Raw genomic sequence first — 144,179 nt, 5'->3', positions numbered from 1 at the left:
GAACTTAAACCTTTTGAGCCTAAACTGTTAGTGCTTTCTTAAGTCTTGTGTATTTTTTATTATATTTAAGTTGCTGTAAAGAAATATGTGTTCCATGGAGAACATCTTTGGTACTTATAAGCAGACAATTCAGTAGGCTAAATTATATAAAGAAATAGATTAGGTTTTTACACTATGTCCTTCTTGCAGAAAGGTTTCCCAAAAGCACTTTTCAAATCAGCAGGTTCCATTCCAGGGTAGGATAGGATGAGGGATCACCTTGTTGCAGCTTACACCAGGATTTTCTATTAGGTATCTCTACCAGTTTCCTTGAGATTTATTTTTGCTTTGAATCGAGGTAGGAGAAAGCAGAATCCTGCAGGGACTGTGTAGGCAAAAGCAACTGCTCTGATGTACTCTGCAGTGGTTCATACACAGCTGGAGATGTACAAAAGCCATTTTTTTGGCAAGGGGGATGTTGGCTAAGGCATCATGTTTATACAGTAGTGCTATCGGATCATTAGGTTCACAAGAGCAAACACCATGCATTTTGAAATACTGTTGGTTCAATAGCATAATGCTGCCAGTGGTGGTCCACACAGAAGTTGTCATTCAGCACTCAGACTTTGCCAGCTATTCTGAAGTTCCACTACAAATTAGTGTTTCTTCTGCTTTTCATGTAATCAGATCCTAATGGTTCAACGTCATCCTGGTACAAATGATGGAAAGACTTTGTCTTATAAAAACTGGTAAACATGAGAACATACATTATGGGCAATGATCCTGTGATGCTGAGCCCTGGACTGCTCAGGAGGCTATGTATGTCTGCTCTGCCTAGAACACCTTTCAGTAACTCTTAAATAATTCAGCTTGCTGGGAACTATCTACCTTTGTGCCCATCAGTACATACAGAGTTAAAGATAAAGCAAGAAAAAGCTATGGTGCATGTTATACTAAAAAGAAAATGCTTCTGTCTCATTCAACGTGTGGACATGCATTTTGCAGCCCCAGTGGGCCTGGAGCTGTAAGCTTTGTGGCTCTTGCAACTCTAACCATAACTGTGATGACAGCTTGGTGCTCGGACTGACGTCCCAGTAGCATGAGTGGTCCAGATGAGAAAAGTGTGAAGGGAACAACATTGGTGCAGTGCCATGCTCCTCTTGGCACGTCTTTTGCAGCTCTGGAGCTATAGGCTCTATGGCTCTTGGAACCCTAACCATAATGGACAGCTTGTCAAATTTATTGAAGATGGTAAAAATGAATAAATAAATAATGAACCAAACACACCCGCCAAAAACAGCCCTGAGTGGTTTTATCAAACATGAAAGTCTGAATGCCAGAAGCTGTAGAACGTCTTCAGTCTGAGTGAAGACTTACCAGGTTTGCGATCTGCTTACATCAGGGTGAGAATAAATGAAGACAATGTACAAAGATGGATTTTCACCCAAAGCAGACATTGTACAGTGCGGTATTCTTGAGTCTTGCTAACCTAGAGGTTTTCAGTCTGTTTGGGCCCATCTGTTGTACAAGTCCAAACTGTCTTGCACTGTGTCCTCCTGCCCTTGATGGAAGCATAGTATCAATGGGTTCTCAAACCATCCTATAAACCCCTCATGTTTAAATGTCATAACAAGCTGTGATGTATCGAATAACACACACAAAAAAAGGTTCACAAGTCCCCTGGCGCACGAGGAATTGTGTAAGAAACAATCATCTTGCCAATATAATAGATCCTGGCATGATCTCTCAGCAAAGCATATTTTATTAATAATTCTGCAAGAGCAGGCGTTCTGCCTAAAGGTATGCACACGGAATAGAGCAAAAAGCCCCTGCTTATATCTCCCCTGAATCCTGGCTGCAAACTCCCTCCCTTGTTCCCCATTGGTTGGGCACTGCAGGATTTACATACTACCCAATGCCTGCCTCAGTTTGCCTACCTCATTCATCTAATTCTAACAACCCTCTCCCCTTACTGATTTATTTAAAATATGGATTCCTGGCTGTTTGGTTACCCTTCCTCCTATCTTAACTTTTTAAAATACAGTAATCAGTTTGGATTCTGGGATTAGTTCGAAGAGACTTTGTTTCACATTAAGGTGTCCTAGTGTGATTTCTCTCAGTCCTTTCCCCACGCTGGGGTTGGGTGTCAAATCAATTGTAAAAACAACATTCCTCCTTCAATGGCTCTGTACAATTTTATCTTGGTAAATGGGTGTTGTTAACAGAAGCAATGTTTCTGCCTTGAAGATGACCCAACATGTTGTTGTCTCTACTTCTTTAGGGGTAACCAGTGTTTTGTTACATTGTACAACTGTATTGTCATGATACTAACTCCAAAATTAATTTTATATGTGTGTATAAATTGGTGCCAAACTATTTCAGTTTTAGAATTACAGTAATTGCTACAGAGGCACCCCAGAGTTAGTTTTAGGCGGACAACAAGGTCCAAAGCAGACTTTATTCTGGTCTAAAAAGTGCAACAAATCAACCAATTAGAAACAGGATTTATACAATTAGTTAGTGCTCTGGTAACAAAAAATACAGGTTTGGATATCAGTTGAGGAAATTATTGGAGTGCAGCAAATAATAATAATGCTGATCCACAGCATGCATGCATGCACTCACAAGAAACAAAGCCAGAACTCTCTGACTTCAGGATACAACACTAGCCTGAATTAGGCAAGAAAATACACTTGCTTGGCCAGCAAGGACTTACACTTGTTTTTATAACAAGGACTACACTTGCCTGAGTTTGGCAAGGCATAACACTTGCCTGTCCAGCAAGGAATTATTCAAGGATATATCCAGTAAGTTATGGCTCACCCACACGAGGAAGTGAGGTGCTCCCAGTCCTGGGAAGTTACCTTAGACGACGTTCTTGTCTAATGGGAGGGCTTTTTGGCTTCAGCAGATCTGTGGCTTTGAGAAGACCACACAAAGGGGATCCTCAGTGGGCATCCTGTTTTATAATCTGATCAGATCTCGCTGTGAGCATTCCAGAAGCTTCTCAGCTTCTCTGCACACCCCCCCCTCTCCTAATGACCCTGGCCGATGGACTTGGGGGTGTCACAACAAATAGAATGGGATTTTGAGCACATTTGCACAGCAGGCATTAATTATTATCTTTTACTCTTTAAAAATTTCACTCAAATTCTAGGTTGATTTTGTAGTGTTGGATTAACTTCAGTATCATCAGTAAAAATTTGGTGCAACCTTACTTAAACTGATTGTCTAGCAGTGAGGTCAATGGGGGAAACGGAGGAGAAAGAATGAGTAGACTATCCATGTAAATTACTGTATTTTTTTGAGCAAAACAAACTATTTTTTTTCCTCCCAGTTTCTGTTGAAAACACCACTATCTTATATATGTGGATTAGGTCTTGTCAACACTAGGAAGGTTTTGCTTTTTAACTGTGCTGATATCATTAAACTGGCAAACAATCGTAGCATGAATATAGTTATTACCAACGTAAAAGTGCTTATGTCAGTATATCTTATTCCAGTTCAGCAGGAAAAATAAGTTACACCCCCATAAATCACCTTATGTTATTCAGACTGTATGTGCACTAGGATTTTTATTGCAGTACTTCACTGGCAGTCAGGCTTATAAGCTTCCTTTCTACCCTGACAGTGAATCAGGATGTGCCAGTAGGCACAGTGTTTCACTTGCCTGTGTTTCAGTTTTCTCTGAGCAAGCAAAAGGTAATTACATGATCTTCTCAGGGAAAAAAAAAAAAAAAAAAAAAAAAAAAGTAGACATACAAAATTTCAGCTAAAAATCTTTATCTGAAATATTAAAATTCAATATTCTTCCTCCGTGTCTCTTTAGAGATGCCTAGGTTTTTCATATTGCCAACCTGTTCTGTTGTCTTAAGGCCCTCTGTGAGACCTACTTTCCAACTACCAGTCCTTCATCTTGCAGACATGTTATATCTCATCCCTGCTGTCCTTGTCAGAGAGCAGAGAAGCCAGGTGGTGAATGCAGCTCATAAGGGAGGACTTCTAGTGTCGGAAAAGCCATGGAGGTACTTACATGTGAAAAATGGGAGAGGAAAGTTATTTGCCATTCACAACTTTTTTACAAAAATATTGGGTTTTTTTCTCAACAACAATATTTACAAGAAAAGGGCACTTTGGGGAAAGAAAAAAAATCCTTGAAACACATTCTTTCCTTGTTTGAGGACACTGTTTCCCTTTCTTCTTCAAAAGAAACAGATTATATGAGAGAAGGCACTGATGAACTTGATTTCCTTCTTTTGTCAGGAAGGGTGGAATTAAAGAGTTAAGTAGAGTCATGAGCAGTGATTGAGACCATTTCCGCCCTACTGCTGAATATCTATACATTTTCGTTACAGTTCTTTTCAACACAACAGCTAAGATGAATATGCAAAGACCCAGCTTCAGGAAGTCATTTTAAAAGGCTGCTAAAATATTTGTTTTAAAAGCAAAGCAGGTTAAACATGACTTGATATTAACACCCAGCTACAAAGTGAAACCCAGACTGACTGTTTTACTCATCAAATTCACACTTGCTTGATTGTGAGGTTTTACATGGTTCAAAGACAAAAACAATCATGTTGCAAGGTGCTGATAGAAGAGAGAGCAGAGAGAAGGCTGTATTTCTCTGGCCATAAGTAGGAAGTTCAAATTTCAGGACACGCCAGAGTGTTTCTAGACTCTTATACAGTGTTGTTGTTAGTGTTTGGGAATCAGTGTACAGAACTTCCTCTCTTCTGTCTTGAAATATGTTTACAGTAGTATCTTAAATTTTAAAAGGTAATGTTCAAAGTATCCAAAACATGTTGTTCACTAGGTTCATTGCAATTAGAGTTCCTTCAGTCAGACTACCACCAAGCAATTCCTCTGAAATGTGGAGGTGTGCATAAGCTAGGGGCCCAGACTGAAGCACTCACCAACTTCCAGAGAATTTAAATCCGAAGTCGGGCGTTTTGTTGACGTGTTTATTTGATGTGATTTTTTTTTTTTTTTTAAGTCTCTGCGCCTTTAGTTGCATGTCTGAACTCTGATATAGTATTAGTAGAAAACAAAGTACCTGCAACTTTTACAGGCTAGGCAGAAGTAGGAAAGATTGTAAAACATTAAGAAGACTTTTCTGGATTTGTAGGATTCCTATTTGTATTTTGTATTCCCAAGATTTTGGTTTGTATGCTTGCATGAATTGAGCACCCACATCTTTTGAAGTGGAGGTATTCCTAGTCTTAATCTCATCAAATTACAGATGTGATGAATGCTGATTATCCAAACCTTGATGGGTTTTTGTTAGCTTTTATCTATCTATCTATCTATCTATCTATCTATCTATCCATCTATCCATCTATCTATCTATCTATATGATGGAGTGTCACTATGGTATTACCAGACTCAGTAGTTTGAAAAGTCAGAATTTGATTGCCTTCATTTTCATACAGCTCTGCCTTGGCAATCAAGCACTCAGGAATGGTTTGACTGAAATCAATCTTTTGGGAGGCTGTGCCCCTAGTTAGTCCAGTAGCAGGGCTGGCCTCTGAGTCTGAGCAGCAGGGAGGGGAATCCTGCATGATGCCTTGTGCTATGCAGCCTGTGACACAGATCTTATCTGCTTTTTTCTAACCCTGATTCCCTCTCCACAGTGCTTCACCTTTGTCCAGTTTTTATAGCATAGCCATATTATACCTACCCTGTGCCATTCATGGTGTTCCCCCTGTTCTGCTCAACTTTACTCCTGGTTCTTATCTACAAATTTCTGTATAGTTTTGTGCTTCTGAGATCATGCACTGGCCCTGTTCCCACCGCTCAAAATTCTTCCCCTCACTTTTACAGGTGTTCCCATGCTTCTTGCTTTTTGACCCCTATTTCCATCTTAAACTTCAAATTGGAATTTCCTTGGCTGCTGCTTATTCCTGACCCAGGTCAAACCCTGGCCACTAACTGTACCATGGTGGTTTGCTATGGATCTTGCATTCTTTATGTTCCTGCTTTGTACTTGATTCAGATTCAATACGTGGGTCTGCTCTGTTTTTACCCTAAATGGTCTCAACTGAAGCTTATATTTTTCCACATCCTTACGAAAAAAAAATCTACTGTTCCGAAGCAAGTGTTCACCTCCATTGCCATTGATCAGAAAAACATTTGGGCCACAAGTAGCTACCTTGACATTTTCTCACCACTGATCCCCATGGTTAGACTAAAGGATTTGCCGTTCCCTCTTTGGTTCAGATACTGGTCATTCTGTTGCCTATTTCTGTACTTCACTTTTATTTCCTTATATGACATGTGGAATGATCCTACAGGCAAGCAATTTATGATAAAGACTCTCACAGTGCATTTCAAATTTTCACTGTCCCCAAGATACATTTTCCAGACAGCTGGTTCAGCATGCAGAGGCTCATAACTCAGTATCTTCTATCAATGCCTTATGCGCATTAGGATTGTCAAGGGGATTTCGTCAGGACCATTTGCAGAAGGAGTGGGCTAATAGAGAAACGTTTGACTCAGTTTGTGAAGAATTTGCCAGGCAATGCCTATTAATAATAATGGTGATGATGATTGTTATTGTTTGTTTCACTGGGAAGAATGTCATTCAGATGTAGATTTTTGTCTGTTGAGACAGCTTTATTTGTGATCCAGTTTTCCCAGGGGTGTGAATGGATTGCTGTTTATACAATGCAGCTGTGTTTTGGGTAAACTGGTACATAAGCTCTGGACATGATTCTTCTTTGAGAGGTTCTGGGTTTATTTCCCTGTGACAACACTAATATGCAGCTTTTACAATTGGTATGAAGGGTGGATTTTCTGCAAATTCATCAGAAAACTGAGTAACACAGAATTTTAAAGCAATTATAACTAGTATCAACTATGACTCTACTGTAATTATAAAGTTACACAAAAAGGAAATAGAAACTCAGTAAAAATGGGGCAGAAATAAAGATTTGTATCCAGATCACTACTTCAGAAGGGGGCCTTATCCTTCAAAACAGATCACCAAGTAATACAGGAAAACTGGCTGCATATATGGCATTAAACTCTACGCTCATAATTTTTCGAATACTACCATTAGAGTAAAGACAGGAAAGAGAAATGAAGAAACTTAATAAGATGAGGCAGGTATATTTTTAAAACAATATAATATGTTAGGTCAGGTCAAACAGTACTGCCATCAAAGCTAGTATCATTTCTCTAGCAGCAGCCAATAGCTCCAGCTGGAAATGAAAATGAAATCCACCCTGAACGTAGGCAGTGGCAACTTTCTGTTATCAGAGAACAGGGACTGAAAGGTAGTGTTCCTCCCTGTGTTCATTGAGGTGGGTTGATGGGATTGGACATAAGAGTTGATACTATCTCTGGAAAAACTACAGCTCTAAAGTTTCACAAATCTCTGTAATGATAAAAGGATCCACCTAGGGGCTGCTGGTACTCACATCAGCTCCTCAGATGAGAAATAGTTTAAAATCGTTATCTAATGCTTAAATACCTCTGGATGCCCTAGAACACAAATAAGTCAAAGATGTTGTCAGAGATAACAGCCTCTGAAAGAGAAAAAGTAGACAGCAGTTCTTCCTGCTCTTTGGTTTAGGAGGGTCTGGGAATGGGAGACCAGTGTATACAGAACCAGTCTCATGGTGCTTGTAAGGCATCTATAGTTGAAATTTTTTGAAGAAAAAAAATCCTTTACAAACTCCTTTACACTGCACCCCCTCCACCCAAACAAACAAACAGAAACACACATAAAAACCCCCAAACCAAACAAAAACAACAGAAAACAAACCAAACAAAAAAATACTCCACCATAGCATATGTGAGCTTCTGGGTCGTGCCAAGTGTTTCCCAAATTTAGACTAGCTTGTGGACCAAGAATATTGGACCCAATCACAAGTCTGGATGCCTTTGTTTTGGGAGCTCTCAACTTCTTTTGAGAGGCCAAGTTTTAATTTCTCATCATGTGTGTTTAGATACTAGTCAAGAATATGCCCTGAGCTACCAGTTGCTATTAAAATCCCCTGGCCTTCTGTTATGATATTCATTCCAACCTCTGTATGTGCTGGAATGCATGCATCAGCTCTCCACACACTTGTGAGCAAATATGGCACCTGCTTCTGTTCTAGCTGTGCATAACAGATGGGAGCCAAAAATGAAAACATTCACACAGTGCCCACAGATAGTTATTTATTTTGTTTTTTCTTTGTGTCTCTGAAAGTATATCAGAGGAGCTGAAGAAAAAGAGATGGAGGAGAAAGAATCAAAGATTTCAAACAAGTCAAAGAAATGGGAAAATAAGTGCGGGAAATGGTTTATTACTGCAACTCTGACATTATAGCACTGAGAGATGAGGAATGCCATCAGGAGGTAGAATGCTACATGGCTGTGGAACCCTAACTCCTATCAAAATAAGAGGGTCTCACCTTAAGATAGCTATTAGCGTGCCATCAAAACACAGATGTGTTGCTCTTTCATGCATTACTGTTTACTGCAGGGCAACAAGAAACTGTAGTAGATGCTCTCTGTTAACCTCCTGTCTTCCCCACTAAGGAAAGGAAATAGGAAGAAAAGGGAGAGAGACTTACAAATTGGAAAGTTAAAAATGCTTTGTTAATGCTATCAATAAATAGAGAAAATAATACAAAATACAAAAAACCAATCATGAATTTTGCAGTGCAGTGCAGCGGTGGCTGTAGTGGAGTTGGTGTTGCTCCAGTGGCTGCAGGACAGGTACCCATCAGTCCTGGGCTGGACTCCAGAGTAAACTGGAACTGGATTCAGGGATGCAGAGCCTGGAAATAGGCCTAGGATCACAAGCAGAACTGGAAGGGTGCTCTTCAGTTGCTGGCCATGGTCGAAGAGAGTGAGACCGTTGTGATCTCCCACTTTTATAGGGTGCCTGTCGTATATCAGATGGAATACTTAGTTCAATTTTAGTCACCCGTTCTGTCCACCTCTCTTGCAAACATTCCTCTCTCATTTATGGGATGTGCAAAATTTATCAGTAACCTGGGCTGCCATAGCAACAAGTCTAAACTTGGGGCTCTTCTATATACTATTGCTACTGTTATCAGCTCACAAAACCAGGATACATTTCTATTTCATTTTGTCTCTTGTTCCATTCTTTTTTCAAGGGTCCTTCACATCCTAGCATCATACAGCATTACAGAAGGGCCTGTATGTACTTTCACATGCTTGTGTCTTCACACACACATATGTAGATGGTGTGATATGTGAAGGGTCCTGGAGCTGAGGTATGTAAATTCAGACCTGCAAAGTCATGAAACCAATGGAGACTCTTCCTCCAAGCAGAGAATATCTTCTTCTTATAGAAACTCAATTTATAAAGCAGATCAGACTAGATTGCTGTAATCCTGTAAATCTACGTGTTGACCTTGTGGATCATGGCATTCTTTAAGCTACAGATAGGATAGTAAGGATTTGCTAGCATGGGCTTGGAATGATTGCATTACTCACAGGTAAATAAACTGAGTTGTGGGAGTCTTAGATCAAAAAGAATGGTACTCAGCAACAGATGTCATTCAGTCTCCAAGGAGTTGTTCAGCCTAAAACTCTGTAGTTGTATTCATGTTCAGGAGTGGTGAAAGGATTCTATCAAGCTAGCCAATGTAGCTATGGCACATTTCCATAGGTATCATTTATAATGTTACACCACTGATAAAGTTTGGATGGGATCACCCAGTAGATATTTTTTTCCCCTGAGTTATAAGTTGTGATTTTTTATAATGCCTTATTGTTGCTAGTTTTACTGCAGTACCTGAACACAAGATGCACTTTCATCCAGCCAGTTCCCTCACCTGGGCAGCATCTGCAGTGTCACCTACCCTGGCATTTGTCTGCGGGGAAGGCCATGCTCTGCAGGAGGCACGGGGCTCTAGACTCACCTTTTCTGTTGCATGTCCTTTGCTTTCCCTGGTTTGCACTGTCCTACCAAGCTTAATCTACAGTTGTAGACGTAAGAGCTTTATACTCTACTGTGCTGTGCTCAGTGGTTTATCTTTGACTAATCCAGTGTCAGCATAAAACCAGCTTTCCCACTTTGCAGAGGGGCTTTCAGCAGCTTCTTGACTAGACTGAGACAGCAGGGACTGTGTGGTGCCTGAAGAAGCAGGGCTATGCATTTGGGAAAGCAAGCAAATCAACAATGAAGTCTTGCATGGCCTCTAGAGCTTAAACATTCCTGTATTGGTCAAAGTCAGCATCTAAACCTAGCCAAAAATGTGGGGCAAAAGTGATGCCTGTGTTTTGTTGTAAGTCACCTGGTTATCAATCCAGGGAAGGAAACAAGGAGTCATGACTCCATGTCCCAAAAAGCCATTTCAGCCAGTTTCTACTCCAATATACAGCAATGGAAAAAAGAGATCTCTGTGCCCAAGTCACTGAAGAGGAATTGTTCAAATCACAGGAGCATTGTGGTGTGTTTGTTTGCTCTCTCCTTCTGGGTCACAGGCTGTTTCATGCAGTTAACAGCTTGGCAGAGGAGTAATTGATTAGGATGAGCTGCTTGGGAATCTTGGAGCATTTTGAGTTTTCAATTTAGATAAGTATCAGAAAGGACAGATGTTTCTAAGGATCTCCTCCAGTACCTTAACTAAAGAAATCAAATTGACAGGTGTGACACCTAGAGAACTATACTGCAAAATGTATCAGAAGTGCTAGGAGGTGCTAGATTTCTGTCTAAATAAGGGACCTACTCTGATTATTTGAAGCTGTGACACATTTTCCTGATTTTTTGGGGTAGAGGGTAAAGGTTTGAAGAAAAATACCTAACCCTTACACCTTAACTTACTTGAACACTTAACTTTCCTATACTTTGAAAGAAGTTTTGTAAATTCCTCAAATCACTGCAGAAACTGCTCTAACTGCTCTTCTCATAGATGCACACAAATCATACCCAGATCTTCATGATTTGTGTACCATGAAGATAAGCTTGATGGAAAACTATGAAACTGAATGATTTTTCAGTGTCATCTCATAATTTCAGAGTATCTTGTACAGCTCTTGATGCTGCATTTCTAGAGTGTTGCTCAGTCTCTGCCCATGTACCGCAAATGACAAGTCATATATCAAGAAGGTTCTCCACTGTCTGGTCCACCACCAGGAGACTTCTACTCCCTCACATACTTGTATCTAGACCTGACTGTAGTCTACATACTCCTTTGTTTAGTCTCATTAAGCAATTCATTTGGATGTTACTTTGTAATTAATGATTCAGAGTAATAACCTTTGAATGAGATACTAATTGTACCTTAAAAAGGTGCTGATCCTATAAATCAGTCTACTTTTGTATCATGAAAGTTTCTGAACAATAAATGACCTGGAAGAAAGTCCTAGGAATCTCCCTGACAAAGTAAATAATGTTGTTAGTGGTATTTACTTCTGAAAGGCTTGTGAGAGGTTTTTATCTGTGCCAAATAGTGTGATGCTGTAATGTGACAGTAACATGTTCTGTAGTTGCCTCACAGTCTGAAGTGTTTCTGGCTTGACTCACCTGAAGGGCCAAAAAAGCAGACCATGAAATTATTCTATAAATTGAATGTTTCAGTAACAGCGGAGATTACTATATTATTTTGGGCTGTATACCTTGGCACCAGTAGGAATAGTGATAGGGCCATAGTGCTACACGCAGGGCTTTGAGCCAAGCTGTGCAGAAGGTGGATGAAGACCTGTGTTCTCTTTGTACAGATTTCACTCTGTTGACTCTGACATTCATCTAGTTATCAGCAGGCTACCAGAAAAAAAAAAAAAAAAAAAAAAAAAAAAGTGAGAAAAGGGGAGCATACTTAAAAGCCTGTGTGTGAATCATGTCGCGGGAGCTGCTAATGATGGCCCTTCAGCTGTTAGCACAAAGCCTGCAAATGCCTATTTAGTAAGAGAGCAACACGAATTCTAATGCCAGTGATCAGCACTCTTATGGTTAGTAGTTACATGTGTGGTGTCATTTTGTGAGGTTAAACCATCTCTCTTCTTCCCCAACCAAGCGTTGAGAATTATTTTGTCTCTTCATTACTCATTAGAGAAATCAGAAGTGGGGAAAAGCCATTGTCACTGATCTGTTTCCAGCCTCTGATACTAGGAAAAATAGGTGACATGTTTTTCCTGAGAGGAATGTTCTGTCCTGTATAGAAAGCTACAGGACTGAGAGTAGAAGTGCAAGGCAGAGTTTACTTCAGCTTCTGGGCTTCATAGGTACCTGGTCATAATAATTTCTTATGGCTTTATTTGTTCATCCAGTAACTGTCTTCTCCAACTCTGTACATATAGTGCAGTGTCAAATGAGCCAAGTCAAAACGGTTGATATCATCCTTTTCTGCAAGGTACTATTCTGCCATATTTTATTCGTCAATGTCATGATACTTTTCCTTTTGTTAATTATAGTTTTAACTGCATTTGAATTCTTACGAAATCCATAACATTATCCTTTCTCCCCACAAAATTACTCTTACTGTTGTATTTTAAATTTAATCTATAATACCTGTAGGCATATTTTATACTTTCTGTCTTATTTTTCCCTATTTCCTTTGTACAGTGGAATTCTGAAGAGTCCAGCCACAAGGTCTAGGTAGTCCATAAATCCTACTTAATGTCTGAAACCAAATAAGAATTGTTCTCTTGTTTTGGTTCTGAAGCTTGACATTGACTGCAGAACATCATCGATTCTATGATTCTGTGATCCAGTCTCTAGACAATGAATTTAAAATCACTTTTTGTGGGGGTCTTTCCTCAGAAATCAGTTTTACCTTCTGATATATTTTCATACAGCTGTATATTTTTAACCAAAGACATTAATGATTTTTACAGTTATCAGATTTTAAAACAACAAAACCCCACAAACCAGTCAAGACTTATTAAATTTAGATTAACTTGTTTCTTATTCGTTCAGGATAGGAAATGTCGATCTTTGTTATTTTTAAAAGAGAAGATAACATATTTTTCTCCCAGGCTCAGATCTTTACATGCCAAATTTCAGCCTGAAACACAGTTTTCTCAAACCATGTATTATATTTTTGAGTTGAGTTGATCTGTTTCAGTATGTCAGCAAGAATTAGACCTTTGAGCTCATGTTCAGCCTCATCATTACTGTTTGAAAGTCTTGGTGTTTCCTCTGTAACTGTCTGGGGTGGAAGACTCATAATTGCCTGGGACACTTACATTTTTCTAATGACACAACACTGAGGGAGGAAACTTCTGCCCCTACACACAGACCCAATACTGAGTCACTAAGAGGTGAAGGGAGATGTGAAAGGGTCAGTTTAGACTTTCTTTTTTATCATTCTTGAATGCTCTGATAGCAAAGTTAAAGATGCCAGGTTTGAGATGTTTATAAATTCTTTGTTTGCCATTTACATTTTAATAAAACACAAGTGAGGAATAACAGCAGAAAAATTGTTGCTGGAGAGAGTTTACAGTCAGAAATAATTTGGGAAAACTTATATTTTGTTTTACCTGAAATTAAAGCCGTATGCAATCACTGTTTTTTTTTCTCCTTCACCAGCTATACTCTTCAGTAGAGTCCACGTTTCTCTAATTGCAACTAAACTCTCCAGACAGCATGTTCCTAAAACCAGGCATACCCAGGTTTATTTCATTCTCTCTGTCTACTAATGGTTCTCTGGGACACTCCAGGGGGCATCCCAGTAAGGTGAACCACAGGTATATAGTCAGAGGGAGAACTTCCTTAACCAAGTATCCTGTTTGGAGAAAGCATATCTCCAGCAATACCATTGGTTCACCTAGTAGATGGAATTGGCAGATGTCAGATCATTATAACTCATTTCTCTGCCTCACTTCATCCCCAGTCACATTACAACTTCATTCTGCAATAAGTCCCTTAACCAGAAAAGAAACTGAGAGGTGGATGTTCTTGCAGGTCGAAGACCATGCCCTACCAGTGCCAAAAACGTCAAAATCAATCCAAACTACTTCCTTCTAGTTTGACTGGCTTCTGTTTCAAATGAGGGGAAGATTTCTGGGCCTGCCAGTTGTCACTGTACTGGGCAGTCAAACAGCAAGCCCTGCAGTGTCTGAGGAAACCACTGGCCTTAGGAAGTGGAAGAGCAGGCAGGAAGTCAATGGGGTGACGTAGCCTTGTCAATAAAATTTCCTGCAGATTTCAGCTACACTAAGCTGGTGTTTTTCAGGATAAGATCATTCTGTGCATGCTTCCGTGCAGCTGCTGTTCTGACAACAGTGATTGACAGAAACAGGCGGGGAAATGAGCTCAAAAGAAAGGCTGAGGAAGGCAAAGACTGTGGAAAGATGGGATGAGGGATAGGAACTACGTAGAGCAGGAATCTGTGAGGAGGCTTTTCTCTATTCCTAATATTTTGCATAATGAAGAAAAACCCCTTTCCAAAGCCCTGTTGACCCTTATCACTTTTATTCCTCAGTGGAAAATACAACCACCACTGAATGGGACTGTATCTACCATGTCTTTCACTATGTCAAGCACCACTTTTTTCTTATTAATGAATTAACTGAATTTCTTCTCCTGTCCTTCCCCACTTGTTCATATTGTGTTGTCTTGATTGAATAAACACTTTCTATTCTGAGCTCTAAAAGACTTTGATACCTTGCTGTTGAACAGATAGGTGTAGATTTTAAAAGCAAATCACGTGTCATTTTTGGCTCAGTAGTGATGTTGTCACATGTAAAGACCTATTCTTGAACATGATTGTGCATAGATAAGTATTCACATAGTGTTTATACTTTAGGATCTTCTTTGTAGTGCTAAGAAATCAGTGAAGGTATCTAGCTGACTGTTAAGAGATGTGGTAGAAATCTAACAGAGGGAAGTCAATGAGGATGTTACTTTTGCTCTGACGACTACTTTGATATTATAAGTTTCCTTACCAGAAAACGCAAATATCCCATAATTATTTTGACAAGTCAGATAATTTGACCATTTTTCTCTAAAACCCGATGAAGCAAATGGGACTTTTTCCATTTATTTGTGAAACAGGTTGTCTGTGTTTTATGGATGGAATCCAGGATAGGTGTATACAGTTGTTTTTGAATTTCTGTTATTTTCTTATGAAGTAGAAAGATCATTATGTTCTCAAAAATAGCATTCCCCAGCTCTGAGGTGGTCTCTTTCATATTTTTCAACCTTTGGCTTCACAAAAACTTTTGGATGTCCACCAAGGCTGTAGCACAATTGCTATCTGCTGTTTGCAGAAAACAGCCTTGTGCACAGTAAGGTCTCCTTGTTTTTAATGCATTATTTCCACAGCCTTGAGAAGTCAGGGGTCTAGACCAGTCTGCAGTTGTTTGGGTTTGTGCCATTTGCTCACTGTGTGTCACTTTGCATTAGGCTGAGATAAAGTAAGTACAAACTCTTTTTCCTAGGGTTTGGCTGCACTCCAGTCAGGAGCCTAGAGTATGAAATCAAGGAGGAACTTTATTGGCTCTTAATATAAATAGCTTATACTGAGCACAGAATCCTACTCTGCTCTATAGGATTGCGACAGAGCAGTATAGCTCTGGAATCTTAATGTTAGAACACAGAACTGTGCAGAAGACAGAGGTGCAAAGCTAGGTTATTAGAGGTCATTTATGATGTGTTATGAAGGTATGGAAGGTTTCCTCCAAATAACATTTTCATCAACAATTTTTTTTCATTTATATATGTTCTGAGCTATATTTGCTGTAAATGTAAAGGTTTTTTTTCAAATTAATTTTAGTGACATTTAGCCCTATCAAGTGGGTGGCATAAAGACAGCAGAATTTTGTGTTTTAGCATGGCAGCTTCTTGCTGTGTCCTTATTCACAGCTGAAACCTTATCATTGTTGTGTTCACTATAAAATCCTGACAGTCTTTTAAGATGCTGGCTCCCCAGAAGAGTTCCTTGAAAAAATATCAAGCAACAACTTTCAGCTTCTGTTTTATCTAAGGTCTCTTCAAGTATTTGTAGTTCTTTGTTTATGCAAATGGTTACCTGATTTCCTCTTTTGATCATTCGAAATAGGGAGATAATAAGAGACAGGACTTAAAAAATACTTAGCTTCTGTTAACACTGAGGAAACTTTCATTGGAAGTGAAAAAACTGTGTGAACCCAGAACAATTTGCTGCAAATAACAGAGCTGACTAGCAGTATTTGTGAATGAATTGAAGGTCTGGGGTTTTTGTTTGTTTGTTGCATTCTGTTTTGTTCTGTTCCAAATGGAATTTATGCTTTATGTATAGTTAGACTATTGGCAAGATTATTACATAGGAACATAATGGTTAGATTTTTTGGTCTAGAAAAACATATTTACCTTGCCATATCCTACAACATAAACATTTTGGAGATGCATTCTTCTTATCTATGTACATCTCTAAATGACAGGGAGACTGAGGAAGATATTATTTCAGACAATGCATTGAATTTTAGAAAAAAAAAATACATTGCAATCAGAAGAAAGAAAATTGACCTTCCAAAACATACAGTGCTGCTTTTGATATGGCTGTGCCTGCACTGAGGAAACTCTTTCTTCCTTCCCCAGTCCATCTTCACAGTTATCTATGGTAGGAAATCTTTCTCAACCAAGTGGGGTTTCCTTCCTGCACATTTACACAGATTTCCTCCAAAAGAATGATGTGCACACCTAGGGACCAGATGCCTTGTAAATACACTTGACATCTGTTTAGATAAAGCTTACATTTAACGGTAATCTGTGCCAAGACTATTTCTTCCTAGTAACTACCTGCCATAAAAATTACTGAAAATTGTGTTTAACTGAATGATGTCAGAATGCTTCACTTAGTTCCAGCCTTTTGGCTTTGTTGTTGGAGACCTGGGGCTGCATCTGTAGTACAATTTACAACAGAAGATGAGTTTTCATTCATTTATCCCCAGGAGGCTGAAACAGTTTACAAGCCTTATGTATTTGATAAGATCGAAGGGCTTGAGAATGAAAGAAGCTGTTCAGATTTATTAGTGTTATTATTAACTCAAATGACAGTTTATGGTCAGCAGTGTTTTCCCCCGTGAATGGAAGGGTATTTCAACTGTATTCACAAATGCTTCTATAAATATTTGTGGTGCATGTGATTGACAGCTCTTTGGAGGTTTTGAAAGTAAATGAGAGTCAGTAGAACAAGGTGACCATGCATCTTGACTGAAGGAGTGAAGTTTGTTTTCTTACCTGATGGTCTATCTCTTTCATCTAGAGTCAGAGCAATAATGGAAAGTTACCTTGAGTTTTAACTTGAACAATAATCCATCTTAGATCCTCAGTCAACATGCTGCAAATCTCAAATTGCTCCACTGACTGCTGAGAGGTTGGTCTGGACTGATATCTTAATATAAATTATTCCTAAGCTGTTTCTGAAATTCACAGAGAATTAAAGGCTACAAAACCAACTAACATTTCACTTCAGTATGATTTAATTATGATGAAAATTTCAAGCATATTAACTAGCATTTTAACATCAAAGCTTTGGACTCTAATTTTAGGCAAGTACTGCTATAATTATTGGTATGTATCCTAACATTCCTGAAAAACTAGCAGAGATCTAAAAGTCTGGTATATGTATGGATAACCAAGGAGGCAATATGGCTGAGAGGTCTAAAAACCACTCAGAATTAAGACTTGTATTCAACAGGCAGCAAAATTATCTTCTTTGTATGTATTATCTACATGGTTTGCTTTAAAAATAAAAAAAAATCAGGAAGTGGCATAATTTCAACAATAATGTACTCAGATAAATTTGCAAAGAAAATAGATGTATTCCTGTTGTGTTTCTTGAATCTAGTATCACAGTCCTTAAGAAGACAGACAGTTTTCTTAAAAAAAAAAACAAAAAAAAAACAAAAAAAAAAGGAAAACAGTGCAGCTACAAAAGAGAATTGCTGTGATACTTGTGGATTAATGAAAGCTTTGTGCTTTGCGTAGTCAAAAGAACTGGAATGAGGAGCAATCAGTTTAGAGATGATTTCCTGTTTTCACAGTTTCTGCTTTTGCTGTTGTTTCGACACCAAACATATTTTCTCTTTTCTGTTCTTTATTGGATGTAAAATGATAACATCAGGTCGTAACAAATAATTTTATTTATTAATTCTTCACTTACCAAATCTCTCCAGACACTTTCATTAATGGATTTATTGTTAACCTTTCTCAGATAAAATCTATCAACAGATAAGACAAAAATCTTTGGTCACTTGAACACAAAATTAAAATAACCTTGGCTTCCGGTATATTATTTTAACTTTACTGAAAGTTACCTCCTGAAATCAACTTTACCATCGAGATACTAGTGTTCAGCAGTCTCCTACAGAACTGGCATTTGACTTTGTCAGGGTTCGTTGTAGCTATTAATTTTCATCATTCTGTACCCTCAAGGAAGCACTTTTTCCTTTCTATTTCTTCCTTTTCTTGGAAATTAGAGATTCCCATCCATTTTTACCAGGCAGCAAGGGTGAAAGCATCTTTGTAATGAAAAGGTGTGAGGAGAGCAGAGCAATTTGCAGTGTCTCAAGATTATGACACTGGCATCAATACCCAACGCATGAACTCTGTGCTCCCAAGCAAGGACCACACCACACAGCTGTTGGCAGGGGGTCAGAATTGCTCCCAACGTCTTTTATCCCCTGCTGCAGAAGATATAAAAACCTTCAGTCCTCACTATCCAGCGCTATTAGAATACAGGGTGGCAAAATGCAAAGGGAAATGAGTGAGATTTGAGATTGTCTTAAGGCTGTTGAGGAAAATTAGTTGTTTTTCTACTTTTAGTTAAGAGCATGAAATAAGTGCTCTTTCTAGGGCATAACATTCATGATGCACAGTTTACTTTTGTCATAGTGGCTATTGAAGATTGATGATGGGGTCAAATCCACTTTCAGCATCTCATGATCCAAATTTCGTCTGGGGAGCTGGGTGTGATACTCGTGTAACAGATGGCTGCAGGAAGGACAACTCTGTGAGCTGCCAAGCAGCAGACACTGAGCCACAGGGTTTATGATGGCTGCCGTGTTGTGATTCATGGGTTAACTACGGAGTTTCGTTCAGCCGCTCATCACTTGCTCTACTTCTACAAGCTAAGGGAGCTGCTAGCTTCAAAACTCATTAAGTGTTTTCAGGTAAAGAATGGATTTGAGCTCCTTTCCTGTCCCCAAGCTCCACCTTTGTTTTTCATAACAACCATGTCAAATCATGCATGTCATGTCTCTAAGGCAGCCCATTCTCCTGCTTACATCAGCAGAGTGTGTGAGGAAAGTTTACCAGGTAGCGAAACAGGTTAACCTAAGATAGAAGAGACAGCTATGAGCCACAGTGGAGCTGTCTGTGAATTGTCTGATGATCATCAAGAAAAACATTACCCTAGCCAAAGTCAGACACATGCTGAATGACTGTGGATCCGAAAGTGTTTGAAAATGGTACTTTGCACTTCTTATCCAAAGGACTCGATGAGGTTTGCAGTGTACACAAGAAAGGGATGCAACCCTCCAAGTGTTTGTATGGAAAGGCTAAATGCAGATATGCAAGCTTGGTGGAGATCAGGTCTAAACATGACAAGTTAAACCTTGCCTTGAGGGTTGTGGAGAGCAGGTGGGGTCTTTTACTGGTGGATGGTTAGCGTTTTGTAGTAGTAGAAACTATTTGGCATGGGAAAACTCTTTTTGGTACTGACGATTTTGCTTAAGCAGTCAAAGCAGGATTTGCTCACGTTAGGTCCTTACCTTGTTGCTTCAGCAATATCCATGCTCTGTCGCAGAGGTGACTACCAGTGTCTGTCCAACACAGCCACTCTAACACTTCCACCCTCCATGTTCCTACACTTTGAACTTGCTACAACGAGGAGCAGGAAAGGAGTGAAGAGAGAGAAAATGGAGGTGGTGTAAGTCTGGCAGTGCTATAAATCAGCCCCATTATACTGAACTCTAACAGGGCCGACTGGAGCAACTAGTCTGTGTACAGCACGGAGGAGTCCCTTCCACAAACAACAGTGTCAGCAAAGAAGTGTTCAGGAGTAACAAACAATGTGAAGGAAAATTCTTAGCATCCACCTTGAGTGAGTTTTTGTCACTGAAAATTTTCTGGTACTTTATAAGTGGAACTGCTTACTTAGGTGCATGTGAAGTAGAAAGAGAAACCAAGGGACTTGCTTGTTTTGATCAGCAGGTGAAAAAAGTCCTTTTTAGTATAAACAGTTTGAATCCCTGCAGCCATCATGTAAAAGATATCTGTAGAAACTTGATTCTTGTTAATCCCAGTTGCTTCCAGGTTGTTGATTAGCAAATTGACCTAGGGCTATTGAAACTCTTGCCATTAAATGACTCCATAGAAACCAAGGATCATCCTACCTTGTCCAGCTAAAAGAAGGACCAGATTGAATTAGGCTTTATCATCTTCTTCTTCAAAGGTGGGCCCATTGACTTCTCCGATATTAGAGAGATGATGGTGTTAATGGTTGAGATTAGCTGACTAGTTGTGGGTGTCAGATACAAGGTGTTGTTTAGAGCCAGCTCTCAATACTATTTGCTCTCCATTGTACGTTATGAATAGCTACAGACCTCGATAACCCTTTGATCTTTACAGCTGCTTACCCTCTCTGAAACAGGTAAGAGTTAAGTGCTGTGATCAAGCCCTCTGTCAGAAATAGAAACTCATTAACAGGAGAAAAGAAAACACACTTCTAAGTAGTTTGCAATACTGTGTGTTTATGCAGGAAATGAAAGAGCCTGTCTGCTGTTTTGAAAAGGGAGGGAATAGTTCCTTTTGTTGTCACTAAACCTCAGTAAGGATATTTTAAAAAGAATCAATTGTTCTAGTCTGAGTGAAATAAAATGTCTTGTTGAATCTGTATCATAAAAGTCTAGTTGATATTCACCTTCTTCTTTTAGATATTTGAGCTAATTTGATTTAGAAGGACATCTTTAATGATTTGCAATGAGAAGTGAGAGAAGTGGTATGTGGTTGAGCTACATTGTGTGCCAGGATGCTGAGGCTCAGCAAAGATAAGATAACCTCGCAAACAAACAACAGATGGCCGGTGGCCTAATGCTTTGCTTTGGGTGAACATGATGGGGATTTACTCTTTCAACCTGGAGAAGGAGCCTCGGAAAGCCTGAAACTGCAGAAATGCATGACATGTGGGCAGACACAGTTTGTTATGGGGATTCGATCTGAGCAGATGGTATTAGAATACAGATCTATTATTAGGCATCTGCTTCCCTTCTCAGTTATATGATGCGTAAGACACAGATTAAATTCCCCAAGGAACACTTGGATCACTTACTAATTTGTACACGTACATCTCTATGCTTCTTTATTTGAATTCAGACAATTGGCTACGTCCGGAGCTAGGTTACAGATATGTACATTTGTAAAGTAACAGCAAGGTGACTGGAGACGGCCTCTGACCTATGTTCTCACTTGGTGGAGAACTGCTTAGTGATAAACTGTTAGTTAATTATTGATACCCAAAACAGACATAAACCTCTGTGTTGTGTGAGTATATGTGCATGGATTCACCTACTGAGAAGGCAACAATGTGTTGCTCTGCAAGACCTCCAATTAGGTAGAAACAACATGGATCAGGATTTCTTTCTGCCTTATCTCCATTTTCCCTAGCATTTAGGTATATCACAGGATCAATGTTATAACTACCTTCATGTCAGCCTCTGGTGGAGCTAAGGCAGGACCAATCCCAGCCCCTGAGTAAGGTAGTGTCTCAGCATCTCCCCAGGCCAGTAGCCTGCCTCATATCAGAGAGCTGGAGCTGCTGACAGCTGTCTTCCTAAGAACAGCCCAGGTTGGGCCAAGGATCTGACTGTGTTGTACCAGCATTCTCTCACTCCCCTCACCTCTCTGCTTCCACCAAACTACATGCTGGGAGGAGGGAGAACTGTGAGGTGTGAATTTCCCTGAATTAACACTCCCACTCTGAAGCCTCTGAACAGGAGAGAAAAACAGCTGTAACAGCTGCACAGCTCTCCCCTGACAGCTGTGTCCAAGCCCTCCCAAAGACAAGAGGACCACAGTTTCACCTGCTTGACCTCTCTAAGGGACAGGTTGCATGGAGACTGAGGGAAACTAGCCCACTTAATTAGAGAAAACACTCCCAACCCAGCGTCTCTGTCCCTTCTCTTCGAATATTTTGTGTCAGATATGTTTTAGAGCAAGAAAGATGCTGCCCTAGATGTATCTTAGGGGTAGCTGAGGCTGTTGTGGTGAAAGGAAGAGAAGAATACTGAACTTCAGCACCAGCAAAGTGAAATATCCATAGTAAAATTCTGATCACATCAAAGAAAATTATGTATCAGTTAAGTTGTACTTCTTTGAAATAATTTCAGGCTAGCATAAGTTGCTCTATTAATAAATAAATACACAGATTTAACAAGCGGTTCTCTCTCCTTACACAGAGAATCTAAGGAATAAAATGTAACCACTGAGGTCATTCTTTTGCCTTCGAATTCCCACTGTCTTCTGCAAAGCAGAAAAGTACATTAATTTGCTGTTCTTGTCAAGTTCTTTGCCATGTTATCCATGGTCAAAGCTCCTGTGTATAGGAATGAGTGTATGTTACCAATGTTAGTAGTGCTAAAGTGTCAACAAGCTTTCACATCTGAGCCCAGCTAGAGTGGGAGAAAAGGTAATGAAATTCCAAAGTTTACGCCAAAGTTGTGTTCTTACCTCCATGGTGAGCTAAGCCTGCATCCTAAGGCTGCTAATATAGGTGAGTGGCCCATGCTTTGTGGTTGAAGGCAATGTCCAACTCAGTAATTCAGTCCTTCAAAGTCTATCAGGATGAGGGTACCATACCATTGAAACCATTTACGTATGGAACTTCCAGTAGAGTTTATAGGGACTGCACATCTCTTATGCTGACTTTGCTGATCAACCTGAATATGCAGTCACTGTTGGTTCAGGATTTCTAGATGCCAGTTAGGTTTGTCGGACCTATAGCCCATCAGCCCATGCACTTGTTTTTCTACTCAGACAAGTATTCTAGCTACTTCAGACAGTACTCATGGGGTAGAAAGGAAAATTGGACACCTTTTTTCCTGTTCTTTCTGTAACTGCAAATCAGTGTGGCTCAATTAAACCTAGCTCATATCATTGCATGAGAACAGCCATATCTCTTCCAGCTGTAGTGTGGCTACAACCTTATTTAATTGCATTATACTTCATTTTCACTGACTACTGAACTGATCTCTTGAAAGGTTAGAAGACAGATGAGGCATGATGGTAACATAGGAAGTTCTCAAAATAAAGTTTTCTAAGGACAGAGTGGAAAGGGATGAGTGGAAATCTGAGATCCCAATAAGCCTTTGCAGGTGGGGAGGGAAGTTAATAGCTAGGGGACTGTTCAAACAATTTCAGTCCTGGAAAAAAAAGTGTCAAAGGCCATTGAACTGATCCAAAAAATACTGTGGATTATTACATTTTGCATTTTCATTTTTCAGTACTAAAAATCATTCTAAATGGAGAGAAAAAATAAATACAAAAATGGGAATGGAGAATAAAGACCCTTTCATGAAAAGAGATGTAATGAGCAGAGAAAATTGCTTCTTTTCATTACAGCCTTAAGCCTGACCTCATGCTCTGTCTTACAAGCTGTATTTTTCATTATTATCCTCGATTTTTCTTCCTATTGAAGAAATTCAGGCAATGACAGCAATGATGGTGAGGAGGAACCCTGTCTTACAGGAGCTAACCTGTGGCTGTTGTTCATCCGCTTAAGGCTTCTAAAGAACCTTAAAGTGTCTATATCCCAGCACTTGTAGTCAATTAACACTTTTCACCCTCACCTGATGATATTTCAGATTTTGTAAACTGTATCTATCATTGCTAAAGAGAAGCTGTCAGATACATGAACCTCCAATTTATTTCATTTTTAAAAAAGGAATAAGATAAGCTTTACAGATACGTAGAACTACTCATTCTACCCTGGCATAGTTTGCAGATGGCATAAAAAGAAAATATCTACCTTTTATTAATCACCAGTAAAAACTGTTGCTTGTTAAATTTAAAACTCGGCAAGAGCATTATATCTAATTCTCTTATCATTTTACTGAGGAGGTAGAAGCTGATGGAAAAGAGAGGCAGAAATATTTATGACTCCTTTGGAAGGTAAAATAGCACCAATCCTGAGCACAGAATTAGAATTCACTAGAAACAGGGACATTTTGAAGAATGAAACTCATTGATGTAGCTAAACCTTAAATTAACGACATGATAGCACATCCAGCTAAAAAGATCTAGAATGCGAAATTGTTCAGATATATACAGTGAAATAAGCCTGAACAAGAGGAAACATATTTGATTCTTAAAGGTTTCTTTATTTCATCATTTTCCCTTAATAACAGGGGATCAAATCACACTACTCATTAGTCTTCACCACCATACACCATTTTGAGGGCTCAAGTCTGATTTGTTTTTCAGTCATAGCCTGAAGGCTTATGTATAAGCCACTGTTTTCCAAGATGTTTTTGTTTGTGTGTTTTCCTGTGTATTTATGGCCTGAATTCCTTAGCATACTGCTATATGTTTGAATACGTTAAAAATATTCTAACAACAACAGAATTATACTGCATTATATTAATGCCTAATATAATAATTCATAGGCTTTCTTGAACCTTTTTTCTTCATCCTTCCCTTTCATTCTCTCTTCACATGAGAGAGTTTCCAGGTTCTTGATGATTCAGTCTGGTTTTATGTGAAATTTTACTTAGTCCTGCTTTTTTATTTTATTTTGTAGGTTTATTTTATTCCAGAATAAAATAAAGTGGCTATGATAATTTGATTTTTAAAAATTTGTAATTTGACTGAAATTGTATTGAAAGCACTTACTGTCTTGTAAATAGTTTCATTTTTTATTATTATTATTATTTTTAATAAGAAAAAGCAGATTCAAAATACAGTCTTTTTGGACAATGAAATTATTTATTTTCCATTCATTTTTTTCTGAAAAAAACAAATAAACAAACAACAACTCGTTATTGATAACCAAAAATAAAGGAAGAAAAATAATTTTTAGGTTTAATTTTTCTTCCCAAGAGATGAATGTTGCAGCCATTTAATCACAATCAACATAACTCCACAGTAATTCTGCTAATTTGTACCACTTGGGAATCTGAAACAATATGTCAGAGGCTAAACTTTTTCCGATGCTCATCCAGTTCAGCTGTGCATTGCTTGGGTATGAACTCTCAAATATCTTCTAAGATGGAATGATCACTTATATGAGATTGAATAATTCTAGAATTCAAGGTTCTCCTCAGAAACACAGTTTAGAAGAGCTGATGTATTTTCACACTTGGTTGACACACTGCATCTTTAACAGATGTTGACAAGACAGAGCTCCTGTTATTCCAAATCTCTATATGTGGTCTTGAAAAAGCAAAATCATCTTCACTTCTCCTGCATCTGCCACAATCAAATATTCATCATTTGACAAGATACCATATCCATTATTTTGGGGGGAGATAGGTGTGGAAAACGTGATAAAAAAGCTCATAGGAGATGGACACACCTGAAGAGCCTAGTGAGGTTAATTCTCTGCCTGTGCACCACTGCCTCCCATTGAAAGCTTTGCAGTCAAAGAGCAGACCTTCTCTAGCAAGTGTTTTCCTTATTGGTCTTTTATTGTTTATTCATGTTCACTATAGCAGGGAAGACCTATTTTCCTCCAAAGAGCCTATTTATACTGCTTTCTAATTTTCCATTTCAATGGCTTTATGACTTGTCCTTCAGCTTTTCAGAGTTTTCTCTGCTAGAGAGTTTTCCTCCTTGCAATCTTAGTGTCACAACTTCAGAAAGAGAACAATGTAGACATTTTTTTCCAATTAAAAAAGGTAAAAATAAACCATGAGGTGTGAATATGCCTTCTTTTCCTGCAGGTGTCTTGCTGGCTAGCCAAGTGAATTAAGTCTCAATTTAAAGAGCCCTAATGAAATGGGAAGGAGTAGGAATCATCATATAATGGTTTGACTTGGAAGTAACCTTAAAGATCATCTAGTTCCAATACCTCTGCCATGGGCAGAGACACCTTCCACTAGACCAAGTTGCTCAAAGCTCCATTCAGCCTGGCCTTGAATACTTCCAGGGATGGGGCATCCACAACTTTTCTGGACAGGCTGTTACAGTGCATAGCCACCCTCATGGTGAAGAATTTCTTCCTTATATTTAATCTATATCTACCATCTTTCAGTTTAAAGCCTTTACCTCTTGTCCTATCACTACACACCCTTGAAAAAAGTCCCTCTCCAGCTTTCTTGTAGGCTTCCTTTAGGTACTGGAAGACTGCTATGAGGTCTCCTCAGCCTGTCCTCATAGAAGAGGTGCTCCAGCCATCTGATCATCTTTGTAGACCTCCTCTGGACTTGCTCCAACAGGTCAATGTCACTGTTATGCCCCAGAGCTGAACATAGTACTCTAGGTTGGGTCTCACGAGAGTGGAGTAGAAGGGCAGAATCACCTCCATCAACCTACTGGTCACGCTTCTTTTGATGCAGTTGAAGATATGGTTGGCTTTCTGAGTTGTAAGAATATGTTACCAGCTCATGTTGAGCTTCACATCAACCAACATGTCCAAGTCTTTCTTCTCAGAGCTGCTCTCAATCCATTCTCCACCCAGCCTGTATTTGTGCTTGGGGTTGTCCCAACCCATATGCAGAACCTTGCAATTGGCTTTACTGAACTTCATGAGGCTTACAGGGGTCCACCTCTCAAGCCCTAGGGACTCAGACTCAGTAACGCCATGGTTGAGTAATTCAACTCCATATCAAACTCTGACATAGCTTGCTTCATTTTTTTAGCCAAATGGTTCCTGTAATTTCTCATGCAAGTAAAGGGATACACAAAAGAAAAACAGATTATTTCCTTCTCTTCAGGAAGCACTGTGAGTTGGAAACACCTAAAGGAAACCTTGGGTGATTTCTGGAGCATGCAATATCTAGGTAAGTCCAAAAAGATAATTATGCCTGTTCAGGGAATTCACTACTGATGATGATGATTTTTTTTTTTTTTTTTTTTTTTTTGGATGTGGTACAAGGTAGGGCATTGTTCCATAGAGGGAAAGCTATGATTACTCTTTCTCTGAGAACGCAGATATCCCCACTATTATATTTTGCTGTGGAAAGTTAAGGCCAGATCATTCTGATGCAAATTGTGCTGTCTGCACCTTGCGGCACTGGGGACAAAATTCACAGCCACTGTCTTTGTCGTTACACTAGCCACCTCTTTAGTCTCTCATATTCTGTAAAGATTTCTTAAGCTTGTTTTTATTATTCTGGTTGCTTGAAGTTTCAGGCTACTTAAGGAGCTAGAGACTGCAAAACATAATGTTGAATTTCTACTCTCTGTCTTTGTTGCATACATCATAGAGAGGACTGGCTACTAGATGCTATGGTAGTTCTATATTTACTTCATATGAAGCTTCAGTAAGAACCACATTTATTTGCTCTCTGAATGCCTTATTAGGGGATGGGAACTAGTCCATAATCAATGTCTTTATCATACAATCATAGAATAATATAGTTTGGAAGGGAACTTTAGGGATCTCTAGACCAACCTCCTGCTCAAAACAGGGTCAGCTGTGAAGTCAGATCAGCTTTATCCAGTTAGGTCTTGAAAAATTTCAAGGATGGAGACTGTTCCAATGCTTGACTGTCCTCACTGTGAAAAAAGTTTCATCTTGTATACATCCTGAATCTCTCCTGATTGAATTTATTGACTATCTTTTTTGTTGTCTCATCCTGCTCCTCAGTAAAGAGCCTAGCTCTGTCTTTCCAATGACTTTCTTGTAGGTATTAGAAGGTCAGGTTCCCCCTAAGCTTCTACTTCTCCATCCGAGGTTGTGTGCAGGCAATTTTCCTTCTTTAGTCACTGGTGCAACAGTCAACTAATACCAAGATTTTGATTATCATTGTTGTATCTGCTTATTTAATGATTAGATATGTATTATAAGTAAAATAAATTCCTTTCTCATCTATCATATGATGATAAGCACTAGGAGAGTGACTCACAAGTCTATAGTCACATATCAATCTAGCCCCATTCCCCTGTTTAGTCAGATGGAAGTTCTCTGTGATTCAGGCTTATCTTTTTAATATGCAACCTTTGCCTACTGAAGCATTGAAGGAAATGCTCCTCTGCTTCAGCAAGGTACTGCAGGGCCCATTGTTTCTTTGAAAATGTGGTGGGAGCTGACACAGAATTATCTATTCACTCATGGGACACAACATCTGCAAGAGGCTGAAGGCAATTTTCCTAGCAGGACTATTTTTTTTAATATATATATATTTTTTTAGTAGTTTCAGGAATAAGGTCATGGCTTGCTAGCTAAGAAATCCGTGTATGAGTTAGAAGATGTGGTTTAAATTTCTTATTCCAATATGGTTTTCTGTTTAGACTGCATGAGTCTCAATAACAGGGCAATTTCCTAATATTTCTTTATAGACAAAGGAAGAAACCAGGCACTCGTAGGGAATGATCAATTCCTTCCTAAATCAGATGCTTAGGACAGTTCAGCCCTATAAGCACGTCTTTGTCTAATGACCCTAAAGAAAAGCCTAGTTTCCTTACATGCAGACACCTACATTTCAGACTTCTAAAGTTAGGGGAGATGAATCCTACTGTCAGTTTCCTTGAACCTCAGTTCTTGCCTTTAAAATTGTCAGTTGTGTCTCAGGAGGGATTAATTGGAAGGATAAGAGCCTTAAGTATTTTGAGGCCTCTAGGTGCCATGTAAGAGACGGAGCTAGGGACTGTGGTTTAGTAACATATGTGCATCCAGTAAGGTAGAGGTAATGTAGCAGTATTGGGTGAAAGCAGTACAATAATATGATGGAAGATTTATAGCTGAGGTCTTCTCAGAAAAAGGCACAACACTCCCTCTCTAGATCAGGGCATGGAGAAAGTGGTTCTGCTTCTCCATGCAGGTGAATCTGTCTTTCAGCAGCAGCAGCAGCATGCTGAAGAGGAGGAACCAAATTAATGAAACTCAGAAATTCACCTCGTCTTCCTCAGTTGCAAATCGTGCTTTAAATTTTTATGTGGAATGGTGTGATGGGTATAATCTATGATTCCATTTCAGGTAATTACATTCTGCCTGCTTAAAATTCTCCCTGTAGTTTCCACTGGGAAAACGATTCTTCATTTCTCCCTCCTGCACCCCGCTGGGTAGTACTATTGCTGTCAGAGTGGCTGCTGTGTGCCACCCCCATGCCCTCCACATACATACACAAATTGCAGTGATGTTAGATTGAGCCCTGCATACGCAGATTTTTGTCCTGCCTGTGACTGAAATTGGTTGGAATTGCCTAGGCGTAGCTGAGAGCAATATTCGACCTGCAGTTTTCAAACCACAGGGGATGAAAGAGGCTGTGAAAATTCAGTGTTATAGTCAGTCTTTGTATCGGGAGAACAACTTTTTATCAAGGATCCAGAATCATACAACTCTTCGTCATCCCCTGGTGAAGGAGATGAATATCATTTGACGGATGGTGAGACCAGGCAGTGTGATGGAAGTCAGATGAGGACTTGCAATATAGTCTGAGCTGCTCAGGAAGTTAAAAGCCTCCCACCTGGATTACATGGTTCCACAAAAGGTGATTTAATTGTTTTACTAGGCAAAAACCCTAGGAGGATTCATTTGGTCACTGCCTGTTGAAAGAGGTAATGACCAGAAACAGATGGGTGATAGTTTGTCTTGAAGCTCCAAAAAAGCTGCTAACACTTTTTACCTAGGCATGGAGTCAATGGGAAGAAATGTCTAAAAGGCAAGTGGATACCAACTTCTTCCTCTTCTGCCAAACCCACACACAGAGCAAGCTTTCTTCTGTGGCCCTCAAGGCTAGTCCCACAGTTCATCTGGGTCAAAACTCCCTAGGCATACATGGCTTTTTTGTTTTGTGGTTGTTTTGATTTTTTTTTCCTGACCTGCTGTGTCTGTCTTCCAGTCAGCTGCAGCACTGTGGTGTGTTGCTAGCATTCCTGGAAACGGCTTCTCGGTGGCATGAAATGAGGCAAGAAGGCTCAGGTTCACTCTGCAGACTGTACTGCTTCATTCTTCTCCTACATTCCTGAAGTTGATCAGTTTTTCCTTTTTTGCCTTTTTTTTTTTTTTTTCCAATTCCCTTGCAAATGTTTCCTTCTCAAGATATATTTACATTTTATTCATGACTCTGTCAGGATTAATTTCAGTGCTTCACGCTGCCTGTGACTCCTCATGTATAATGAATGAAGCAGCAGCTGCTGCAGCTGACAGCCTGGGCACTCCAAGGGCATATACACACCAGCATCATTGGCAACTTCTTACCAGAAAAGGTTTTAATACCCCTGTTGTCTTAATCACATTTTTGGCCAGGACATGCTTTAGGAAAGAACTGTGGTAGCTCTAAGCAGAAAGTGCTTTTCAAATTACTTTCTTACTCTTTCACTATGTTCATTGATAGCAGCAAAGACAGGGTGCATCAGTGTCTAAAGTCTGTAAGACACTGAGTGTCTGGACTTGATTACCTTGGTGAAATCCTGTGGAATTAGCCATCTCATTACTGTAAGAAGCTAATCCTTGATCTGGAGTAGTACACAGACACAACCTCCATTTTTCCTCTTTCATCACACAAAGTAATTTATTTATAACAGAACTCTTCAAAGGCCAAGGATGTTTTTGTACCCACTATGCTCTCAGGATGTCGGAACCACCCTTGGCTGTACTACTGAGTTCATGGGTGGCCATTGGCATGTTGCTTCTTCTTTCTGTAACATGGCTTTCATATTTAACATGGCGGGGCGGTGGGGGGTGGTTAATAGTTCTTTTTTCCTTACAGGATTTTGAGTGTTTACATTAGAAGCTTCTTTAGAGGAATGCATTAGATGTTTGGATGGACCTAAACATTCTGGTATCTTGATCTTTCTGGAGATTTTTAGGTTGAGACATAATAAGAGCAATTACAGTATATAAAACAATGTTTTTGGGATCCCTAATTGAATTGCTACCTCAGCCATATACAGCACCCACGTGCAGTTAGGCAGAAAAAGAATTGTAGAGGTTATCCCAAAAAAACAGTGTTTTATTTCTTTTTTAAATGATGGAAAAACAATTCTGAGGTAATTTAGAAAAAGATATTTTGGATTAACCTTTAAGTATATCAAAATATCAACATTTCTGGATGTTCACATTTTCTTAAATAGAAAGGTCATCACTTTATGTTTCAATATTTCTAATTATTATGGACTTCTTTAATTTTCACTTCATAAATGCTTTTAACATTTTGGTTCCCTTGCCACGTTTGGGTTGTAAAGCAATTTCCAGTATACTAGATTGTTATCTCAGACTCAAACATTATTCTCAAACCATGTCAGCCAAAACCTTAGATGATAGAACTCTTTTTCATCTTCATATCTTCTTGTAAACACAGCCCACAAGGCAGGGATATAGAATCCTCTCTAGCTCCATTGTTAGATTTTATGTTTCTTCTGACTCATAAAAGTAATGCTTCTTAGGAAAAAAAAAAAAATCAGTGCTGAGTCTTATGAAGTGGTTTTATTAAAACTTCTTCCAAAATACTGTGTAAATATTACAGTCTTAGAGAATAATTAGATGTCCAATTTCAGGGAAATTGGACAGATTAGCTAGGTGAAAAACTATTCATCCAGGGAGCAAGGTTTTGTGCTCTAACTCTTGCTGACTAATTTTAACACTGTCAATTTGACAAATGAAAGAGTTTGTTAATTTTTCACAGGTGGGAAGAGTGAGGCCTGTGATGTGCAGATGGTTTGTCATAGACTCAGTCACTAGAAAAATCAGGATCATCACTCAGAGGGATTCTTAGTCTGCAACACTGTGTACAGCCCAATACACTTGGTTGGCATCAGTAACCTGAATTAAATTGTGAGGCACCACCCACAAGAGAGCACATATCTTAATGATGGATTTTGCAGAGGAAATGGCTCTGGACTTTCACTCTGCCCACTCCTACAGGAGAATGCAGGACTGCTATTCCTTCCGGTGTTTGAACAAGGGATCTTTTCCAGCTCATTTCTTCAGTTCTTTGTTAAAGCAGTTACACCCAGTTACTATGGCTTCCACTAATTCTCATTTCCCATAATTCTTCTGTACTTATTTTTATTTTGTCCGCTAGCTGAAGACAATGCAAGGTAAATTGTCCTTTTCACAAAACAGACTCTCTTCAGTCAAGAGGTTCCAATTCATTCTGATGAGCTGTCACTTAAGTAGTTCTTCTTTACTCGTCTGTTGTAGTCTTGCAAATTTTGTGACCAAAACAATTCTAAGAGAATTTATTAAACAGGAGAATCCAGTTGCTGGCAACTCAGAAGATACTACTTTCCTCTTTGAAGTGCTATTTTTTTTTGATCTAGAATGGTTGTGATCAGGACACTAACCAGATCTGATCTCCACACACAAAGCCATTCATCCTTGTGATTATCAACTGAATAGTAACTTCTCTTTTGTGAGAAGTTCAGGCTGTACTGTTAATACATTCAATATACAAATTCTAAAAAATATCTTGCATTTTCATCTGAGTACTGTATTCTTTATCAGCTTCCATAATGCTATGTGTTGTTGCTATGCACATTTAAACATTGAGGGACTGCTCTGTCTTCCCATGGATATTGCTATTTTCTGTACTGTGTTTTCTGCTGTAGAAACCTCTAGATTCACAATTCCCAAAGCTGCGAAGCCTTTATTTCCTCTTAGAGAAATAAAGCCAGTCATATGTATCATGACTCCCACAAGATGCTGAAAAAAAAAGAGCTATTTTTTCATAATCCACTTCATGGACCTTCACATCCCCCAGTTCAAGATGCCTTTGATTTTATTGTATCTGGTATCTGTCAATAACTTGCCCTTGTAGAAAGTCATGAGACACCAAGCAGTGGTTGTAAAAATATTCTTAGGAGCTGAGAGGGCATGAGTGTAACATAATTCTTCGAACTTTCATACTATTACATGAAAAGGTTGTTCTGGTGCTGAGTACCTCTGAAAAGAGGATATTCTTTTTATTGAATGTCTCCCTTATCCTCTTTTAATTTATTCAGAAGTATTTATATCATAATGCCACAGGCTGTTTTGCTGTTTGATCCCAGCAACAAGGAAATTAAATTGTTCTATTTTCTGTCATGGAAAAATAATTGAAAATCCCGGGGATTGTCATTACAGTCATTAAACAAAGCAACTTGTCAAAAGCACAGTGGTTATCTGTCTCTGGACTCTCAGCACCTACTGAACCTGAGGGGAATGCATGGCTCAGCTTCTCACATCTTGCTTCAAACAGGCCCATTTGAAAGGCTTTCAAGAAAAAGTCAAACTCAGGAGAAGTGACAGAGTCGAAAAGTAGATTATATGGATTAGATTTTAAAAAGGGGTGACCATGTTTGTGGTAGGTATGCTGAACTCTGATATCTTCTAATCCTCGGGTGGTCTATGCCATTAAGAATTGCTCTAAGCAAGGAGACAGCAGACAGGCATTTCTGCCAGTCTCAATTCTGACTCTGCTCCCATTTGCTCAGTTTATTGTAGGGTTTAGTGAAGGGCAGCTAATTATTTTCTACCTTTGAAACTGCATCTGCAGAAACTTGCTTACCAGTGGCAAGACAGCCATTGTCTCATAACCAAACTAGAGGTGCTGAACAAGCCTTTCTTGCTTCTGGCAGGGAACCAGCCAGATTAACCTTGCATAGTCTTATAGGTTAAAAAGTTCTATATTGTGCTCAAGTTAGGAGTGGGGACATGCTTGGTTGTTTTTTTTCAGTCTAAGTCCTTGGTTGCAAATCAATTAAAGCGCCCCATGAGTTATGGATTGATGGCATTCTCTCAATCCAAGTCACTGAAGAATTCACAGAAAAAAAATCCCTCATTATTCAATAAAATAGCCTGGTTTCATGCAGACAAGAGTTAAAAGCAGGAACAGAGAAAAACTTTTCTAGTCCAAAGCCTGGTTAGGAGAAGAACCAGGCAATATTAATTTTTCTGTACACTTTATCTGAGCTATGTGAATTGCCCCACACTGCATCAAAAAGCCAAGATGATATTTGCTTTTGTCATTAATGCTATTTTCATTTCAAGGTTTATCTTGTAATTTGTAAATAGGAAAAAAACACTGTAGCAAGGACTGTTAAGCCCATCCCCAGACAGTTCCAAGTTAGGAATGAGTTTTCAAGAACACTTTGGAAACTGTTTGTCTCTACATCTGAGTTTGTTTTTCTCCCTCCATCACAATAAAGAAAGAGAAAATGACTTGTTCACTGATGAAACAAAGTGTATCTTGTACTGGTACTTCTAAGCCTGTAGAAGAGCAATTCCCCAGGAAGTAATATAATTCCAGCTGGGAACTGGATGTGTGTGCATGGCTATATATATGTGTGTGTGTGTGTATATATATATATATATATATATACACACACTTATATAGTAAAAGTGACCTTTATTTTCAGTTTGATAGGAATCCCTAATCCAAAACACTATAGTTTAAGCAAATTCGGTACAGCAATGCTGAGTTCCTTACAGTTCAGGATTTAAAAAGTGCCAGAAAATGTTATTGGGCACCTGAAGCTAAATGCTCACAATGTTACATTGCTAGAATGGTCCCTGGAGGGGATTTGACCCATTCACTTCCCAAGACAATCACTCAGGAGTTAGCAGGACCCACGAGCTTCTCTCAGTAGGCAGCCTGGATGAAACTAATCTGTTGGAAGGATGAGGGAATTCAGCAGTACAGATGTATGCCAGTCTGTAGCTGTTCTCCTTGGTGCTAAAGAGAGTACTGGCATAATTAATTTATGAACATGAGAGGCAAAATCAGAGCATCTCTGTATCTACACACAGAGCTTTTTTTTTTTGCTTTTTTTTTTTTCTTTTTTGCTTTTTTTCCTCTCCTCCAGGATAAATAAGTTTATTGCTGCATGCAGGCTTAATTTGCTCTTACATACAAGACTCTAAATTGAGAATAAGAAGACAGAAATCAGTACAAATAAACCTAATGGGTTGGTGGCAAAAGAGGTCAGAGACACAGGAGAAATTCTGGTTTACTGTTCTTCAATTAGGGTCTAAAACAATAATTATTAAGTATCACCTTATATATGAAACACCTCAACATGGGATCAATCCCATCAAACTACTCAGCTTCTACACAGTGCAGTCCTTATAGAGTGAAAGGAGACTGGAGGCAGTATTTCTGCAGTCAGTATTTAGAGTACACTTGATGACATTAATACTTGTATACGGTGTGTTACATAAGCAGAAAATGATTAAGACACATTTGTTGAACTGTAATAACTGTTGTTCTTACCAATAATAACAGCCATCATTATGCATGCGAAATGCAATCAGATGCTGTGTTTCAGCATGTCAGCTGATTGCTTCTGTTGCTGAAGGTATGCAGAAGGAGGGTTAGAAAGCAATTTCTTGTCCTTATGTATTACCATAATTTAAGGGTTGTAGGAAGATGGACATGATGAACTGCTGGTCTTATAGAAAATGGCACATGTTGCTAAGATCCAGGTTAGATTTGCCTTGGTGCTTTGTCAGGGTGACTGACCCCTAATAAGGACTCCCTTTTCTCTTTGTTTTTACTCTACCATGAAGAATCTTTCAGAAAACTTGTCTTGCCTCCAAAAGGCAGCCAGACCTTGTGTGTAGTACACTGCAAAAGTCACTGGCTGAGTAAGAAATGGTAACTGGTTTTGGGGCAGAGTAATGGAAGAAATCGTAGCAAGATGAACGTCAATATGGCCTTCAGTGAGCATTTTCTCTTTCCTGAGCTGTCAGAAAAGTAATTGTGTCTCTGATTAATCATTTCTTCCCAGAACACCTACTGGGAATATCCTAGCTGTGCACTCTCTCTTCCTATAAGGATAATCCTTATAATATCATGCAGGTCCACATGTCCGCCCTGCTACTCATCTGCTTCTCCAGGACTTGTCCAACCCAGCTGCTAAGGCGGGTCATTCAGAATTTTCATTTCTGTGGCCCATGAAGGTAGTCACAGGCTGACTCTCACACACACCAGCACAAAGCTAGCTTCTGCAGCCTTACTCCAGCTTTGCACCAGAAAAAGAGGGAGCAGATTCAGGCCATACAACTGCCTGCGAGTGATTAGAGACAAATGGGATTTGGCAAATATCGGGTTGGCAGGAGGTATTAGAGAGAAGCTCTTTATCAGTGTGTTCCCCATGGTGCTTTAAGGGTCACTGTGTGCCCTGTGGGATTCTCACGTTTTCTTGCTTCCTTGTTTCCAAAGGCATTTTGAGGAGGAAGATCATTCTTTGCCACATAATCACTTCTTTCCTCCCTCTCCCTATAGTGCACCCTTCCTTTACATGCTTGTTTATCATGCTGAGCTGCAATATGGGCTTTTGCTCTTTTGCTTCTCCCCTGCTTCCCTTTCTCTCCTTACATAAATGTTTGTTGCAGAAGCAAAGCCTCAAGAGATTTCTGATCAGTGAAAAACTCTTGGCTTCATGAATTACTTCTAAGTCTAAATGAACTCTGCATTTAATAGGATACTAGGAAGGAAATGAGTGAATGCTAATGGAGTGCTGGAGGAGGAGGTCCTGTTTCAGGTTTATCCTCATAAGCATCAGTCACACATAGAAAAAGTCTTTAGCTCGCTACAGTGACACAGACGTCTTTCTTTGCTGAATGAAAGTGGTAGATTCTTAGGAAAACTATGGAGTCTGGAGTGGTTCAGCCTTTTTTGGCCATTTTCTTCACACTAACTGATCTAAGCAAACTTCTCCTGCTGCCTAGATAAGGACATTTATCGTATTGGGGCTGTATGGTGCACCCAGAGATACTCAGATCACACAGGTAACCAGAGATTTTAACTCCCCAAATTGCCATATTCCATGTATCTTAGCGGTTAGAAATGGCTGAAGGTATAGACTCAGAGAAAAATATTTGCATGGGGATTTGGGTGAAATTTGGGTAATTTGTTTCCGGGTTTTGCTGAAATATTGACAGTTGTGGTTGCTTTGTAACATTAGCAGAGATAAAGATTGCTGTGGAGAGTACGATAAGGGTCAGAGAGACGTTTTATGTGGATGAGGGGGGAAAAAAACCAAAACCAATTGACAACATTCAGGCTGCAGGATGGAGTGCTGAAGACCACAAACTGGCTCACAAGGACCAAAGAATAGCCACTGAGAGAGGCAGAAGATGAGAAGAGAAAAATAATCAAAGAAGCCCACTTAGAAGATGAATTGCTGATTTATAAAAATAGCTGCATCTCATCAAATTTACAGATGTTTCTTGGTGTCCAGGGAAGGGAAAATGTTATTTCATTTGGAAGGAAGACAGAGTTATCAGTGGAGACACATTAATCCAAACCATATGAAAGTATGGTTGTATGAAAATGCCCTCATTTGTCAATTGTTAAGGAAGATACACTGCAACAACTGCGTATGTTTGCTGGATAGCAAGCCTTCAACAGTGATCATTATTGCTAACACCTGATTCAGAGACAGCTGTAATCTCCTTCTGTAAGGAGATTGCATCAGGGCAAATCCCATTGATAAAGTTTTTTTCCCATTAGCAAACAGTACAATGTAGTGATTGTTTTTTTACATATAGTAGCTTCGTTGTTGCCTTTGCCTTCACATGTCCCTGACTCCATGATATGTGCATACCTTTGTGGGCTAAGGGCAGGATGCTCTTTATTCATCAAAACTCTAGAAAACATCCACATAGTCCACGAAGCTAGTGAACTGAATCTTAACCTAGGCAACAAAGTTTCTCTCCAAAAGGTTTTATCTGTGAAAGAATTGATTTTATGAGTGAATTATATATTAATTTCTGTTTGTGTCAGCACTGATCCGAACAGTAAAGAACATTAGAGAGTTAACAGATGCTTCACTGATATTTATTGTACCCATTCCTTTCAATTGCTAATGTATAAATTGTAGAAAATAAATGGAAATGAATCAAAGTAGAAATCTGGCTCTGCAAAAGAAGTTCTGTTGCTTAGTAACAACGACCCTGTGCCTGCCAAACATTGATCATGATCCCCATGCTTTATATGGCATTTGAGTCAGAAGATAACTATTATCACAGGACTGCATGAAGTTTATCATGCAATTCCATAAACCAACTACATGACCAGTTACAGAAGTTACTGGCTCCTACATACACCTTTCTTGAGCCATTTTCTCTGGAAATCTCCTTTCTGCAGAGTATGATAATTTATTTCTACTGTGTTACAGACATGATTAATCTTCCTTCTCTTCTTAGTTCTTGCTGTCACCTCCTTTTGTAGCTGGAAGGGACTCAGCACTGCCAAACAAGAAACCTCCTGTCCTGTAATCTGGTGACAGCACAGCATATCTCTTCCTAGCAGGGCAGCTTCAGGGGCTGTTCTCCCTCATAAACATTGACTGAGGAAGAAGATTAAGAGTAAAAAATTCCCTCCTAACCCATCAGATGTGAAGGTGCAAAAGAAACAAAAAAATTTATACAGATAGAATTAGCTACTGTCTATAGTGAAAGTAGCTCCTTGCATGTCAAGTTGTTGAGTACGTTTTTAACCTTTTCTTGTGGATTCAGAGATTTATTTGAAGTGCCCAAGGGATGTCAAGAATAGATGATAGGTGATAGAAGGTGAGAACTTTCACCCAACCCCCAATTATATTTTTACTTTCTCCAAATATTCCCAACAGATGAAGAAGATACAGTAATATGTCATGAGCAAAAAGAAATAATCACCTGGGAGACAGGAGCAGTAATATTATGCTGTATGGTATAAAAGAATGGCTAAATGTATTTACTGGAAAGACTAAGGTAAAGTACTGTAAGGCTGGGCAGGAAAGAAAGGTGTTGAAGGAAGCAGAAAATGGGTTGTGTCTTGTTCAATACATCTCAGAGAAGTGTGCAAGGGTCAACACAGTCACAGCAAACCTCATCGGGAGGAACTGTCGATGTGATCTGGAGTAGAAAGTAGTGTTACAGTGTGTTTAAACTGAAAGGGGGTTTCTCTATACCTGGCACATGTTATTTCACTGTCCAATGCTCTGTATATGTGTGTGTTGATACAGCTTCTTCTGAAATGTGCATCAGCTTCCAGGAATTTTCGTACATCAGTAGTTACTGCTAGTAGCTGCTACTGACTAATTTAGGCAGGCCAGAGTAGGTATATTGCATTTCAAGAGGTTCCCAGGGTATTGGTAGAGAAGGCAAAGGAGCAAAATTGACATTTTGGTAGCTGGCATGTTGTTTTCTTGAGAACTTACACAATTTAAGCTTGTCAGCTGCTTGCTTAATGCAGACAAAATGAAACATCACAGCAATAAGAACCCTATGATTAATTTTTGACAATATATTTGTAATTATTTTTAAGTGTTTTTAATATCTTCCTCTTTTATTCCGTGTTCGTATGTGTGCATCACCTACCATCTGAGTGCGTAGCTGATGGCAGCTCAGTGATACCTTACCAGTATACTAGGAAGTGTCACTGTTGTTAAGGCAGAATGTATTTTTCCTTATGCCTGATTGAAGAACCCTCTGTACTGTATACATTTCCTATGCTTAATACACCTGCTTCTTGTCAAAAGCTAGCAAAAAGTAGAAATAAGCTTGCTCTCTGCAAAAGAGCGTGTTTTGCTTGGATGAATGCTAATCAAATGATTACATTCAAGCCAAGTTTCTCTTCAGTAGAGTGTTATGGCCCAGCTACAGGGGATTACTAATCAACAGGTTTTGGATGAAAATCAGGTAGTTCAAGACCTCTTTTGACTAATGATCATTAGCCATTATATTGCTAATTGTAACCAATGGGATTGTATACTTGGAAATCCTTTTTATAGTAAAGCATGCCACATCGCATTATTCTGCTCTTCAATGCAGACAGGCAAACCAAGGCCTTGAAAACCTGTGTGTTCTCCAGAAAAACAAGTTTTATTTTTATTCTAGATGAGAACTTAGTTGAGCAGTGTTAGATAACTTGACACTTCAAAGCCTCAGGATGATCTGGTTGCTCCTTACCAAGAAATGTCCCAGAAATGCAGAGGTGGTCAGACCCTCTGACCACAGATTTGGAAGAGTCCTGCTGAGCTAGCACAGTGTTTTATTTGGTTGAATACACTTAGAATCCTAGGTGCATTAGCCTATGCAAAACACTGTTACCTTTGATCTTGTGCCTGAGCTTGTTTACTTCTGAACAGCATTGCACGGTGGCGGAACAATTGCATGGCCTGGAATAGATTTTGATCCCAGACACTTTCCTTTCTTAATACAAGCTTTTCTGTCTGAAGGATGCTATTTCTATATAGCTATTGACTTGTTTAAGGCTAAAATCCACCTTTCCCTCCAAATCTTAGAATCACAGAATCATTTTGGTTGGAAGAGACCCTTAAGATCATGGAGTCTAACCATAGCCTAGCTCTAACACTAAACCATGTCCCTAAGCACCGCATCTACACATCTTTTAAACACCTCCAGGGATGGTGATTCAGCCACTTTCCTGGGCAACCTGTTCCAGTGCTTCACAACCCTTTCAGTGAAGGAGTTTTTCCTAATACCTGATCTGAACCTTTCCTGGCGCAACTTGCAGCCATTTCCTCTTGTCCTATCACTTGCTACTTGGGAGAAGAGATCAAAACCCTCCATGCTACAACCTCCTTTCAGGTAGTTGTAGATAATGATAAGGTCTCCCCTCAGCCTCCTTTTCTCCAAGATAAACAGCCCCAGTTCCCTCAGCTGCTCCTCATCAGACTTGAGCTCCAGACCCCTCACCAGCCTCTTTGCCCTCCTTTGAACATTCTTCGGCACCTCCATGTCTTTCTGGTAGTGAGGAGCCCAAAACTGAACACAAGATTCGAGATGGGGTCTCACCAGTGCTAAGTAAAGGGAGATGATCACTTCTCTCATCCTGCTGGCCACACTATTCCTGATACAAGCTAGGATGCTGTTGGTCTTCTTAGCCACCTGGGCACACTGCTGGCTCATGTTCAACTGGCTGTTGGTCAACACCCCAGAATCTTTTTCCACCAGGCAGCTTTCCAGCCACTCTTCCCCAAGCCTGTAACATTGCATAGGGTTATTGTGACCCAAGTGCGGGACCTGGTACTTCGCTTGGTTGAATTTCATACAACTGGCTTCAGCCCATCAGTCCAGATGGTCTAGATACCTCTGTAGAACCTTTCTACCCTCCAGAAGATCCACACTCCCATCCAAATTGGTGTCATCTGCAAGCTTACTGAGGATGCACTCAATCCCCTCATCCAGATCATTGAAAAAGAGATAAACAGAACCGGCCCCAATACTGAGCTCTGGGGAACACCTCTCATGACTGGCCACCAACTGGCTTAATTGCTTCATTCTAGCAGCAATTTCAAAGCCTGAGTAAACTGAGTAAAGAAGAGGTTTTTTGTTACAAGGTATATGGGCACAAGGCCTGTGATTTTTTCTATATCTCTGGGAGACAGAGTCTCTCCTTTCACAGGACTGTCTGTGGACCTCTCCCAACACTAGCAGCAATCAGAATGGACTCAACTTGCCTTCAATGTCTATTATTTGCACTTGACTTTGGGTGACAGAAGCCTAGAAAATGAAGAGTTTCACAGAGAAGGTGAATGATAAATTACTCATGTTTCTTCTCATACAAATATCGTGAGGCATCAACTGTCATTTGTTTCATGTTCAGAATAAACTAATGGAGCTTTCAGACATGCTGTGGCATTCCTTGCCATTGGGCTATTAAATACAAACCACATCTGTCTCATCAAATCCCTTATCTGCAAATTTTGGGGGTTTGAGAATATTCTAGAGAAATATTAATAAATTCCTGCTGAGCTCTTCCCAAAATATTTCTTTTCAGTAACTGTCAGAGACAGAAAATGGACAAGATGCCTCTTCCATCTGGACCTTTCATCTGACCCAGGTTGCAAGGTCTAACTCTCATGTGTCCATTAGTTCTAAAGGTATTGAGTCTGCCATTTGACATAGCACTGTTCAGAGAAAATCTCTGGCTGCCGAGAACAGTCAGTTATTAAAATAATCTCCTATCATTATTGCTTTCTTATATAGGTGATGTAAACTATGCTGCTTGTGTTATGACAAAACTTTCTATTCATGTTCTTATCTCTAGGGTAAAATAATAGTTAGAGCATTAGACTAGGAGTTTGGAAATCTGGGTATTAGTTTCAGATATGTTACTGGTTTCTAATATAGCCCCAAGCACAATACTTCTCTGTGCTTTTTCATCTGTAAAATGATGATGATGATGACAGAGCTCTATGAAACCATTTGGCCATATTAAAAAGGAAAATGCTGTTTGATAGCTTAGAGGTTGTTATTATCACCATGCATAATGCAGGCCATGCAAAATCAGAGCATCATGAAATGCCTGCTGTCCTCACTTACATAACTTACACCATGAACTCCAGAGCATTTCCATCTGAATATGCATATCAGATGGAAACAAGTTATGGAAAATTAATCTTCTGTGTCTGTTTGGGATTCTGGATCAAACCACCAACTCGTATAGAAACCTTAGGAAATTATAGCAAGGCTTGTTGATCTTGGCCCTGCAAGATATCAGTCTGTGTCACCCAGAGGTCTGTAGGCCAATTTAGCTGACCAGCCCAAGGAAAAAGATGATCTTCACGTCAGTAACTCCCTGGAAGCCCAGATTCCTCTGCCCATACAGGCAGCATTGCTGCAAGTCCCCAAAGCTTCCCAAGTTGTCTCCATTGTATTTTCATGGTTTAACCCCAGCCGGCAACTAAGCACCACACAGCTGCCTGCTCACTCCCCCTTGGTGGAATGTGGGATAGAATTGGAAGAGTAGAAGTGAGAAAACTCATGGGCTGAGATACAGGCACTTTAATAAGTAAATCAAAAGCTGTGTGCAGAAGCAAAGCAAAACAAGAGATTCGTTTGCTACTTTGTATCAGCAGGCAGGTATTCATCCATCTCCAGGACAGCCGGGCTCCATCACACTTGACGATTACTGGGGAAGACAAAAGTCATTACTCTGAATGTGTCCCCTCTCTCCTTCCTTCTTCTTCCCCCAGCTTTATATACTGAGTATGATGTCATATGGTATGGAATGTCCCTTTGGTCAGCTGGGGTCAGCTATCCCAGCTGTGTCTCCTCCCTATTTCTTGTGCACCCTGAGCCCACCCTCTGCTGGGGTGGTGTGAGAAGCAGAAATGTCCTTGACTCCGTGTAAGCTCTGTTCAGCAGTAACTAAAACAGCCCTGTGTTATCGGCACAGTTTTCAGTACAGATCCGAAACATAGCCCAACAACTAACCATTATGAAGAAAATTAACTCTATCCCAGCCAAAGACAGCATGTGTATTTTCTGTAACTTTCAGACATCTCTGCTCTGTTCTTTTTGTAGCATCATTGGTATTTCTAGTGCAATGTTGCTATTGGGACAACAAAGCTATTTAATGAGTAGATAATCTTGTGCCTTCATAAGGAAAAATTATTCAGCATTATAGTTTATCCACAGAGCAAACAGATTGTCAAATAAAATAGCAGATTATGCCCTAAATAATTAAAGAACCACAGAGATATTTGTCATTCAGCATGCTGGTGTCAGCTGAGAAAGCAGATATCTTATTCCAAATGATGTTGGATTCTCTTTTAAAGTACATACAGAAGGAAAGCAATTGTCAAAACGGCAGTGTGGGGTTCCATATTTCTACTCTCTGTGACTGCCTGAGCAAATTTGTTCCATTTATAAGTCACACAATGATTTTTCTAACTGCTAGAATTGCAACCTCAGACTTAGACAATTGCACCAGAATTCCTGTGTTTCTCTTGTGCCACTACCAAAGGAGGTACCACAATCACCATTTAGCTGGCAGGTTTGTTGATGAGCTGGTTGAGCAGAGTGATTTTGGTTTTTTGTCATCTGTGTGCCAGCGGTGGTGAAAAACAGGAGGATAGGAGGGGTAAAAGGAATGTAGTACTTCTTCCCCCATGATGTCCAGTATTTCCAGTACTTCTCTAATGAATAAAAAGCAGGTATTCAGCTGGTATGTCAGAAATATTTATTTGACTCATTGTACAGTAAATAGATGAACTGGACAATAGTGAATCTTTTGAATTTAATACAGGATGTTGTTCCAAATATGTAGTAATATATTTATATATTAATGATGCTTAGAAAGTATCTGTGGTCCTAATATACATTTCAAAGGATCCCAAATTTATATGTTTGTGTGTTTATGTTCTTCCTTACTCCTGGCAGATTTTCCTTCTCAAACTTCCAAAATTTTTGTTTACAGTAGCAGGCTTCAATTCAATCCCAGGCTGTTTACATTTGTTGCCTTGTAAGACATCAAGAGTCAGAAACACCTGCTGTATCCCACTGGAAAGAAAAACAGTGAGGTTGTGATATACCCAGCATGTGCTTTTTTATTCATGTGAAGTTGTGAGCTATATGACCTTAGAACTGTATCCCCCCACCCCAATTTGTAGACACTCCTGCTTAAGTAATATTTAGAGGTATACAGAATGCATAAGTACTGGCTTTCTGTCACTCCCAGAACTGTGGACATAACTAAATCAACTGGCTTCACAGGCATAAGAGTTACAAAAAATTGTAGCAATAAAGATTTTATTACTGTAAAGTATTTCTAGAATAACCTTATACCCTCTCTCTTAAATGGAGAGTAAATACGATACAAGATAGTGTGGCAAGAATGTTTTATTGTCATGCTTGAGTAAGGCAGCCATTTCAAACTTATGCCAATAAAAGGCCAGCTCCTGCTGCCGTTACTCATTTGTACAGTCCTAAAGACTTCGATACGATTATATGCTTGAGCAATATGAACAGGATTCAGTACAAAATATTCATTTCAGGACAGTTTATTGGAGATTAGAAATTTTTATCTATGCTATAAATAATACTTTGGACTATGAAAAATCAATTGACATTTTAACATCTAATTCACATTGCTAAAATAATGGCAACCTTCCAGGCTACTTGTTTACTCTTGGTCTTCTGTCTGATGGGCCTGAAAGTTGACTGATCTCCTTTACTTTGCATATTCAATCAATGTCACTTTCCTGTGTTCAGGTCAAAGATGTGTGCTTCAAAGTAAGAGCAGTTACCTTCATCCGCTTCTCTTCATGAGTTTCTTTTCCCTTCATCTTGAAACTAACCCAGTTCCTAAAAAGAACCAGCCATGGGACATCCATTTCAAACAAATCTTTGACTTGGGCCCTTATCTGTTGGAGTCCTTTCTAAAAAGCCTGCTGTTAGCCCTTGGTTCATCTCTCTGATGTCATCACCAGTAGGGTAAGGACTAGAGGGGAGCACATTGTGCATCTCTAGCTCTGAGGCTGCTGAGATCTGATTTGGTCCCCACAGGGGCTAAATCATTCCTGGGATCCCAGAAAAAACAACCCATAGGATTGCCTCAGCCACATGCGCTCTCATCATCAGCTTGCCTCAGAGCATCTCCTGATTAGTGCCTAGCTGTGGAGGCTCAAAACACAGCCAGCAGAGCTGACATGGGGCTTCCCAAAGATCATTTCTGCTGTGTACAGGGCTCTCTGAGAATAACTGTGCAGCTGCGTTACCATGGTGAAAAGGTGATTTTGGGCAGCCTGAGGAACAGGCTCACTGGGCTGCTTCTCTGTTCTTCATTCACCCTGAGAGAAGCTGGTTTGTGACTAGGGCCCAGAACATCCGTGGTGGTGTAAACACTGATAGTTACAACAGTTAGTGCTCTGCAATTCCTGTATCCAAGCCCTTTTGACAACTGTTGGGCTGACATGCCTCAATCAGTATGTACAAACATTTAAATGAAGAATCACATCATTGGTTTTCCTGTCTCATTCGTCTTAACCCATCGAACCCCTGCCGTGCAGCCATTTCCTGTTATCAGACACTTGTCAGTCATAAGCAATCAGTCAGCTACTTCACAATTAGCAGGAAGAAAATATGTAATTTCTTTGTATTGGTCCCAGATGTTTAAAACCAGGAGCAGGATAAGCCAGAATAGTGTTCCACCCTCGGAGTGCTGCAAGTTAGTCTCCTGTCGCACAGCTTGTTTTCTTGACTATGCCTTGTAATTTTTAGTAATAACACAAGGAGAGGATGTCCTTGATGTATTCACTTTGATGGAGTGAGGTTTAGCTACTACTGTCACTGGCTGCCTTTGCATAAACCTTCAATTATTCTGTGTATTCACTTTGCTTGCAAGGATTTGGTACCGAGATACTCCAAAACAAGCTAGTTAGAAAAACAATAAAATCATGTAAGAAGGGTTTTATTTCACAAGGAAAAAATCACTAGTGCAAGGAAGAGAAGAGTTAGGCCCAGAGACATCTGCACTGGCAAATAACCCCTCCAAAGTAATTGTTGGACAGAGTATTTGTTGTACTTTATCAGACTGACACCAGGGGTTTTCTTTTGATTAATTCCATAGCTGCACAGGTGGGTAACTGAGATTAGAATAAGTGTCTGCTCTGTGTAATCAATGTTGTACTACTTATCAGCAGTATTGAGAGCTCCCAATTGCAACTGTTGCCTGTGTTCTGGTTTACATGCAGAAAGAGACCCAATGTTGTAGAATTTTCAATCTAAGGAAAAACAGGATTGAGAGGGGAGAGAATGGTTCAGAGCAAGCAAAGAACACATTGGGTAGATGAATGGCAAAGAAGAAAAGAGATGCAAATCTCATGAGACTTATGATGACTTCATACTAGATCAAGCCATATATTTTGTCTTGGTGGCATCCACTGCTCTGTCATATTTTCCACAATGAAACTCCAAAACATTGAGAATTTGGGAGTGTGCATGAATCTACCCAGATGAAGTACACTGGGAGAACTGCTGTGGAAGAGCAGAATATTAGCTTCTCCTTATGTTTTTCTAGGATAAAATGCACCCCATTTCCATGTCTGAAACTGCTGCATCTTAATTCAAGAAAACTGAAAGTTTAATGAATCCAAGGCAAATGCTATCTATGCCTGTTTTGGATAGTCTGAATTACCCTGATCATCTGATCCACCCCACCCCCCCTCCCCCTTTTTTTTCTTTTATTAATGTGGGAAGAGTGAATAGGATCAAAATACTCAAAATTTGTTGCAGAAACTGTACATACTGGGCAGTAGTAAATAGCAATTTGTGGTTTGTGTGATGATTTATTTTTTTTTTCTCAGGACTGAGATTAATTATTTCAGTCACCCAGATATGAAACACTTTGCCTTGATATTTAACTTTTTTATTTTCCCACAACCTCTTTTAGAAACATTAAGAAAGAAAAAAAAAAAAAAGTAATCTCAAATACTTAAAGAGAAAAGAGAAGAAAAACTTGCACTGCATGTGTTGGCAGGTTGCTTCTTGCTCATTTAAATACATACAATCAGCAGTGCAAAACCGTCTCAGAGCCTGGGTGAGGAAGCATCATTTTTTATGAGGAAATCTGAAGTGGAAAAAAGTTTCCTTGCACAGGAATGTGTCCCCTATAGTATCCCAAAGCATACACAAAACTCTAGAGATATTAAGGAAAGTTACAACTGTATTAAATAAGGATGGAGAAACTCTTTGTGTTCTTTTCCCTTAGAGCAAGGTTGCAAAACTTTCAGCATCTTCAATTGAATCCCTGACCTAAGTCTGATCTAAATTAATTTAGAAGGACAATGTCAGGGATTGTTGCTAAGTGGTGTGGGTAATATGTTATTTAGTTTCCTCTGAAGCCAAAGCTGAAGTTTTACACAGCACAGTTTTGCACAGTGGGGTCCAAAGAATTCTCATGGAAATCAGATTTAACATGTCAGCTATCAACTGTCGAGTAAGGTTTGTACACATTGTCACGTAGGAGTATCACAGTAGTAAGGGGGAAAAAAAGAAAAAGGTAGAGGACACGGTATAGGGGTCTTTTGCAGCTCTGCCATCTACTTACAGAAACCATGCCCAGAGGTGTTCAAAAGCAGGGAGATATTCACTTCTCATTACTTCACTGGAACAGGCAGCATATAACATGGGGCTGCACATCTGCTGGCAGCAAAGTAAAACCAACCTATTTGCTGAAGCACCCACCCTCACAGGTACTACCAATATCGAGATCCACTCTCAGCTTTGATTAGTAGCCTGGGGGGCCAAGCGGGGCTGGGGGAATACCATATCCAAAGCACAAGACAGGAGGAAGAGGGAACTTGAGGAATACTAACATCTTTAGAAAGGGCTCCCACCTGAAGTCTTTATGGAGTGGAATATTGCTAACCTGACTCATTGGAGCTGTAACACTATTCATAATAGTAAAAAATCATGCTGCCAAAGACTGTCTAGTATCTCTCACTATTAACAGACATTTTCATGTAAGGTAATAAAACATAATAATTGTACTTGACTCAAAAATTTGTATAGTGATAATAACGGTGATAGGATAGTCTCCTGCAAAGAGTCATTCACATTCACTTGTTCTGAAATAGAGGATTTTCACTTTTGCATGTGTATTGTTTTGGTAAATGCTGCTGATTTGATGATTGAGCAAGAAATCTGGCTATGAATATTTTGGAAAAGCATACGCTTTCATCTTTACAGGGAGGAATTTGAAATTAACAAGATTCAACATAAGGGGAGAAACTTGTCAGAAATATCATATATAGCTATCTTGTGCACATGCTGGTGAACAGCATTGTAGAGAGGATGGACTATATGGACATCAGGTGCAAAGCAGTGTAGCTGTTTTTATGTTCCTATTGGTCACAGTAGAAAGAAACAGCTCCCTCAGAGCACCTTTTAATTTTAGTGCTCAAAATAATTTTGAAAAACTATTTTTGCTATTCAGCACAAAATATGGCTATTACTGCCTTATTTCTCCATTTTCTTTCATTATCTCAGTACACACTGCAACAGTGTGTATCTGAAACCAGCATATCAGACTATACTGTTGGGCACTGCTGAGAGAAAGAGGTAGTTTGAAATCCCATCAAAATACTGTTCACTGGAGATATTGAGTTTATTTTTAAAGAGCTTAGATGTGAAAATGTAATGTAAATGATTTAAATAGTTAGTGATAAATGCTGACAGGAAAGCATTTGTTTGCGTAAAGCCAGGGATTTACCACTGAGGAAAAACTACTATGACTTCAGCATTTTTCTTCACCTGTTTCAACTCTCTTGGCAAACACTGATTATCCAAAAATTATGTTGTCACTTAGAGGTAGATATGACAGACAATCGTTTCTTTTTTATTTTTAGTGGAAAATGATTCAGGGGGAGTTAAATTATTTCATTCATGTCAGGGAGAAAGGCAGAAGAGAACAGAAGAGTCCCAACTAGAATTTAATTCTGAAATAGCTTCTAGTTTTTTTTAAATTAGTTTTCTGAATATCCAAGCCCAAACAGTACAGGAGGTCAGAAGATGGAGCGGAATCTTCTTCCAGCAGTCTGTCTATGAGTTTCTCCTTTTGTTTCCTCACAACTGACCAGTGATTCCTGGAATATCAGAAATCCACCTGTCAACCTTTCCAAGCATTCCCACCAGAAATTTCAGCTGTGATGAACCAGCACGTTCTGTTGATGAGACATTTTGTCAAAACACCTCCCAAAGGCTTTGGGCCAATCTATTTGTACTGTGCTGTAGTCACAAGGCTCAGTCCCATACTCTGAGTGAATGCAAGAGCTCTTTTGAAGAATTTGAGAAAACATCTTCTCCACCTCCTATTAGAAACATGTTAGCAAGGATTGACAATGTGCATATAGATCAAATTCAAGGTCAGTAACAGCAAGTGGGCGGTCCATGTGGGTTGTCTTGAAGAACAGTAAAGAAGAATTTTCCCAGATGGTAGCTGAGCAAACTGCCTCTCACAGCTTTACAGTTGGTGATATTGGCATTTTATGTTGTATCGAAATTTATGGTTCTGGACAGGAAACAGCCAGCAGTGTGAATGGGCAGCCAAGTGAAGCTGGTGTGCCCCAGGGGAGGAGTAACAGTGCTGCAGGTCAGATTTTCACCATTTATGAGATGACATTAAAGAAAGATAATTGAGCTATGAAGCTAGAAATCATCAGCTCTTTCTTTTCTTGAAGAGAATTTTAGTGCTGCTGAAAAGTGACAGATTGTCAGCCCTTGAGTCTGGAGTCCTTTTCATCAAAGAACAGGTACTGTATGAACAGCAACAATATGTTCCTGTTCTCCCTGAAAACTTCCAGGGTGATGAGAGTGCTTACTTACAGTCTTTTTCATTTTCTGTATTTGCAATTGAGACTGTATTCAGGTTAGTAAATTTTATTGGTGGTATCTGAGTGACTGCTGAGTGCGTAGGTTGAATTCAGGCCTGCTCCAAAACCCACTGGCACGGATGGACAGCTCTTCATTGGTATAAAAGAGTTTTGTTTGGAGCTCTATGAATGATGATAAGAACCCTTCAGCTTCTGACCTGTAAGCTTCCAAACATTCATTTGACAGCATCATCACTTGAAGGACTCATAGCCTAAGCATCCTGGTGTCCTCCTATAAGCTTCACCAGAATGACTCCCTCTTTAAACTCCAAATGATCGCGTCATATGCCTTCTGATCTCCCTCAAATGATTACAACTCATGTCTACACACCACAAAGTACCATGAACAGACTGTACTAAACCAGTAATGCCAACACTGTCCAATGCTCATTCCTGAAAGTTTTGACCTTTCTGGAATTGCAGGTAATATCTGTCAGCCTTCAAGTGCCCTGAGCACGTTCTTTGCACTCAGTTACTTTCCTGTGTATGTGTGAGACACCCAGGGGATAACAGTGTAGCATCAAGTCCATAAATGTCCTCTTTTTTAACTGAAATAACAAAGTAATAAAAACCATAGTTACTGTACTAGACCCTGAATTTTTTTATTCTTTTTTTTACCAAGTGCTTTTCATGGAAAGGTGAGAGATATATTAAAAATAACTTGCATTCTGTCTTTCCAAATAAATTTACTATTTATTTTGATGTTTTCCACAGCCAAGAACTTTGGTATTTGTTACTTCATTGGCTGCTTTTGACTTAGAAATTATACTTAGGTGAATGAAAGCAGTGTTTCAGAGAAAAAAAACACTCAGTACAGCCATTTTTATTGTGCCTAGATATCAACATGTTAAATGTCTGCTGTAAGCTGATTGTTGCAGTTTCCTGCATACTTGAAGACAGGCACCACAAAGCCTTACCCCTCGTGTGTTTTTTCACTCTAATGTGTGCTGAATTATCTGCTCTTTGCCTATAAAATAGCTTAGACAATCAGCTCTAAAACAGAGACTTCACTTTAAGGCAACTAAAATCAGATGATGTCATTCCTAACTCCAATGTGCAATATGATCATTAACATTTGCAGTAATGGCATATAGAAGCAATGTTCACCTTCCTTGGCCAAAGCTGATGTAGGCTGTACAAAAGATTTATTTCATCTGATCTATTCCTGATCAAGTGCCAGAAGGAGACTTCTGCATCACAGGGGGTAAATCTCACATCTTAGTTGGAGACCAGAAAAATTTTACTCAGAAAATCTAAACTGAATACATTGATTGACGGAGATCATGACTTATTGCAATACATTCTTTTCTTAGCTGTTGCTTTTTACCTGCCATGAAAAAGTCTTGTTCTTGCATCTGGCTAGTTTCATGGATTTTTTACTTTAAAAATACTTCTAACTTTATATGAAGTGCACACTTCAGATTTTGTATTAAAATTTAAAATGTTGTTTTGTGCATCAGAGCACAGCTAATATGTTTCCTTGTTTTACATTGGTCCTTCCTGTTAGAGTTAGAGAGCTTAGATCTTCTATGCTCTACTGAGAGTGAATGTTTAGGTATTCAGAGCAATCAAAGTCAAGAATAGACATTCCCTAAAGTAAAAACGTCTTGAAACGATTGGTCAGAATTCTGAACTAAAAAGCAAAGGAAGGCTAAGCATAAAATGAAAGAGTAAAAATAGAGAATCAAAGTTTATGCATTTCTGAAAAAGCGTTTTAGTGTTAACAGTCAAAACTCACCTGTTTTTACCATCAACTTAGTCTTAATAATAGAAACAGGTTAAAAAAAAATCATAGCAGACTTCTTACTGCACTGATTTATAGGAAGTTAAGAAAGGTTTTAACACTTAATCTACTTGGCTGTGCATGATTATGGGCATAACACATGCTTTGTGGGATCCCTTGTGTTTAAAATTTAATCCAGTAGCTAGTCAGTGGAATCACAGAAGCAGAAGCTGAAAAATGTGTTACCATTAAGTAATTTTCTCCACCTCTTGTTCGAGCAGGACCATTTCCAACTAGTCAGTGAAAACCCGTTTTTCCTTGTTACATATGACAGACCTCTTCCTTTTTCCTGAAATATTTCTATAATTCATGATTTCATTTCAGAATTTTAATGAAATTTCTTATTCATCTTATTCTCTTCACTTCTTTGTTGGACCTCTTATTACAAATTCTCTTACCCTTCCTCTTCAAGCCTGTGTAGATAACTATCATATTCCGATGGGTTTACAAAAGGCATTTGGTCTTGTTTTTTTGTTTGTTTCACTTAGTAGCATCACTTGTAAGGTGCCTTCAAATTATATTACATTTTGATGCTGCACAATTAAAAATATGTGGAGGAAATCCAGAGTAAGAGGTCACACCCCAAACATAATACACAGAGCCCTGTTTAAATGCAGAGTCCCAGATACAGGTGGATACAGTGGGTTACAGCAATAATACAGTTTTATTTGTGGTGACAGGAGGGGAGGGTGAAGGAGAGCAGATAGAATTACAGTACCGTTAAGGCTGTGTATTAGATATGGTATATTTGCAGAAAGGCAGAGGGTACCTCACTCTCAAGTAAGTACTGCAACTTCAAGTGGTGACATATCAGGTTAGACAACTAGAAAAACGTGTAATACAACAGGCTTGTATTAACTGGATTGTTGATTTGTTGTTTTGGTTTTCTACCAGGCAACTGGGTCATCACATGTCACTGCACCAAATTCACTGGGGAAATTTTCTCATGTGAACATTACAATACTTGCTCTTTTCCCTCATGCTTAGGAAAAAAACAGTTGGTCTTAGCTTAGCCTCAGAGAAAAATAAAATACTAATTTGCAGCTTGATGAACAGCCCTCTTTTTCCACCTGATTGCCATAGGTGCATCTGTAATATGATGGCAAGAAAACAAAGTGAAAGAAGGGTAGAAAAGCAAACATATATATTTTCCTCTTTGCTTTTTCCTGAAGTATTTTAAAGCAGGATTTAATGCCAACTTCTAATAAAAAGGTCTCATAGAAAGGGCACTGGCTGTGAACCACTCCAAAATAAATCCACCTGTTCAGCCATCACTTCAAGGAAGTATTGACAGCACTACAGTGAATTTAAGCAACAAATGATGGTTCTGTTCACGTGACTTACTTAATTTTTAGGACTGTCCCTAAAGAGGTCCTATAGATCTCAAACTCACTGAGGATCAACATGTTGAGCTCCTGTCTATCAGGTCTTAATGCTCCAATTGAGTTCTGGGTAGCAATGCTTGCACAGGAGAAAATCTGCCATTTGTTATCAGGGAGAGTGACAGATCTGAATGCAAAATAGATAATAGGGATGTTGTCTGGTTTTTGAGGGCTTTTTTGATAACTTAAAGCATAGATTCTTGTTCTCTCTAAAATTCTGTGTGGGTTTTAAAAAGCTTTGGCTTAAGGTTACAGTGGAAATCAACCTTACACGTCATTATTTCTGTATGCTGGATTTAGTTGTGTTTCTGCAATGCCATTGGGAGAGGAGCACAGTCATCTTGCAAAATCTAGTGTCAGGAGGGAAAAATATGAAAATGAAATATCTTTCACTCTCTGTTGAATGTTGTTATTACAGCTCTCCTGGATTCTTTTATCGTGTGATACCTATGAGCAAACTTATGTAGTCCTTTGTACATCTAGTTTTCAATCAAAGAAGTCACAGAATTTACCTGCAATTTCTACTTCTTTATATGCAACCTCAGAACTGTGACTGGAAGTGAAGAATACCCAAAATTGCCAGGAAATTTATTCAGTCATTGATTCACAGAGTTTTTATGAAGTACTGTTCAGGTTGTCAAACTTTCACTAGCAAAATATTCACTACAGAAAACTTGATGTGCTTCTTGCCGGTAATGTCCCTGGAACTAAATCCCTTCACAGGCATATTACTTCCTGCAGATCGGTGGAATAGGTAATTTGAGACCTCCAGAGCTATTTGAATGAATCTAGCCCAAAGATTAAAACCTTGCTGCTGGAGAGGATTCTGTTCCTCGACTCATACTGACCTAAGTGATAATGTACTAACATTTATTTTAATGGATAAAGATTGTACTTCAGGGAAGCTGGCTGACATTTGCTCATCTTCTTGGGGAGAGCAGAGTCATTTATGAGGGATTTGGCCTTTTTCTACTTGTTTTATCTCCCAGTAGGAGATAGAGGATCCCTTTGCATCTGAAGTGGACAGTGTTGTTGACTAACATTTTAGAGAAGCCACACTTCTTTCCCTTAGTAACTTCAGCAGACTTAAATGTAAAGGTCAGATCTTTCCTTTTATGTTGAATTTCTGTTGCTTTTCAGTGGAATCTTGAAAGATTTGCTGGCCAGTTCCTATCTGTTAATGCTGAAGTCAAATATGCATACCTCTTGCTTCTTTTCTCAAGGTCACGTAGTTATATTCAGGGAGCTACACAAGGAATTCTACAAAGTCTGTTTTTATATTAGCAGATTGTACTGCAGCTGCTCTCTCTATTCAATAATCTCCTTGAAGCAACAAAACACTCCTAGTAAAGATGTGGGCAAAGTATCTGAAAATTAATTTCAGCTTCTGCAATTAAAACTGGCATATGGACTTGCAGATTTTTAAGATGGAAGGTGAGGCAGTTAGAAGACCAATATTAGTGTTGTTGCTGTAAGAATAAAACAAAAAATGCGTATCACAGTATCACAGCATGTTTGGGATTGGAAGGAACCTCAAAAGATCATCTAGTTCAATCCCCCTGCTGGAGCAGGAATGCCTAGGTGAGGTCGCAGAGGAACATGTCCAGATGGGTTTTGAATGTCTCCAGAGAAGGAGACTCCACAACCTCCCTGGGCAGCCTGTTCCAGTATTCTGTCACCCTTACTGAGAAGAAGTTTTTTCTCAAATTTAAGTGGAACCTCTTGTGTTCCAGCTTGATCCCATTACTCCTTGTCCTATCATTGTTTGCCACTGAGAAGAGCCTGGCTCCATCCTCGTGACACTCACCCTTTATATATTTATAAACATTAATAAGGTCACCCCTCAGTCTCCTCTTCTCCAAACTAAAGAGACCCAGCTCCCTCAGCCTTTCCTCATAAGGGAGGTGCTCCACTCCCTTAATCATTTTCGTTGCCCTACGCTGGACCCTCTCCAGCAGTTCCTTGTCCTTCTTGAACTGAGGGGCCCAGAACTGGACACAATATTCCAGATGTGGTCTCACCAGGGCAGAGTAGAGGGGAAGGAGGACCTCTCTCGATGTACTAACCACCCCCCTTCTAATACACTCCAGGATGCCATTGGCCTTCCTGGCCACAAGGGCACAGTTCTGGTTCATGGTCATCCTGTTGTCCACCAGGACCCCCAGGTCCCTTTCCCCTACACTGCTCTCTAATATGTAATTTCCCAACCTATACTGGAACCTGGGGTTGTTCCTGCCCAGATGCAGGACTCTACACTTTCCCTTGTTAAATTTCATTAGGTTATTCCCCGCCCAACTCTCCAGCCTGTCCAGGTATTGCTGGATGGCAGCACAGCCTTCTGGCGTGTCAGCCACTCCTCCCAGCTTAGTGTCATCAGCAAACTTGCTGATAGTACACTCAGTTCCCTCGTCTAAATCGTTAATGAATATATTGAATAATACCGGCCCCAGTACTGACCCCTGAAGCACTCCACTATATACTGGCCTCCAACTAGACTCCGCACCTTTGACTACCACTCTCTGGCTTCTCTCCTTAAGCCAGTTTGTAACCCACCTCACTACTTTATTGTCTAGACCACACCTCCTCAACTTAGCAACTAGGATGCTGTGGGAGACTGTGTCAAAGGCTTTACTGAAGTCAAGGTAGACCACATCCACCGCTCTGCCATCATCCATCCACCTTGTTACATTCTCATAAAAGGCTATGAGGTTGGTCAAGCATGACTTACCCTTGGTAAAGCCATGCTGACTGCCCCTAATAACCCTCTTATCCTTGATATGCCTTGAGATGGCACCAAGGATAAGCTGTTCCATTACTTTCCCAGGGACAGAGGTGAGGCTGACTGGTCTATAATTACCCGGGTCCTCCTTCTTGCCCTTTTTGAAGATTGGAGTGACATTTGCTTTCCTCCAATCCTCGAGCACCTCTCCTGTTTCCCAAGACTTGGCAAAGATGATGGAGAGCGGTCCAGCAATGACTTCAGCAACAATGTCCAGCCTCCCTGGGGAAAGGATAGGGTATTTTCCTGTCCCCTTGACCTCTCCCTGACCACTAGAAATGTGTCACTGTCCACAGCAGAGACTGCTACCAGACCTTGAAATAAGCCAGCAAAGCTCTTGCAGTGACTGCAAGCCCAAGAGGACTGTTGCAGATCACGTCTCTGTATTTACCATCTCTTCCTTTATTTTAAAAGCATCTGAGATGATGTACTTTGATGCTGGGTGGCTTATGGATGTGAAAGCCCATATCAAATAGAATTGATTAAAGTAAGTGGGAAAACCAAATGTGGCAAGAGTTTGTCTCTTGGGTGCATTTTGTCACCATGTGCTCACAGAGAGTTAAAGACTTAGCTGGCCCCATCGAAGAGAGGCTTTGCGAGGTATTCTGCTGTGAAGTGATAGAGACGGTGGTAAATAGCATTAACGGTGAGTGACAGTCATGCCCTATTTTTTCCACATCACCCAGTTGTGAGTCAGTTGCCTTCATTAAGTGAAAGTTTCCTTGTACTTTGCATAAGGGTGATTTTTAGACTGAATGGTGCGGTACATAGACAGGGGGCAGAGACTGATACCTGTTGAGGCAAATGAACTGGAAACTTCAGGTTATGCACATACACAGAAAAGAACAGAAATAAAATAAATTAGCGCCTGTGAAATCTGGCACACACAGGTTTTGTACAACTAGACATAATCCATAGAACAACTGTGAAGGAAAGGATATACTTCAGTAGATAAGCTACTTTATTAAAAATGCAAATGACACTAGAGCTATAGAACGAGTGCCAGCATTCCAGCTTACTCAGGAAAATGACAGGAAAGTATGATTGACTTTTTTTTTTGCAGTTTAAATTCTTTTTTTTTTCAATATCCAAAAGGTAGAGCTATGAGCTGTAGAAAGTGTTTATCAAACCTGAGAACGAGTAATTCAAACATATGCACGAGCTATAGTATAATGATAAATGAAGAACAATTGAAACAAAAGCTGTATCTGTGGTGGTAGTATTATTTTCAGAAAGGTTGAAAAAGGCCATTACTTCCATGATCTTAAATATAGGGATTGTTATAATAGATAAACGCTTGAAAAGTCATAGCATGAAAATGTAGGTGGTAGAGCTGACATGATTAAATCAGTATTTGATCCTAGACCTATGAGATATACAATAGAAAGTCCAAATAATGGATGTGTTTCTTCCATGTGTGTACATAAATGTGAGTGCAGTTCTCTGTGCAAATAGCTTACAAAGGCTTTGAGATATTCTGTGGTTACTGCCACTAAATAATGTGAGCTGTGATCATTATTAATCATTATTTTATTACTGTTGTAATAAAGCTCTAGAAATAGACACGTCAGATGGAAATCAGCACTACTATGTTGACTTTTAATTTGGTCATGCCAATGTGCATCACAGAGGAGTAGTTCAGTATTTGGACATAGATACAAGGGCAGCTTTCTACGCATAGAGAAAATGTATTTGTCTTTTACTTGAGATATATCAGTATATCACATTTTCCCTCACCATTTTTAAAATGTGTACAATAGGACAGATATTTACCTGTAAAATATCAACCATTAAGTTAACGTAAATTCAAAAATTAGCAGGTGGTAAAAATTAATTCAGAGTAGTCCTGGTATTTCATTATTAGATTTCATCGTATCAGCTTTTCCTGCCTGATGAGCTGGTGTTCTGTAAAGCTAAGATAACGGAAGCATAAGATTCATTTTGTTACATGAAAAAGCAGTTTTGATTTCCTGTGTGAATGATGTGGCTTGTGCTGTGGTTTTGAGATCATCGATCAGACCTGGTCAGAGAGTTGCTCCTTCTCATCCAGGAAGCCTTTCAGGCAGAGGGATGCTGTACCAGGAGGGGTGCTGCCAGGATGGCAGGTGGGAACACCTATATGCACCAGGACTGAGCCCCCAAAAGGCTCTAGGACACCTCCTGCAGTAGTATGACTGTTCCTCTAGTGAGCCCAAGACACCTTCTGGAGATATAGGGCTCACAGTTTCCATTTTCTACATAATTGTAGCTCATGTGTTTGCTTTTCACTCTACCGAATTTCTCTGTGTGGTTTCTGTAACACAGAGTGCTCCCTCAGCTCTAAAGATATGGGGCATTTTGGGTGTTGAACCCCCATGGGAACAGCCACATGTCAGTAAGGGGTCTCAAAGTTATTATTCCAACATACATGGTATCTTCACTGCCTGGGGATCCAGTTCTTCTGGATGAAAGGAGCTATAAATGTAAGGTATTATTAGCACATGGCTTTGTAGTGAGCCACCCTCAGGCCACATTAAGTTTTTTGATGTTTCTCAGTTGCAGCTGCTAAAGGGATATTAACATGATTTCAGAAAAAAAAAAGAAAGAAGAAAAATAAAGAACCTTCAATCTCTTTTAAAATTTTAAATAAAAATGAAACTGCTTGTATTTTGATTTTGAGTTCTGTTTGGAGCTGATGTTTTGTTAAGATGCAGGCTGAACAACTTGATTATTCTTTTTAAAAAGTGACCTTGATCTTTTTAAAATGTAAATTAAAATAAAAGATTTGCTGACCTTTTTATTGAGGTCTCCAAAGAGCTGAGAGGAGCCATCCCTGTCTCCTAGTGTTGCAGGAATACCTCCTGCTAGGAAACACAATATCAGACTGTGTTAAAAATGCCCTGAGGGCCATACTGATGAAGAGAAACTCACTCTCCACGGCCTTTTTAACATTCAGCAATGGTGTAACTTGTTTGTTTCCTCTCTGTTGGAAATGTCAACAAATGTCACCCAAGTTCTTTGCTTTCCTTTCTTATCTTTTTGACATATTATTTGATATGTCTGTGAGACTGTAGAGTATATTAATAAGGGAACTTTATTCTATGGTGAATTAACAGAGTGAGTATAAGGCTGTACTGAAGAAAGGCTTCTTCTATTATTTTTGCCATTAGGAAAAAAAGAATTGCTCCACCAAAGACTTACTGAAGAGAGAAATCAAAAGAAGACCTGTTAGCTCATAGTGGTCTGTTCTTCTCCTAGCATGGGGTCTCTTTTCATTACTCTAGGAATTTCCTTGCAACAAATTTTGAGTGCTTTGTCCAGACCATTTAAATATACCTTTTATCAATGCGAATCCCATTGCTTTCCTGGGAGACTATTTCACAGTCTTATGGGATCAAAATTTCAGAAGTCCTTAACTGTCTTTCATACCTAATTAAAAAATTGAGAAGTTACTGATAAATTACTTAGTTCCCCAAAAGTGGCATTCTCAAAGGTTCTCAATACTGAGAGCCAGTAGTTGCCTTAGTCGCTTTTGGCAATACTTCTGCAGTACCCAAACAGCTAAGATTCTTTGAAATTGTAGCTTTTGCCTTTAATGAGGTTGCTGATAATTCAGATTAGATTATTTTTTGAAAATAGTAATTTATTATGTATTATAACACTAGGTACATAATATAGCTAGAATAGGTAGAATTTCAGGAATGTCCTGAAATAAATAAATTCTTGTAGTAGTATAATTTTAAACAATTACTATTATGAAATGGTGAAAAAAACTCACAGGAAAAAATAACAAGTCTTGTATAATTATTCTGTGTTCTATTAATTTGTGACCACTTTATATCACCCTCTTAAAGCCTCATAGTTAACTTTCACTTTCCCTTTGCACTACAGGAAGGAAAAACTGTTTAAAACTTTATATATGATTGGGAGAGTCAGATACAGAGTCTCAGCTGACCTGAATTCCAATGACCAGACCTTGTTAAACTGGTGGAACCAGTCCTCCTTATTATTTTACTGATTATTTTAAATATAGTACAATGAAGAAGAGGTTCAATGCTGAAGACTTTAACTGATTCCAGTTACAGCACACCTGCAGTTGAGGTATAACTAGAGTCAAGGAGTCCCCTGTTCTTTGCATTTTCTTCTCCATGTTTGCTCTGCTAAACCACTTACTGAACTCATTTCTTTACAAAGAGACTAGAAGGCAGTTTGGTAAAATCAGTCCTGTTATTAAAGAATATTCTTCCCATACTAGCAATCTCTTGCAGAAATCACAACCTCTTACAAGGAACCAATACAAACGCAGTAGGCTGGAAATACTGAATTAGACACCTGAAATTATATGGGACCTTTTGCATTTTCTTCTAGCTCTTTGTGCTTTGATTAATAATTTACTTGCATTTCTATTAGCAGCTGCACTGTGAGTGTATGTGAACCTTGAAATGCTTGTATTATTTCAGTATATTGCATCATATGGGAAACAGTTTCCAGGTGCTCCCTGACTCGTATTGGTAAAGAAGTAGCTCACACTTTTACTGGATTTGAAGGATGCGAAGTTCCTAGAAACTGAAGCCTCTTAAGCAATAAACACTTTATTAAGAGAAGTTAGATTTCTTTCATGCTTAAAAAAATAAACAGCGGGGGTTATCACATTATGAACAGTTCGACAGAGGAGTCATTTTGTCTGTAAGATGGCTTCGACACAGAGATGTGAGCTTTCTGTATTTGAGATGAAACATGCAGTAAATATTTTGGGCTTGTATGTCACTGCAGCAATCGTGTACCCTGTTCCAGACATAACAACAAAATTTATTTTGTTTTCAGGACCTCATGATGTACTGGAGAGCAGTAAAACAATTCACAGGTATTCTGACAAGCTCCATCACTGATTTAGGGTGTATCTTTCTGTTTGCAGCTTTCCCCTGTGGCTCTCCTCTATCATTTTTCATTGCAGTGTCTGACCATGTTATGCAGCATAAGCTGTGGTCAAATTTAAGATATTATACTCAAGGGAAATATTTCCATATATCTGATTAGGTTCAGTTTGTTTTCTGAACATGTTTGTGTCATTCCTGTATTCTGTGGCTCTTTACATTGTGTTAGACATGCATCTGTATCTCTGGAGATGAAGCTTTTCTTTAAATGTTGGAATTCCTTAGATAGTATTCACAGGCATTTTATATTCAGCACTTTTTCTGGAAAGACATTAATCCCAAATGTCCTTTACTGTCTACCTTTCATCAGAGAAAATTTGCATGTTCAGGCATGGGACATTGTTGCAATGAACGACACGCACTGAACCATTAGGCCAGGAAAGTTGGGAAGCTGGGACAAGGCAGAGAGACTGAACTGCCTGCCTTTCATTTACCATAACAAAGACTATGTTATGACTCTTCTCACTTTCCCTCCTTAGAGCCATGATCACAATTCACCTTCTCCTCCCCACTCATTGCATTCCCACTCTTAGGATAGGTTTAGGAAAAAGTGAGATAATGACTTCATTTGCTGTCACAATTTACCTAAACTGGAAAAAAAAAAAAATTCTATTTAAGTTGATTTCCGAAGTGGGCAATAATCTTGAAAGAAGTCAGGAAACCTTGTCTTCCTTGATGATCATCTGTTTGCAATCATTCTCAGTCATTTTAACAAAGGATTGATTTCTAGCAATAGCTTTACCATTATGTATCAACCAATGCAATCTGACCCCCTCTTAGTGTCTGGAATATTGATCCACGAAAGCTGACTCTTCTCGGCTCTGCTTGGTACCTGAGCCAGGACTACAAAGTGTGATGGATAGGGGGAATTGTTAATTTGTGTTCTGGAGGGAAGTATTTGCTATATTAAAAGCCAGTTTGACAGAATCATCTTCACTATAAATTAATTTCCTTATGAACGGGACTCATTCTTGTAGAAATCACCAGTGTGGGTACTCGTCTCCATTATGTCCAAAGTTGTATATGAGAGAGGCAGAAGCTGTTCTGGTTCTGCACTGAGATCAGGAATGCCCTTGAGATAAATAACATAAAAATATGTAACCAGTTTACACCACAGAATCACAGAATAGCTGAGTTTGTAGGGCACCTCTCGAGATCATTTAGCCTACCTGCTAGCTCAGAACAGTCAAGTAGGACAGGCTGGCCAGGACTGTGTCCAGTTGCGTTTTGACAGCCTACAGAGGGCCTGCCTCAAGTGCTCTACTCACTATCCCTATTATAATTGTCAGCAGGCACCACTGAGTTCCTCTGTACTGGGAAAGCTGAGGCAGCCTAATGACACAGCTCCCAATTAACACGATGACGTACATAGCGTAGGTTTTGTTGGCAGTGCTGTTTTCAAGGAATCGGTGGCTCTGAAGTCCATGTCTTGAAATCCTTACTCATATTTTACTTGGATAAACATCCCATAGATTTTGAAAATGGAGACTACAGGAATAAGAGGGGACAGATCAGTCTCCAGAATTCAGACAGAGAGAACATCTTTCATGAGCCAAAAGGCATGAAGCAGTATGAGTGGGAAAATATCAAGCAGAAACTGATCCCTGCAGCATGGACACCTCCCTCCCCCTTCCTGTTTTGAGTACTTGTTACAAGAATCCAGGTGTGTTTGTAGACATTGCTGTGAGTGGATTTAGAAGCAGCAGAAAGAGCTGGATGTGTGCTGGCCAGGTAAGTTTCATGAGGACACTGGGCTGGGCTGGAGTGTCGTAAAATACTTCTGAGACTGAAAGATGTTATGTTGTCAGGTAAGAGATGTGCCATCTGGTTGCCTCATTTAAACATACGAGGGAAAATCAGGGGGAACTGTGAGATGTTAGGATAAATAATCCAAGGGTTATTTTTTATTTATTTCTGAATTATGATTATATGATAGTTTTAATCTCTTTTATATGAACATCCATCTCCTGGGAAGAATTTCTGTGATTTCTCACACCATGTGGTTATAAGCATATAGGTAGCATAAGGGAGCTGAGAGTAGTTTTCTCCCATATTTAAAATCAATAGCTCAACTCAAACAAAAAATCTTCCATCAACATGAGAGGCAACATCTTGTGACGCTCATGGTGAGAAAGGAGAGATTTCCAAGACTTCTCTGAATTTCAGCACATCTCATATTAAAGACCAGGACACCAGCACTTCTTTTCTCATGGTAGCAGATATCTCATCCCAGTTTTAGCCTTCTGCTTTGGGGAATGGACCTTGCAGGCCTGAAGAAGCTCTGGTTTTATCCAGAGGCTCAGTTTCCTCGACACTTTTCAGTCAGGGTCAAGCGTAATGGTTGTGCTGATCTTATTCAGGCTGTCAGCTTTTGGCAGCAGAAAAGGATAGCGCGTTTGTGCTGGTCTGCTTGGATTTGACATCATCCTTGAGTAGAACTGGACAAAGTGGATTGAGGCATCTGTAGATCCTGTGAAGCACAGAGCTGTATTTAATTAGCTCAGTCTAATTCAGAGAGACCTTTGCCACCCTTCGTGCTCACTGACCACAGACAACCGAGTGGCAAAGTGCCATTACCATGCATTTGTCACTGAGCTCTGTGTCTTTCTCGATCTCCACTAACTGCAGACCCTGTGGAAACAATGAATAGCAGCAATCACCATGGACATTTTCTCCCCTTTTGTTGGCTGGAATATTGCAGTTTTCTCTCCCTGAGATAAAAAAGTTGCACTTCAGTTTTCCATAAATTTTTGTACTGCAGAGAGGAAGCTCGTTCTGCTCGACTGAAGAATGCAGCTGTTTGTTTGCTGGTACAGAGGAGTTTTTCATGTGTATCAGACCGGTGTTTTATAAACAGAGCTAGTTTCTACCCACTCCACATGCCACCAAGACAGTGTGTTTTACTTTATAAATGTTCTACAGTACTCTTGTTCTTTCTTGAAACCACATATTTGCCTTTTCACCTCAAAACCTGAAACATCTTTATGATTATTTCCTGAATGGTGGATGTCAAAAGGAGAATTTAAGAAAGGAAATTTCAATAGTGTTGGATGTTGTTTTTATAATAGCCCAACAGAAATTAAATATAGAGACCTTTGGGATCTGTTGCAATTTACTGAAAGATGTTGACTATTCTTTAAGAATCCTTATGAATAGTGAAGCAAGTGCATCTATTGTAGTATGAGAATACCTCTAATTGTTTCCCCTTGATTTTGTGTTAATGCATCTAGACCTAAGGGCAGGGAAGAGTGTATTGTATCCATTGCCAATAAGTCAGTGCAATTAACTGCTGATAAATGCAAACTGACCTTGAGAGCTAATACATGGCTGCTTCTAATATCAAGAATCTAGTTTAGAACAGGCAGTACAGGAATCTGGCCCTGGATCAATGTAGGAAATGTCTTGAACAAATTGGGACCACAGAGGTCAGGCTTCTAAAAACATAATTAAATTGGGCCTGAACTAGAAGACTCACACATCAAAGAACTGCAGTGATCAAATGATTAGGGGATGAAGGAAGAGGGGGGGGCAGTAGAAAGAGAGAAAGAAACAGCAAAGAGTGTATGAGACAGCAACATTAGAGATGGTGTTTGAGAAGCAGAGAGTGTTTAAAGGCATAAAAAAGAAAATTTAGTCAAAGGCAGATTAAGTAAAAAAAACCCAAAATGTTTGAAATAAATATCAGGATGTGTTGGCACATACTAGAAAGCAAAGAGCATATAAAGAAACGAGGAACAATAAAGCATGAAGAAAGACAATATTAGGAATGCAATGAGAAAATCCTTGGATAATAGAGCCTATTGTTTGCAATATAAATTTAAATGTAGCATATAGCAGCTGGCCATTCTTATCTGATAAGACTGTCATTTTGTGAGTAGTTGGTGGGCAGAAACTGCGAAGTAAAGCTGAATATATATTTGAAATATTTGCAGCTTATATGTCTTATTTTATCACCTGTTTCCCCTTCATTTTAATTTTAAGAGACTTGTTCTTTTTTGCTGACTTAGTGCCAGTGAAAGGTGTTTTGTAGAGAACCCTGGGGATTGGAGGCTTCTCTTTCCTCATAAATAAACATAGAAAGTGTAGCAGAAAAGCAGCTATGCTCATCTTGCCTTCCACTCGCCTTCCTCTAGCTTCACCTGGAAGACTTCTCATCTTTCCTGGGACAAGGTCTCTTCAGATCAGTCAGTGTTTGACAGAAAGATGGCAGTACCTTGTGTGGTTTCACATTCAAACCTTTCAGCCTCATCTGCATGACTGAAATGTCATGATACTATTGTACTGTTGTTATTTATAAAGTAATAGACTGGAGGTGCTTTTTGTTTATCTTCCATTTGTTTTCACTGTGAGTTTCCCTGTGTACTCATTTGCACTAGTCAAGTTTTGTCCCCAGCCAGGAGAGTTATAAACATCCTCCAACATATACAAACTTGCTGCTGGCAAAGGCTGAGACTCTGAGCTATGGTTAAGTCATTGAAGTAGAAGAATGTGACATGTCAGGAAAGTAGGAAAAGCTTCTTTCTGGGGCTTCTGTGCTGCAGGTACTTGGAGCAGCAGACGGGGCACCTGGGACTGGAGTCACTTCAGCTCTGCACAGACATCCACTCCCTCTGGCTTCTGTTGACTGTCAGCCTTGGGATGATAATGAAGCAGTGACTGAGCTGGAGAAAGGGCTGAAAAGCTGTCTCTTATCTGCAATCTCCCTCTCTGTGCTGTGACAACAGCCTTCCCCATAAACTCTCTTTACACACCCAGAGTCTCCAGGTACCTTGCAAACAACTGATTAGTAGAAGTCAATAGGTGTATTTAGCTTTCTACAGGTGAGAAAGAAAGTTAAGTGAAACTATAATGTATCAAGGCAATGGTAAAGTAATCCAGGAGTTACCATTAAGGCCCTGGGACGCAGACTCATGGTCTTTCCTTTATGTAATTACTCAAACACTATTCACAACCCTAAGTTTGTATTGACAAATTGTACAGGGACAACAAGTCTTATGCATGTAAATATCACAGTGCAGAAAGAAGGTATGAGGGTCAAGAGAGCTGGGTTTTCCAGAAGGGACATGGTGAGTAACCTTGGGCAAGATATTAGAGCCAGATTGTGCCTCTTCATACTCACCTGCATAAACAAGGTAGTAGTAGCAGTCTCTTCTGTAAAGTGTATTGAGAACCCCATATGAAACAACAACTATTACCACCACAAGTCCACACCTCCTTTCTCTTTTCTGTCCAGTGACACAGCAGTTTAGAAATATACAACTCTATAACCAGATGTGACACCGTCTACAACTTAAAAAACTCAATATTCAGACAGTAGAAATAATGGGAGTGTTAAGTCCTCCAGAGAACAATGAATTATCCTCCTGCATGAGAATCAGAAATTGAGAGTGACTAGAAAGAGAAAATTTAACTGACAAATCTATTTCTGTACAAACTAAGTGAAAAACAAGAAATTACAGTAAAATATTTACCAGGCTTGAGAAAGAGCCCAGAGCCTGTGAAGGCTGTGTTGTAGCATGGATGACACATTTCCTTCTCAGACTTCTGCTGTTTTCTTACCAAACCGTAAACCAATGACAAGGAAAAACCAATGGGGTTGTATTCCCTGTAGTAGGGGACGTCTGCAACTGAATGCCAAGGTTAACATGCTTAGGAATTCTAATCTGGAACATTCAGCTTTTTTTATTATTTTTTTTTTACTTCAGTTTGCCTTGCCCAGGTTTGGTAGCATCTCTAAAACTTTGCATGTGAGTTTCTGTGCTAAACTAAATTTATGAGAAACACCAAAAAAAACATGTTTCTGTATGTTTGCCTTGTTTTTCATACCAGTGTCTCTATTAGTGTAGGTTGTACATGAAAGAAAAACTGCAGTACATATTGCTAATAGACAATACTTCCTAAGGGATATTGGACAGAGTTTGTATCTAGGGTTTAATGAACGGTCAATAAAAAAATTAGGTAACAAACCCAGATAAACAAGAGAATCCCGATTTTAATTATCCCCCTTTTCCTTTGATGTGGAAGGAAATAAGAATATATGAAGGCTTTTATAAGAATTAGCGTAAGCTAGGGATAAAGAGCTACCTGAGGAGCTGCTGTTATGGCTCAGAGCTGACAGGAACTTGGATTCAGATGATGAGAACAGGCCTTCAGTTGTATTTGCAAAAAGCAATAGGGTCTGTTGATGGACATTTGTGTTTCACACCATAGGCAATATCTCTAAGAGAGCTGTTACTTAATACCTGTGCAGCTTCTCTGTATGTTCAAAATGAGTAAGATGAAATAACTGGTAACTTCTCTGTTATGCTGATAAAGCAAAATGCAGGATTGCTGCAAAGAACCAGATAAACAAGTGAACTGGATGGCTAAAAACAGCAAAAGGGCTCAGCTTAGCTGACTCATGAGTTTGTAGATGAAATGTGATGGAGACTGGCACACAGCATTAAAATAGGAGGCAAAGGTAAATGTTGGGAGGCATTAAATTAAAAAAAAAAAAAAAAAAAAAAAAAAAAAGAAAGAACCTGCAAATAGTGAAGGAAAAAACAAAACAAACAGAAAAAAAAGCCCACAAACAAAGAACCTTAAGCAAACAAACATAACAAACCACCACCACCACCAACAACTAAACACACACAAACCCCAAACCAAGTCATTTTTAATTTGTGCTGTTGCAAATGTTCTGCATTTCTTCTGACCAAGAAGTGGTGATTGGGAAATCACCATCCTCCACAGATATGGGTGGATTGGAAAGCTGTAAGAAACTGGTCAAATAAAGCCATTGTTGATGCAACACATCCCCAAACATGGAAAACAGGTTATTTCTTCCCGTGGGCAGGAGCCACCAGGTAACTGCACAGCTGCTTCAGGGCTTCTCTTACCCCTCACCTGCAGCTTGTCATCTATTGGTTCAGGCAACTCAGGGGCAGTGTCTTGCTCCTGAAAAAACTGAAACTGCATGTAGCTGAAGTAGATACAGATGCACAAGCACATATCAAGTGTTGTTACCTAAGCTTCTCTGTTTACAAAACCTCTACACTTGGATTTTCTAAATGGCATTTCTGTTTATTTTGTTTCTGTGTGCTTACAAGTAACTGCACGTTTAAATTTTGTGCATATTCAAAAATCACACAGGTAGCTAAGAAGTCTTTTTACTCAAAAGATCAGGCAGTTAATGCCTGTGTTTCCCAGTCAGTGAAGGTAGAATAATGAAAGTGCAGTTATTTTCTCAGGTAAAAATCACACTCAAGAAAATCTGGCTATGATTATTAAGGTTATAATGTGCCACTCACAATTTCTGGCTAGAGTTATTTTTTTTTCTATTTGGCCAGAAGTTTCACTCACTCATATATATCATTTCTTGTTGACAAAACCTATTTGTGAGATTGTTCAGGTTTCATGAGACCACTTTTGGAAAAGTATTAAAAAAAGCATTCAAAATACTTATTTCTGGTGTTTCTAAGGTGTAATGTTTTCATTTTGAAATGATGTGGTTTGTGCAGGTATTTGCCTAAAGTAGCATGATTTTTAATTAAATAAATCAAACATGCCTATTGGATTCATGCTGGAGGACTGAATTAATCTAGTTATCACAATCATCATTCAGGAATTAAAAACTGAACCATAATACAAATGATACTGACCTTGGCATTGAAGGTAGACATCTTTCTAGACTAAAAATTTCCATCTTCTGCAGTAGAAGAGATTTAGGGTAATTGCTAAGTGGAATTTTAAGCTTGAAACCACATGCCAGATCAGACAAGGTCTACAGATCAACTATAATGAAGTAGTCACACCTGTACCATTTGGGTGGAAAATCTCTTATTTTGTTAACTAGATCACTAAATAATACTCAGATTTCCATGATGTGTTTCCAGAAACAGCAGCCCCCACTATAACAACAATGTAGCTGTTTTCACAGAACGATGTCACTATCTAGTGCCAGTTCTTTAAAAAACATCCCAGGACTGTGGACATCAAGGCCCATTGAAGTGAACTGGAATGGGCATGCAGGTTCCCTGAATAATTTTGCTGGTTTGCATCCTTATCAGCATCTACATCCCTGAGCTTTCAGGAATGCATTTTTCTGTGAAAACTAGTACAAAGTCTGGCTTCCAAAGCATGTGTGTCCCTGATTGACCTACTCCTGAATTATATTAGGACTGCAGAGTGAGTGTACTGCTTATCGAACACCGGAGAACTTGTATAGCTCAGACCACATTAGTAGCAGAGCAGTCTGCATCTTTTCTAAAAAGGCTGAACTCAGGTTAAAGCCTTTTCAGCAGCCAGGATATTAGTCACTCTTCCATGTGGATTCTCTGATACAAAACAAGAGGTGAACTCAGGATGTATTATTTCCTCTGCAGAAGCCTAATAAAGCTAATGAAGTCTCTCTGCTCTTCTTTAATGAAACTTCCTCCATATTCTTGAAATGTGTGAGTAGTAAATATTTCTGAGGCTTCTGCATTTCAGATTTTATCTGAAATTATGAAAATGTCCCAAATGTCTTGTGGGGAAGTGCCAGACAAGCAGATGCTCAGAAGTACACAGAATGTGTTCACTAAGTTTTATTTTCTCACAAAATGAATCTCAAAAGCTTGACTAATTTTGCACATTTCTTAAAAACCAAGGGCTTATAATGATGTCTTCATTTCAGCAAAGCACTTGTAAAAGTGAGGTGGGATCTATAATAACAGACATACACCTGGTTTTCTCTTGACTTAAGATCTCTTGTTTCTTTTCCTAGGAACTAGGATGTAACTATATCCTAGGATGTAAGTGCTTTGTGGTCACTAAGGCTATTAGACACACATACTGTCCAGCATATCTTTGGCAGAGGAGCTACGAGCAGATCAAAACCACTGTGAAAAATGAAAATCCTCATGTACACACATATGTGAGCACACATTTTTCCATTAGTGCTCAAAATGCTCTTTCCAGGTGTCATCTATATAATGCAAGGAAGTGACTCTAGGAAGGGAATTTATACCGTGCATTTCAAGAGCTCGATTAAGCATCACTTGCTAGTAGTTGAACTATGTCAAACAGAAACAAGGTGTTGATATTTTTGACTGACTTGGAAATTTGTCTGGTAAGATATGGGCTTATGATTGTCTTTCAAGTATTACAGATTTTAAACCTTCATAGAAGTGTTCAAGGTTCTTTTTTCAGCCTAAGTAACCTCAAATGTGACTAATCACAGGGCGTAACTCTGCTGGAACATTAGCATAGGGATTAGTTCTTTTAGAGTGTATAAAATGTCTTGCTTTTAATGGAAGAAATGAGATGCCTTAGTAAACTAGGAGACATGAAAGGATGAAAACATATATCTGCATTATAGCTGTGAGGCCCCTGCGCCAGACACCATCAGTGTTATAGCTCTGTACCTCAGCAGAAAAGCTGCTGTGAGGTCAGAGCTTTCCCTACACAAATCTCACGGAGAACAGAGGTTTGTGGTGTGTGATGTATGTTTCACCACACTTATAGCCTGCTGACGCGAAGATGTTCAGGTGGTAAGTGAATTACATCTGACCTAGCTCTGCACCTGGCTAGATACATTGGCAATTTGGGCTTTTGATAAAGGCATCACTTCAGTCTTGGGAATGATAAAGAAATTGGGTAAAGTTAGTACTTAAAAAAACCCGAAGTACTTTAAAAAATATCAGGGAAAGATCAGGGAAAAATTATGAAAAGTAGAGAAAAGCTTCCCAAAAATGCACATAACTAGACAGAAGTTTTTGCCAATGGAAGACTGAAAGAGACCAGCATCCTCCTGTGTGTGATAGCCCTGCCTGAGAAAATATTGGGTTATTTCCTTGGAGATCTGTTGGATGGATTAAATCAGCCTTCACAGAATGAACCCTCTTGAAAATTGCCTTTTATGGGTTATCCTTACCTCTGCTCTGGATCCAGTTATAATCAGTTCTTGAAAGACTGTAAGCATAACAGAATTGTTCTGACATTTTAGACCTTTCTGAGTAGGCTTCGTTTGTAGTCACATACCTCTTCAGTAGAGCTCTTCCTAAACACTACCAAACCAGGACTACCTCCAGGGCTGGGGAGCACAGAGCAGGTAGGATGACCCCCACTGTGCCCAGAGAGGTGAAAACAAGGGAACAGCACTCACATACAGCAAACTGCATAAATGAACCTGATGGTGGTGCTAGGGTAGTAAAATACTTTTTGTTGCAACCTTGCTATGGCTTCAGTATTCAAGACAAAGTTGTACTAAGGGCAATAAATTTGTTATAATTCACCCTTTTTTTTCTGTTACTCTGGAAGCATTATCAGTCAAATTAATATGGGTGTAACTTAAAAAGGAAGCCACAAATACCTGAAAAGTGTGTACTTGTAAATATTCTCCCTCTGTGATTTATAATTTGTAAGGTCACTGGAGAAAGCAAGCAATTTGCATGTTAAAGCTATTAATTGTTTTCAATAAAATTAGGTCCTTAGAGAGTTTAGCCAAAATCTAAGTTGCACTGTACAAATGCACATCTGATGATAAGCCACCTTAACCCCTAGGAGTGCAGCAACTTGAGCAAACCCAAAAGACAAAGGGTAAACAAAAGCAGTAGATAGTTATCCCCAGTCTGAGACTGTGAGCCCAGAGGTACATAACTGACTTTAAACACCTGAATGGTCTCCCAGATGCTCACAAAGCTAGCAGTAGCTTAACACCCAACCCCTGTTTCAATATATGTAGTCCTGAGGACAAATTCAGGTGCAGAAACATATTTCTTGTTGCTATAGCCATCCCTTGCTGAGCTAGGCATAAATACGGACCGAGGGTATGGACCAGGGAGTACATGAGACCTATCTCTCCCACACTATTTTCATCAATGCAAGGGATTAAGGAGTAGTTTTCATCCTGGCAGGGTCCTGTCCCCTTTTGAGTATTGTATATTAGACTGCTTCAGAGAATGTGCATGAAACTTCACCTGTTACTACAGCCCTTCAAGCTTTGTAGCTGGGGAGTAGACTTTCTAGTCACAGAGGTTTATTGAAAACAGAGATAAGAGAAGGTAAAGAAAAATGAAAAGGGTAGCTCCCAGAAAGAAAAACAAAACAAAACAAAACAAAAAAACCCCAAACCAAACAAAACAAAAACAACCAATTCCTCCATGGCACCTACAAAGCTGAAGAAAAGTATATGAAGTCACCCATACAGTCTCTAGAAGGTGAGTCCCAGGGCACTTGGAGACAGTAGAATCAGAGCTGCTATCCATCCACCCTTCCTTTATTTATTTATTTTTTTATTATTATTTTCTTTCTCCGGCTTGTATGCTGCAGCTATAGTTTATTTGTCTGACAGTTACCTTGTACTTGGTGCTGTAGTACGCAAAGGTTATTGGAATTTATATGCAAAGCTCAATGAATATAGATTTAAAAAATGCCTCAGAGACATTCCTGAAATGAGATGCCCAATCTCAGAAGTCGTATCTTTATGAGGAAAATTTGAATACAAAACACCAAAGTTTATGGCTCTTGCATATATTAATTCATGCCAATCCATGTTATAAGAGGACTAAAGGGGCTATTTTTCATCTTGGGCTGAGAGAGGAACTCCGACAGATTTACTGACTTGCTGTGAGAAATCTACTTTATCTGACTGATAGATACCTTTAAAATGTAAATCAGAATGGTGAGCTTATCGCAAGACTACCATTAGTAGCCCATAAGATGCGTGGTGTTGCAGGTCAGAAGAGATTTTGGGAACAAGGTGATCAAAATGGTCAGCAAAAATAGATCGTAAATTGACATTTTATTTTCTGTCTTATAAGAAAGCTGTGAGAACTGAAATCAAAATTGTTTTTATTTTACATCATCCTTTTGACAATTAGCAATTACCATGACTATGTAGGAGAATCTAGATTTTAGGAGATATTATTATAATTGTGCAGACTCTCAAATTCTAACCCCATCTGTGGCACATTTGCCTTGTTTGTCTCGAGAGGAAAAGGAAAACCAGCTGACCTATGAAAACCCCAGATGTTCTCCTTAAGGAGCCCTGCCCACCTCTGTTCTCTCCAATGTTCTATAAAGAGCCCTTTTGCTTTGTACCGTATTTGCTCTGTTGTGAACTGGTCACTTCAGGAACACCATGTAGAGAAACCCAAGGCTCAGAAGCTTGAAATACCAATGCTGGCAAAAATCACAAAGGATAGAAATTTCCTCTGCAGACAATGGAGATTCACATTAATACCTTCAAATGCATTAGTAACTGGAATGAGAGCAGCTATCGTATTTCCATGCTAGTATGGTTTTACTGTTTTGTCCTCCTGCTGGTAAAATCACAAATTGCACTTGCTGTGTCTTTTTCATGCATACATGCAAGCACACACAGGCAGATGATGCACTTTCAAGCCATCCACAGATGGTTTTCCCATCAGGGTTTACTTTACCATTTAGATCTCCTGTTTCACATCCTCCTCTCAGTGTTGCAGTCCCTATTTTCTGTAATTAACTTCTGTTCCTCCCTCATTTTTTTTTTTTCACAAACGCTTTTCACTCTGGTGCTTAGCGTCAGCCATCTCCCCAAAGCACTGTGATATTTAACAGCATCCGGAAAAAATGTGGTTAGAGAATTGGGACACTTAAAGGAGACACTGCTCTCGTAAGTGTGCATTCACATTTTTGAATAGATATTCAGAGGGTAGGAATGTAGATGAGGGAGAAGTTATGAAAGGGCTTATTACTAATTAACTGTATCTATTTCTCCCCCTTTTAAACTGCTTTTTGTTTATCATTTCAGCTGGTAGGGTAATACACTAAATTAAAGCTGCAGAACACAATTATAATTAAGATTCAAAAGCCAATTGCCTGTTAGTAAACTACCAATTGATAATAATATAAGGGATATTTATAGCTCTTTGCTAAGTATGCTGCAGATTTGCATCAATAACATATTTACTATCTCCAAACATTTTGTTCAGTAGCCTTTTATTTACTATTGAAGGTAAAATTACTCGTCTCAAGCAATCCTTTCTAAAAGTATCTAGCTTTTATCTTGTTTGCAGAGTTCAGCAAACACAGATGCTCCTATGAAATAGCAATAACAGTATATAATTATTGACATCTCACCATGCAGAAAACCTTGCCATAAAGAACATACTATGCATAGGTCAGCACTCATAACATTTTGTATTTCTACGGCTCCTTCTTTCTGAGTCATCATACATGTTCTATAGAGGGGAAACCAAACCAAGTTACATGGGAGGTGAACCAGCCACCTTTGGGCAGAGCCCTGAACATAGGGCACTTGTTCTTCCTTTCACAGAGAGGTGGATCAAGACCTGTTTAAAGAGTTAAAAAAAAAATACTGAAGTGATAGATTTTGGGTTCTGTTTGGTGTCTGTTACTTGGAGATTAATAACTAACATTTATTATTTCTTTCAATTATTGTAAAATGTCTATGTAACTGTCATTTGAGCTGTGTGATGAAGTGTAAATAATTGTGATGTGACTTTTTTTGTGAAGTATGTTTCTTGTGTCATATGTTTGCTAAAGTTTGAGTGGCCTTGTGGTGCTAATTACTGGAGTCATTATGAGATACTACGTCTTATCCCACGATGTATACAGCAATAAGTACCCAGCTTCAGCACTGGTGACTGTCTGCCATCTACTGTGTAGGCACTAAGGGGGCAATTGATAAAACATGAGAGTTTCCCATGTCTTACTGTGCCATGACTGCTCTTGAAATACAGGTGCCAAAAACTGCTAAGCAGATGAACAGAAGGGATATGGTGTGTACCAAGGACTCAGGACAGTGATGCAAAGTTACATGGTGGGGGTGATGTAGGTTAAAGTGAGGGGAGATTTGTCCATGGGAAATCATAGCTTGAATTGTGCCTGTAGCTACTGCTGCAAGTGAGGAACTTGGAGACTAGGGCACACCATCTTGGCACAAAAGCCTGGGAGACCCTTCACAAAAATATAGCTCAATATGCACTTTTGCTGAAAGGGTGAATGAGGGTTAGAAGTGAATGAACTGCCCATTCCTTGGGTCTCATTGATGACAGGGTCTACGCAAGGAAGAAACAGAAAGAAAACAATTTTAACTATATCCTGCATGTGTGGAAAGAAGGTCAGCAAACCTATGTAAGAAGATATTCTTAAACCTGAAGCAGCGCTGCAACTTCTCCCAGCCACAACTGGCCCTCCAAGTCAGACTGTAAAACATTTTTTATTCTTCAAAGACACACACCTTACAGTTGAAGCTGGAAAAACATGTGATAGCTGGAAAAAAATAAAAGAAAAAAAAAAAGGAGAGAGAGAGAGGTGTAAAGAGAAAGAGGTAGGATGCACAGGAGGACCATGGACGCATGTGAGAACACCACTATCACTACAACAGAAAGGATGGCAGGGTATTAGCATGAGGACATCAGAAAGCTTGTCAGGAGCCTAAGGTAGCATAGACTTCATCTGCCTGTCTTCTTTTTGGAGCTAGATGATGTTGTCCTTCCCACAGGTTGACTGAACACAGGGTGAATCCAGGTGACAATTATGCAAGTGATTTCTGCTTCCTGTGCTGCTTATCACGTATTTTGTTATGGGTGGGCAAGTGAACTGACTTGCCACAGGACTGGCCAGATAATTACATGGTCATTACTAACCATATTACTGAAGTGTAAATATGCAGTTATTTTTATCCATAAAATCAGCTCTTTCAACCCTAAGACTAATTCCACATTATTATGCAGCAGTATGTAATTACTATAAGACAGCTTCTACCCTCAAAGAAGCAGACACTGTTCCAAATGAAATCTTTCAAGGTTTTAAGTAAGCCATGCCACCTGATGGCAAGATTTGTCTTCTACCAGCTACCTAATAAAAATTATAAAATTGTAATGAGAAAACAGGTCATCAATCACAAGATCCTGTTATGCGGCATAAGAACTAAGGATTCCTATCCCATTTGCATTTGGAATGAAAATCACATTTTTTTTAAGAAAGAAATGCATTATGTGGGGAAAAATGTTGCAATAACACTTAACATTCCCATCCCAGAATGCTGGCCACTTTAGATGTGATTCCTGAAAGGAGGCACTGCAAAGGCTCTCTGGAAGTAGATGGTAGGTAAAACATAAGAAGAAACATAACTATGCCATAGCTGCTGATGTTCCTTGTAACACTTTTCATTTCTTGCAGGTACTGTTGTGTGATTTACCATGGAAAAATTGCTCTGCAGCATCCTGGTCTTTGGAATGGCTGTCACGGTCAACGCTTGTCCCAAATACTGTGTCTGTCAGAACCTGTCTGAGTCACTGGGGACTTTGTGTCCTTCCAAGGGTCTTCTTTTTGTACCACTAGACATAGATCGAAGGACTGTTGAACTCCGACTTGGGGGCAACTTTATTATTAATATCAGCCGACAGGATTTTGCTAATATGTCTGGACTTGTTGACCTTACTTTGTCCAGAAACACCATCAGTTACATACAGCCTTATTCCTTCACTGACTTGGAGAGCCTTCGGTCTTTACATCTGGACAGCAACAGGCTGCCTGACATTGGAGAGGATATTTTGAGAGGTTTAATTAACCTTCAGCATTTGATTTTAAACAACAACCAGCTAAGCAGCATCTCTGATGAAGCCTTTGAGGATTTTTTGCTGACACTGGAAGACTTAGACCTTTCCTATAACAACCTCCGAAGCATTCCATGGGAATCTATAAGGAAGATGATAAACTTGCACCAGCTCAGTTTGGATCATAACCTGATAGATTATATTACGGAGGGGACGTTTGCAGATCTTCAGAAATTGGCCAGATTGGATCTAACATCCAACAGACTTCAGAAGCTCCCTCCTGACCCTATATTTGCGAGATCTCAAGTAATTCCATTAGCTGTTACCCCATTTTCTCCACCTTTGTCTTTGAGCTTTGGGGGCAACCCACTGCATTGCAACTGCGAGCTACTCTGGTTAAGGCGACTTGACAGAGATGATGATATGGAAACCTGTGCTTCTCCTCCAGGTTTGAAGGGAAGGTACTTCTGGTATGTGCGGGAGGAAGAATTCGTTTGTGAGCCTCCTCTTATTACACAACATACTCACAAGTTGCTGGTTTTGGAAGGGCAAACTGCCACTCTGAAATGTAAAGCTATTGGGGATCCCACACCCATCATTCACTGGGTGGCCCCTGATGACCGTCTCATTGGGAACTCTTCAAGGACAGCTGTCTATGACAATGGCACCTTAGATATCCTTATTACCACTTCCAAGGATTACGGGACTTTCACATGCATAGCAGCCAATGCTGCCGGAGAGTCCACTGCAACGATTGAGCTCTCAATTGTTCAGCTCCCCCATCTCAGCAATGGTACAGGCCGAGCAGCTCCACCAAAATCCAGGCTCTCGGACATCACCAGCTCCAGCAAATCTAACCGAGGAGAAACAAAAGGCCCACCTGAAAGGGCTGTCTTGGTATCAGATGTGACCACTACCTCAGCTTTGGTCAAATGGACAGTGAGCAAGTCAGCCCCTCGGGTAAAAATGTATCAGCTGCAGTATAATTGCTCGGATGATGAAGTCCTGATCTACAGGTAAATGCATTTGCTGTTTTGTCTTCTGATACTGGCAGAGGGAGGAAAGCAGGATATGAAGTCTTTTATTTTTAGGTCACTGATCTGACTTTTAACTGAGGTATCACTGCCACTGTCACCAATAGCATTAGTGGTGTCTGATAAATTTGCATTGTTTCTCTCAGTTTATCTGTGGGTCCATTCATCACTTTTCTGTCTAAATCATACATTATTAATCTCTGTAGTATTCATTACCTAACAACAGCTGTTTTCAGTAAAATTTCCAATTTAAGAAAAAATAGTTCCACAGCTGGTAGCCTCCTTACTAGGCTTAACGACGAAAGAAAAACTTGACAGGCTAGGAGTCAGAAGTTTCCTTTTCCACCTCCTGTAGGTGGGACTGAAAGATACTACAGAGAGGAAGCAACGTGGGAGGAAGTTTGTGCTGTCTACCCATAACACAGGCTTTAATTATTCTGTGATTCAAGATTCGGGGTTGTTAGCAAGAGTTTTTTCACCTATATAAATGAGCTTATTTCTTACTTCACTAACATCAGTTTTACACAACTGTAATGGCCGACAACTTTGGAGCATTTAATGTTTTATACCGTATTAAATGCAAGAAGAGAGAGATAATTTCAATAGCAAGCCCTGAATGTTTATTATTCTCCTGCAATTCCACGACTCCTCCAGCTTTCAATGATGTAAAAAAAGAGTCACTCTTGCAGTGATCCTATCCATGAAAAAGAAAGAAGCAATATATTTTAGGGATTAAAAGTGGGTAGGAAACTGCTTAATAGAACAGGAAAACAGTGTTACTGTTTTTTCCCTCTATCTTGGAAGAATGATTGATGTAGTATGTTCAGGCTAATGATGAATCTCTAGAAAACATCCTTTTCTGCCTTTTTATCACAGAGGCAGTGGTATCAGATGCATTGAGCTGAAGTCTGCATATATGTGAGCTACCAGTAAATTTAGAATCTCAGGGTAAAGTAGAATCAACCACATAAACTCCTATGTCTTTACAAGCTTCCTGAAGCCAGTGAATAAAAATTTGATCTGGTAGAGGAATATTGAGATTTGGGGTTTGACTATAATTTGAGAGCTATCTCTGGCTAGAATATAGTTAAAGCCATTGATTTCCATGATAGGCTTGGGGTTATTATATGCTGGCTTGCAAACTACTCTGTTCTTCTCCTACTGCCTGTAGTCAGTAGGAGACTGCGGCAGCAGTCAAGTCATGGTACCTCAGCCTCTGGATCCCAGAACAGACCTTGCTGTATTTTTCTTTACCACAGCATAGTTTTCTTTAACCTGAGAAAGTCAAAACAAGAGGTAGTAAATACTCATGTGATGTTTTTTCAATGAGATCTAATTTCAAAGTTGTTTTCAGAACTTCATATTTAATTGACATGAAAAAAATGTTATGCCATAAATACTTTTATCTCAATTAGTTGTAGAACAGAAATAATAAATTGATTTAACTTCCCCAAACATAACCACTCTTTGCCAAAAAGAGAAATATTGACAAAGAAGTCCAAAGAACATTTTCTTTCCAAAGGTTATTTATTCAAATACTGAAAAAGTCTATGGAAATTCAGTTCTGTTCACTTCCATTCCTCAATTATTAAAAAAAAAAAAAAAAAAAAAAAAGGTCAAATCGCCTAGCAGCTGCAAATTATTTACCTTGCTCTGGCTAATGTACTGTGGAAAAGCTGTGTTAGCTTTGGGACTTGCAACTATGTGGCGTTAAGTAGAATGAAAGGATAAGATAAAACTAAGTAATGATAGAGTAATAAGAATAGAATGAAAGAAAATATGTTATGTCAGCTTTCCTGAGGCAAAGCTTTTGGCAAAAAACTCAGTGGTGCTTAAGATCTTGAGTCCAGTGGAAGCCTGAAAAAATAGTCTGAAGGATGTGTATAGTCACATGACACCATACAGTGAATTTGGCCCAGTGAATAGGAATGTCCTTGCAATCAGAAAGATAGTTAGTGGAGGTTGTCAGGTATCGGGAGTGATTGGATGTGGCAATTTGCTGAGGAGGAGGATGGCCAGGGTAAGTAAAATAAACAATGCAGAATGAAGATATACAATCTAGTAGCTGCAGAAATGAGAACTGGGTGATGTGGGCAGAACTGAGAGAAACATGTCATCTTGCCAGCCTGGTCTAGAGGAACAAGTGTCTGTCAAGGTGTAAGGCACCCTAAATTTTTATCCTGTCACCACTTCTGACTCTCAATGAGGTTTTGGCCCTTTGTTGCTTTACTCAGTTTTCCAGAAGCACAGTAGGACAGTGCTATTTCCTAAATCTCCCACTGGAACTTTTTGAGAATTCATTGATGATGCATAGCTCTTTTCATTCACAGCTCCCAAAAACAGTTCACCAAAGAAAACAAATTTTATTCCTCTACATTTTGCACCCAGGAAAAATGAAGCATAGGAAGATGAACTGAATTGTCCAGCATCTGACAGTTAATCAGTTACATTCATAATATCAAAACCAGCTCTTATGTCTTTCAGCCAGGGAACCATTCAGTCCTTTCGAGTTAATTAACCAAAGCTGTTTTGCTTTAATTGGTCAGATGCACATCACAGCAATGAGCATGTAGAAAAACCTAAGGGAAAAGGATTTCTACAATGCTCTGCTCTGTAAAATGTTGTGTATGTGCTAAATGAGATGTGATACTGCCTAGCTGCTAAAATTATGGGCACTTAATATACGTTAAGATACATAGGTATACCAGGACTTAGGCACACTGGCTGTGCTCAGTTTGAAGGAATCCTGCCTCACTAGTAAGAAATGTTGTATGCACAAAAGACAAAAAATTGCTGCTTTCTCTGCTAAGAATTTTTCATGAACATTGTACTCACAGTAAAAGAGTGAGAGTAGAATTTCTTCCTTCTCCATTAATATTAACATCTCTCCTGATCATTACCCAGGGCACTAGTCCCATTCTCACTTCCACCCCAGCTAATTTGCAAGAGCTGCAGATGGTGCAAAGAGGACTGTGATGTGGTGCAATGGCCCCATGAAAATTCAAAGGTGTCGACGATATTGGCAAGTGTTGCCTGTTGGGCCTCCTCATTTCACTGAGGTGAAATGGTATCAGAATCTGAAGTTTGGCTCTGGATACACCAGTGTCATCATAATGAGGATTAATGGGAGGAGTGCTGTTTGTCTGCTTTCCCCATCTGACCTTCCCTTGTATTTGCTGTCTCAGGGCCACTGCTGAAGCTAGCAGCAGGTTTTTATCTCTTTTAGTGGATTCAGGATGTATGTTTCTGATACTGATCTAATGAGCATGGTCCTGGATCAGCACTCGGCTCCACACGGTTTCCCAGAGTGAGAAGGAGAAGCTGAAGAGAATGGAGTGATAGCTTGTGCAAACGTCTCAAAGAGGCAGCTTGGTCAATGATTACCCCTAACACTGGCACCAAATCAATACCTTGAGGCTGCTCAGAGGTGACACACTATGTTGTCTTATCCACATCATTAGTAGAAGGGAATATTCCCTCTTTAATGGAGCATGCACTTAAATCCTAGTTGTATCTCAGGACTTCCTTTTTGAGCCTTGATCTGTGCTCATATTGAAAAACATCCCACAACAGGGGCCTGTGCTGGGGTAGTGTGTCACACACAGACAAATATCATTGCTTTACTCACCGATGTGTGCTCTTTCTTTCACTCTGACTTGTCCGTGTGTTGTTTTTAGTAATACTGCTGTCAAGGTAATGATATTGTTTCACCTGGAACTGAACCAGGATTCATCTCTTTCTAGGTAGTGTGAGAGGAAAGCTTGTTTTACATTTTCTTGTTTTGTTTTTTTTTCTTTGTTTGTTTGCCTTTCTGTGTGTGTGTATGTTTGTATTTTTTCCTTCTTGTGATTTATGCCACTTTTTCAGTCTAATTTTTCTTTTATCTTCATTCTCTTTAACTGTCCTATTCATCTTTGTACCATTCAAACCCCTGCTACCTTGGACGGAGAAAATATAAATTGTTGGTAGCATTATGAAGCCACATCATGGCCAGCCACAGAGATAATAGATTGCTATTTATGTATTCCATTCATATACACAGGTTATGAGTGCAGCCCCTTTTAAAGGGGAAACTTATAATTTCTGAGAGAATCACAAGTAATTTTTTTTTTAAACTACTGTCACATAACGTCGTGGAGGGACCCCAAAGTCAGTTTTACGGTTCAAAACAAGTTCCAAAACAGACTTCATTCTAGCTGGAAAAGTGCAGCCAATGAACCGACCAAAACAGGGTTTATACAATTAGTTAGCACTCCGATAACACAAGATAAAGATTCATATATCAGTTGAGGAGATTATTGGGGTTCAGCAAATGAGAATAATGAGGTTCCACAGCCTGCATGCATGCACTCACAGAGAACAAAGCCAGAGCCCTCTGACTCCAGGATACTACACTCACCTGATTTGGCAAGGACTACATTGCCTAGTCGGCAAGGACTACAGCAGATTATCACTCACCCAAACGAGAAGATGAGGTGCTTTCAATCCTGGGAAGTTTCTTTAGGCGGCGTCCCAGTCTAAGTGAAAGGCTCCAGCACAGACCTGCTGCTCCGAGAAGACCACACAAAGGGAATCTTCATTGGGGACCCCATTTTATAGTCTAATCAGATCTGGCTGTGGGCATTCTAGAAGCTTCTCAGCTTCTCTGGGCCCCTCTTCCTCTGCTAACGACCCTGTCCAACCAACTCCGAGTCCCACAAGAGAGCCATTAACTGCCCCATTGAAGCAGAGGGGAAGGTACAGCTGCCACAGCAGTTCTCAGAGTGGGGAAGTGCAACTGCCATAGCAGTTCTCAGAGGCGGGAAGAGTGCAACTGCCACACATAATAAGGTCCCTTGGCTGAAATATGTAGCCTTGATTCATGCTGCTCCGATCCAGCAAACTGGATATATGTGGGAATTGATGGGATGCACTCATGAGTGCTGAGGGATCTGACTTGATGTCACTGCAAGGCCATTAATTTTGAATAATCATGGCACTTCAGAAAGATACCTGAGGACTTGAGGAAACCAAATATCACTCCTATCTTCAAAACAGGCAAGAAGTAGGACCCAGGGAACTACAGGCCATTCAGCCTCAACTCAGTCCCTGGGAAGGTGGTAGAGAAACTAATCCTGGGAACTATTTCTAGGAACATGATGGACAAGAAGATGATTTGGAATCATCAGCATGGATTCCCAAAGTCATGCTTGACAAACCTGACAAACTTTTACAAAGAAATAACTAGGCTGGTAGACAAGGCAGGAGCAGTAGATGTTTACGTTGACTTCACTAGGGCTTTCGGCACTGTCTCATAAGATACTTATAGAGAAACTGATGAAGTATGGGCTGAATGAACATTGTGGTGGATTTATACCTAGCCAAAAGGCTGAGCCAGGAGGATTGTGATCAGTGGCATAAAGTCTAGTTGGAGACCAATAACTAGCAGTATGCACAAAGAGTTAATACTGGGCCACAACGTATTTAACATCCAATCCTATTTAATATCTTCATTAACAACCTGTTTGATGGTACAGAGTGTACCCTCAACAGTTTTGGTGATGACACAAAACTGTGAGGAGTGGTTGATAGACCAGTGTCATACTGTCACCCAGAGGGACCTTCACAAACCGGAGAAATGAGCTGAGAGGAGCCCAATGACTTTCAACAAAAGAAATCCAAAGTCCAGCTCCTGAGGAGGAGTGATCCCATGCACCAGAAATGGTGGGGACACCTGGCTAGAAAGAAGCTTTGCAGAAAAGGACCTGGAGGTCCTGGTGGGCATGAGATTGAACGTGAGGCAGCAATATGTTCTTGCCATAGAGAAGGCTGATTGTATCCTGGGCTGCATTAGGACGAGTGTTGCCAGAAGGTCAAGGAAGGTGATCCCTCTCCTCTACTCAGCACTAGTGAGGCCACACCTGAAGTATTGAGTCCAGTTCTGGCTTCTCAGTACAAGAGAGACATGAGCATACTGCAGAGAGTCCAGCAAAGAGCCACTTAGAAGATTACGGAACTGGAGGACCCCACATATGAGGAAAGGCTGAGAGAGCTGTTACTGTTCAGCCTGGGGAAGAAAAAGTTCAGGGTGGAACTCATCAAAGTGTACAAATACCTGAAGGGAGGGTCTAGGAAGACAGAGTCAGGCTTTTTTCAGTGGTGCCCAGTGTCTGAGGTCTGCAAAGCAATGTCTGTCCTTAGACTCAGGGTTAAAGAAACAACAGTATGAGACCTGCTCTATCACAGAAATTTTACCTATCCTGGGAAAATTAAGTGTCCATTTTTCTTGGTCTAGATTCTCCTTTCAGATGTGTTTTACATATTTAAGAGAATCAGATTTATGGTCAGTGCAACTTCAGAACTCGCATAGTTAATTCATTTTGAAAAAAGGATTGAACCAAAATATGAAATTTGGAAAACAGTATCTTTGGGCCTCCATTTCCCACCTGTAACTTGAGGTGACAACACTACCTTGCCTCATAGGCATAAACACATTAGAAAATATCGTGGAAGCGGGAGCCCACATAAATTAATAGGGAAACTTACTTTGAAGTCATTGTGTGGTCTGCAGCAACACAGAAAGTTATGAATGATTAAGATGGAGCATTATAACTGTAACACTTGAATGCAAGTAAGGCAGCTGGGGACAGAGATTGTGTCTTTTTTTCTGTAAAGGACACCCTACCTTATGCGGGAACAAATCTCAGTTTTGGCCATCAGGCATTGGTGTAATATATAAATTCACCACTGTTTCAAAAGATTAATAAATCTGCAAGTGTTTTGTAGAACTCCCCAGGTCACACTGAGCCTGCTGGCTGTGTTTTGAATTAAAGCAATGATGCAGCTGCTTAAAAATGTGCATCTGAAATGTAACACTGCCATAGATTTATGAGAGATTTTGGTTTGGTTTATTTTGTGGTATTTCACACTAAAAGTGATAAAAACAACCATACAAATTAAGAATTACTGTAGCGCTATAGTCTCTCTAGCTTGTAAATTCAGCACTTGGAAAAAAAAAGATATTTTATATATTTCTGAAAGCTTACTTTTTCCATATATATTTTAAGTAGCAGACAAGCTAAGCATTAAAGTATGAATAAATGGCTCCATGTCTCCAGTTTATTTAAACAATGGTGCCATGGATTTGATTACTTAAACAATATAGTAATGATTTACATTTACATAGCTCCTTTTACTGCAAGTGCTTTGCAGACTGGCTGAACGGAGATCACTCCACAAACCACTGCTATCCTGTCACCTCTCAGTTAAATATTATCTGCAGTTTGGCAGTCGGGTGATAGTGCAACTCCATTTTATGAACAAAAAATAACTTCAGCATTTCCACTTAACAGAGGAAGCTCTGCCTTGTTGCTGTTAGGGCAAATAATCTCAACAGCCTGATGTTGTAATAAAGTGTGGTTACATCATTTTCTTTCTGAGGAAAGTTAGAAATACATAGTTGTGGTAATTTTAGAAAAGGCAGAGGATTAATTTATTCTGAAAGGCCAAAATGTCTACCCTTACTTGTGATAAGGGTAAAGCATTTGACACAGTCTCCCACAGCATCCTCACAGCTAAACTGACGGAGTGCAGTCTGAACGATAGGGTAGTGAGGTGGACTGCAAACTGGCTGAAGGAGAGAAGCCAGAGAGTCGTGGTCAATGGGGCAGAGTCTAGTTGGAGGCCCGTATCTAGTGGAGTGCCTCACGGGTCAGTACTAGGGCCGGTATTATTCAATATATTAATCAATTACTTGGATGAGGGAAGAGCGTGTACTATCAGCAAGTTTGCTAATGACACCAAGCTGGGAGGAGTGGCTGACATGCCAGAAGGCTGTGCTGCCATCCAGAGACCTGGACAGGCTGGAGAGTTGGGCAGGGAAAAATTTAATTAAATATAACAAGGGAAAGTGTAGAGTATTGCATCTGGGCAGGAACAACTCCAGGTTCCAGTATAAGTTGGGGAATGACCTATTAGAGCAGTGTAGGGGAAAGGGACCTAGGGGTCCTGGTGAACAGCAGAATTACCATGAGTCAGCACTGTGCCCTTGTGGCCAGGAAGGCCAATGTCATCCTGGGGTGTATTAGAAGGGAGGTGGTTGGCAGGTCAAGAGAGGTTCTCCTTCCTCTCTACTCTGCCCTGGTGAGACCACACCTGGAGTATTGTGTCCAGTTCTGGGCCCCTGAGTTCAAGAAAGACAGGGAACTGCTGGAGCGAGTCCAGCGCAGGGCAACAAAGATGCTGAAGGGAGTGGAGCATCTCCCATATGAGGAAAAGCTGAGGGAGGAGGGTCTCTAGTTTGGAGGAGACTGAGGGATGACCTTATTAATGTTTACAAATATATAAAGGGTAAGTGTCATGCGGATGGAGTCAGGCTCTTCTCAGTGACAACCAATTGTAGGACAAGGGGTAATGGGTTCAAACTGGAACACAGAGGTTCCACTTAAATTTGAGAAGAAACTTCTTCTCAGTGAGGGTAAAAGAACACTGGAACAGGCTGCCCAGGGGGTTGTGGAGTCTCCTAGTCTGGAGACATTCAAAACCTACCTGTACACATTCCTGTGTAGCCTCATCTAAGTGTTCCTGCACAGGCAGGGGGATTGAACTAGATGATCTTTTGAGGTCCCATCCAATCCCTAACATTCAATGATTCTGTGATTCTGTGATTCTGTGATTTGGATAGTGGGTTGATGCAAATGAAGACTTGCAGGCAAATGCCTACCACTCTTCTACACCTTTTTCTGTTTCAACTGTCTCTAATCTTGCTGGGCACTGACCTTCCTCCATGGCCCACAGCTAGTGCAAAACTCTTCCTCAGCCTCAACATGTGAGCTGAGCTATTCCAGTTGCATCATATTCAGGATACAAACCTTGATTTTGTCAAAGCATTTATATATTTAAACACTGAATAAAACAGCAATTGAGAGGAAGGACATCACATGAATCATGATGTATTAATCATTTGCGTTTGACAGGTTGAGACAGCAACCGTTTAAAAATAAAAACGTGAAGTCACAGTTCTAAAGGAAAGTAAAATTTATACAAGCAGAGCAGAGGAAAGTTTGACATGGACATTTGGTGCTTCAGGTCATTTGAGAGTGGTTTGCAGCTGTGGTGTGCATTGACATCTAGAGGACTCTCAGCAAGTGCAGGCTTGCTGAAAGGTGTCAGACATAAGGAAGAAGATACTTCACAGAAGTACATATTCTGTGACTGTGGGGTTTTAATTGTGTCTGCTGAAAAAGATTTCATCTAGCCTTTTCTTTTTATTCCATATTTCTTGATGAGGGAAGTACATGGAAAAGGAGGTTTAAGTGTTGTTTTTATTTGATTATTTGTTTGTTTTTCAACTTGTGTTTGTTTTTTTCTTCCTCCTCTTTCAATGTGAGAAAACTTTGAATAAGAAAGAAAATGTGGTGAAAATGAGAAAAGTTACATGTATTGCTAGATAATGAAGTGGAAAATAGAAATATAATATAAAATAAACATAAATATAATACAAATACAAAAATAAGCAAGAATTAAAATAGATGTAAATCTTAGTATTGTCACTACAGTCATCCTAGATTGTTGCGACAAACTACCAACTGCCTCATGCTTGTACAGGAACTTATGGGAAATCCATTGGTCAGAGCCAGTCAGGTTCATGATGGGCAGAGGAAGACCATGCAGATGCTACCCAAGCCTATATTTTCTTGCTTGATAACTGCCACAGTAATGCAAAATAGTAAGTGGACACTTATCCCTCCAGGAGATACACCCCTTTACATGAGTATGTGAGATGTATGTGAGGGCATGTGAGAGGGCACTTGCCTTACTGCTGCCCACCCTGCAGTGCACCAGCAGAGCAGAGAAGAGCAAGCAGAGGAGGGCAGGACAGCACCTTTCACTGGCTTGGAGGCATTGCCATTTCCTTCAAAGTCAAATAACATTTAGTGAGGAATGTGGAGAGTTTGTATGCTGAAACTCTGCTCCTGAGCTCTGCCTCAGGAGCTGAATACAAAGAGACTTGATTCTCTTCTCAGCCCCTGTTGCACTGCTGGGAAGTAACCCTACCACAGCCAGGGGTGCTGCATGGGGTGGAAAGGAAATCAGAATAGGTTTTCAGCATAAGACAGCAGTACACCCATTTTATCTCTGCTGCGAATTATTTATATAGCTCATCAAAGGCTCAGCATTTTTACTTGAGGGGAATTTGGTATGAGCTAATGCTTGCCTGTAACATCTGCCATATCCCCTCTCTTTGCTGCTCTGAACCCAAATGCCAGGAGCTGTCCCCACCCATCGTTGGAATAACCAGCTACACATCTGATGCTAAAACAGTCTATTGAAAAAAGATTTTGATTAAGCTTTAGGTGACTCAAAGACTTGATTTCTAAATGAGAAGTTTTTAACAAATTCAGATTCATACAATTCCTGAATATTAAGAAGCCAGCAAATAGCTGCACAGTTATCACTATCCTTCCTATTTTAATTCTAGGGCAGACTTAGAGCAGCTCATGTGCTTCTCTGTGCAAAAAAAAAACTACTGCCACTTGCTCACTGCTGAACAGTAACAACCTTCTATGCCATTTGTGGTCATGCAGTAATAGTTAGCACTAGTAGTTACAAATGTTAACTGATCAAATGCTTGACTGAAGGTTTGACTCAAAGCCCTCAGAACTGAGTAGCCACAACTGACTCTGATGGATTTTGGTTCAGACTGAAAATCTTGCATTTTAGGGATTACCACTATTTTCTAGAGAGGCATATGAAGGAAGAAGAAGGTTAAATAGTTTGCTCAAGGTAATTTGGTAAGCCAGTGGAAAAAATAACATGCCTACAGAATCACAGCTGGGACTAGTCTTGATTTAGGTTTCAGTGTGTCCCTAATAAAGTCCTTCCTCACGTTTCAAATCTCATAATTTCCCCTCGTAATGTCATGATTTGGGGAGAAAATATAGCATTGTAGGTCATAAACCCATTTGACTTGGGAAAGGCATCTTCAACAGTATCAAGCTCAGATAAAGGCTTCACTGTAAGCATGTACCTATACAACACAGAGGTGTGTCTTCTGCTTAAAGCAGTGGTGAAAACAGTGAGGCTTGATTTCCTCCACTCTTTGTATAATTAGTGTACATTTAAGCATTCAAGATGCTCCATTTGATGTCTGAGTTTTCACTTCTTCAGGTGGTACCTGCAGCAGGTTCCCAATACTCCTTGTCTCTCCAGTGCTGATTCATTGAGTTCAAAGTGGCATTTGGGTCCTTTTAGGAGACATGAAGAAAGTATCAGTGACCATAGAGCATGACAACTACTCCTAGCCTTTCTAAATCTGTATCTGAGAACTTCCTCCCTCCCCTCACTTCATCCTTCATTTTAACTGGGACACCAGCAATCTAGGTGATCTCCAGACTATTAAGAAATCTCATTCAAGAGTTGTGACCCTATAGTAAAAGTAAAGGCTGAAAACTACCTGTTTGAAGGAAAGGGTGATTTTTTTTTTTTTATCCACAGGTGTTTCGCAGGAGGGTTATAAATACAAAAGAAAAACTTAAAAGCGTATTGAATTCCTAAGACATATTGAGTTCTTAAAATCTGCCTTGTCAGTTTGAGATCATTCTGCTTAACTCCTGCTTGCTGACACACAGGCTGCAGGTCTTGCATAGGTGAGATGGGGCACTTTGACAGCTCCTGCCTCCCCGACTATCTGACACCATACCCTATACTGCTCCCCTCTGAAGTCACAGGAAGCCTTTTTACCCATTTCAAAGCTGTCTTTTATTTAAGATTTTTGGTAAGAGGGACTTGGAGGAAGGCACCTGCTCTTCCTGCAGCAGGTTCCTGATACTCCTTGTCTCTCTAGTGCTGACCAGTTGGGTTCTGATTGCACACACTGTTTTGGGGTTCATGCAAGAAATTATGTTTAATTTTTTTTTTAGGACTATTTTGCCTATCAAATCCATAAAACAGGACTAGGAGTTTGGCAGCGACAGAATAACTCTCAGTTACAAATACTGTCAAAAGCTAGTGCCTTATTTCACTGTCGTAGCTGCAGACTCACCTATCTAATTGCTTGTTCTGAATTTCCTATTATATGCTCTCTCTCTCATACCAGGCTTTCTGCCTGTATGATTGGGTTGTTTTCAGAATAAACTACTTTTTTTTTGTACAGTGATTGCACTGGTTAACCCCAAAATATGAAAGCAATGATACAGTTTTTTTCCTTAAAGAAGCGACTTAAGACTCATCTTTTGAAAAATACGGAACTGAAAAAGACACTGCACTGGAAAAAATAAAAAAGAATATACAAGACTAAATACCTTATATAGTAAGTCTTCATTAGCTTTAGCTCTTTCAAGTCTGGATATTTAGCTTTAGCTCTTACAAGTCTGGATATTTTTGGATTTACCTGTAATAGCCAGATTCTCTGAGCAAAATATATGCACGCAGAGTGAGGAAAAAAATCATTATTTTCAGGTGATCATATTCAAGGTGAACACAACATTTGTTTCTCATTAAAATCTATTTTGAGGCTTTAACTGAAATGTTGATGGTGAGTAGTCTTTGTGTTAATGCTCTAAAAAGGAAAGGATGAAAGAGGAGGATTTCAGACTGAGGAACTTAAAACTTGAGGCAGAAATCAGATTCAGACTCTAATTTTTTGAGCGTTGTACTTACAGGTTTTTAATGACAGCTTGTACTACAAGAAAGTAATGTATTTTTTTTTGTTGTTGTTCTTAAAATGGCACAGAAGAAATATAGTTCAAATTTTCAATGGTAAAGAAAGAAAATGTGAGGTAATTGATGTCTTTGAAAATATGATATGGATTATTTCATTGTCATGTTCCTTTTTTCCCCCACATGTGTCTTGTTTTACAGTCTGATATGAGGGTAGTACAGATGTGTACCCTGTAATCTATAATAATATGTAAACTAAGCACAAAGGTAATCCAGTCCTAACTGAAGATAACAGGTTGCTGCAAACTAAAGAAACCTTGAAAATATAACCAACTGAGGAATTTCTATGCTTAAAAAGAAATATTCTGCTATTCATAGCAGACAAAAAGCAACCCAGCCAGTAGGCTGACCTGTCCTATTGCCACAGCTCTGCTGAAGTCTCAAAGCCACAGTGTGATGATAATTAGGTCCCAGAGCATTTGTCAAGAATCTCACAAAGTGACGCTGCTTGGAAAGGGAATGGGAATTGGCTTCAGCCTTTGTCAGAGGGCATTGCAGGGTGGAAGCAAAACCAGCTGCGTGCCACAGCAATAGTGGGCTGCAGCGTTGCTGGGCAAGAGAGATACCAGTCCTGACATCCTCACATGGGAAAGGGCTTAATCCACTTGGGACTACAACTCTGCTTTAGGGTGGCCAGAAAATCCCTGTAGACAGCAAGGTAAGGATATATCATAACCCCCTTCTGTTCAGCTGCTTCTAGTTTACAGATCAGTTTGTTTGCAGAGATGAATAGTTTGAGACAACCAGTACTAGGTGTGAATTTGTGCTGAATTTCCCCATCTGTTCTCCCTCCCCTTCTCCTTGAATCATTTTGAATTTGTCTAAGTTTAAATTTTGTAACATATTTATTACCTCATAAATTTTTTCATTTTGACAAGAAAACAAATAAAAGAGCTATTTGCCTAACTCATTATTATTATTATTATTATTTTTATTATTATTATTATTATTATTATTATTACTATTTTATTTAATCAGTTTGTATTGTGCAATTGTTTCTTATGGAGGTATCCCAAATTATGTTCTGAATTATTCTCAGAGCGGAGATTGCATAGGCAGTAGCTGCCCAGTAGACATATGGACAGCTGACAGCATCATGGCACCCCACCAGCAACTCTGTTGTCTGGCAGATTGCCTCAGAGAGTCAGGCTCGATGAGTCAGTCCTTCTGCCACTGCTGGGAGGGAGGAGGATGCCTGTGCCTCTTCTCCAGAAAGCTGCTGCAGAATTAGAGAGGTTCATAGCAGTGATTCCTGAGCATAACCACATGTTGGACTGTAGAGTTGGGATAGCAACGTCCAAGTGAACTTGAGTCTTACGAATTTGAATATGTAGAGGCAGAATTTCAGCTTTGTTACTCTGTGGCAAGGATTGATCACTATTCTGGTGGCTGTTCTTCCCTCTACTGCATACAGAGGTTCATGGCCTGGGAGTGCCATGAGGAGGAATTCAACAGCACTACCAAGGCTGGGCAATGGGAGAGGGGAGAAAGAATGAGCATAATTGGCTTGAAATTATCCTGCCTCTCTGTGTCTTTTCCCTTTCATGCCTAAAAGGGAGCCAGATGATCATGTAAGCTGAGCAGACAATAGAGCCAAGAGGACCCCTGCTTCTCTCCCCAACCCCTTGGTCCTTGCAGCCTCCTCTGGTTGCTGTTTCAGGCAATGACATGACTGTGTCTTGCTCTCTGAGCAGGCAGAAGGAATAGTCACCATGGAAGGAGTTGCCTTCAGATCCTGGCTGCTCCCATCCAGCTCCCTGTGGCTGCAGTCACAGGCTGCTGGCTGAGCAGAGAGCAGTGACAGCCCCATCTTTTCTGGGTAGGGCCAGACAAACCTCCTGCACCCTCAGGGACACCAGTGAAGCTGCAATTTCTCTGCTGGAATAACAGTGCAGAAGTACCTCTGACAGACACTTTGGACCTGTATGATTTGCTTGGGGATGTGAATCACATTGAGGACACAAGGCTGAATGTATGGCTAGGAGTTTAAACTCTATTTTCTTTCTCCAAGCGCACTAATATGTTATGAGGTTGTCATGGTTTCTCTTATCTCATTCCCGTACACTTTCTCTCTCTGTACGGTCTCGTTCCCTGTACGGGCCACCAATTAAAATCTGTAAAGGTTTAAGGCAAGGTGGCAATAAACGATGGCAGATGCTCCCTGTTGCCCTCTTACCTCCTGCCACCCCTTACCTTTAGATTGGAAAGATGATAGGGAAGATAAGAGAGAAGGAAGAGAGACTTAGACTTAAAGTTGGAAGGTTTTAAAGGCTTTTACTAATGCTAGTAATAAATAGAGAATATATACAAAATATAGAAATTCAATTTTGAATGCTCAATGTGGAGTTGGCGTCACTCTAGTAGCAGAGCTGGGTGTGCGGAGCTGGTGGCTCCAGCAGGTGCAGGTCAGACCCCTGGAAGTCATGGGCGGGACTTCACAGCAAACCTGAAACTGGCTGCAGTGCCTGAGGCCTGTAGATCACAGGCAGACAGCCAAGGTCCTCTCTAGATGTCGACCGTGGTTGAAGAAAGCTTGACCCTCGTGATCACCCTCTTATATAGTGGTTATGACAATTATGGGATGGAATACTCAGTTGATCCTCAGTTGGTCAGTTCTAGTTACCTGTTCCATCCACCCCTCCTCAAAGACACCCCTGTCATAATAGAACATGGGAAAACTTATCAGTCTTTCTTGGCTACCATAGTAATAAATATAAGCATGAGCTTCCTCAGCATTCCATTGGTCTTCTTACCAGCACCGAGTACAGCATCCGAGGGAAAATATGCAGGCTAAAACTCAGAAAAGTACAGCCACCTAGAAGAACTTGGCTGGAAGAAAAATCACTAAAAGAGAACTGGTCTTATTTTTAGCAAAACCAAGACAGAGGTGATGGACCATTTGAAAGGGAAAGGATTAAATAAACACTAGGAGCAGGATTTATGATTGTGAAGAGTGTTAAAAAAAGCCTGAGGGACAGTTACAGCCCCATTTCAGGGGTCAGTATGGCACTTTTGTACAACACAAGGCTGGAGTAGGATGAAGAGGTGGGGAGACCTTGTGCTATACAAACTCTTCTTAATGGAAACATCTGCAGTTTGATGTTTGTTTTTTCTTTTTATTTTTTTTTCCCCCACTAAAACATAATACTGTTGTTTGTTTCACCTTGTCTCTTTGTTTTCCCCATTTAGGCTTTCTCATAGCAGATAATTATACTGGATGTGGCTTAATTAAATAATTATGCCTCAGCTGGAGTATTTTTCAGAGTAAATCCTTTTCTTTAGGTGTTTTTAAGCATCTTCCATTTGTGTTTTCTCCTAAAATTTTGTTGGCATTTAATTGTGTGACAACACAAGTGTTTGTGACTGGTTTCATTGAGGTTCACGAATATACTGATTTTCCAAATGAAGTGAAAGGAATAACACTCTAAAGAGGTGGCATGCTCCTGGGAACAGCATATTGACAGAAAAAAAAAATCCTGCAAAGTTTGGTTGATATTTTGCATTTTGTGCAGAACAAAACAACAATAATATAGCTATTTTAACCTTCATTTTAACTTATTTAAAAGACACATTTTATCTAGCAAGTGTAAGGCTTTTTGAATTTGGCCTTTGCATCTCCAAACAAAATATTCCATTTTCCTTAGCAAGGTTAATTTGTCAGTATAAAAATCTTTCTCCTGTTGCTGGCAAAATTTATATTGTTGCAATGTGGAATTGTAATGTGTGTTTTTTCCAGTGGTGCCTTACCCCAGCAAAGTCCTACAACTTCCTAGACAAATCCATGTAAATTTGTAGTGGCAATGGCCTATCACACTTCTCCATTCCTTACTATTTTATAGCTGTCCATTTAGCATCACTAGATGTTGTTCAGCTATCAAAGATGGTATTGAGCAGTCTCAGTAAGATTTTTTGTTGTCTTACTGTTTTCACTGTGTGTATGTGGGATTTTGCTGTAGAAAATTTTCTTCTTTCTTGACATGCCTTAGACGTGGCTAGTCACAGTAACAAGGCCAGGGATTTGATGAAACATTTAGGAACCTGCATTTACTATGAATTCAGTCAGGATCGTGCTCTTCTTCAACGTGGGCCAGTTGTGTCCTTAGAGCTGCATGGTGCTGAGAAGTTTCCAGCTCTGCTCGAGGACTCACCTCATGACAGTTTACTGGTCCCCATACTTCCCCAGTCAAGACTGGATTAACATGCTTACTAAGATTCATGTCCCTCAGTTAGTGAAACTGGATATGTCTGCACCAGATTAAAACCTGTTTTCTACCCCTCTTTATGTGATTTCAGTCCAGAAGCTTTCCACTTGTTTAGGGTAGCAAACCAAGTCCAGGAGAAGCCATAGAAACATAGTACTTCTTCCTAATTCACAAAATACCCTGAGGACACGATCTGCAAGTGTTTTGCTGGCTTCTGCCATTTTCCTCTGTTCTACTTGACTCTGGTTAAGCTTGTTGAGGACAGGGGAGCATTTACTCAAAAGAAATGAAAGCTCCTTTTCAAATCAGGTCACATTTACTAGCTCCCAAACATGAGATATTATCTTGGGGAAATTTTCATGCTTGTGCCTCAGTTCACCCAAAGCAAACCTTAACCTGCTGTATAATGGGACAGAACAACAAAGTAATTGATTGCTCCTTACATTGAACAAGAAGAAGATTTAAAAACTAATTTAAGAAGAAAAAAAATATCCACACTAGTTGGTCTCACAGTCATTGCAGTCGTGTGCAACATCTGTCTAGCACATCCTCCAACCACCTGCCTCTGCAATGGCTATGAAAAAGAAAACCATATATCAACTCCTGGTTTGTTTTCTAGCCCTGTTTAAAATGGCGAAAACCCTGGAATATCTGTCTCATGGGAAATTCCAATATTGCAACATCTGTTTCTGTCAAGAATCAGGCTGAAAATTCACCATAACAGTTGCTTTGTTTGCATACGGAAAGAAAACTTTAAAAGTATTTCAATTGGAAATGTGGAAATGTTTCTCTTGATCTCTTTGTGGTATTACAGTTTTGAGAGTGACAGCCCCATCCCCACCATACATCATGCCACTTGGGCATTTATTCTTCTTCTGGAAGCAAAGCTTCCTAAATTCATCACATTCACTCTGCCTTCTCTCCCCTCACCACAGAAGTCTTCCTTCCCTGCATATTGTCCCCACTTTCAGCCCCTGCAGGGCTAAGGGACAGTCGTCATTTAATGCAGGGTGGCAATAAACTGTGGCAGATGCTCTCTGTTAAACCCCCACCCTCCCCATTAAGGAAAGGCAATAGAAGGAAAACGAAGAAAAACAAAATTAGAAAGTTAAAAATGCTTTATTAACACTACTAATAACTATAGAAAATAATACAAAATACACAAAACCGATCTTGAATTCCCTGAAGTAGCACAGTGGTGGCCGCAGTGGAGCTGGCATTGTTCCAGTGGCTGCAGGGCAGGTACCCAACAGTCCTGGGCTGGACTCCACAGTAAACCAGAAATGGATTCAGGGATGTAGAGCCTGGAACTAGGCCTAGGATCACAAGCAGAACTGGCAGGGTCCTCTTCAGATGCCGGCCATGGTCAAAGAGAGTGAGACCCTTTTGATCTCCTACTTTTATATGATGCCTGATGTGTATGGGATGGAATACTTAGTTGGTCAATTTTAGTCACCTATTCTGTCTGTCCCTCCTTGCAAACACGCCCCTCTCACTGACAGGATGTGCAAAATTTATTGGTAGCCTTGGCTGCCATAGCAATAAGTCTAAACCTGGGGCTCTTCTACATACTATTGCCATTGTTATCAGCTCTGGAGCGAACTGTGTCAGAAAAAATGTGCAGCCAAATTCAGAAAAGTGCAGTTACTTACAACAGCTTAGCTGAATGGAAAATTCACTGGAAGAGAACTGGTCTTGTTTTAAACAAAACCAGGACAGGGACAGTCAGGGTGTACAAGGAGAAGGAACACATGTCTATAGGAAAGGAGCAGAGGGCGTAGTGGGGTAGCAGAGCGAGGGCTGGAAGCAGAGCACCCCTCACAATCTAGCACAAAGCCCTATTTGAACACTACAAACTTGTTTCATTTCAGATATGCGACCAGCTTTTCTGTCAGAATACCAAGGTTTTGCTAGATGCATGTAGTGTTAATGCCTGTAGGAGCTTTGAGCACACGATCCAAAAGACATACAACCAATGCAAAATATTTGTGCAGGCTACACAAGCTCCCTCAGGAAGGAGATGATTTGGCTGAGAAATGAATCCCTCTAACGGACAGAAACTGAAAGGCTCTGCCTTACGTAGCCGCAGCTGCAGGAGCCAAAAACCTCCGGCTGCAATTTGTGTCCTGGAAGCCATCATATTTTTCAGTTGTTCTCCATCACCTGTCCCATCCCAGCTGAACCCTCCCTACTAAGGTTTGCAGTTCAGTGAAACAACAAACCTCTTGGATTTTCAGGTGTTTTGCTCAATTTTGAGTGCATGATGTTTTGTCTTTTTCCTTCTCGGTGACAGCATAACTGACCAGGTGACAAGCATTGCTGTATATCTGCAGTGCTGTCTCTTACATGTTGTTTTAATGACAGCTCAAAAAGGCAGAGAGCTGCACAACATTTATCAAAAGTCAGAGGAATGAAGATGGAAGATACAATATGAAAAGGTGACATGTGAACACGTAAAAAGGTGCATGAGGGCAAAGGGATCAATTTGGGAAAAAAAAAATAAATTACTTTTCCTCCTCCTACCCCTTCCCAAATGTGAAATAAATGTAACTTCGCTTAATGCAATCCCTGTTTCTTTTGACTTTATTCCCCTATGTATTTTGTTAAAAATCAAGATCTGACTAGAGCTAAGCTAGTAATTCTTACCAGACTACTTGTCAGGACTGGATCCTCTTTTTCCACTTGTTATTTACTGCATGATCAAACTGAGATTTCTTTAGCTTTATTTTCTATTCACAATTACTAAGCTGGAGACTTTGTGAGACTTTTTGTTAAATAGTGTGATTATGAGAACTACGACTTCTGACTTTGATGTGCAGAGATCTTTTTTGTTTGAATGTTTCTGCTAGATAAATCATTTAGGACTGTGTTTTATGATCTGCCTGCTTATCCCTATGCTCTCTCTTCTCACCCCACTATTTTGAGATACCTTTTATGATAACAATTATTTTACTGAGCATAGGTAGATGAACATACAGTTAGGACATGATTTTGTCTGTTAACACGGGATATTCCTGATCCAGGTATCTATCATATACATAATGGCAGCTACACTTGAGATAATCAGAGCTGGAAGCAATCTGTCATGAAAACTCAGAGACAAGAAATGCAATATTGCTTCCAATGATGGGTTAACACACTCAGTTCTCTAAAAATTCAGCATTTTGTCTACTCCAGCACAGAGGTACCACTAGGTATGTTCTTTTGCTGTAGAGCAGACCAGGAATGGAAACAGAAGAACAGCCTTTTCTGTAGGTTCCACTCCTATTTTGCATCCTCAGAAGCTGTGTAAATCCATTCATTGCTGTTCAGTCAGATTTGGATAAGCACCAAAACTTTGCAAAGAATGACTATTCAAAGAAATATTCAAGCTTTTCTTAATCAGGCCATTTCTAATTCTAAATATCTATAGGTAGAACAACTCAAACAACTGCAAATCTTTTTCACCCCAAAGTGAAATTATACCATATGTAAGAAATAATATTCTATTCCATTAAAATTTTAAATGTTTTCACTGAAAAACAAGCAGGAAGAAAAAGCTTCCTAAGCTCTGCTTTTGAAAATGGATAGCTGAAAAGGCTATTTTTTTTTTCTTGAACCTGTGAGCAGTCTTATTAAAAATAAAAGATGCAAATAAAATTACTTCATTTTAATATATTTTTTTAAATAAACCACAGCTTCTGAGAACTATGGGAGATTTTTCTGAGTCCAGAAAAGCTCTGTTAAACTTCAAAACATAACTTTATGGTGTGTAGCTGAGAGCTCCTACAATTCACATTTTGGCAATCTCACACGCCTTCTGTTTTGTTTATCAAAAAAGTTGAGTGTAGTTGACAACCTACACAAAGAGACTTCCTGGGTCCTCAGAAGAGGTTTCTGTTCCACAGAGCTCCAACATCTAGTTCAGGCAGCTGATTCAGATTGCAGAGGCATCTCAAGGGGGGCTGCCCTTCCTCCTCCTACCAGTTCCAGTGTACAGTCAGAGCAGAGTGACAACCACTGTCCCTTTCCCTGGGACTCATGTCTCAGGTGGACCTGTGAGCTGGACTCACCAAGGTCCCAGGCAACACAGCTGGTCGATCCTGTTGCCAGTTTGGGGGCAAGACTGCCTCTCTGTAGTGAATAGATCTTGAGCTCTGGCCAGCGAGGAAGCTGAAACTTTTAGTGGATGAGCTGCTTGTAGATGATGCACTAGCCTAAACATAGTCCAGGTCTCTCTGATACATGAATTTGTTCTACAGAGCTATCAGAAATAAAAACTTTTGATGGTTAAAATCAGCAGATATATCTTCAAATGACGTGACTGATACACTACTCCCACAGGCAGGCATTTTGAAGGCTGGTTCGTGATGTTGTTATACAGCTGCTTTTGGGATAAGTCATGTACTTCAGAATGTGCTTCCCAGCACAAGTGCAAATGAAATGACTGTCACGCAGGCAGATACTTTGGACAATAAGTGATGTCTGCCTGCCTGACATTTTCTTCTTGCAAAGTGAACAACAGTGAACAGGGTACAGAAAGTGACAATAACCAGCCTTAAATTACTTCTCTGACTTCTCCTATCTGTGATCTGGTTTCCTACATCTTGTGTTATATATGCACATTACTCTGAAAACTACAGTCTGACTTGTGATGAAACCCCTAGAGAGCTGGCTATTTTTTGTTGACTTGGAAGGATTTATGGATTTATCTATTCCAGGGATGTTCCATCATTCTCAAATGCTGAAGCTTTGAGTGAGTTATGGCCTTGAGGAGAGTGAAATGCAACCATTAATCATTGGCACCAATGGGAAATCCTCCATGGGCATCATGTGCCATTGTCAATAGATCACAGAACTGCTGTTGACCTTGAATGGAGAAAAGTGAAAGATAAAGGTCATCTTTATTTCATCTACATAACAGAAGTTTTGAAAATGGCTTGTCATGGAAGCATGAAAGATCTGCTGCACAAAACCCTTGGGCTGAATGATACCGACTTCCCCCACAGACTTTCTGATTATTAAAGTGATAGTAGAGACACCTTGGAACTGAGTACTACTGTAGAAACTAACGAACACGCTAACCCGAAAAGACATTGGGTTTACATTCTTCTGTGCTCATGTGGTCCTGTGACCTTCAGAAAAAAGCTTCTTAATGTTTGAAGTTTTTTTCTATGTCTCTTATTAGTGTTAATAACACACAGAAGTTCCTCACTGTCACAGGCACTTTTCAAGTGGAAGCACCTCCTTATAAAACAAGTGACCTATCTCTGAAAATCCTAGAACTGGATTTAAATATCTGGGACTACCTTCTTTTTCTTTTTACACATGAAATATCAGGTCTTCCTTTTTCCATGGTGGCTTTGCATCCCATTCAATTTCAATCAGTTGTCCAAAGTCTTTTCCCATAAATAAACTTCGGATACTTGTATTCAACTTTATCATGGCCTTGAGCAGATTGCCTGTGGCCACCTGGGCTTTCTCAAGCCTAACTCTCAACCATTTTATGAGAAGCCATTGATGATTTAGTCAGCCATCTTGGACAATAACAGACCATCCACCACCCCTAACATTCTTTATATTCCAAATCTCAGCAACCCTTGCCCCCCTCCATTAAATACAGGAGCTCATATGATCCTTTGACTCTTCCAAAAGCAAAATTCACAACTTAAATAATTCACAATAGCTTTAAATAGGCTGACTTTTTCTCCATCATGTCTCAATGTCTGTTACTTGCTTATCAGTTTGGCTTTATATGCAAATGTGGAAACCACTCTTCAAATTTCTCATGTTGAAGTGAAATTGACAAAAAAAAAGTGACATTTTAACCTTGTGGTATGAACCAGTAGGAGGAGGTGGAGTCACCAACTCCTCATCCCTGAGAAATCCTCAGGAACATATGTCCAGTAAATCTCTGTGCTGGGGCTCAGTAAAAGAATCCCTTGATAAACTTCACACCCTATACTGGAATCTGCAGTCCAGAAGGTCATACTAGACATGCATGACTACCTGTACTCCTCTTAACACTTAGGAACTAGCCACCTAGAAAGGCAAGAATGTTAAAGCAGACAAACTCTCAATCCAAGTCTTGTGGTAAATTCAGCAGGTTCCATAAAGCTGAATGTTTCTGTTTACGCTAATGCTATAATAGTGTGCATTAAGATTTCAATTGCCATAACTTTTGTAAGTGTGAATATTCATTACATTAACTGGCCGTCATGTCATAGCAGTCATATGCTGAATGGATCTTCTTAAGCTTTATCCAAAACAGGTATTACATGGCCTTACCTTCCCTGAGAACTAAGAAGAGCCTTTTTAACTCATATGGTAGAAGGCTGTCAAGCTTTCAGACAGTGCTTGTCTCCAAGTACCAACCCTTACATTACAGTCCTGAAAGAAAGCTGACGGAAACAAAGGATACTGATCATTGCACAGACTCCTGGTCTAGAATTGTGGTAGGAAAGATCCTACCAAATCTTAGACAATGTCCAAAGGTATAGAAAGTACATGCCAGGGTCAAAGCCTCTATCACTGTTTATTCCCTGGGTAAGCTATTAAGCTACAATTCATTAAGTCTGTCCTAACCTGTTCCTCTGGAATCTTGTCAGTGGATTTTATCTCAGCAAGATCCAGCTTGCAAGAAACACTTGTACTTGTGAGTAAACCGAAAAGACACTTTGAACTGGGATGCAACTGAGAGGGAAAAATATGAAAAAGTGTGCTTCTTTCTTGCTTGACTGTAGGGATGGTTTTTGCTAGCCAGTATGTTGGACATTCAAGGATCTTTTAAGCACTTCAAACACATCTTTCTGCCTTTCAGCCTGCCTTCTGTGCTGTTAGTCATTGTGAAATAGGTTTGGTCTAGATCTGTCTTTCGGGGTGTATCATTGTCTGGGATGGTTAGTGTCACTGGAGTAATTAATCAGTGCCTTCCTCTTTGTTGCTTCTGCTGGTTTTATTGACATGCCTGTGTCAAGGTGTCAGGTAACTGAATGCCAGAAGGGCTGCAGTTAAGAGATTGCAGTATCATCTCTCTCTTATAAAATAATCACAAAGGCAATGTAGTGGTGCAAGTTTGGCCAGGATTAGTGAGCACAAACACTGCCTTAAAACACTGAAAATATTCACTGGAGGAAGTGTTAAGGAATAGTGTGCCAGTGGCTAGGTGAACAGTGTCAGTACCAAAAAGGTCCCTAGGACCATTGTGTTCATCTTTGTGACTGTACTCTGATTTAGACCAAGATGAAACCAGCTGATGCATTTGCATTTTTGCTACATCATCTTTTGTGGCCATATTGACCCATACATTTCCAATTCACCTTTATCTGAGTCATCTTGCATCTACAGTAAACTCCTCTTCTTCCCATCCTAAAAGGTGTACACTCCTGACACCAGCCATCCTCAAAACTTGCAATTTCTACTTAGGTAAGAGATTTGTGTTTCAGTCAGGTTTCCTAGCTATGTTCATTTTTGTCATGCCTTAGCAAAATTTTGTGTGGGCAACTGCAGTAGCCATTGCTCTACCAAGCCTTAAATCTATTTTAGCCATTGCACAGGAACATTGGAGGAAACAACTCCAAGTATATAGGCTTGTCTTATAACCAGGAATAGAGCAACGTGCAAGGTGTTCCTTCAACTCAGGGTAGCTGTCTCTTGAGTTTTATAAAGGATTTCCATCAGAGGCTATTCTAGTTAGATATTTGGATATTGGCTAAATAATTCTGAAGACCTGAAAATATTTGCGTCTAGTGAATTCATGTGAAATATTGACCCTTCACTTTCAATATAGGTCTCTAAAGGTGCTTATAGGTTCTTGAGGGACACAAATCTTGCGATATGAGAAATTACTTTGAGATAAAATATTATACTAGCATCTTCTCTCTCAAACTGAGAACAGCATAGAAATTTGTTAACTTTGTAAATGTATCTTTATGTGTTTACAGGTTGCTCTTTTCAGAGACAAAAAATTGTGACATGCCACCAAGTATCTCAGAATCTGAGTTTCATTCTTATGGGGAATGAATCTAGGCAAATCTAGGATGATGAACACAGAAGGGAGAAATACTTTTGTATTTTTGCTTTTGCATCTTATATAACTAGCCTCTGGCAGTAGAATGAATCCGAGTTTGGTGAGAAATACGTAAAAGGCCAATTATAATGGGAGTGGGGTTTCCTCTTTCGAGGAATCATGAGCACATTGGGAAGCAGTGGACAGAAAAATGCTGAACATGAGCAGTTAGAGAAAGAAAAAGCAATGCTATTTCCTGGGGACTGTGTGATAAGTGATCCATACAGACACACTCCTACAAGATAACCCTTTTTTAGACTGTACCATATGTTCAGGAGCAGCAATCATATTTGTCATCATGATGGAGGGAATGTGGAGTGACTCATTCCATAGCAAGGTAAAACAAAAATAAAATCCACATAGAAGTGGATTCAAAAATACGTCTATGAAAGTTCTGTGACACTTTAGAAAATAAAGAGGCCAGTGTCTGCAAACAAACCCAAAGTGTACATGAGAAAGAAAGACCCAGGTAAAATCTGTAGCAGACCACCCTGTATTTGGAATATGGAGTGAGAAATTGCACTGGTGGTTACAAATATTCTTCTGTCCATCCATCTTTCCTATGGCACTGCAAAAAGTTACTATCACGGCCATTAAAAAGCAACTAATATTCTGAAACACAGTTATAAAGTTTAGTCAAGACAGTCTTTTCCACTGCTGAGATGTTAAAACCAATTAAGCATTCATCAATATTTCACTGAAATTAATCACCATGAGTCAGAGTTTTACCTTCATTAGGTACATAGCCACATGAATTTAGGACCAGACTCATCTTTGACTTGTGCCTTTAGTCAGGCTAATGTGGAAGAGAGAAACACATGCATTGTGGGGAATCATTTGGCTTTGTCTGTAGTTTCTGTTGGCTGAGATAAGTTAATTTTAATCTGCCTACAAGGCACATTAGATACTAACTTCTCCCAGTTATGTAAAAGGCAGTAGCTCATAGAAGTTTCCTGCAGTGCCACAGTTATCTTCACTTCATCCCCAAATGCAGCATTTTCCAAGCACCAAATGATGATTTGGTGGCATTGTGACAGTAGGACAAATATTCCCAGCTCAGGTCTAGGAAAATGTTTTGCACTGAATGTGAGAGGTTTGCACAAATACACATCTGCAAAGACAGTGTGCACATGGCCAGGAAAGGACTATACCCTAAATATCTCTTCTGAAAGCAATCCTGAATCCTAAAGTGGATAAAAAGGCCTTGAGATTTTTTGACACAGGATTTTTCTTACCTTTGTGATCTATTGGTAAAGGCATAAGAAAAAAAATAGAGATGTATTCTGCTTGAGATGTCTCCAGAGACTGTGGAAACAAACGTAGCTTCAAAGCAGACTTAAAGGGTGAAAGACAAGTCTTGTTAGACTGTTCCGATTTTCCTTCCTTGTAATTATTTTTTGGGGAAAATGTGGACTTTTCTCTTTCAGATACCTGAGTATGGGCCACATCCTCCCCTCTTGTTTAGTCAGAGTTCCTGTTCAACAGCTTTACAGCTTCATTTCTTCTGCTAGTGAATCTCCCTCCTTCTGTCATTTTGGTGAGGCAGAAAAATAAGGAAGGAAATAAAAAAATAAAATAATATATATATATATATATTTATATTTATATTTATATGTATATATATATATGTATCACGTCTCTCCAAAACTGGCTGACTTTTCCAGAAAGAAAGAATGGTCATCTCATCAGTCAAGATGCTCAAGTCTAGCCCTCATTCTTTTCTGAAGCAAAAAAAACATATACTGTGCCTTGCTGAAGTTCTGCCACAGACTGATGGTAGTGCCTGCTCAAATTCCACATGTCATGTGGACAGCACTATCTTGGCATGACCTAGAATGGGAACTCAGTCATTTAGAGAAGGGGACTTGGAGCCCAGCATTTGTGTATCAAGGGATGCAGGGGCAAGTTTAGGATGCCACTCAACCCAGCCCACTGCAGAGAAGCCAAATCAGCAGTTCAGCTAGTGGACCACAGTTTTGCAGGACTTCATAAGGGAATAAAATTCTTGTCTAGTTCATTCCCTCACTCATATACCCTGAACTGCACTCCAGTACTGCTGGGGTGATCATTTATCGAGAAAAGAAGGAAAAATGCTTTTGTTCTTTCTTGACTACAGATGTAAGGAACTCTCCCAGCCCATGTAGTGGTTAAGGAGCGACATGCTTAAGTTTCCTCTGAGGGCTATATTGACTATTAGAAATGTTGAGTCAAATGTCCTTATTGACAATACTCATGATAAATGTATGTATGGGAAAACAGCGTCATAGAATTACTGTACCCTAGAATGCAGTGCCGGCTGTGGTCTCCCAGAAGCTTGGAATTTTATATGTCTATGTCATTATTTTTTTTAGCCTCCTTTCTAGGAATGATAGAGTCTGACTTTTTCCTCCTTAGTCTTTTCAGAGGAACCATGCTGAGGTTTTGGTGCTGCTTAGTGTTACGAATCAATGCTCAGATCATCTTTTGTGCTCCTAAAGATCAATGAGCTTTTGGTGAATTTCTACTACTGATCATTTTGACAGGATGAGGACAGCATTCCCTTATCTGATAGTAGAGCTGACAAACGATTCTGTAGTCTCCAAGTGGGCTAAAACTGTGGGTTTAGTATCATCGTGTATTTAATTTGCATTTTGTACCATGCTCTCCTTTTTTAGCTCTCAGGGTCAATTTTGCATGTCCTACTCACTTATGTTATCGGAGTTACAGCAGGAGAGCTCAAAGATTTTATAGAGTGAAGAAGAGAGTTTTACAGACTTTACACTTCAAACTCTACAGACCAGAGTAATCTGCCAGTCTCTTCCTTCATTACTCACTGCTTTGAAAGCTTTTCAAGCAAAGATAAAGAAAAAACATTCTTTCATTTCACTTTCATCAGTATATGGCACTCTTACACATATGACTCCACAGTATTTATAGATCTTTTCAATGAAACTGTTCACAAGCTGTTTTCTGTTGTCTGTGATGACCTTATATGTCTGCCTATAACATGTAGAAGTGTTTGTTCTACTGGTGGACAATGAAAAATCCATGACTGCAACAACCTTCAGGTGTGATGATTAAGTAAACAAGTAACGATTGATAAAGAAGATGATTGGTAAAGAAGTAATAAACCTAGCAGATCTGCATGTAGCTGTAACAGACTGATGGCCACCTTATATTTGTTGCAGCCGGTTTTCATGTGAAAGCTTATTAACTTGTTGATCACCTCATTCTCTGAGCCTGTTTGATCCTGAGAGCATATTCAGCATAACTGCGTAACTTAAGCTGTAAGTGGATAAATCTCAGGAGCCAGGTAAAACTTTGTAATCAGTTGGAGAAGTTGAAACATATGAAGAAATTCTAGTTTATTCTTCATGTTACACTGTCTACCCTAAACAGATCAGTTGTGGCTCTCTGAAATAAAAAGGAGACACCAAATTTGAGTATTGTTGTATTTGTAAACTCATTTAATAGGTAACCTTGCTTTAAAGTATGATTTAATTGTGCCCAAGTACTTCCAAACCTTCTGTGTACTTTCTGTGACTGAGAAGTAACATGAGGAGGGCCAAATAAGTATTTGCAAAGTATATGGCTGATGCCTAGAAGAAGAAAATACAGTAAATATTGCTTATGCTTTCTTCTTTGCACTGGGTTTACTACTGGGATGCACAACCTGGGATTCTGAACTGCTTACATTCAGATTTGAGGTCATGTCATTAGCCTATTAGATGACTCATGTGCCAGCTTCCTTCAGTTTTCTGGGTCTCATTTTTAACATGTAAGGAACTAGTAGCTTACTTTTTAGTATTCTTTATTCAAGTACTAGAAATCTGTGGCACTTGCTTAAGATCCTTTAGCAGAAAACATATTTCTAGGTGATAATATGTTACCATTGGAATCTATCATTGACTTATGCTTTTCTTCCTCCTGGAGTCATAAAATTATGATCTAAAACTTGTTTTCTTACTGGATGGATTTTCCTTTCTTTTTCAATAATGTATTTGTCACTCTTCACACAACATGGTTTCAGTCCAGGTTCAGCTTTGAAAAAAGCAGGGTATCTCTGGTTGCTGAGAAATGCTTTTATCTAATTTTGATATCACAAACTGAAAGGACGCAACTGTGTTCTGGCCTTTTGTAAAGCATTCCAAAATTCAACATTTCTGTGTCTTTCCAGCCTATTTGGTACTTCTAGCTTTCCTTCTCCTTTGCTTTATGTGCAATACCCAGAAAGTGGCAAAATGTCAAATCTCTGCTTTAGGAAATGCCTTTTTTACAAACATACGTTGCTGGTGGTTTTTTTGTTTTGTTTTGTTTATTTTTTTTCCCTAGGAGACAATGATTTTGACCATTAGTGATTTTTGCACCCTGTATTCTCATTCTGCAATTGAAAAAAGAAAAAAAATTCCCCAATGTTATTGAGAAAGTCAGCCTGAATCATTCTGAGTCTCTTTACCTTGTGCATTGCTGTGCATGTTTCAAAGAGATTTGTGTTGCAAAATATTTTCTCCCTCTTATAATACAGAAACTAAAATCTTGATGGTCGATACTAAGTTTGTTATTCAAACTTTTATTTACTGTTTTTCAAAAGGTTTTCTTAATTTAATAGAAGCAAGCAATTCTACTGTATCCATTTTAGATAGTAAATGGTATTTCCAATGTTTGTTGAGAGGCTAGAGGGTTGGGGTCCTCCATCTTACAGTTTTCCTGCTTCCTTTTCAAACTGCCTGTGATGGTAAACATCTCTCCAAACACATTTTCATGTTTCTAAACTGTGGCTATGTTATTCTCTGAATATAGATATACTCTGGATGTATCTTTGGTAAGCTTATAATTTTTTAGCTTATTTTCGTAAAATTGGCAAATGCAGCTTTCCCTTCCTCTCAACTAGGAATTAAACTCACTTTTTCAACTTCATGATGAAAGACATGGCCAAGATTCTGGTAGATAACCATTTCCGATTTCTTGAGACTATCCACAAGTTCAGTCACTGAAGTGGGGGAAAACTTACATGATATGTGATTAAACTTTTTAAAAAGGCATAAATTGTGTTAAAATACTTTTTTTTAATACAGACTGATATATCAAAGTATACACAATCTATGGGTAGTGAGACCTCTAATTCACTAGATAAGACTCTTTTGGTTGGAATAGCTTGAGTAATCCTGTCAGCTTTTAGCTGGCACCACGCTTCTCCCACCAGTGCACAAAGATTTTGTGACAGAGAGCCTGAAACAGTAGGCTGGAGTTTGCTTTGACCAGTGGATTACAAAACACAAACAAACATCACTTCGAGCAGTGCCTGGAGTTTTTGTCATTCTGGCATGACCTTCTGGAGATAAAATTAGTCTGTGTGACAGGACACAGAGTTTCTGCAGGACATATAAGTTGCAACTTCGCATAAATGCTCTGTGTGGTAAACATGAATGAAGTTGCTAGTAAGTCACTGAAGATCCTCCTCTTCACCTCAGCTCGAATGAGCTCTTGCAGAAAAATGATACAGGCAACGGTTAACCACTATAGGATCCCAGTCAGGTCTCTCTGATCCTGTCATAATTTGAACAGATTTCACTGCCTGGAAATAAGTGGAAAGCCCCACTTATAACTCTCAAGGAAGGATAGTGTATAGCTGAATCTCACAGCCATGTTTTGACAGGAAAATGGCAAAATCCCTTTTGCAAAATAATTTCCTCTGAGCTCCTAAATGTGCTCATTACTTCTAATGTTGCTTCTCTCATGAGAACCTCTGTTGGTATGGTAAGGATGACCTTTTCTGGTGTAACTGTCCAAGTCTGCATGAAAGAGTTTAAAATTACTTGAGTCAGAGAGAATAAGCAAGATACTTCAGTCAAGTGGATGTGCCATTTGTCTATAAAAACCTGGGAAAAGAGTGTCTCAGGTCCCACACTCTGCTTAATGACTTGAACATACCTTTCATGGAAAACTTTTATTTCTTCCATCTTTAGAAATCAGGCAGTTGTAACATGTTGTTGTGACTATAGTAGAATAAATTCTTGACTTCAGATATGTTTTGATTAATCCCAAATTTACTGTCTGGCTTTTTGAAACATTGCTGTGAATTACAATAGCTTTCTAATGCTACATTAATACGATACAGAATTAATTTATTAGTGTGGCTATGCATTGTTGCCATAAATACTTCAATTTCATATTTACTAACAGAAATATTGTGTGGGTTTTCAATTACTCTGTTAATGAGCTTAAATATGTTTTAGTTGGATTTGAATTAATGTGAGGGGTTTTTTTTATTTTTTATTTTTTTTTATGAGGCAAGTAGTATCTCAGATATATTGAGGTGAAAGGTGTTCCATGTGTAGCATAAGAGCTTGGGTGTGACTGGAGTTATCTTCTGTGCTGTTGAATGTTCCGAGGCTATACGCGCATTTACTTTAAAGGTAAAATTTAATGATCAGGGCACTAAATGTGTGTTGCTGTCATGTCCACGTGAAATAAATGGTAGCTTAGTCAGGGAGCTTGAAAGTGTAATTTAGTGTTGCCATACCATTAACCAAAATGAGGTTGTCCCAGTGCAGTATCTTGAACCTGGACAGCTGCACTGAGCAATTTCTTTGGTTCAGGGCGTTATGGGATGGTTCTGGTAGTTTTCATTCATCCAGAAGTATCTCACTAGTTCTGTCTGCCTGCAGCTCCCTATTGTTTGCAAGATTCTGGTTGGGAATAATAGAGAGGAGCATTTCCTATTACTTAGAGCAATGGCTAATGACAGGGAGCAGAATACCTTGTGCCACAGTTCCTCTTTCTCAGCCTTGTGCAATTATGTGCCTTAGAAGCCTATACTTTGTTCTGTCACCTGTTGAATGACTTCAGTGCATCCTCAGGGGACACCATTTAGCAGTTTATCAGATAGCACTAGAAACTTATATTCTCTGAGCTCGTAGTTTAATGTGGTTTGTTTTGTTTTGTTTTCCTCCTGCAGCATAGGGTATATATCAATTATCAGTATCTCCCTGGCTCACCATCTTGTGACAGACATATCAATTGCTTTTGGCTCTGCCTTCTCTTCCCCACTTCCCACACCACTTTTCCAAATGAGCAGAAGAGAACATAAGCAAATTAGGAAATAATAATGAAATTATATGTACTATCTGTTTTCTTTGACAAGACAGATTCTCTGAAGGGCAGCTGGATGCATGAGTGATGAGAAGACAAGAATCAGAAAAGCAGGAACAGATTTGTGTTTAATAATAAATATTCCATCTGAAGGCAGAATTGTGATTGTATGTCATAAAACCCCCCAAAACTAATAAAATAAAAAATACAGAAAATTATTCATGCTGGGTTGAGTTAGTGTTTACTGAACAAGTCTGACTACCTCTTGGTATTATCTGACATTTCTTTATGTTGACATGACTGACAGAGGAATTAAGCCATGTTGCTAATACTAACAACTATCTTTTTCTCAGAAATAGAACTGTCATTTTTTTGAGATGCAGGTCACAGTAGGCCTCTGTCTTTCTCTTTCTCAGATTAAAAAATCTTGAATCAGGTGCCAAAAGACTGAAATTCCACACAGTAATATACTTGGTACATTGCATTTGATTTTTGATTCCCAAGGCTTTGTGATGATCTGAAGATATGTATTTGAGGGGTTTACACCATAAAACTTTCTAGGAAATTACCAAAGTTGGCAGCAAGGAAGAATGCCAACTCTGCAGTCCAGATTTGTCAATTACTTGTTCTTGCTCCCAGGCAATACATCACATGTGACATTTTGACTGCAATTCAGATCCTTCTAGTTTTCCTCTGATCTTTTATTGCCCTTTTCTCCAGACTTTTTAATATCTGTCCACCATCAGAATTCTTTCCACTGCCCTGATTCATTTTACTATCTTTCTAATTGTCTTTGCTAAAAGATCTTCACCTACATTTAATTGCACTCAACACATATTGAGCTGTTTTTCTGACCTTGGTGCCCAACCAGTGGTCAGCTGGATTTCTTCCATCATTTTGATGACAGCCACATGCCTGATAGTGCCCTGCCAATGGCTGTTTTGAGTGTGTTTGTCATTTTCTGCTGCTCAAGACACTGCCAAAGACACCAGTTTTCATTATCTGCTTTTCCTCTTGAATCTTCCCTTACTTCAACCTTCTCTTCCTCCTTCTTTCCTTACCTGTCTTCAATTAAATAACACCTCATTACTATCTCTGTCTACTAAGAAGCAAGATCTATGTGCCACTGAACTGCATCCACCAGCTTTTAAAGGTTCCTTCATGTGGTCCTTCTTCAGACAGTGAACTCCTTCTGCTGATTACCCACTCTTTTTACATGCTCTTTAGCCAGTCTTTCTCCAGTATGTCACCACTGATACTTTCCCTCTCCCCTTTTTCGACTATCCTACTTTAATCCCACTGGGACTGAATGTGGACACTCCACCTGAAAAGCAGAAACTCTACCGGACCCTCTACAATATTTAAAAGGATGATTAGCTGGAATAATTGATTTTTCAGAATTAACTTCTAATATGGAATGAAGAAAAAATCCAAAGATTTTAAAATAGGGGACAAACTTATTGATGAAATAAATGAACATTTTTGGCTTGACATCTTCACTGAAAAAAAATAGAATTTATCAGATTTCATTGTTAATCTTTTCTGGATCAATTTCTAGTTCTGAAAACAATCAGGGTAATATTTTGTACTTAATGTGAATTCAGCTTTGTGTAAGAGGAAGTTTAAGAATAGGAAAGTACAGTGAGATTGATATTTTCACACTAAGGTATTACTATACAGGAAACTCAGCGTGCTAACTAACTGGAATAAAATTTTACAGAACCCCAGCTATTTCTGCCTGGCACCTCTTTTCCTCTTCTTCTTCCCCTCTTCATTACAAACTGATGTTGCTTAGTGACAGAATTTAACATTACTGTTTATCAGTTTCCTCATAATCAGTACTCACAGCTCTGCAGGTAAATTAATGAGGGCCCAGAAACCTTCCCACACACCAGAACCCCATCATCTACAGTACTAACGTCTTGACATGATTTTTCAAACATGGTTCAGAAGTTAATTTTCCAAGGGCTATTTTTGATATACAGCTTTCTCAAGTCAAGGAAAAGCGAATTTACCAGCAGAGACATCGACAATTTCTTATGAGGTGTCTGCCCTAGGATATACCATGTAGATAGTCCATGATAGATAGTCCAGATAGAAACTCCAAGGAAGAGTTTGGGTTGAACAGCATAGGTGCTGAAAATTCACACCCAAGAAATTAAGATTTTGGTAGGGTTTTTTTTTTTTTTTTTATTTTCTGATACAAGTATTTAATAAATTAGCATGACTTTCCATTTCAGACTCCTGGCATTGAATTGAAGAGGAGAAATTGTACTGCAATATAGATAGTATATAGCCCTGGATGATGATAATAATAATAATAATAATAATAATAATAATAATAATAATAATAATAATAATATAACCATGAGAAAAGCAACATAATCTATCAAGTCATTATAAAACTGAGTCTTGGGAGTTGCAAGTACCTTCCCAAAGGAACTGCCTTGATGGCTCTCTGCAAGTTCTGTGATTAAAGCAGTTTCAGGTTAAACCTAGATGGTATCGTACCACTCTTTGATGGAGAAAAGGAAAATAATTGCCTAGCCAATTAGCCTAATCTGTCTTCTCTCTAATTTGTCTGTTTTGCATAACCACAGTGTTAAACAGCAGTTCACTCACGCTAATCCCCAGTGCTACAAAGAAGAAAAAAAACCCATTTGTATATTACAGTGTAATCATAACATCTGCTAATTTCCTTCCATACACTACAGGCCTCTTTTGAAAGGAGATTGTTGGCATTATCCCCATTTTAAAGATGAGGAGACTTTCAGTAGAGCAAAATGATTTCTCAGGAACTGAGAGCTGCTGATAAAGTAGAGTCTGATATCAGTGTAACTGATAAAGTAGAGAATAAAACTCTGGTCTCCTAAATTCTCAGCACAGTTCACTCCCTGAAAGCTTCAGTTCTCACTTGCATCTGGGATTATGAGTGAAATCTGTAGCAAACCTTTTTCTCCTGCATTTCCAAGTAATTTATTTTCTAATTTTCTTAGTATCACCACACACAGAAGTGAGTAATTACAAAATTTCTTGATTTCCCTACGTTGTGTCTACAAGGACACAACAAGGACTTTTTAGCAGTTGTGGTAAACAATAAGGTTGAATTCATAGAAAGGTGCTAGCACTGTTCTTCCTTTTGTTAAAAGGAAGACTCTCATGGTCTCATTTTGGTGTTTTCACAAAATGGGGTGTAAATCTTCATGGACTGAAGGGAATGTATGGTTTGCAAAAACTCTGTAAGCTTTAATCTCAGCCTCATAACTCTTCATCACACATAAACATATGCTCATAGGAGCAATTGTTTATTGTGGTTTTGTTTCAGACTCTTATGTCATGCCCCAATCCTGGCCATAGGTCTTCTCCTCTTCCAATAAGTGATGCTATTGTTCCAAAGTCTGAGACAAGAGAGCCTATTTGTAAATTAGAAAGATAATTTGTAAGATCTCTGTGCTCATTGCATTCGTTAGAGGCAAGATTTTAAGAGAGGTCAAAAACATGTTCTTAGATGAATAGTTTTCCTTGGGGTATTTTGATCTTCAGATAGGACTCAGAAACTACCTTAGGAATCAGGTAACAAAGTCCTGGTGCCAGTGTGGAGGAGACTGTCTGCTCCCCTTCCCCCATGAAAAATAAACTAGAAGAGAAAGACAGAAATTACTGTGTTTTACGTGTCTGGCTTCTTTCCAAATTTCCTGTTGTCCTAACTAGGACTACATTTACACTGTTAATATATTTGAATATTTTTTTGCCTTCCCAGTCCTCACTGCTGCTAGGGTCCTTATACTGCACACACTAAAACCTATCACAAGCTATAATCAGCTTAAAATTAAGTAAATATTTTGTCAGTCGATCTCCGTTTGCAGTTAGTGAACTGTTACTCGTTTTTCCTAAGGAAAGGTTAGTACTAAATTTAGAACTCGGTCCCTATTCCATGCTAAGAAGCATCTCTACGAGATCACACTGTCCTGGATAGTATCAGGCTCCTTGCCTCAAGATGCTTCTGCAATTCAGTATGTTTCCTACCTGAGGGTGACAAGTGAGCACTAGGATCTTCCAAGTTTCAAAAGCCAACAACTTTCAAACGTTTTTGTTGATCGCCACTGAACCATGCTCTAGATTCTTGCTACCTGAAACCAGATTTCTGTGTTTAGCTGATGAGATGCTGAACAAAACCTTGCAGGATATCTGTGCAGACACATTTTTAATGACCAATTTGCGTTTTGTGGCAGCTCCTTGCTATTAAGTTCCAATGTCAGGGCACGGTGGTCCGTGATGAATGGTGCTATAAGTACAGAACAGCCATGAAGAGACTCTCCCTGTTAGGCAGCAAAGCAAAGATTGAAATGGCATCTTCCAGCTGTTTATGTTGGGGACAATCAAAGAGTCATCAATATTCCATAGTGAAAATGTGTCTGCATCAGTTTTAGGTGTGGGGAACATTAAAATATGTCATCCATCATAGCTGACTGGCAGTATGTTTGAGGAGGATGGGCTAAAGAGTGGAGGAATGCCAAAATACTCTTACAATTTGGCAGCTTCATGAAAACAAGATTGTCTTCTCTGCAAGCTAGAAAACTGAGTCTGAGATTATTTATTTAACTCCTAATACTCCTGAACTTGGTGCTTATTCCTATGCTCAGCTGTTCTTTTACAGTAACTTTAATTTGAATATTTTACAAGAATATTTGAAGTTTATTTATGGAAACATTTAAAATTCTTCATTTTAGATGTATATGGAGAGTTGATTGCTTTTTCCATAATTTGGATTGCAACTGTGATCTTTTATATAGCTATTATTAGTTCCAATATTATCACAGCTGTAGCTTCCAGGGCTGATTGAGTTTAGAAATGACTCAGTTTCTTCTAAAGGCTAAGATGAGTTTTTATGGCAAGTTTCAATACAGTTATCCTGTCTTTAAGACTGTTTGTGGCCTCACTTCTGTACATTTAAAAATGGAACAGCTTTACATTTCATGCCATTATCACTACCTGCTAGTCCTTGAAATATTCCAGGCAGTTACATTCCCTTGGAAGATTGTGTGTAATTGTATTTGAAGAAAACAAGTTGTAAATGATTGAAGTTATCAGTGTTCACTCTATATAAACTGGTACAGTATGTTAGGCTGAAAGGCTGTATTTCTATATGCCTAAGATATGTTCAAAGCCATATACTATGCAAACCCAGTTGTTTGCTGTTTGCTTGGAGAAAATATAGAGGTCTCTGTGTTTCATCAGTGCAGAGCAAAAGGAACCACTCCAACAGATGCTCTGTTTTTCATAGTTATGACCCAACTCCAAGTTTATAGGGCTGACTATTCTTTCTGCTAACAGTGCTACTTGCTTGTAATGAGGTTTCACAGTGAAATGATTTCTGAAGGACTTACATACTGCAGAATTTTTTAAGCACATGTCTGGGAGTGATGGTCAAAAGTCGAGTATAGCATTAGGTGATACAGAAGGAGATATGAAGCAATTGGTGAAACTGTTCAAGAGTTTCGAGATCATATATTTGAAGATTGATAGTATTGTGTTATCCCATATATCATCCTTGGTGTGTGCATATGAAATTCCTTGAAATATTCAACAGAGTGCAGGCATTGTCTGGGCCATTGTGATCCATGGCATGTTCTCAGAGCCAGAGGGAGAGGAGAACAATTAGAAATAACTTGAGACCAACCATATTGACTATTAGAAACCATTAGAAAATATTAGAAACTATTTTATCAAGTGCATCTGTAGTTATCGAGGAGGGTTGCTTTATGATCTCTTAGCTCATTCTGAATAGATCATCTATGTCTGTGCATAACATCTCCATTATGATGATAAATGTCTCAAATATAGCATTGAGTAAATGTGCCTAGGTGTTGTTTAGATTTTAGGTGTCGCTCACCAATATTTATTTTCCTTATAGAATTTTTTGTGTGTTTGTTTGCTTTTTAAAAAGGAGCCACATCCTCACCTGTGGCCAGACTGAAGGGATGTACTATGTAAGTGGCATGAATGCATAAATGTGAAGATGCTCAGAAGCTCGTCTTTGCAGTGCCTTGATATTGCTGCTTCTCTGTGCAGGTCAGTTGCCTCCCACTGCACAGAAGAACCTCTGAAGAGCTGCAATTTATGTCAGCCGTGGTGACAATTTGAGGCTAAGGAAGCCTGGCACTCTCAAAAGCAGTATGACTTTTTCTCTGGCCAGGCCTTACCATTGCAATAACAGTCACACCAGCTTGCTGCATGGTGTAAGTGCCTGTAGGGCTCCCTTGTTGCTGATGCTGAAGATCTGCAGCTCTGAGTCAGAATGGGTTGGTTTTAATTTCAGCTTTTCTCTCTCACTCAAACCTGTCATGTGGTGGTAAAGAAACATGTATGTGAAATCTCTTTGGTTTTATTCTTGGCTGCCCACTAGGCACTGAATCTGGAATTCTCCACTGTATTCCACTAATGTGCTGCAATTTTCAACAGTTTGTAGTGATTATAGACCTTGTTCATTCCCGTCTGCTATTTTTGAATACTATCAATGCTCTAACATTGCATGAGTTCAAATGACTGCTTAAGCTTTGTGGCAGCAAAGAATAACATCCATAAATGACAAAATTTGGAGCACAGCTTGAGCCTAGCTATTTGGTATTTGAAAATGGTTTTGTATTTGAGTAGAACTTTTTATTTTAAAGAAACCTTCTTGCTTCCATCCCTGCACCATCCTACCTCTCCCCACACTTCCCCAGCCCATCATGCAAATTCCAGTATTTCTTTTTCACTCACACAGAGGAAGGTGGTGCAGCAAGAAATTTCTGGCAAAGAAGACGATAGTTGCATTTCTAGGAGATATTTTCCACAGTAGGAAGTAGGAGGATGGGGAAAGTAGGTGAGGGAGTGGAGAAAGAGACAGAAGTGGCTGCCTGCCTTACATTCTCAGGGCATCAGAGAACTAAATCTAGCCCTTCATCTCCACAAGGTAAGCAACCTGCTGATGTTACACAGGAAATGTTAAGGTACTTATGAAGTGATGTGACAATGACCAGGTTCAGACTCGGCAAGTGGAAGGGCCGTTTGCACACCCAGAAAGCACTTCTCTTTGTAGGCACATATTTTTATCCTGAGTTATTTGTTCAAGTTTGAATGTATTTAACATTAGGACAGATGCAAGTGAGGAGAAAACAAACAAACAAACAGGCTAGCTTGATTTTCTTATTCCCTTTATTGCATATTTGAGAGATGGCCCTCAAAACTTGTGCATTACTGAATGCTGGGATGCAGGACTCACAGAAGCTGGGAAGCATGAATGCTTGTTTGATCTTTATGGCTCTGATTCCTCTCTGCCAGCAGCCAGTGCAGTAAACACACAGTGTTATGTCTGCTCTCCTCTCTTTTACCTTAGTGTCAAGAGTAACTAATTTTTTTCTCTCTCTCTTTTTTTTTTCTTTTTTTTTTTTAAAGGATGATTCCAGCTACAAACAAAGCCTTTGTTGTAAACAACCTTGTTTCTGGAACAGGCTATGATCTCTGCGTCCTGGCAATGTGGGATGACACGGCCACGACCCTTACTGCCACCAATATTGTGGGATGTGCCCAATTCTTCACCAAAGAGGACTACCCTCAGTGCCAGTCGATGCACAGTCAGTTCCTGGGTGGGACCATGATTCTGATCATTGGAGGTATCATTGTGGCAACTCTGTTGGTATTCATTGTAATACTCATGGTCCGCTATAAGGTCTGCAACAATTCCCAGGGGAAGATGTCTAATGTCAGCAATGTCTACTCACAGACAAATGGAGCACAACTTGTTCAGAATGGAGTCTTGCCCCAAGTCAACCCCAAAGTGGTGGTGAGAAATGAACTTATGGAGTTTAACTGTCAGTCTGCACGGAGCAGCATCTCCTCTTCCTCCAGCTCTGCAAATAGCCGTGACTGTGATGACTATAGCCTCCAAAGTGAACAGGGCACATTGTCCAGTAAGTGGAGGCCCCCTTCCAGATCGAAACACAATATTGATCGGCTAATGGGAGCTTTTGCCTCCCTGGAACTGAAATGTCAGAAAAAGGAGGAGATGACAGACTCCAGAACTTCCACGGTGGCCCACCACTCGGACAAAGAGCCACTTCTGGGCCAACCGGAGTCCAAGTTTCGCAGCCTCCTCATGTTGCCTCTGGAGGGCAAAACTAAACGTAGCCATTCTTTTGACATGGGGGACTTTGCCACATCTCAGTGTTGCACCTACCCAAAAAAGATAACAAACATTTGGACAAAGAGGAGCCTCTCGGTGAATGGCATGCTTTTGCAGTATGATGACAATGACTTAAGAGGGGCAAAAGGGACTTTTGGGAGTTCAGAATGGGTAATGGAAAGCACAGTGTAAATATCAGTGTCTCCCCTGCTCCTCCTGTATTGTAAAGCATGGTTTGCTACAGGGCCATGCATTTGGAAATAGAGGGAAAGAAAAGTTTTCAGCTGTACTGGCCAAAAAGATAGGTAAGCAAGTAAGTAACAGGGATACTAAAAGAGAAAGAAGGTCATGAAATGTGAATAGGCACGTATGGCACCATTCTTGTCTGGCCCCAACTAAACCATATGTGAATGTTTCAAGGAATTTGCTAGTTGTACTTAGCATTACTTTCCAAAAGTTACTCAGACTCTTGGTGAACTGTCACACAAGATTAAAAAAGGGGGGGTGAAAAGAGGTTTAACAGCACAAATTGAGTTTTACAGTTTTTTTGTTGTGTTTTACTTTTTTTTTTTTTTTTGAAGGAGACGACTTTCTTTTCTTTTAACCACAGAAATACACTTCTGTGAATATAAGACTGGTGCTAGGAAATATCTGGTTGTCATTGCAAGTGACTTTCTCAAAAGTGCAGGCAGGGCATCCACAGGGACAGATCAGAGCAAATTGTTCAACATAATCTCATGGTGTTAACTGTGACATCTGGGAAAAAAAAATCTTTTTGTTGAGTGGAGTTTCAGTTGGAATTTAATGATTTCTGTTCTGTTTCACCTTGTTATTACCTTTGAGTTGTTTTTTTCTCTACAGCAGAAAATATATTTCCATGTATTGTTTGTTTTCAGTGTCATGAAATTCCCCAGATGAAAGGATGACGTGTATAAAGGTCAGATTTATGATATACTATATAATCCACCTCCAATACCAACTATTTATATCCTATGAAAAATTAAATCTAGGGGCTAATTAATTTAAAAAAAAAAAATTCCTCCACCTTCTTCATAGTCTGCTTGTTAATGCTGAAGGCAGATTGCAGCAGCTATTGATATCTTGTAGGTGTGTTGCTATCAAAGAAGGGAAAAACCAGTGATCAAGAATTCCTATTAAAGGATAAAGAAAAGGAAACAAAAATTACTGTCATGAAATCACCACATTAAGAATACCTGTTGCTTCTGGCAAAGGTCACACTGTCACTCCTTTCAACTGGCAAAGAAAACACAGACTTCCACTCAGTTATGACAAAAGCTCTTTGTACAGTCACCATGATGCGGCTTGACTGTATCAGTAGCATCACATGAAATGTAAGTTTTAGTGTATTTCAGGGGATAGGGTATGTTCTCAATTAGCCACAGAAATAAAATTAAATTTGAATGTCTCAGAGCAGGGGTCTCCTGTGTGTGCCCTGCATTACTGCATTCCCCAGTCCCCTGTTTAATCCGCCCCCCCCATCTCACACCCTCACTAAGGTACTTGCTAACTAAGAACAGGAACTGTTTGGGGCTTGTAAACTGATTCTCAGATTAGTTTTTGGAGAGCATTGCTGTGGTTGTGGAAATGCACATGGCTCACCCAGCTGACTTCATTATCCTTGACGACTTTACTGTGATTTCCAGCATTCTGGTGGATACTGCAACTGTCCTTTCATTTGTTTGTTGATTTATTTGTTGGGTCCCAACGATCAGCTGTTGGGAACCATTCTGAAATTGCACATTGTTACTATAATTTTGTAGAACATACATGGAGAAGGGGTGCAAGGCACAGAGAAAATAACACATGAAAAAACTCTATGTATATTTTTTTTAAAGGTGCAGAGATATACTGTGACATGGCTGTGTACTTGATCTTGTATTTGTCATGTTTCCTACTTGGAGTTTTAGAAAATGACATCCCTGTGATCAGATTATTTTTCCTTTATTTTTCTTTTTTTCTTTTTTCTTTTTTTTTGCTACAAAATGTACAGTAAAAAACATTCTTGGGGAAAAGTACCTGATTTTCATTTATTTGGTGATCTGTGGTCTGCTTTGAAACATAAATAAGGAGCAGTAATTATTTCTTACGTTATCTTAAAAATTTAGGTGTTTGCTTTCTTTTTCCCTCAAACTATCTTTGACTTCAGGTTTTCAGGTATAAAGTAGGAATCAAGAAATACAGGCTTTTTGGGAATGCATGAGAAAAGATCTTGTCAAAAAGGCATTTCACCTCTTGTTCTGTGGTTATGTTTGTACTGCTCTATATCACTCATTCTTAAAGCCTGATCAAAATTCTGCAGAAATAAGAGGAAGCCTTTTTTATGCTAAGATCTGACTTTGTAGGTTTTTCCTCACATTATTGCTCAGCACCAACATTAATATATTCAAAAGAGATCCAGTGAAACTTTGCAACATCTTTCAGTGTCTCTGGTTTTCTCATGCTTTCCAAGAGGAACGACACCTTCCGTTCCAGAATCTGCATCATCCAACTGTCCAGATGGCACCTTCATATTAACCATTAATGACATTTACATTTACGTTGTACTGAGGACTCTTAAAGACATTAATGTAATTATTTTCTTTTCCTTGTTACACTGTGGTCCGGTTGGACTTTTTATTATGCTGCTGCTTTGCTTTGAACATGACAACTGGGTTGTATTTATTTAATGGTTGAGTTCATCGTCAATATTAGTAGGATATGTAGGCACGAATTTTCGAAAGCAATATCCTATGCTATTATCTTTGTGAAAAAGAAAAACATTTCTTTCACTTTCTCGTACAAGATTAGAGGAAATAAGTCAACAGATGTTTTAAAATAATGGATAGATGCCAAAGAATCCAGGTAATAAAATCCATGATCTAACACTTGCATTTATTAATGTTAATCATCATTTTAATTCATTTGGCTTTAGTGAGTGAAGCTCAACCCACATCAGCGGATTTGCAAATACTGAGCAAACTGAAAAGAGTGCCAGCAATTACCTGTAGTGCTCACTGCATTTGGGAGGAAGAGGACTCAGACTCACAGTTGAGGCAGGAGGCCCGTTGGGCAGCAGCAAGTGGCCAGCCCTGAGAGAGGGATGGAGCCAGCCCAGTGTGCTGGATTCTGATCATCTTTCTCGTGCCACCACCTTCTGCCCTGCTTACACAGCTGGCCAAGCAGACCTCTGAAATTACCCTGTAGCTTCCGCTTTACCACTCTGAGAGATGCAGAGGACAGCTCTGTCTCTCAGGTTACATCCATGCCCTATTTGCTAATGCACAAGTGTGACCTCAGGCTGCTCCATGAACAATCTGACCAATCTCTGCCTTGACCTTGTTTTTCCTTCATTTTCATGTGTGCACCCCACTCAGCATCTCCGGATTTGATTATTTTTCTGTAGAGTTGCTGCATGGTAAGGATTCTTCCCTTCTCCACTTCTGAGCACAACAGCACATCAGTGGCTGATGAAACAATATATAGATATCCACTTACCTGGGTGTAATAAATACTTTCACACATCACTGAGGAGATGAGCTAGCTCCAATGGCCTGGTTCCCTGGTCTCACAACCCTACATTGATAAATTTATATAGGCTGCTGTCTCATAAATTAACAGCTACACTAACTGTGCTTTAGATGCCAGTGTCAGGTAGAACAGATAGTAAGGAGTACAACAGAGATCAACAAAAGACTTCTGAAAGAGGAGCCTGGGACATTAAAAGTGCTATAGAATTTAAAGCGAAGCCAGTGGGAATAATTAAAGACAACTGCCTATGCATATGTTAATTTTTTGACATGTTTTATAATAGCAGAATAAGCTTTTTTTTTCTAAAAATATATGCCATTTATTTGAAAGAAGAGGATATGATTCCACTGTGAAATTCTGTACACAGTTGTGTTCTGTCCTCTCCTGCTATAAACAAATGAACAAAAAAAAAAACCCAACCAACCCCGAATCCCCAAAATATCATCCTGGAGACTATTAAACAGGGTGACAAAATAGAAATTTCTGGAATTAGTGATGATGTGGATTTTATTTGATGTCTGCTTGGAACCAAATGTTTGTATGAAATGAAAATAAAAATGTGTGTGTGCATGTATGCCTGCATAGCAAAGCAGACCACACTGTTTCCTTACAATTTATATCCTCCTTACAGATTTCACGAATCAGAATATATTTCTGGTTTCAAATATCTTTTCTGAGCTTGCCAGATATAGAGAACAGCAACCAATTTGCTTTTCCCTCATCCTTAGGGGAAGATAACATTTTATATGTCTCCAAACTACACACACTACTTGGTTACTATTTGGTTTCATTCACTCATAAAGCAATGCATAACAACCAAGCAATGAAAGGTGCCTCTGCCCTGCATGATGCAAGACTGAAAAGATGGTAGCTTTTCCTTTGCTAAGTCTGTTTATATCCCACACCATGGGACTGACTCACCTGGAAACGGATGAAAACTATATTCCTAAAGACTCTACTTGATTCATTCTCGCTCTTCACCCATCAAAGGGCTGCAAAGACAGATGACCAAAAAGAGCCCTTGGAGGTGTCTGTGTGGGTGTAATAAATGCAGCAACAATTTAAGCACTTTCTAATTTGGAGGCCAATGAATAATTCCACCCGATAACCAAGAAAACATTTTAGTATTTGAATAGCTTGAATGTCACATCTGTTTGCAATGCTTTGTACCCATTAACCCATGGGTAACCCACATCACACCATATGGTGTATCCAGCACCCCTCTGCACCCCTAGCAGCCCATTTCTCTGGAACATTTTCTCAGTGAATCTCCCCTCTGTATTCAGGATTTGTAGTTCAATACTTGGGCAATTTTGGATGTGTAATCATATTCTGGATGTGAAATTAACAAGTGATACTATTAACATCTTATTTTAATCTTAAATTCCCCTAAACGTGACAAGGAGATCCCTCTGAAAACATTAAATTAAGTTTAGTCTTAGGCTGTAAGCCAGATGAACACTAAGAGTACCTTGAAACTCTTGCTTTGAATATAGGAATTTTATGTTCTGCAGTATGTTTTGTTTGTCCTAATTAATTACTCCTTAATCCTCAAAGGTATAGCATTCCCTAGCATCATCTGTCAAAAGGCACTACTATACAAAACAGTGCCAGATGCTTATTCCTGGTATTACACTCTCAGCAGATGGCAAATGCCAGATATATAAATATATATCCAGATATAGATATACCAGCAAGTGCACACATTTGTATTCATGCCTACATGTTCATGTGAACCCACATACACATGTACATGTTGTGCTTTTTAACTGTATGATCTGTGATGTACAGATTTCCCAGTTTAGTAATAAAAGGACATGTACATTTTTATATTAAATACTAATGGGAGAAAAAGAGAGAGAACAGAAATCTTTTCTTTCTAGGCAGCAGATTAGTTGATAATCTGCATCTCATCCCAGGTGGGACAGTTCAGTGCTTCAGATTAACTGGAGGTGAAAGGATTCATTCGTTTCATATGACCCCAGCAGAGGCTCAGCTCCTAATTTAGAGCATTTATTCATCTGATTCTCCCATCACATGCTGCAGATGTGTCTCCTGTCAATGAGGACTCATGTCTTGCAGGAAGGCAAGTAGCCATAGGGAGCTACTGTTTTGCATTCACTGCCCCTGTTTGTGCTCTTAACTGTGCTGACAATGTTGTGCTTTAGTTTGTTCATTGGTTTGGGTTTTCAGAGAGGACAGTAGCACATGTTATACTCAGTCATATGAGAAGCCTGGACACAGCGCTAGAGAAACTGGTAGGAAACAAAAACATTGAAAATCAATGGCCTGTACTAGGAGAAAGTAAATTCTGACTTTAAAATCAGTAAATCTTTGTTTGGAAATAGAGGAGGAGAACGCTCCATTAGTTACCTGTACAGCTACAGAGGTGGACGTCAACTTATTGTTAAAATTGCTCAGCCAGGTTTGCCCATAATATTTTTCATATAATGAGAAACTGAATGGGGTTTCTTTGGTGACACTTTTCAAATTCTTTCTATGGGACTTGTTTATTTTAAAAGAATTAGTACTCCTATCCTTTTCCCTGCAGTGAACATTGCAGAAATATTTTAAGACTGAGCAATTAATTACCACCTGTACCATTTATGAGTCAAATCACACGACAGGTGTCTGCACAGAAGAAAGAAGACTCCGTTTTTTCAGGGAAGTTTATCCTCTTTGCCAGTCTCATTGGTACATTGGTATGAAATACATGATCCGAGAAGGCACAGGCAGGGCTATGTGCAGTGAAGTGTCTACTTTTTACCCTGTGGTAATGAGGCTTAAACAGAAATCCAAAGAGGGGATGTGTTAATTTTCCTTTTTTTGAACAGGACTCAGGAATATGAAACTTCAAATAATTAGGTTCATAAATGTGGTGTACCATAGACAGAAATATAGCACGCATTTGAATTACGGGATCCAAGTGCTATTGCAGGAAAATTGTGTGCTGGTCACTGGTGCCGTGTACAAGGGCTGGGTCTGATGAAGTGGGATCACTGCACAGGTCACAACACTGACAGGAAGCGTGGCGATGTAGGAGTTTGTTAGACTTGGGTAGTCCAATAATTCGTTTCTATCATAGTATCCTGTGAGTGTTCAATACTAGCTACTTCAGAAAAAGTACCTTCAGGAAAACTTTAGAGAGCTCTGTCCCAAAGCCTGATGGACTGGGAGATGCTATCCTATTCTCCATAAGGAAGTAAAGAATTTCTTCCAAAATTCACACCCCAACAGTTAAAGCACAACTTAGAGCTAAAAGTGGGACAGGGATGAAGTCTCAATGACTCCTCCTGTTTTGGAGTTTTTGTGTCTGAGCCTGTCAAGCCTGTCATCTGGGACTGGGTTGCCCAAGGAGCTTGGAAATGAACAGGTGAGTGTTCACAGAAATGATGAGAACTTCCTCATTCTCAAGAAGGCCAGAGCACCCCTCCTGTGTGTCTCACTGTCACTAAACACAAACCAATGTGTACAGCAACAACAACAACATCAAAACCAGTAACAGCTTTTCAGTTGTGAAACGCTGTGCTGTAGTGCAAAAAAACCCAAAACAATAAACCCAACCAAACAAAAAGAAACAAACAAAAAACCAAACCAAACCAAAAAACCACCATCATCTTAAAAAAAAGTCTTTTTCTCATTGTTTTGGTAAAAAAAAAGAGACCAGATATTGTCTTTTTCTATTCAAATAGACCTCTGGATATGCACATAATATAAAAATTGTATAGAAAAAGACCTCATTTCCCAAGAGACCATTGTGCAGTAGCAGGTTGTGTAGTAATATTTGGAGATGAGACAGGAAACACTCAATATAGCACAAATTTGATCTTAAGAAATTGATGTCTGTAGACTTAAGGTCAGTAAAAGATGTAATATGTCTTCCTGTTCAATACAAATCATAAGATGATGGCTTCCTATTCAAGATACTTCAGTGGCATTGTGGACCCGGACTGGTTGCAAGGCCAGTGCAAAGCCTAGTAGATGCATTAAAATGCAAACACTCCTGGTGCCATTAGTACAAATGCTTTCAACAGCTGCCAGAGAGCCTCATCTTGCTATATGGTTGGGCTGCTACACAAACACATCCAAAATGACTACACAGACTGAAAAGATTGAAATGTAACTGCCCATAATACACCGAGTGTTGGCAAATGGCATCAATTAGAAGCCATGAATATAGATGAGAGCAATCCACTCTTGGCTGCAGTTTCTGGGCTACAGTTATCTGCATGCTGCTGGTTGCTGGAATCACTGTGCTCCTGCTGGCCTTGGCCACCCAGAGTCTGAGGGTCAGAGCCATCTGGGTTGGCCTTCCTCTACAAAGATCACCAAGCATGAACTTCAACGAGGTTGAGGAACTTCTCCCTACTTGGGGAATGCAGGTTACAGATCCCTCACAGACCTCACTCCAGAAGGAGGCCTTTTGCTTCTGCCATCTAAATCAGTCTGTGACAGCTTGAGTTTATTTAAGAGAGAAGGACTGTACATCTCTACCCTGGCCTTCCAGGACCCACTACCTCCCTACTGCCCCTGCCCCAAATTTCATACCTTCTCTGTTCTCTTTCTTCACTGATTTATCATTTTATTTCAGGTAAGAAGTTATTTTTTATCTGCCGTACATCTTAGCCCACCTGGTTCTATGAAGTAACATATACCACAGGAGAATGTGCAGGCTGAATATGGTTGATGTGCTTTCTGGTCATACTCCTTTCTCTGTTACTCTGCTGCAACTTTGCTGTTGACTACAGTGACTGATGATTACTATTACAGTTATTCGAATTATTCAGTGTAACAAGACAATCAGATGAACTGAGATCCTTCATCACTTACTAACTAAGGACCTGTATTTTCTGAGAGATATCTGTCGTCCTTCAGTGTTCTCCCAATAGGCGGCATGAACTCAGTTCTCTGTTGGTGACCTAGCTACATTTTCACTACTGATTAGTAGTTTAGGGATGGCTGCTTCAGGATTATTTCTTTAGAACAACCACAAAATGAACAAAATTGACCATAAATACACTAAGAACTGCTGGTTTGTCATTGTTCCAGCAGGAGACAAAGTACAGACCTTAGTAATACCTTTTAGCTGTTTGAAAAATTGTGTCACCAGTTTGACATTCCTATGTCAGGTATGTTAGATTTACTGTTAATGCTACTATGTTTAAATTGTGTCTGGCATTAATATGGATTACACCTGGTGAAGAGCTTCAGTATTAATCTCTAGGACAGGTGACCTGGATCTTATTTTAGTGAGGAGAGAATCTCATACCCTTCAGAGATCTCATCCTCTTCTGGGTAGTTTTAAGAATCTGCTATGTTTTATAAGATAATTATTGTATATATTTATTATCTATATCTAAATAACTTAATGCCTATAAAGAGTGTACTGTGGCATGTTCCTATTATCCATGATACTTGTGGTGGATATAGATGGGACATACTGCTGTTCAGAATGAAATCATGTACATTAGACTAAATTTCCTCCAAAATCCACCAGGTACACCTCCAGTCTTTCAAGAATTAATTTATTTTGGATTTATACCCCAAGCACAAGTTAAAGTAGGACGATGAGAGCTAAATGCAAAATAACTCTTTACAGAAATATTCACATACGATTTCTGCACAAAGCTTCAACTCCAAATGTGCTGAACAGAGATGGATTTGCATTCTTCTGGTCTTAAACTGTCTCATAACCCCCAGTATAACCTAGCCAGTGCTAGAGACCTGTATAAATTATAGCAATTCTACAGGTCTAATTTTTTTCTCTCTTTCTGTCATCCTCAGCACACCCAGCAGGATTTGTTTAGCAGCCCTTCCCCAAACATCTAGGGGATAGTCTTTTTCTGAACCGGTAAGAGTCTCCCTTGGCTGTTTTGTTCCCTGCGATTTTTTACCTTCCACAAAGCAGCTGATGAGGAAATGAGGCTCTCTTTACCACCTCTATGAGTGAAAGCCTAGCCAGACTCAAAATGTGTTTGGTTTTAGTGTGGCTTGTCTCTCCCATGTTATCTTCAACTCATAAATATTTATGTCAGTTATTTTTCATTCATCTGACTGCATGGGGAATGGTCCTTCTACCAGTGCCTGTATTAGCATACAGTACTCCCACATGAGTACAAGTATTCTCCATTCATTATTTGCTGTTCATCATGTCTTCTTCATTACTTGGCCATAGAAAAAGTTATTCTCATCAGGCAAGGGACTGGATGTAATAACATTTGATCTATCACAAACAGCTATATAGGGAATCCAGAAGCCGAAATTAGCAACATGATCACAAATCCTAGAATAAAATGTCTTTCTCCAAAATTATGTGCAAATGAGACTAGGATTTGCTAACATTAGGGTAGGTCAGAAACAATTCATAAGTGAAAACACAAGAACAAAACAAATCAAATTCATTAGACGATTTGTTTGTAAGATGTAAGTCTAAGAGCTTTAATGATGAGTTAAAATGGAAATGATGATGTTTCCTGAACTGCACAGCATCTACTCTATATACAGTCAAAGCAAGAAAAGCAGTTGTGAGGCTAACACAGAGTTAAAGCATGCAGTTTGCAAAGCAACACTGTATAATTTTAAAAGGGTTGTGAAATTCCTGAAGGCTGCATGCAATTACCACAACTGGGATTATCTAATAATAATTAATCAAATTTGAATCTGAATTGGAAAGGCATTTCCTTAATGTCCCTAACAGAAGGGAAAAGCAAAGTACTGTATTTAAAAGAATTTTAAAACAAATAATAAATTTTTTTAAAAAAAGGCTGAGAGTGGATTTGCAATCCAGGCCTAATGCTCAGTTTGCTCCTAGTCTCCAGATTACAGAAGATTATCACAGATCAAGCCCCTTTAACAGAAAAAACCTTTTAAATCCACCTCAGCGTTGCCCTTATTAGGAATAAAGGAGAGAGGCTTCTTCCACTGGGAGGAAAGAAACTCTTAATTCATGGCTTGTCAAGAGAAAGGTGCTTGCTTCAGCACCAAACCAGGTTAGTTATGGCCCTAATTCACCCAGCAGCATGTTGTCCTGCTAGAAGGGATGACACCTTTAAGTAATAATGAACAAGCATGCGTTGACAGAATTATAATCATGGATTAGAAAGGTTATAGCAGAGATGGTGGTAAAGCTAAATGCCTGTTTTATTTCCACTGGGTGCCATAATATCAAGACTTGGGAGCTGCACTTACAATATAAAATAACGTTAGTGTGGTAATTAGGACTTAATGGTTTGTGGAGAGAAGTCTGAAAGACTTTATAAAAACACCCAAATTAGTCTGTATTCAAGTTCTACCTCACTCTCGCTTTTTTTTCTGGCTGTAATGTCATCTCCCTCAGAAGCAGAGTTCTCTTAAAACACAGTGAAGAATCCTAGAAGCATCAGTAACTTCTCAGTTTGTCTATATGGGTGTAGTCTCAAGGATATTTCTGCCAATTTATCCCAACTGAAGAATCTGGGCCAGAGTGCCTATGAACAAAATTGGTGACCTAGAACACCTCTTTTGCTTAAGTAAGCAGACAAAATCAAATCACTAGGTGTATATTGACCTGGTCTCCTATTCACAATATTTTTTCCTCTCTTAAGCTGCACGAGATGTCTAGTCACAGTGTTTAAGAACCAGTAAATTTAGAAAAGCATGACTCAAATGAGAGCCTTTTGAATGAGTTCAAACTGCATAGATTTTGTTAGGACCTTCCTCTGACCACAGAAGTAGGAGATCACCCAGATTTCTGGGAGATAATCTGCATTTTTTACACTTATCTCAGTTTCTTGGGGATCCCTGCCACCATGATAGCAGGGTGCCAATTGCCTGGCAGCAGTGGGCTTAGCAGGAAAACCATGGAAATCTATTGATGTGGAGGGGATAGGAGACAGGCAAAAAGGGGCCTCTTTTTTTTTTTTTTTTTGCAATCAACATCATAGCACAAGATTTTTAACTTGTATGAAAATGTGTTTCTTCAATAGTTTTCATATAGACGAGACAGGTTTATCGTGATCCACATACTGACAGTGCAACTGTTCTATTAATTTCAAGGGAGATTTCAAATGACTCCTTTCCCTTCAGGGTATAAATTTGGTGTAAATTGAAAAATTATACACATGCACAAGTTTTTTTTTTTGTTTGTCTGGTTTTTTTTTGCTTTCTTTCACCATGCCCATGAAAATATACAGGCAATTTGGAAATGTCTGGAATAAAATCGACCCTGATAATTAAAAATATGCATGCATTCATATGTATGCATATACATACATGCACACACATATATAATAACTCTGTCAGATTCCAGTGCCAGTCTGCTAAGGTATTTCCATGGCATTTTCGCTTTTTTGCACCAAAGAAAATTAAAATGGCCAAGGTCACAGAAGGGAAGACTGTCAGATGCAAGAGACTGAATGCAGACACACTGCGCTAACAGCTCTTCCCCTCCAGTGCGGATTGTGTTGTTCCTTCCCAACTAAATATCGGGGACTGCATTCACCACTGCTTCATTCCCACCAAATGCATTTCTCTTTTTAGAGGAGACAAGAACTTCAGACACTGCCCCTAACAGCACTTTAAATATATTTTCCTTTTTGGTTTCAGTGGTGACTGTGTACCTAAAAAGCTTCAGGGTTCAGGATCCTAGTGTCATTGCAAGACCAGAAAATGACAATACAACAAGGTGGGGCAGGAGAAGCAAACTTATCAACTTCTGAGTGAAGCAGTGGCACTTTGGATAAGTGTCCACACCTTCACATCTTATACATCCCTATTCCCATCACACACCTGCTTCTCTCAGGTTCCTCACTGCATCTCCCTGTATTGCTCATCCAAGATGCTGAAGGGAGGGAATGGTGAATTTTGCCATGTTCAACTAAGCTAGAGTGACTTGAGAATGAAGGGTGCCTTTTAATACAGCTGCTCCCTAATAAGTCTCCTGCTATGCTGCCATGAAGCACCTACCCAGGTTACATTGTTTTCAGCTTTAGAAAGTGTTTTACAGAGATATGAGTAAAGGTCTGTGTATCATGCTTGGTTTACATACTGTGGGGCAGAGGAGTGAAATTAAACTCAATAGCAATAAAGGCATTGGATCAGTGTCAGATCTCTAAGTTCATCCCCACCTGTTGCACTGGAATTTGATTATTTAATTACTAAATTCATCTGTTTCTCAGATACACCTTTTAACATGGTATTCTGCACTATCATTCCATCTTCTGTGTGGGAACCGTAATCTCTTAAATTGATACATACTTATACATACATTTGGCCCATCTATTCTTTTAAGTGGATGCCGCTGAGGCTGAAGATATTTATGTGTTAAATAGCAAAAAAATGAACTCCCGACTTTGAATCAAGTGAAACAGAGTAGATTTGTCCAACACAACCACTTGCAAATTACTCACAGGGGAGCAGCTGAGTCTCCAGGAGTTTGAATGTGGTTTCTTGTTAACCCCATAGGCACAAACTCCTTCTGTCATTACTGAGATAACAGCTGAACACAGAGATATTTGGATAACCCACAGGGAGGGGACCTGCTAGAGGAAACGGAAAATGCAGTTAGTTTCCCTGTTTCAGTCCATGACATCATGAGAGTCGTTAACTATGGAAAGAGAGCAAACACATGACCGGCCCATGGCCGGCACTGCAGCACGCTAGTGATATTTACAGCTTGTATTTAATGCAACAGTAACCATTCACACAAGAATATCACGATTTCTTTGTCCGGAGTATCACAAAACACTAATTACCTGGAGAACTGTCCCCAGTCCTTTGGGTTAATGACGATGTTATTGTGCCATACTTGTGGTCCCATAGTACTGAATCCAGTACATTTAGACCTATCTGAAAAGCTGGACCTGGTGTACGAATCAAGAAGCCCACTGTCCTAACAGGAGGGACTCTCTCTTCAAACCTTATTAATGTGTTTTCAACTTTGCATTATGATGTCATTAGGACAGAGAGGGCCTTTAAAAGGTATCTAGGACGCCTAGTTGTGAAAACAAAGGATAAGATTTACAAAAGCATCTGGTTTATTGAGTCTGATTGATTTTCAAATCTCTAAATCCAGAAGGTGATACATGAAGTGTTTATTTAACACTTTAAACATCTCATTGTTCATGTGTATCTATCTCCTGGTCTTATTTTTCATGTCCTCAGTGCTGTAGGAATAAGAGACTTCAAACAATTGTCTGGCCTTCCTAGTCTTTGACAACTGCTAGCAATCTTGTTGCAGAGATCATAAACACACTTAAATTTTGTGGGATGGCTGATCTTACTCTGAACAACTAACAACTAAAATCACGAACTAGCTTGATCTCGTATTCAAATTAGATCTCTGTGAATACAATCATCCTGTAATTTTCTAACATTGATAGACCACATGCAAAACCAAGTATAGAACAATATGTTAAAAAAAAAAAAAGCAATCAGTTCTTAATGGAAAAGAGACTCTATTTTAATTACTGCCAATAGGTAACAGGTGACCTTGAAATTCTTAGTATATTTTAATTTTACAAGCTGTTCAGATACTGGATTGATGGGACAGAAAAAGTACCTCAGGTGAATCTACTAAATAAGTAGGACTGATTTCTAGCTTAAAATGTTTCAGTAAAAGGATTGTACATTTCAGTTAGGTAAATAATGATAGGATGTGCAGCTACTCTTGCTGACATAAAAATTCTAAGAGCTGTCAGTCTGCAGGCTTCAGGGCAAAAAATGAATCCAATGTCAGTGATTTTAATCATGACACTGTTATATTTTGTGTCTTTCATAAAGGTCCTATACTTACATTATTCTAACAGATTGTCAGCTTCCATTAAAAAAAGAAAAGATTTACTCCTCCTGACTAAGGAAAAGAAACCCTCTTTACTAAATTTGAAAATCAGAAAGGATGCTGAAGTTATCATTTTAGCACCATAATATCTTGTGATTGAGTTGGACTGAGTCTTGTTCATGATTTTTGAAAACTTGAAAGCATCCATCCTGTGCACCAGACTGGGTCACAAGGAAACAACACCTTTTCTTCCTTCAGATTAAAGCCCAGTTTAAATGCAGTCTGTTGACTTTATCTTTTATAGCATCTGGCAGAGCTGACAGCCAGCTGCAGGAAACTAGAATCAGAGATTTCAAGAGACCCACTAGGGCAGTCAGTCCTTCTCAGGGCCTTTTAGGGAAAGCCATCACCAAGTATTTTCCACAGGTGCATTTAATCCAATTCTGAAAGAGGAAAACAGTGAGCTAACCCACTACTTTTCACTGTCACTTCGATGTCACCTCTCAACTGAGTGTCACATGCTACACCTGCAGTTCCTTGCCTCGCTGAGGGCTCCGGCATCTGTGCACCCTAAGCCACTAACCAGATAGCATCCCTCCTCCACAATGATGTCATAGGATTTTAAGGGACAGAAGAAGGTTTAAGGTTAACTAACCTCTTCCAGAAGATTACAAATAATAAGATGAGGCAGGTATGTCAAAAGGTACTACGGGCTCCTGCAAGTGGGTGACAGAGCAAGGGACCCTCCTGTCCCTCTGGCTGCATGTGAGGCTGGGGACTGCCCTGCTGCCGGTGAGCAGGTGCTGGCATGGGGATGGACAGACTTGTAGTGCGGGCGCCCCCGCGCACAGCTCTCAGAGCCATCTGCTCTGAATTAGGCTGGATTAAAGACACAGCATAGGCAAATCCCTTCTTGCTGTTTGTGTGACATAGATTTATCCCATGTGAAATATGGCTTAGAGGCAAGGGTTGGCTTTCTCACATGCTAGGGAAAGGCAGTTAACAAGAAGAGTTTATAAAGGCAGGTAAAAGAAACAGTCCCCCTCAACGAGAGATGACACTTCAGCAGGAGGTCTTTGTTTTGATAGCCGCAGCACAAAGCAAAAAAATCAGAGCAAGTACCAAAAGTTCCATGCAGGTAGGCAAAGCAGTCAGTATGAATAGCACCGGATTCATTCTTTATAGAGAAGAAGGGTACATATGGGGAATGGGCAAATCTGACACAATATCTCTTTAAACATTCCGATTGCAGCTCTAAAGAAGACAAGTATCCATTTCCTTCTTGAATTTCTGAGGTGGTTGGCTTGGAATGGAAGAAATTTTAAAAAACAAAACAAAGCAAAACACAACAACAATAAAACACACACACAAAACAAATAAACAAACAAAACCCCCCTCCACACCCAAAATAAAACTACCAAAAAAACTGCTAAAAAAACCCAAAACCAAAACAAAACAAAAAAACACACAACAAACAAAAAAAACCCACGAACACACACCAACTGTAGAACAAGCCTGTTGTTAAGAAGGTTTCGGGACCCTGCACTTTTTGTCCGGATCATCACTGTTTTGATTTATTTCTGTATATGCATATATTCTCTCTAGATACATATATAGAATACATATATATTCCATGAACCCAGCTGTTATTATCCACCATGGCTACCTAGCACTCAAATTTGGGACATAGCAGGTGTGCTTACTTACACCTACCTAATGCCTGTTTGGTAGAGGTAATCTTTGCTTGTTTCTTTTTCAAACAGATGCTGGCTCTGCCTTAAAGGCGTCCACATTTCCTTGTGAATGAAGCTCACTGGAAAACACAAGGGAACAATCCAGCATTGTGTATCTAACACAAGTGCAGGTCCCCATGTTCAGTTTAGAGAAACTGCAACTGTTGCACATCGCCCTGAGATCCAGAGCCTTCAATAGTGTGGTTGATGGCATTTTAGCACCTTTTGTGCCCCATTATGTCTGTCCCAATGTACACACCTCGGATGGTGCTGACAGGTCCTCCCTACATTTGGGGGCAGGTTGACTTCACCTCCCCCCAGCTGGGGGGCAGGAGGGGTGGGATCCTCAGTCAGATAACAGGGTCCTCAACAAAGGAGGTGACCAGAGAGGTGGAGAAGCTTCTGGACTATGCTGTAATGCTCGCAGCCAGATCTGACCAGGCTATAAAACGAGGTCCCCACTAAAGACCTGCTTGGAGCAGTCTTCTCGGAGGAGCGGTTCTATAAACTGGAGCCCTCCCCTTAGCCTGGGACGCCGTCTAAGGAGACTTCCTGGGATTGAGAGCGCCTCACTATAGTGAGTGGTTATTTTTCTCTACTCGATATATCATTGAATGAGCCATTGCCTAACCCAGGTGAGTGATTATTTCTTCTGGGTACCCTTGAGTGAGAGGCCTCTGTTTTTTTATCTTGTGAGTGAATATGTGCACATTGTGGATCCTTGTTATTCTTATGTTGTTGTACTCCAACAATCTCCTCAACTGATATCCAAACCTGTATTTTACATTGTCAGAGTGCTAAATAATTGTATTAACGCTGTTTCTAATCGGTTTACTTGCTACACTTTTTCAGCTAGAATAAAGTCTGTTTTGGAACTTCTTATCTGCTTAAAATTGGCTTCGGGGGTGCCTACATGACAGAAACTAAAAAAAAATACAGTGAGGTCAAGCCTTGTACCTGCCTCATGTGTGCTTTTCCATGTTACTTGTACCCATAATTCAATTATTTTAAAATGAAAGCTTCCCTTGCCTTTCTAATGCTTGGGAGCAAAGAAGGGGAAATGATGAACCCAGTGCCATGCAAGGGAATAGGGCAAAGTTGGAACAAATGAAAATAGAAAGGGAGAACAAAAACACTAGAGACAAAGGCAGAGATTAAAGATACAGAAAATGTCATAAAGAGAAGGAAAAATGTCTTTTCTTTCCAGGTTCTGGGCAAAAATAGACCTTTATTGGAGAAGATACATCAGTGTTATATCAGGAAGGTTAAATGATTTACACAATTTCAAGAAAATATTGAGAAATTGATACTGGGCTTTTTTACACTAGTGAAAATTACAAGCAACCAAAGACAATGGAATGATCCCTGATTATATACATTATATTGACTAGAATGGAAAGGTTTTTTCTTAGATTTCTTGTCAGAAACTACTGATTAATAAAAACCCATAATTTCTGAGAATAAGTCATTCCTTCTGAGTTTTTTTTTACAGTTTTTCAGGAAAAAAAATTGGGGAACTGTCAAATCAGAGCATTTCAGCTCCTTTTCAGAAATCAAAGGCATAGTTTTCCAATTTTTTTCTTATGAAATGAGACAAAATAAAATTGAACAGTGAAAAATAAATTAAAGTATAATTTTAATTTGTATTCCAGTTGGAAAGGAATGTACTTTTTTATTTTCAGTATTAAATTTTCATAGAAGAAATCCACTTCCTATAGAGAGTTAATAAAAACATCTATATGGCTAATCAATCTTATTAGTTTCAATCCCATCATCTTTGATATAAAAAAATGCCATACTTCCAAAAGCGCTAATTTTATATGTCCCTTAAGACTGTATCAGCCACATGACAGCTTTTGGCAGACAGCGTGCTGTGCTATGTGGTTTGTTTGTGCTGTGAAGCTTAATAAAAGCTATATAATTAGTGTATATTTTGGCTGGTCCACACATTGTTTGAACAGCCCTGTATATAATATAAACAAATTAGTAAAAGGTTCTGTAGGCAAATGCTTTAAGTATGATATTCACACTTAATGATCCTTGTGACAGGTATTGTCCTCTGCGTTACATCTATATGGGCTCTAGTAGTGGTACTATACAGATTTTCCTGCATGTTACCGCCATATAATTAAGTTAACTGTATTACTTTACAAAATTTGGAGAAAATGCTGCTGTCACATTCTAGCCAAATTCTCAGAATAATCCTGGAAATTATAATCAAAATATTCCTGGATTCTGTTCACACTTGGCACATCTATTAGTAAATCAAATATCAAAGCTTTTGAGAAAATTTCCCATAGTTCATGGAAAGAAGTGAACAATTTGCCCATTGTGATATTTTAATTGCCTACATAGCACCAAGGTCATAAGTAAGTAGCACAAGTAAGGTCAAGTGAGATTGCTTACAGAGTACAGCAGACATCAGACTGGATCGGAGCAATGTCAGTCTAGCCTTGCTATATCATGTTTGGCAATTTTAACAGCAGTTTCACAGTTGTTCTGTCATTGTAAGCTAAATATAGCCCTCTTCTTTGGTTTTACAATAAACTTTTTTTCCAAAAGGTCTTATAGGCCTGACTGAAATCAGTAAACAGCTTGCTGAATTTTATTTACAGTGGAAAACAAATAAACAAACAAACAAACAGCAACAACAAACATGTAAGACTTTCTCACTTGTATATAAGAGGAAAATAAAGGGAAGATCAGTTTATCTCTTCAATTGAGGTCTGTTTTCAGCCAATATTGGAAGTTTCTGTGGTCTGCTGCTAATTCTGTTAACTGGCACTTCATAATTATATGCTCAGTCATCTGTTACTTAAGGCAGATGATTGTCCTCAACACCTCAATAAAATTAAGACACGCCTTTCTGGAGGTCTTATTTAATTACTAATCTCATGACATCTCTAATCTTTTTGATTCACCTCCTCCTGCGTGTTTCTGTGATCTGGTTGTTCCTGCCAAAGCTGACTGCTATGTGGTAAAGCGATACTATTGTCACTACCAATTACCCTGGCAGGGAGTCCAGTCGAAGGCTGTCGTGGACCTAATGAGGTGTGCCCAATCAGGAGAAAAATGCAGCTCCATTTCCATCCCCTGGGTGGTAACCGCTTTATAAGAGTGATCAATTCTTGGTTAGGTTAAGAAGTGGAAACAAGCAAACATATAATTACTCTATGTGATCTGCACAGCCAGGTTGAGGAGGGAATTGGACAGTTAAAAGAAGCACAGGGAGATCCAGGAGATGAGTTCTTTAATGTGCTCTGCTGCTGGGATAGCAGCATCTATCTTTGATTTTTTAATACTTGTGTTTGTACCAAACAAGAAGAGGCATTAGGCTTGATTCTTCAGTTATGAAAAGCAACCAAAAACTCACACCATCTTCAGGGAGAGCAGAAGCAAGTACTTTGCCAGGATGTAGTACTGCTACATGCTCTTTAGATGAGGCTAAAGCAGGAGCACTGTTTGGAAAACTGCAGGATATAAAGAAGAGCACTTAGGCTGGGATTCATCTTACCTATTTTTAGTCATCTAAATCTTTAGTCATTTAGGCTCCATCTGCAGACATTGTGCAGAGAGAGAGACACACTTCAAGAGGCTGATCAATCCTTTCCACTCTACCAGCAGTATATGGAGGTGTCTTTCACAGAATTAAGATGTAGTCTGGGTGGCCATCAGCTACAAAGATAGCAAAATGCTTTTGGGCATGACCCAGAATCTGACTCTAGTCAACAGCCACCATACTCTTTCCATTGCCTTTAACTGGTTCTATACTAACACTGCCAGAGGACCTGGATAAACTAGTTTATGCAAAAAATGTTTAAACCTGAAGGTACTGTGGAAATATATCATGGCAAGTAAGCAGTGATGAGAGCAGAGTAAGAAACAGATTGCTTCTTTGGCTCTCAGCTTTCCTGGCAATATAGCTATTGGTACTTGGTGCTGTGACTGTGCAAGTTTGCCCAGTCCCTCTCTCAAGCTGAAATTCACTCTGTGTAGGGAGAAACAAGAATGCGTAACACAGAATCCACATAAAGAGACAGATAAAGTCTTGGGAGCCTACTATATCCTGTGAGAAGAGAGCTCTTCTTTTGGTCAATTCAGGAGGAATTTGACAGAGATGTGTTTGACTTAGGCAAAGTAAGTGGGCCTTGCTATAAGTGACATTTAGACTTCACTGAACAGTACAATTGTTCAAAAAAGTGTTGCATGAAAGATATTGAGACAGGCTTAATGCATAAAGCTTTGTTAGTGTGGTGTGGAGGTGAAGGCATATACACCATCTTCAAAGTTACCAAAGGTATTAAAAGCAATGGAAAAAGAGACAGAAAAGGAAAGCCTCTCTTTGTGATCAGCTGGAAGTCATTGACAGACAAGCATCCCCCTCTGTGGTCTCTCCAGCACACCAGGCTGCAACAGTGATGGTAGTCATCACCATTCTTGTCCCCTAGCACTTTGTACTTTGAATCAGGACCTGCTCCAGGTCCTGTGGGCTGTTCCTGTTCATTGTGTTCTTCACGCTAGCTGTAAAATGCTTAGCTGCGCACAGGCATTGCACATGGATTGGCACTAAGCTTTTATGCATCTGTTTCACTGGATAACCCTGTCCAGATATTTAAATGGCCACTGTCTGCTTTTCTATGCTCCATGTTTTGGGTTTCCCTGATGTAAACTAAAAACAATAAGGTGGGCTGCAGGAAAAGGGCAGGAAGGGTGATTCTCCATGCTGTTGACAATTGCATCCCATAAGAACCATCCGTATGATCAGTGTGTGGGCTTGCAGGTACAATGCCATGAGGGAAACCATGTGAGACTAACAGAATGAAATAAAAAAGGAAAAAATACTGGCCTGGCATCTTGCTAAAGCCCTGTTACAAAAGCCAGGTGAACAGTTCCAGTGGGCTTTGAGCAAAGGCAGATTGCAGAGCAGCAAACAGAAAGTGCTCAGCTTCACAGTGGTTGTGGCACCTAAGGCACTGTGCAAGAACCAAATGTCTTTTGGCTGGAGATTTCTATATTCCAGAATTACTTTTTCTTCAACCAACCACCCTACTGTACCAAACACACTGTGTTTTAAAATTCTGAAAAATGCTTCAATCTGGCTTCCAAAGTTTCTAAACAACAAATATTTCTGTTTTTCAATTAAATTAAATTGACAAAAGTGTCACAATTTATTTCCATCAAGATTAAATTGACAAAACTGTCACAATTTATTTCCATCAAGATTAAATTGTAAGTGTATTTTTACAACACTTCTTATTTGTTTGAAGTAAAACTGAAAACTGGAAAAAAATAGTCATTTTCATTTCCTCACTTAAAAATCAAATTGAGTTGAAATCAGCCTTACTGAAACCATATTTTCTGTAGAGAAGGCTGTTACATGTGAAAATTTTGAAACATCTCTTTGAACCTAATTGTTTTGTCTTTCTGCTTGCACATTTTTTACTTCATGCTTCCCCTTAACACCTACATTAGACCTTCAGATATGAACTTACACCTTCACATATGCACTTCTTGGTTTTACCATATCATTCTTTTTCTTCTGCTAATGTCCTCTTTCTTGCATTCCTTCTATTCTTGTCACATTCTCTTCCTCTCCTTTGTTGTGTTTTCACCCTCTTCCTCTCTTTTTCAACATGTTCAAGGCAAAACACTTGGAATACATAATTCAGAAAAGACTATCTACATGTGCAAGGAGATAAGGATCTGTCAGGACTTTCTAGTATCCCTGAGAAATCTGAGCAGATTATTTACTTCCCTTGAGGCATATGCTGCTCAATGCAATCCTTTGGCTCATAGGAATAAACTTCTCACCCAGTACAGAGCTAAGGTTACCAGACCTACTGTCTTCTGTCAGAAGCTAAATGGCAAAGGTGTGTTATTTTTCCCCTGAACATTTCAGATTTTCTCTCTAGAATATCCCTAGGCAGAGGAGAGAGAGGTGGCCATTAGGCAGTAGGTCAGGAAATCATAACTGAATCAAGGTATTCTTCCCTTGAACAAATAATTAATTCCTAGACACTTCACAGAACGAGAAATTCCACTTTGTCCAGTGGGGGAACAGCACAGGTGAGTCCCCTGACATTTGAGTAGATTGCATGACATGTACTTTTTCTCAGTTAAACCCTGTTCACAGAGAGTTGAAAACCAACCCATGACTGAGACTCAAGATCACACTTTTCCAGAACAGCTTTTCTTCTGTTTTACAAATATTCTGGCTCTTTAGCCATGCTTTCCCAAATTATTTTGCTGGGCTTCGAGTGTGAGAAGGCCTTAACTGTGTTTTTACTCCCACAAAAAATACTCAGTCATTATCAGTCATGACTCAGCTTAACTAGCTGTAATCCATTGTGAAGGCACAATGCAAATAACACTTGCTTCTCAGTTTATACAAGAAAGAATGTTTGCTTTTTAGTAATACCTTAGGAAAAAATAAAAAGAGGAAAGGAAAGGAAAGGAAAGGAAAGGAAAGGAAAGGAAAGGAAAGGAAAGGAAAGGAAAGGAAAGGAAAGGAAAGGAAAGGAAAGGAAAGGAAAGGAAAGGAAAGGAAAGGAAAGGAAAGAAAAGAAAAGAAAAGAAAAGAAAAGAAAAGAAAAGAAAAGAAAAGAAAAGAAAAGAAAAGAAAAGAAAAGAAAAGAAAAGAAAAGAAACTTAGAGACTTCCAATTCGCAGAGAAACCACAGAGAGAGCAGGTGAATTGAGAAATGCCTGCAAGTATATTAGGGCAGTGGCACCACATTAAGCAGAATTTGCCTCTTCACTTACAGTATGGCAACAGAGAAGCCTGATTCACCTGAAAGGTTACTTACTGTCTTGGTAGTATATAGGTGTATTACATTCTAGATAATGCAGTTCAAACTAGTGCCTCTCAGTGGATGCTTTGCATGTTGCAGGGTCAGGTAGCACAATTAGGGTCATGTCTGTACTGAAGGCTCAGTATTAGTATGTATGCTGAGTCTCTACTCAATGGCAGCAGCTTGATCATTCTCCTCACTCATGGGCATATCAGATGGACAGATTCTTCACCCCAGGGATTATCACCAGACATGTTGATTTACCTACTTCTGTAAGGCAAAACCATGAAAATAAGCAAAGCCCAGTCAGAAATAATCACTTTGACCAGAAGAAGTTAGAAATTAGCTCATCAGACAGCAGCAAGAGTGGAAAGGAAATGTTGTGGTGTGGGGTAAGGATGTCTCCAGGTGCTCTTGTCCAGCCAAAAGGACATGTGTGATTGTGTTCTTAATTTCACCTCAGAGCAGCAAAAGGATCCTGTGGGCCCCTTGCTCAGCCATTGTCACAGTGCTACACACACGTGTAACCCTTCCGCTGGAGTTGCCTACTTTATAATTTCAAATGGCTAGTGTAGGAAATGCTGCTGCATTTTTATGCTTGTAAATTTTCTTATTCTACTGGGTGTTCAGACAAGCTCACAAAAGCAGCCTTCAATGAATTAGCAGGCAAATTGTTCTGCACATTGGAACATCAGAAAGAAACTCCAAAAGAGAAAGATACACATTAATGCTGTGTTTGCAAAAAACAAATAACTGTCTTTTTCTTTTCATACCCTGCATGACTCTTCTGGGTTAAGGGAAAAGGAAAATAAATAAATAAATAAATAAATAAATATAAAGAGACAAGAAAACAGATCTCTTATGAAAAGGAACAGCACATGCCTTTTTTCTGTAACATGCCACAACCAAAATGAGCATAAAATGTCATCTTCTCCAACAGACAGCAAGCCCCTAGAAATGCAAAGGTGCAGATCACAGAAAAGTAGTAATATGTGTCACATCACAATACCTGGTGTTTATTTACATCACAACAGTTGAGGAACTACCAGTATTCATAAAATATGCACAGACCTTCCCCTCTGTGTTCAGAAAGATTAGAGACAACCAAAACTAGAAAAGACACACTAGAATGGGATACCTAAAATTGAAGAATTCCTTCACCATAAATAATGATTATAATAATAAAAAGCTTTGCAGTTTGAAGTGTTCTAATTCAGAAATATCAGAAAGCTTTTGAAATATTAATTAATGCTTAATTTTCCCAATATAGTTATGAGATTATTAAATACTGCTTAGCCTTATTTTTCAGGTAGAGGAAACAGATGTAATTGGTTCACTGAGACTTGCTAAGGATGAAAAAGTCTCAATCCATAATTTACTTGCAAGGTAATCTTGTGATTCTTTTCTTTTGTCAGCCTCCCGAACAGTCAATCTTTCTGATGAAAGGTGTAAAGTATGGACATAAGAAAACAATACTAGAAAACAGTAGAACATGCCGTAGTCCATTAAAAACCAACCAACCAACCAACCAACCAACCAAACAAACTCACACCAAATCAAGCAAATAAACAAATGAAACACACACACAAAACAACCACAAAAGACAAACAAACAAAAACAAACAAACAAACATAAATTCAGTCAGATTTCTTTAAAAAATCTATTATTTTAGTGGTCCAGTGTTCATTTCTTCATTTCTGCAGAACAGCGATAGACAGAATACCCTTGGTTTCTGCCCAAATGGAATGTTTAGGTTATCTAAACTGTTACATTAACAGGAGTTCCATCAGGAAGTAAACAAGTGGGTTATATTAATTATGTTTCATACATACTATCTTGCATGGTGATGTTAAGGCTCTAAGTTCTTATGTAGTCATTTTTCCAAAAGCATAAATGTTACTGTACAACCACAGCATTTGACAGCACCACACTTTTCACCTGTATAGAATCAAACACCTCAGAAGCTGTGCAAGAATTACTTTCTTTCAAATCATAGATGGGGAAACAGAGTACCCAGAGACACATCACGACACAGAGAAGAATAGAACACAGCCCTGATAATATCCCAGAGAGACACAGGCCTGGACTTGTCCAGGTTAATTTTCAGATTTAACTAAGAAATGTAAGTGAAATCTCTCAACAGGAAGGAGGTGGGGTGAGGGGAGGGAGAGGGATGGACACAGGAAAACGGGGTGGGGAGAGAGATGCATTTAGAACAGAACTGAGGCCAGCTTCTCCAAGATCAGATTTATCTCACTGATCATATGCATAAAATGAGATGATCTGACTACCAGCCAATTTCTTGATTTTGATCACACTTTTGTCCAGATCAGTGCCTAATATTTTTAGCACATTAAGACGTGTGGTCACATTAGTGTATTTTAACATGGTCACACTAGATAACTCTTTCCCAGATAGCTTGGTCACAGATCCTGGACTGAGGACTGAAGTCATCTTTCCCTCAGTAGTCCTCTTCAGTGAACACCTCAATATGTCTTAAAACCAGGCCAGGGTTTACTGTGTGCAACACAACATTTCAAGTGCATTGACTTCAATTTTGTGAGGTTTGCAATGCACACAATATGTCAATTTGTTTCATTCAAATATTAATAAGTTTTATTTTATTATAACATCTATTTACTGAATTTTACATTCTGAGAAAGCATTGAAGTGTCAGTCACAGGTCCCCATGAACCTTGGAGATAAGATATGCAACATCCAAGAGATATGTGTAAATTGGAGCATCCAATCACGTACCCTGTTACTCTGACAGGTATTCTTATTGATTTGTTACTAACGAACATCAGGGTGCTGAAGGACCTGGCAGTGCAAGATCACTTCTATTATCTCTGAAGAGATAGGAAGGAAGAAGTAGAGAAGTTTTTAAAGTTGAAAGGAAATATCAAATTTTGTCTACTGTGGCCTGCTAAAAAAAAAAAAAAAAAACACAAACCCTACAACACCACAAAACAAAAGAAGCTAAAAGACATACAGGTAGATAAACACAAATGCTCAAACCTGCCTTGGGTTTCAAGTCAGTGGTTCCTACATCCAGCGTTGCTGTAACAGAAACAAATCTGGTTAACCAGATGGAACCCAGCCTCACCACCTGATTTGGCACACTAATATAATACATTTTGGACTAAGCTGGCAGAAATGTTATATTCCATGCACTGAAAAGCCATGACAGAAATATTTACTCCAAACAATGAGTAGGACTTCTTTTCACATATCTTGGTCCACATCACAGACCACCTATTCACAACTAGAGGCTACAGTCTACAAGTATTTCCAAAAAATTGAACCAATGATTGTCCTTGGTTGTATCAGTCTAGACTTCAAGTGTGTTGATACTGTCAGGCCTATTGCAAAGTAAATATCTGAAGGACTGACATGCCTTAAACTTTAAACATCGGGCTATGTCTTTTAAATTTATGAAAGCAATAATAGATTTTACTAGAGACAGTAATAGCACTAGTCATACATTTTACATACATCATACATCTTACTAGCACAAATTTTCTGTTGGACATTTGCATTGTTTGTTTCTTTTCCATCTTATCAATTTTAATTCAAGGATAACCCTATAGAATGGACATTTCAATAAGATACTGACTAATGCTTTACATGCAGGAACAGAATAATTTTTTTGAGCCATAC

General features: G+C 39.4%; 1 protein-coding gene across 1 annotated transcript; it reads left to right on the top strand.

Annotated features, from left to right (window-relative positions):
- Nucleotides 1-76,137: 76,137 nt before the first annotated feature.
- Nucleotides 76,138-117,903, top strand: LRFN2 (leucine rich repeat and fibronectin type III domain containing 2; the record flags this gene model as incomplete). The annotated part of the gene is made up of 2 exons (XM_080342534.1): nt 76,138-77,510; nt 116,985-117,903. 2 exons carry the CDS (start codon nt 76,138-76,140, stop codon nt 117,901-117,903), a joined length of 2,292 nt encoding a protein of 763 aa, XP_080198660.1.
- Nucleotides 117,904-144,179: the final 26,276 nt, after the last annotated feature.

Source organism: Nesoenas mayeri, assembly GCF_963082525.1.
Source record: "Nesoenas mayeri genome assembly, chromosome: 3".
Taxonomy (NCBI): Eukaryota; Metazoa; Chordata; class Aves; order Columbiformes; family Columbidae; genus Nesoenas; species Nesoenas mayeri.
This window is presented reverse-complemented; position numbering and strand designations above follow the sequence as displayed.